This window comes from Lates calcarifer, linkage group LG2 (genome assembly GCF_001640805.2).
Source record: "Lates calcarifer isolate ASB-BC8 linkage group LG2, TLL_Latcal_v3, whole genome shotgun sequence".
NCBI lineage: Eukaryota > Metazoa > Chordata > Actinopteri > Centropomidae > Lates > Lates calcarifer.
In genome coordinates, this window is record NC_066834.1 from 14,763,617 (window position 1) to 14,896,559 (window position 132,943).

Below are 132,943 nucleotides of genomic sequence, written 5' to 3' on the forward strand. Positions count from 1 at the left end.
ATCGCTCCTCCACACAGGAGGAAACATGAACTGGAAACTCTCCCTGAGAGCTGGACAACAACTGAGACCATAAATCCCTCAGCACGCTCAGTGTGTGTGTGTGTGTATGTGTGTGTGTTTTGAGGCCTCGTTGAAATGAGACATCAGATTTTAACCCCACGAGTCCAATATTCAATTGTGCACATTTTCTTTTTCTAATTTAATACTTTCTAAAGCCGACATCATCATTACTCTGAGCGTGAGCCAGTCCAAATCAAATCAGTGCGTGTTTTCTTTTGAAAGGACACATTAATATTTTCCCTCAGTGGGATTTCTTCTGGTCGAAGCCTAATCTTACTGTAAATCTACTTTATTACGTTCATGAGCAGAGACAATTCAAGTCCAACTACACTTCCTTCCTCCACAGTCCTCTGGGAGTTGGATTAGCTAATCGTGGTTAAATTGTGTGTTTGAGTTAAGGTCGAAATAATAAATCCCCCTGTGAACGATTTAATCTTCAGCAAGCCACGTGTCACAGTGGTGGTCACTGTGGGGACTGAACCTGAGACTTCACAGGGACAGGATTGACTCTCTGCTGTGCAGTTTTAATATAGTGGCTGCAAATGTAGTGACAGAGCAGGAGGTCATCAGTGGGCTGCACTGATGAGTCTGTGCACCGTTGGGACATTGGCCAGGCGTCATTGGATGCAACGGATGCAGCCGTACCCAGGCCAGGGAGGGCCAGATTAACAGATAGTTAACAGAAATCAGTGCTTGAATTACAGGAGAGATGGAGGGACCCCAAAAGAGATCTGAGCCCCTCCACAAGCAACAAAAGTTCAAGTTTGGAGGTGGGGTGTGAGGAGGGGGTCTCAAAACTGTTAAATAACTTTTAGCATTACACGCAATGAAGAATTACTTATGAAATAAATTAGTTATAAAACTAGAGGCAGGCCTGAAGTAGTGAGCTTCTCCAGGGTTTTGACAGGTTTTTGCGTCAGATGCATCATCTACTGCTCTGGTAAGAGCATGGAGTCTACCTAAACTTTAAAATAAGATTCTTTTTGGGTGTTGGGTGGTGGGGCATGGGGGGTTGAGGAAAGACTTTTGTGGTAATCAAACCTCCTGAGAACGAAAGCGTGGATTAGTTTCTCATTAGTTTCTCTAAGTTCTGTCTGGACATGAATCCTGTGATTGTTGCCACAGCTTTTTATGTTTAACTTAGTCATTCAATTGTACCTATCTTTTAATCCACATTAAATGATTAAGTTATACATTTTAAACAACTGTCTAAATGCAATTAAAGATTGGATGGCAAATAACATTTTGCAGCTCAGCTCAGAGAAGACAGATGCCTAATTATTGCTCCTGAGAGCATCACTGCTCACGTCAGACAGAGGTTTATGTCTTTCTTAATGGAGTCTAATCTATGACTTTTGATTCTCATGTCAAGACTGTGACCCGCTCTTGTTTTTCCATTTAAGAAATATTGCTAAACTCAGGATTGTTGTCTCGACAGCGAATTGGAGATGTCTGTCCATGCTCTCACCTCTTCACATTTGGATTATTGTCATGCACTGCTGTCTTGTCTGAACAAAGCGTCTATTAATCGTCTTAAATCTGTGCAAAATGCTGCTGCAAGGCTTTTAACTCCCTCTCATAAATCATTACACATCATTTCCTTTTAAAGCTTTAAAGCTTTTGCATTGGTTTAGATTTTATTTTTAAATTTTCCAGTCGTTCTCTTAGATTCAGCAGATAGATGTCTTATGATTCGTACCCATCTGAAAACTAAGGCTGATTGTGCCTTTCAAACCTTAGCTCCAAAGCTGTGGAACAACCTGCCACTCACCATTCACACCGTTGACAGGCGTTTAGGTAGTGATTCGTGTTTTGTGTTTATTATGTTTGCTTGTGTGTGTCTTCCTTTTTGTTTTTATGGTGTTGCTTAGTTTTTAATTGTTACTAATGTAAAACACTTTGTGAGTCCAATGTTTCAACCAATATTTCTGACTGCAGAAGCTCAGCTACATCCAGTCATTTGTTGGTCTGAGAGAGTTTATAAGACTATCGTTATTTGGTGAAAAAGCATCGTAGGCTTGGGTTTTGTTTTCAGAATTATAATAGTTGCTGTTACCGTTGTGTATAATGTGGCCTGATGGACAGAGGACTGAACCTTGGAGAGCTCCATACAACATGATGCATCATTACCAGCTGAGACAAAATAGTTCCTGCCTTTAAGATATGACTTGTACCACTTTAACACTTGTGCCCAAGCTCTCCAGACTGAATCCTCCCTCTAACCTGCCGACTTCCTCTCTCCTCATGTGCAGTACGTGAGGCAGCGACTCATGCACCCGCCTGCTGCCTTGTCCAGAGAATAATTAATCAGAGTAAACAGAGGGTGGGGTGAAGGCCTGGCTGTTCTGCAGGTCCTGGTCTATTCAGAGCTGTTCTGGGCTCTGCAGTCTAAATATTAATCCGACAGATAGCACTGCAGTGACCTGGATACACACACAAAGGCAGTCAGGTGGACAATACAGGCCGGACCAACGCTTTGTGTTTCCTGTGTGCTGTATCGCAGTAATTTCCAGCTCTGATAGGACAGACTTTCTTTACACAGCGATAAAGAGACACTGGCCTATCTCTCTCTCTCTCCCTCTCTTTCTCTCCCTCTCTTTCTCTCCCTCTCTCTCTCTCTCTCTTTCTGTCTCACCTGGCAGCAGGTACACTCAAGTCACCAGATCGACAAAGCCAATCGGCTCAGGGATCAATCTGATAGTGGGATGACATCACCTGGAGCTTTTTATTACAGTAATAATATGAATAAGAACCCATATGAAACATTTAATGCAGCTTGATAAGAATAAACTGGATCATTATCAGATCAGAGCTTCAACAGATAAGTATATTCATCAGTCATTTATTCGCTCATTATTTTATCAATTAACCTACGTGTACTAAGGAGACATCCCGCTCCTCAGGGATCCTGAGGCGTTCCCAGGCCAGATGAAATCCTTCCAGCAAACTCTGGGTCTCCCGGATATACCCAGAACATCACCCAGACACAAACACACACACACACACACACACACACACACACACACACACATATACACACTGTGTGACCTGCTGCTGGGCTCTGAACTGGGTTGAAGGTGAAGCTGTTTCTCAGACGGATCTGTCTGACCCTGCAGACAAACTGTCACAGTCAGGTTTCACACAGAGCAGAGCTGCTGACCTTTGACCTCCACAGCTCCAAACAGGGAGAGAGTCGGTGTGATGGTTAACTCAGGAGGGACATTAGAGTCATTTAGAGGAAGTCATTATGGACCAATCTGTCAACTGCTCAGGTTTGAAGGACCAACAAGGTCAACCAGTACAACACTGGTTCTCTAACTGAGGAACATGAACATGAACATGAACATGAACCTTGGTATTTATCAAGCTTACAAACACAGAACTTCCCTTAATGACCAGTGTTTGGAGGGTCGTTAGCTGTATGAGCCACACCTGGGCCAGGTGTGCTCTGCTGTATAAAGTCACCCTCATTCTGCAGCTTTACTCTTGCTAAGGAAATGTCCTGCTCCCTGACAGAGTAGATGATAGCTACAGTTTTTCTTTCTTGTTTTCTTCACTTACATCACAATGCTTAATGACTTTACTCTTCTTGTGTTGTCTCCTGTCCTCTGTCCCAGTCTGTGATCAGTTAAAAACTGTTAAATCAAACACAAAATCAATTAAAAGAATGATTCAGAAAAACAACAGTTCTCTGTGAAGACAGTTTTCAAGTTCAAGATCCTGTCTAGAGGGAAACTTCATGTACACCTCCCTATTGAGCAGGGTTGGTTTGTGTGTTTGTTGTTTAGGAACTGATTTACCTGTGATTACTCCTGTGTGCCACACAGGGTCAGGAGTAGTTCTGACTGTACGCACATTTAGAAACTGATAAATTTGAACACACATGATGTCATGGTTCGATTATGTCTCCTTCCCTGCGTCTTTTCTTTTTTTTGTTTCTTTTTTCCTGGGTGTGGTTTCCTGGTTCCCATTCCCACCAACTCACCTGAGCACCTGCACTTCATCACCTAATCAACACCTCAACCTGCTGTGGCAGTTAAACCCCAGCTCACTCCTCCATCTGTCATCTGATCGTTCAGTTGCCTGCATGGTATAAATGTATAGACACGACAACAGCATTGTTAAAAACAGAAAATGTTTTCCTTCGCACTATAAAAAGTTCTGCATTCACATTACAATGTTGTGAGAACGAATTTCGTTCACATCTGCACGAATGTTTGAGTAGTACACCAGGCCAGTAGATGGCGATGTAACTTGGTGAGTTTGCAGCACAAACACAGCTCGATAGTCGACTATTGTTGTTCTATTCACACTTGACTGTTGTGAAAATGTAACAGGCATGCATGAGGTGGGGCAGTGTCATCAGTTTTCACAAGAACTGATTACGCTTTGGAACCCGGTTTCAAAAGTTTGTGTTTTCAGGCCCCCAAAAATGTCCCCTCCCTCAACTACACCCCAGTCTAAAATAAGTTACAATAACCCTTTTCAAAACCTCTTCAGTTTCCTGGTCTGCAATGAGTCCAAAACCACAGTCTTAACACATGGTTTAAGCACAAAACTGTCTGTATGCATGGTTAATAAATAAGGTGTAAATGTCCTGATAGTGGCACTAGAGCAGTGGTCAGGCAGTCACTACAATCCATCCTCTGGGCAGCAGAAATATTTACAGATAACTTCATTTAAATCTGCTCGGTAGTTGTTAAGATATCTTGTTTTCCTCCAGTGCGTCCCCACCCTGCACTGTAACTCTGTGTGTGTGTGTGTGTGTGTGTGTGTGTGCTTGGTCTTTACGGGTGAAGTTTGAACATTTACAGAAATGTGCTGCTGCACAGATGAATTATGGAACTGGAGGTAATTGCTTCAGTTTGCTGAGTGTCTCTGCTGCTGCGTCGGATTAAACTGAACCATAACTCAACGGCTGCGGCCTGGCAGGAGGGAGGTTAGCGCTGCGGCTAACGTTAGCGGCAGGTAAAGAGTCTGACACATTACCGATGAAGTCAGATGATTCACTGCTGAAGAACCAGGGTGAACTCAAAACTGTCAGAGCACTTTTATTTTCATGGTCATAAATCAGCCAAGGAGGAGCGAGGGATCAGTCTCTATTCACTGCCGCACATTTAGGAGGTTTTGTTCATGCTGCAAGGAATTGTGGGATACCCTGCTCTGTCCACTTCTGTCTTAACTGACCCAAACCTGCTAGGCAACTGACAACAAACATGGTTGTTGTCTTGTGCTTTTCTAACTGATTGTTCAGTCAGATATTGTGTTTATGTCTCTGTTTACTGTTTTGGACAAAGGCTTTTTTTCTGATGTGATATCATCATCAAGAAGAAGAATTTGTTTATAATAAATGAAGCACAGCGTTAGCTCAGCACTTAAGTCACACTTGCATTGGCTGATTGTCTCCAGCTGTTTGCAGTATGCTTTTTAATGACCACATGACATCCGCATTACTGCGTGGTTTCACTGGGAGCTCCCTCAAACAGCAGAACCTTTAACACCACATCTAACCGTAGAAACATTTTCACGTCCTTCATGAAAATGTCTCTGATTCAGTTATAATGATAAAACAAATGCATCTCACCTCGTCTGCAGGTGGAGGCTGAGGCTGAGCAACACCTGTGATACCTCTTTTCAACCAAATCAGACCTGGTTCTCAAACCAGTTCCTTTCAGGGTTCTTGGACCCTTGGTGAACCAGGTCATGTTTCCACCACTTTTGAGCAGAACCACTGTAATCAAGGATGTTTCCTCACCAGAGCGTGTTGCACAGAAGTTGATCAAACTGATTATCTTTGAGAGTTTGTTCTGTTATTAAAGATATTTCTCTGCATTGTGTGAGTTTTCCATCCTCTCTGCCCAACTTGTAGAATAAGACACACTGAAAACCTGACAGTTTTAACTGATTTTTCAGGTTTTGAACCAGTTTATTTTTGGTTGTAATACTGTGAACTGTTCAAATTTAGGTGCATGAACCAGGACATGGTAACCCGAGTTTCCCCAGCACCAGCTGACGTGCATGGAGCAGTGGTCACTGAAAGCATCTCTCATTACTCCCAGTGCCTTTTCACATTCCACTGCAGTGGATACATGAATCAGTCTTTTTCTTAAGTTGAAGGAGCACGTAATGCACTTTAAAAGATCACCCCAAACATTGGCCTGTAATTAATAGTAAACACAGCTGAGGCTGATGGGAGCTAGGGATGGGAGATATGGACTTAATGGAATGGGAAATGTCCATATAGCTAGCGGAGGAGAGGACTAAGGCTAGACTTCCTGCCAAAAAATGCAGCTGGTTTGGTCTGACTTTCAGACATTTGGGGTCGAAGTCTGTATGATTTTACAGAGACTTGCTTATAAGAGCCTTTCTTGCTTTTCTTGCACTTAATGTAGCAAGTTTACTTATTTTTTTCATTGTGATGTGCATCGTCTCTCTGAGTCAATGTGGATTATAAAATGAGTTCGAATGGACGAAGGGCGAACATTTTTCCGAAAGGTCCAGAAACATTTCAGAGCGCGTTGCTGAGCTGGAGTGAAGCTGTACCTTCACCTGGTCAGAAGTAACCAGCAGGTGGCAGCTTTTCACGCACACACAGGCACCTTAACCAACAAAGAAGAAATCAGTTAAAAATGTGATTATATAAAGTTGACTAAAAGACAGAGTCTGTCCCAACACCCTCTGAGCATGAACGTCTGAAGTCATCTAGTTCATGACGTGTGAGTGTTGCAGCTGTCTAACCTCTGTACAGCAGAGATCAGTGGGTCTGCTGGTCCTCTGTCTGTGGGGGAGGAAGGGGGAGGGGGAGTAAATGACTGCCTTGGGACCTTTGAGCAACGCTGGAAGTGTGGCGTTCACGTGTCCTCCACTCGTCTCTCTGTCGTGCTGCACATCAGGAGGAGATCAGTTAAAATGGAGGCTAAATGTCACCTCAGCGTCTCTCTGGAGCGGAGGGTGGGGGGTTCACCCCGGCTGAGCCAATCAGATTGGCTGTCTGCCTGAGATGGCGATGACCCCGGCGAGTCAGCAGATAGACGGACTAAAGGAGGGAACGAGGAGGAATGGAGAGATGGACAACATCCAAGTAGAGTCGTCTCAGAGACAGATGAAGAGTCAGACCGGGTGAAGCTGCTGCTGTGCTCTGATTGGCTCACAGTTGTTAACTCGCACTCACACTTCCTACTACACTTTTTACCTGTAGCTAAAGTCCACACAGGTGTAAGACAACGTACCTTGTCCACCTGAGTGATGATGGTGGTGAGATTTATTCGCTTCCTGTCACAGACTGACTCGGAGGCATTGACCTGGTTCCAACTCTGAACTTTGATCCACCAAACAGATTCTCAGACGCCCGTCCTGTTTCAGAACGAGAGGCTGAACTGAGATTAATGTTTTTGTCACTTTTCACCGGTGAAATGTTCAAAAACTCGCATCTGTTTATATTTGAATTTTAGTGAAAAACTGTTCCACATGTGAAACATTCACATGTGTGATTTCTCTCCTTGTAATCAGATGTGTAACTGAGATGTGTGTTTGTATACTTGTAAATTATTAAGTGGGTGAGAGGAGGGGGTTGCTTTTGGATTTATTCCATTTTTAACTGTGTTTGCACATGTCTGTTTTAATGCAGCAGGGGTGTTGTAGCCTTAATGTCAGTCTGTGTTTGTTCAGTTTAACCTACAGGAGTTTCTCAGCTTCTCCTGACGTCTTCACTGCAGAAATGAACCAGGGAGTGAATCTGTCTGAGAACTGTCAGAAAAAATGATTCTGATCTTCAACAGTCTGAGAGGAGAGAGAGAGTTTTAACAGGATCTCAGGGAAACTGAGAGTGTCCTGTCCTCAATAACAGGATGTTGTCTTATATTTGGGCCAATCCAGTCTTACCACAGTCCCAAGCTAGCAATGGCAACATTAACAGCTTCAGTCTGCAGCAGCTCAGTGGTACAAACTTCACAGGTTGAAGCTTTGCACTGATTTTCTTCATCACTAATGTTCCTTTCAGATGAACTGAATTCAGTATGAACTGGATCAATATCTGCATCAGCCAATGAATAATAATGTTAAGGGTTAGCACTGGAACTGATGCAGACATTTTGAGTTGTTCTTTTATTCATCTTTTTTATTCATTAGTCAAATGTTTATTAGTAATATTCAGCTGTCTTTTCAGATTGTCTGCGCCTGTGATTGGAGAACTCTGTCCCTCCTGAGCAGCGATCGGTCGGTGCTGAAAATGTACCTCAAAACCTGTTGAGGTACCTGTTGAACATCTTTTGTGTCATTTTTTCCTACAACTCCTGGGTTAATAAATAATGATAATTAAAAGTTTAAATGAAAGTTTTGGGTCCTCATGCATCAGTAAAAGAAGGAGAGTAACAACTATAAAGTTTATCAATGATAGTACAGTGATGTTGCTGTTGCTGCAGTTCAGATCTTTATCAGACCTCCCAGAGCAAAATATTCAGCGCACAAATAATAAAGTCCCATATGAGGCCTGTCTGAGTGAAAATGAGCCATCATGTGTAGAATGTAATCAGATGTGTGGATGTTTGGAGAGAGCAGGAATCGTCTCAGGAGAAATGACGAGTTAATTTCAGACCGTTGAACCAGAGAAGTTGTCAGGGTCACAGAGTGCTTCCCTCTCTCCTCTCTATCAGCTGTGGTCAGGTTTGGTTATGAAACAGTTTTTGGCAGCCAGGTTTGGCAGCAGTTTTAAAGCCTGGGCAAGTGTTGCTCAATCAGTCCTGCCTTTCATCACCACAGCTCACAAATTAAATACGAGCTGATGGTTGGAAGATAAGACTAATCTCAGGCAGATCTGCAGAATTTCAAGTCTGCGTTGTCTTATCTGCAGACCTGGCAGGAGGAGAGCTGCGATATGAGTGCGGCACGTTGTCATCATACCACACTGTCTGACCTTTGTCACCATTAAACTGGAGTCAGTCACTTTTATAATCTATCTGCACTGACAGACGACAGCCGGGAACTCATTTCATTCACTGTGATGTGGCTGGAAGACGGGCACCGCCTCAGGTGACTGTCGGACATTTTAGAGGCTCTCATGTGGCGTGACCTCGGGTGGTGGAAAAATGGCCACTGGGACTGCTCGAAATGCAGAGAGTGGAAGTCAAAGGGTCACCTCCACGTGTTGTCAGCCTACAGTCTTAGGAAATGATCAATTAACAGCTAAACATGGTACTGGAGGGAAAGTCATGTGATCTTAACGAGCAGAGATATAATGTCGGGACCTGGATCTGACAGATGACAGCGCCACTTAACACAGTATTAAACAACAAACTAAACCAGAGCTCAAGACAGGGGCAGGGGGTGGTGCAGGTTTCCCTGGAATGTGATTGGCCACCCCAACCCCCACCCCCCACTGTAACTCCACCAGGGTAAGAAGGTGACAGATAGTCAGTCTGTCTGAATGACGTTACTACGAACAAACAACAACAGAGAGACTCAGAACCAACACAGAGAGATCTGGATGTTTAGGGGTGGTGGGTTGGAGTGGGGGGGGGTCTTTTACATGTCAGTCTCAAGATCTGTCCATGGCTCTAGAGTATTTGTGCAAACAGCAGCTATTTATTGATTTTATTAAATATTAGAATATTTAAAGTTGTTTATGTTGAATCAATTTATTACATTGAATAAATACTATAAATACAAGCTAATCAGCCTCTTATGTGATGTTAATACAGTTTTATGGATTCTATATGTTTCCAAATAGAATTTGTATGGGTTTTTTTTTTGTTTGTTTTTTTTGGACGGGTGGTGGTGGTTGTTTTATTTAATAAAAAGTTAGCGCTCTGAACAGGAAGTTTAGCAAGTGATTTTATTTTTTAATCTTCACCCAGCTGTACTTCCTCCTCCTGGACTTTTTTCTTTGTTTACTGTCACTTTTCTTGATGCTACATTACTTTAAATATATGTTGGAGTTAACTTTTATTTCAAGATTTCTTTGTCATTTCACTAAGTACTTGCATACATGGAGAAATTAATTAAATTGTTTTCTCCCCAGCAATAAGTGCTTTAAGAACAATATGAAGATTTATTACTTATAATTTTGTTGATTAGCACTGAAGCTAGTTGAAGTGTGTGTAGCAGGGCTGCTGGTGCTAACTCACCATGGTGGATGGAAAGAAGCATTTATACAGAGTTTTGTCATGCAGGATGATTATACAGTTACTGTGAGTGCTGACAGTCCCAGGCAGAGTGGAGTTAACTAAAGCAGCAGTCCTGGTGTTTCAGGCTCTGTTAGCTGAGTCCTGTGAAAATAACCTCACCACGGGTTAAACTGACTCCAGTGTGTGGTAGGACGTCATCTCCATCTCTGTCTCCTAGAAATTACATTTTATGTACACTGAATAAGTAAACACTGTTTTCTGCCAAGTCACAAAATGTTCACTCCGAATATAACTGTTTATTTCATTTGTTTTCTCTACAATATCCACTCATAGCAACTCAGACATGATTAATGATTTTATGGTTCTGTTCTGCTGTGAATGGTTCACTGGCTGATGAAAGTGTCTCCAACTGAGCTGGAGTTATTAGAGAGGGTTCATTCAGAGAAGAGACAGAGAAGTTTCCATGAGCACAGTTCTGACATGACAGAGAAACTGGTTTTATTCTCTAAAGGAAGCAGAGTTTAAACTTTGGCTTAAAAGAAAAACAGAATTGATTTATTAAGGTTTATTAAACGTTACTTTACTCTGAAACCAGCTCCAAAAGGGCAGAGGCCCAAGGCTCATTGATGCTTGTGGTGAGTGAAGTGTGGTCTGATCCCACAGAAGAGCTACTGAAGCTCAAACTGCAGAAACCTCAATGCTGCTGTGACTGAAGCTGAACACACAGAGCATCACAAACTGGTCTGAGGGTCCATGTTGACCCCAGTCCACCACTGAAAGCTCCTACAATGGACACGTGAGCTGGAACATGGAGCACTAGAAGAAAAAAGGCTCTTCTGATGAATTTGGTTTTCTTCTACATATTGTGGAGGGGGTGTGCATCGTTTACCTGGAGAAGAAATAGCAGCAGGATGCACTACCGAGCTCCGGTAGTTGATGTCACAAATGCATGCAAGAGTTGAAATCCAAACATCGCCATATTGGCAGGAAAGAATGCTGTTCAAGTCACTGCCAGGCATACTGCTGCTACCAGATAACTTGTCTCTTTGCCTGTTGTATTCATAAAAAGTGAACATGGTGGACAGCTGTTGTGCCCTGGGATGCCAGAATAGTCGGAGACAAGGAAAGAGGAGAGCTTTTTTTTGGATTCCCAAAGATCCTGAAAGATAATTGTAACTGTCAGTAATGTTTAATCTGTCAAGTTTTGCGGTTCAGGAACAGTTTGAGGATCTCAGTCTGATAAAGCATCTGTGGGATGAGCTGGACTCCTTCAAAGGTCTGTGGAGTCCAGGTCTCAGTGGTTCAGAGAAGACCTACACAATATTAGACAAGCGATTTTAATGTTGTGGCTGAATGGTGTACTCCAGTTTGGTGTATATGTCTTTGGCTCGTAGGAGGAAATGTGCAGTGACTGTGCTAATCACTGAGCTGCAGCCAGTTACCTAATTACTCTCCACATTCCCAGTTTGGTTCTTATCAGGTGCAGACAGATAACAGCTGCAGCTGAACGTTCTGTGTTATCATGTTCCCGAAAAGTGAGAACAAAGCTTTAAAAAGAGCCGTCAAAATCATTTCCTCATTCTGCACACATGTCAGGTTTATCAGGCCACCTCATCTCTGCACAATACACATTTCCCAAACACCAGCATTATTCTAATAATCAATAAAATGCTGATTGACTGATACTCAGAATGTGGACTACTCCGACAGTCACTGGGAGAACAAACTGTCAATCCTGCATTCAGTGTTTTATCGGATAAAGAAACCTCTGCAGCAGGTAATGATGACATAATGTTAAATATCATGTTAAAGTCACACCTGTACGTGCAGTCACTCTGTAACAGTGTGTTCAGTTACCAGGCAGCTAAATAAGAAAACATCACGTCAGACTATGACTCTGACTCCAGGATGATTTATTCTGCTGGATTAGATGCAAATGAATTAAACATGAATTATTACATGCAAGTGAATTAAACTAATTATGGAAAGACAGTAAAGTAAAACTGAGCACAGAGAAAGTCTTTATTGAATTACAGGCACGTGGTGACTCATTCTCTTCCATTAATCATCAGAGTGAACGAATGATGCATCTCATTAAGGATCCTAAACGTGGGCATCAACATCGTGGTTTGCCCTTCACAGATATAGATTCAGTTCTGCTCTGCTCAGTCGTTGCTGTACATTATTTCCCTGTTTATCATCTTATCATTTGATTCCTTATTTGTATAGTCTGATGACTGAGACAGCACCACTCCTGTTAGGTTACAGGGACGTGTCAAATTGTGCTTTTTTTTCTGCTTAGAGCTGATACAGTACGTGCCAGCTGGGCGTGATTTCTTCTGTTTCATTTCATTTTTGGCACATAAAACAGGACGTGGTGACCTGAATCGACAATGTAAACACTAAAGACTGATAAACACATATTTCACATGACTGAAACCAAATGTTACAGATTCTGTACTGTCTGTGGCAACACTCAGAGATACGATAAGATGAAATTTACAGCTGCTGCTGTTTATCAGTGGACAGAGATTCAGTGACACGATGTCTAAACTGCTGCTGTCATCATAATCAGTTTAGTGAACTTCTTAGTGTAGCATGAAAATGCAAAGAATATGAGCTCAACCAAATTTATTATGAACACCAGACTGAAGAGAATTGCTGTGAAAATTAAGCTGAAACAATTGTATAACAGCTGTAAAAATTATTTTCATGTGTATTGCATATCTTTATAGAGACCATATTGCAATGGGATCACTCCATGTTTATGCTCCGACTCATGAGTATTCAGTTATTTTGTGGGGAGATTTAGGAGCATGGAAGGTTTCATCCTAGACCAGCAGGAACTCTCTGATAAAGTTTCCTCCATGCAGGTCTGCTGCAGTGTGTCAGTGACTAATTCTGGGCCACACACTCCACTCAAGCGTCCTGGAGGAGCCAAAGAGACACCTGCAAAAGGAATAAGAAGCACAAATGGGCGCTGAAGTGAAGTCAGAGATACTGCAGCTTTCTCTGTTGTGCTGGCGTTCAACACTGCAGAGTTTTCTTGCCAAAATATTCGTAGGGAGCAGAAGTATATTGATGTACGAGGTGAGAAAGCCTGTCAAACAGAATTTAAAGCATCATGAAAGAGCTGGAAACTCATGAATCATGCAGATACAACCACCCCCACCCCACCCCCAACACTGAGCTGTGTTATATTAAGACAAGAGCATTGAAAAGCACAATATAAGAATTCAAACTCAACACCCAGGCTCAGAGGAGACAGACCAGTGACCAGCATGTGGAGCAGCATACAGAACACCAGTGCTATCACATGCTCTTAGAAATGATCTGAGAATAATGAGCGACTCCTATGAGCTCAGAGGAGGTTCAGAGAATCTTAAAAAGCCTCAGAACCTGCAGGACAAACTAAAACCTACATGTTTTTAACAATTTTTGTTCCATACTTTAGGTTTAGACTTAAATTTAGACTCATACTTTGACCTATGAAGCTCTCATGACACTTATGGTAGTAAGTAAGTGAGTGATTACATCTAAATTAATGGCATGAGCCTGCAGATACTGTGCTGTCTGATTAAAATGTAATCAGCCTTTTAAATTAGATATAATAAGGTTAAACTTCTTGATTAAATTTAGTCCAGTTTTGACAGACAGGCATCTTCTCTGCTATGATCAGCTGTTTCAACATCAAACTCAGACATAATCCTCTGCCCCATCAAATGTATTTTACTTTAATAGATCTCCATTAAATCCTCATGTTCACATTATGAGTGGCATGCTGACAAACAGCCAACAAAGGGCTGACAAAAGGGCCAGCAAAGGGGCCAACACAGGGCCAACAAAAGGCTGACACAGGACCAACAAAGGGCCAACCAGGGGCTGTTAAACACAGTGCAATCTGTCCACACAGGGCCGATGATGAGCCCCCATCCTGCTGATCTCTGTTAGTTTCTCTGATGTTTCCACTGATACAGCATCATGTACTAAATGATTCATTTCTTCTGATGACAGAGACGGAAATGATGTAGTTTGGTGGTTGAAATCAGAAGCTGACAGTAACTCCTGCTGCAGCACCTTCACATCCAGACTGTGGAGGTCGGACTGAAGCTAAATGACTGTTGGTTTGTCTAAAAAAGTCTGAGTTGACTCGTATTTAGAGACTGAACCACCGCCACCTTCATCCAAACATCTCTGCTTCTACTGAGTCAATGTGTGCAGTTCCACTCTGTCACCACAGCAGTGGAGGTGGTGCTGGAAAGGATATCTCGTATATGAGCTGACAGATTCTTCTTTCACTTTGGGAAACAACAGCAAAATGTTCATAACTTCTGAGATTGATTGTTCTTGGAGAATTATTTCTATTGTGGGATTTTTGCACTGGATTACCTGCACTCTCTTCATTAACTGGTTTATTATAGGGGACAGTCATGGGTGGTACCTCCCTCCCCAGACAGGAAGGTGTGGAAAGACACAGAAATTTCAAGTTCATCCACCAACTACATGAACTCAGCTGCCCTCACTCACACACACACACACACACACACACACACACACACACACACACACACACACTAACATCAGGATTTCAACCTTGTGGGTACTAAGGGTTTTTTTGTCCCCAGATGGGAGGTGAGTCCCCACAAAGCTACGCAATGAACAAATTTCTGTCCCCAGAAATGATCAATAAATAACGTACCCACACTCACACACACACACACACACACACAAACACAAACAGTCAATGGCACTTCATTAATCACTGTATCTCCATCTGTCCATTAGCACCAATGGAGCTGCAGTAATTCTGCTGGTTGTTGCATCAGCAGGTTTTGAAACTCCTCCTCCGGGGAGCATGGAGGCAGCAAGCAGGCCGAGCAGCGCCAGAAATACACGCACACAACACACATCAGGCAGCTTGGCGTGTTGGACAGACAGGGGGAAACACAGTTCTGCTCAGCAGCAAGCTGGTTCTGGGTGTCGGGGAGCAGAGGAGGCGGTTGGAGCGGAGGAAGGAGGCCTGGCCGAGCAGGCGGGTTGAGCAACAACAGCGAGTCGATCGGGCCCACTGCCACCCTTCACCCAGTTGGTCTGCTTTCTGATTGGCCGAGGATGTGGGGGGAAGGTGGCTAAGCAGTGAGCGACCCCCTCTGAGCGGTGACCCACAGAGACTCAGATTAACACGTGCTGCCAGGGTTGAGGGTTCAGATCCCTGCTGTGTTTTACAACATGTGGAATGGGGCACCAACACCAACACCAACACCGCTGCTGCTGCTGCTGCTGCTGCTGGGACCACCAGTACTGAACACTGCAACATGAGTATATTGACTGCAGTATTACTGTACCAAACACTGCAGCACAGACTGTGCAAACATCAGACAAATTGCAATATCACTGGAAATGAATGGGAGTAAAAAAGTAGAAGTAAATTAAGTTTAGTATCATCTTTCTGGAGTAGGGGCATAAAACTTTCTGGCTGAGAACAAACAATTCTGAGAACAGTATGCCAGGCTGCATCCGCAATAATATTTTTTAGTTTTATAATGCATCACTGTTGCTATGGTTATGCATGGGGTCCAGTCACTACTCTGGAGTTTTTGAGGCCCTAAAAAGGAAACTTTAGTGAAGGCTGACTGCTCCATTTTAGTTTGAAAACTCTGAGATTGTTTTTTAATCTTGATTTTTTAATCTTGATGAAGATTTTACGTGTCTTAAAAAAGGCGGTTGCGAACGAGTGTCTAAATGAGACTACAGAGGTTGTTGGGGACTTTAACATGAAAACAAATTACTCACCACTCCACCTTTACAGCATCATTGTGTTTATACTCACACAGAAGAAAGGCTTTTGCAAAAGAGGTCAGAACTAAATTAAATGACAAGTTGGAAGCTTAGTGGTGGCAATGTTGACGTCATGTGACTGTGGTGTAGTTGGTTTATAGTCATATAACATTAGCTTTTTACTTCTGGAGATTGTATTTAGGCTTCAAACATCAGAACGGTGGTGTTCATCTGTAAAGATGAATGAATGGTCACAGTTTCTTTTCTGTAATAATCCAAAACACAATGAAAAAATCCGTAATCCGGGAAAATCAGTGGTAAGAGGTGGGAATGTTACTGATCCAAGCTCCACCGGCTGCAAACAGGTTAAAACAAATACACCTAACCCCTGCCAACAGCTAACAGAGCCCAAGGTGTGAAAACAAAAATATAAAGGAGGCATGCTGCTGCTCGTAATCAGCTCTCCATCGGGCCGTGGCATCTTCTCATGATGTAACTGAAGAGCACAAATAAATCAAATAAATGCTTTGCTGACATATCACCCTCCGCCCCCCTCCCTCGCTGAACGTCCTCCTCCTCAGGTTAACTGGCTGCAAGCCGAGAAGCAAACTGAGCATGGTTCTCAGATGTCTTCCAGCTTCAGGTTGACCATGCAGTGTGAGAACGGCCCATTACGTAACCCCAGCACATCAACACCTCTCATAGGAAAGGCATCAAGCCACGGCTCAGCTGGGTGAGAATGTATCTGACTCTATTGACTGTGAAGAGGCTGCAGGTTGGTTTTTAATCACATCTTCTAAAGGAGCCTCCACTGAGTCCATTGTTTTCATCTAACGTCAAGGGAAATCACCACCCATAATAGATCATTGCATCTTTAGTTTTAAGGTGTCTGGGCTCAGTCTTAGAGACAGGGTGAAGAGCTCAGAGTTGGGTCGCTGCACCTTCACATCAAAAGGAGGTGAGATGGTTCATGCATCTGATCAGGATCCTCCTGGTCACCATCCCTTGGAGGATTTCTGGGCTTGTCCAACTGGGAGGAGACACTGGGGGTAGACCCAGAACTGATGGAGGGATTAAATATCCCATCTAGCCAGGGAATTCCTCAGGATCCCTTAGTAGGAGGAAAATGTTGCTGACTCCGCTTAGCCTACTGCCACTGCAACCCAACCCTGGATAAGCGGACGAAAATGGATGAATGGGTCTCTAGTTGTTGTTGTTTTGTTTTTTTTAAAGCTGATTCAGGGTTCTCTACATTATGAAACTTTTGCAAACCACCCGATCAAATCCAGAGTAGAAGCTGCTAATGGTTTCCAATTCTCATGATGACACAAAGGTGGTATTCTGCCTTTACTGGATTGAGGAGAGTAGATAGATGGCAGGAAATGAAGAAAGACAAAGACAAAGGATGATATCCAACAAAGCACCCTGGCTGGCTGGTGGGACTTTGTGTTTCTTGTTTTAACCCCTATAAGCACAGCTATTTATTTACAAGAAAACTCCACAGGAGAGCTTTACTTTGTCCTCTGAAAGTTTCCAGTCACCTGCCTCCTGTCTCACCTGTTCCTTCTTCTGATTATTATTATCTGCAGTATATTCAGACCTCTTATGTTTTCTGTATTCAGATGGTTACTCCTTGTTTCTATCATCCTCATGTTTCAACCACTGTTTGCTGTTGGTTCTTGCCTCTCTCTCTGTTTGCCTTTTTCTGTTTTTAACCACTTGCAGAGTCTCTGGCACTCGTGGCATTTCAAGTGTCTCATATCCAAATAAATATCCAGATGTGATCTATTACACTTGAGTTTACACAAACACTGCACAAGTCCCTGTTCTGCCGAGATCACAAATCTGATTACAGTCTTTTGTTTTCCCAGCTACATGTAAATCAGTGTTGACTCAGGTCCAGACGGTGATGGTAATGTACCTGAAGCTGTTTGCACACCCAAAAGATCACACAGTTAAAAATAGATTCAGTGTGGATCAATATGGCACTGACACAATACTGGATCAACTTTACCCAGCACCAGTGGGCTGTTTTGACCGAGTGTTAGTGTTGTGGTGGTTTTCTACCCATGTGCACAGTTCTCTGGCTCCAAAGGACCACGTGTGACCCAGCTCTGGCTCATATATGGCTGCATGACTCCTCATCTGAGTTCAGAATCAGCTCTAGGATCAGCACTGGGACCAGTGTGAATCTAACCATGATACTTTGGGAGTGTTTGGTACTGTGCGTTCAGGCAACTGCTGGGCAGGAACACTTTGTTACCTGGAGTCTATTTACAATAATTACACTAATGCCTTCAAATGAATGTGCTAATGATTTATAGCAATAAAATGTTTTTCGTCTCACCTTTAAAACAACAGAGCGCACCTGCAGAATGATGCAGTCCCACCTGTGTGAGACTCTTCTGGTCTGTAATGGTATGTGTTTTAACAATATTCATGCTGATGATAGAGGGATTTACTGCCAGCAGAGATCCATAAAAAACCTGCTGTCTGTCACTTGCTGTTGTTTTAAACCTGCAGCCAGAGCATTCCTGGCCTCAGACCAGCTCCAGGTTCACACTCATCATGACTGAGCAAGGCTGCAGTTTCTGTGTGCCGTTTTGTGTATGTGTGTGTGTTTTTCCTTTTTGTTTTTGGCTCCGGTTGGACCAGGTCTGATTACAGGCACAGAGGTGTGACCGCTCCACAGCGTCACAGTGGAAAAATGGCTCTCTATGGTTCAACAGCAGCATGTACTGCAACAATCAAAAGCACCTGTCAATCAAGAGAGATACTGGAAATTCCAACAGTGACATGACACACTCGAATGTGACGCAGGACTTCACATCTCGTCACGGCTCCTGCAGACCTGATGGCCAGTAAGATGTGAGCGCTGACACTGGAGGTTAAACCCTGAATGCACACGTGAGTGTGTTGGAAGAAATAAACACATCCTCCAGATTTAATGGTTAAAGTATGGTTAGGTTTAGGGAAAGATCAGGATTGAGGTTAAATCAAATAGTCAGCTAGTTAGTGGTTACGTCACTTGTAATACCATTTAAAAATACTGCTTCCTGGTACAACTTCTCTGTCTCTCCTGTTTTCAAGATGCTGCAGTGCTGTGTCCCGTGTTGTTCTAATTGAGTCCAAAAACGTATTCAGTTGTCATTCTACTGCTTTTCTTGTGATGAAAAAGAGAGATGCAGGGAAATGCAGTTGATAAGTTTCAATATTTAAACAAATAGAAAAAAACAAAGTTGGACGCTAGAGGGTGCTAATGTTAGCATTGGTCAGTATCTGCTGGTAAAAGCAGGATTACAGAATGTTTCTTGTGATGAACCTACATCTTCATGGTTTGGTTGTCAGTCCAGCTAAGGTGAATAAAGCTGGCCTTAGCTGGTTATCTTCCCTTAGCTAAGGTGAAAATAGATGGTCATATTTAGCTATTTTTGCTATTTTTGGGGAGCACAGAAAAGGACTGACAACCCAAACCTGAAAATGTGGGCTCATAGCAAAAACGCCCTGTAAAGCCCATGGCTTATGTCACGGGTACTCGCTTTTACTAGCGAGTGACGTTAGCTAGGTTAGTTGGCTGACGTTAGCACCTGCTATCGTCAAACTTTTTCCCCATTCGTTTAAAAATTGTAACTTATCAATGGCAGCCATTTCCTCTTTTCTTCCTCATCGCAAGGAAAGTGGTAGAATGACAACTAAATAGTTTTGGTCTCTGTTGTTAAAGTCTGATGTTGTGTTGACCCTCCATTCATCGACCTCCTCCCTCTTTGAGTCATCACCTGACTTCCCCCTTTGCTCCTAATGGATAAGGAGCATAATGACCATGAACATTAGGGGGCGCTGCCACTACAAAATAAATGTTCTTACTTTGCAAGTTACAGAATTAAGCCACACTAAGACGAGTGGTTCTTGATGACCTTTTAACCCTGGTGAAATTGCAGCATATGGTCTGTAACAGACATGGACATTCAGATGAAGACAAAAGTATCCTCAGGGGGATGCTGCAGAGCTTAAGGGAGGGGGAATAAAGATACTGATTGAGGTGAATAAGAGTCAAAAATTGTCCTCCATTAGTCTCAGAGTCATAACTGAGGCTGCAGAACTTGGCTGAGAATCTTCATGTTTTTAAGTTTTCCTCACTATTTACTTCAATATGCAGCAGAAGTTTAAAAAAAAAACCTCAGAAATCCACTCTGCAAATGATTTAATACAGATAAAATACATACATATATATTATTAGTTAATATGAAAACAGACTTCACTGTTAAAACTAAACTGTAAATGTTCATAAGTTCTGAATCCACATTAACCAGAGCTCGGCGGCTGGTGTTATGGACCATACTGTCCCCCCTCAGCACTTAGGGCCTCTGTGGGTGGAGGGAGGGTGAGGAGGTGGTGGTCGTTGGGGAGGGGGGTTAGTCCAGAGTTTGTAGGCCGTCCATCACTCGTCCTGTCCTCCCCACACAGCTCAGCGGGGCTTGCATAACGCTCCCGCTCCCCCCTCCAGCCTGAGAGGACGCTCGGCTCGCTGCTCTTGTCAGTTTATCTGATCGCTCTGTGTGTATTTTTGTCTTCTCTCTAGAAACCGGACCGATACAGTGGTTGTGAAATGGCTGGCGAGCTGATGTGTCATGCTCGCTCGTGGGGTGATTTGGCTGAAACTGCTGGCTCAGCACGATGGATGCTGGAGGTTAATAAAGCTGGTTGGAAATGAGAGGAGGAGGCACCAAGATGGTGACCAGAGAAAGTTCTTCATCTTGCAGTGTCTCAGGTTCCATCACAAACCTCCAAAACAGCTTTAGTCATTGTCATAGATTCTGCAAGTGAAGGGATAAACTTGAAAATCCTAAAGGAACACTGAAACCACCTAAAAGACCTCTGTGACATTGTAAATGAACACATGAATGTCCTAAAAGACCTTCAGATCTTACTCAATGATCACTAGAATCACTAAAAAAAACTCTCAGAGGCACTGAATCTCCTAAAGAACCCTCAGAAACTACTGAATGATCAAAATGACCTTCTAAAGGTCCTCTAGAACCACCTCAATGACCTTGGAACATCCTAAAAGAACACTGACAGAATATAAGAATCCACTATGCCCTGTTAAATCACCATTAGAGGTACATCCTAAAAGAAATGTAGAACTATCTATAGGTCATACATAGCCTTCACAGTAAACACGACAACATCTTAAAACCTCTCCAGTGACTAAAAGAACCTCTTAAAGGCCATCTAGAAACTAATTCCTTAATCATCCTATAACATCCTAAAGGAACACTAATCACCTAAAATACCTCTATAACCTTCTCAGTGTCCATTAGAACCTCAAAGGACATCAATAACCTCACAAATGTTCTCCAGAACCACCTAAACAAGCTCTAGAACTATCTTAACAACCACTAAAACCAAAGTATGACTAGAATTTCCTAACTGACCGCAAGGGTCACCTAAAGAACCATTAGGGCTTGTTTTAGATTCTCTAAATAACGTACAGCTGAGTGCTCAATGAAAGGACAACCCAACATAGTGTGTTACAAAGGTGTTGTTCCATTACTAGAGTCCAGAACAACTTTATTCCCTTTGTCAGAGATTCTCCATGTGTGTGGAACTTGATTGGAGGAAAATAACATTCTTATAGAAGATATTCACTCATTGGATGTTTTGATGATGAGAGAAGACAAGCGCTGTCTAACAGATTGTTCCAGAATCTCATACAGGTGTTTAACCATCTGATTGATCCCTAGAATGAAACACAAGAACCATCTAAAGGACCCTTAGAGCATCCTCAGTGACAAGCACCTATTGAAGGACCTCTAGAACATCCTCAGCTGCCATTACTACTTTCTAGAGTTTAACTAGAACCACCTGTCACCAGTAGAATATCTGAAAGCATGATCAGAACCACCTAAGGGACCCTTAGAACCTTAGAAGGGCAAATTACCAGTCAAACAAAAATCTTCTAATTTTCTTGTTTAAGAGCAACAAAGATCCACATTGCTCAGTGAAACATGATCATTTCCACAGGCTCAGTGTTATGTCACCCACAGTTGGCTCTCTGTACCTGCAGAGTTAGACCATGCAGTCAGTGGATGGTTGTCGCCCCCTGCAGGTCACACAGAGAAACACCTCCTCATGTCAGACTGTCAGACCTCTGTGATGAAGTGTTTCAGCTCATTTCACTCATATTTTATCATTTCACCTTAACATCAGCTAAAGCTACCACAGTGATGAAGACATCAACAACAACAACAACGTGTTTCTGCAGTTTATGACCTGGCTGCAGAGCTCTGATCAAACTGATGGTAAAATTGAAATGTTTCTCTTATGCGACCACAAGTCACTGTCCAAAACACTTTATAACTGAAATATACTTAATTATAAACATTTCCTAAAGTAATTTGGACGTCATTTAAAGGAACACACAGGTGTTTTTTAAATTATTTTTTATCCACATCAGAATTATTTTAAAACCCAATCCTTGACCATTTTCCAAATCCATTGATAATAATCCATGATAATTAAACATTTATCGCATTTATTCTGTGAAATTAACTGTGGCTGTAGGGTTAAAGGTCATATTCAGCAGTGATTGTAAAGCCCTTAGCAATAGGCTGTGATGCAATAATGTAATTTTTGTTTTCAGCCTCGATAATAAAACTGACTTAAGACAAGATATGAAAGAAACATAAAGCAATATAAAAAGGCAAATCTCTTTTTAAATAAAAGAGAGATAAAAAAAAAAAAAGCTAAAGTAGAACAACAGAGATTAAACAGTAGAATAAAAATTAAAGTGCAGTTGCTGGGCCAGATATAAATAAATAGCCCCAAGTGTAATTTAATAAAATGCAGGAGCAAAATTTTTCAGATATTGTGCAGACAAATGTAGCTTTGGGACAATATAACATGTTGAAATATCAGATATCACATGGGAAAACAAATGTGAAATATGAATAAACTTTGCCTTTTTTCTTTTGGTCCAGTCATTTAGTTTCAGTTCATTTTCTTTAAAAAAAAAAAAAAAAACAAAAAAAACTTCAAAGTCATCAACATTTGTCAACTTTATTTTTATCCGGGGAAGTTTCTCATCATTTGGTTGTGTTTTTGTGAGCATGAACAATTTTGAAACTCTCCTGTGTGGGGCATTTAAGGACACTTCAGTGTCCAACATTTGATGGTCTGCTGCCAAAAACAACACTAATGAAGTCAGCAAATCAAACTCAGAGGACAAACACTGAACAAACACGGACAAAGTGAAAAGAAAAGAAAACTGTGATCAGTATCATTTGTTGCATTAAAAGGAAACTTTTCTGTGTCTCTGAATGCACCAACATAAAGTTTGTAAAATGCCTCTGTGTCTCTGTTACCTGGAGGTAGCCCTGCCTGGCTGACACACCTGGACAGCTGCCCAGGTGTTGGCAGGAGCCAGAGATAAGACCAATATAGCGTGTTGGTTTAGGTTCATATCAGCATGACACAGAGCTGAGATAAGACAAGGGTCATGAAATGACAAAGGTCAAAGGTCACGGTGATGACTGCAGAGAAACATCCACATGATCAGAGATTTGACTTTAACAGGTGAAGGATGTACAGGTGCAGCTCAGCTTGTTACCTCCATCTCCTTCTTTACCTCCTTCTTTCCTTATTACTTCCAGAAACTAAAGAAAAGCAGAGAATTTGGTCATTTCAGTGGCAGAATTTTTTGTGACAATTTATACTCTGTTCACTTTCCTCCTTTCCTTACTTCTTTTCTAGTAGGAGATAAGCGGTGAAGGAGTGGTGGAAGCAAGGAGAAGGAGGTCACTGAAGGGGCAGGTGGATAAGGAGAAAACTCACCAGAAGAGTGACCAGAGGTACAGAAAATAAAAATGTGTTTAAACTGACAGAGGATCTGATTTGAGAAACAGAGCTGTGCAGAATCTGCTGAGTAAGACATGTGATAAATGGATCAGTTTGTGGACTAACAGCCAAACTCCTCTGTATTCAGGAGGCACCAGGATGTCTCCTTTGGGAGAGTGTGGTCACCAGTACAGAAGGCTGTGGTTAAACTGGTAGAGTCCCAGTGTGACTGTGTCACAGTCCAGCTGGGTGGAGCTCAGAGAAGTTAGAAAAAAAAAAAACTTTAAACAGAGAGCAGGAGGCCAAATAAAAACAGCTGCAAACATTCACGTTGTTAAAATCCTGGGATGGAGTCAGAGCCAGTAACCGTGGCAACTGTGGCTCGTTGTAAATTATTGAGTCACTTCTGGGCCCTGAGCCAAAACCACAACAGGTCTTAGGTCTTAATTCAGATCCAGTTTTCACCTCACAGGTCAAAGCTCAGTGAAGGAATCTACATTGTGTGATCCAGCAGAGCATTGGGGTGGGGGGACCAGCAGGATAAAAAGGCTGCATGCTGCTCCAGGACGCTGAGGTTTACAGCTCTGTCGAATCCTTTGATCCGACTCAAGGTTTGTCCTCTGAGGAAACGTCCAGAAAATATTTTCTATTAATGTATAATATGAACATTTGAGTATTTTATTTAAGAGTCAGAGCGTTTGTTTCGTGCTCCATCAGTGTACTGATATGGTTGTCATGGTAACTGATTGGCTGCTGGGAACAGGTCCTTGTTTAAACCTGGTGGGTGTTACCTAATGTGTCACTGCTCACTGTTACCATGATTGATTGATTGATTGACAGACGAGAGGAAACAGTCAATACTGGTTCATTTTATCAGTGTGACCAAAGTCCCGTGTGTGTGTGTGCGTGCGCGCGTGTTTCGGCTTGTTTCATTACTTTTCTTATGCAATCTCACTGCAACTGTCAAGAGTCCAAATATAGAGAAACAGCTCCACCTGCTGGATCAAACACAAACTACACAGTCACTGCAAACTTGATTATTTGTAGTTTTTAAAGAATAGATTCTATTTTAGCTAAAACACTCAAGGAAACCATCAGGAGCATCACAAGTTCTGTTCAGATTCATAGATGTTTTAGGATCTGCTCTGTTAGACGTCTGAATGATTGATTGCCTTTTTATTCTCTACCCCCCTCTCCCCCCCCCCCCTCCCCCTCTCTCTCTCCTTCTTAACCCAACCGGTCGAGGCAGATGGCCGCCCACCCTGAGTCCGGTTCTGCTCGAGGTTTCTGCCTCTTAAAAGGAAGGTTTTCCTTGCCACTGTCGCCTAGTGCTTGCTCATGGTGGGATTTGTTGGGTCTCTCTCTGTAAATACCTATTTTAAAGAGTACGGTCTAGACCTGCTCTATATGAAAAGTGCCTTGAGATGACTGTTGTTGTGATATGGCGCTATATAAATAAAATTGAATTGAATTGAATTTAAATTTAAACTAACTGACTGCAGCAGGTCAGGACACTGCAGCAACTTTCAGAAACTAGCTAGAGGAGAACATAGCATAATGCAGATTATATAGAGAGATGTAAAGTGGTATCAATAAAATTGTGGTAATAATAGTAATGACAATTAAAGTAGTAATTGCAATAGTAGCAGTAATACTACAAGCAGTACTAATAATTTCTAAATATAACAGCAGGCTTTGAGCAGGATTGTAGGAGAAGCAGGAGTCTTGTCATCACAGACTTTACAGCTTCAGAGGCAGAAATACCTGCAGAAAGTGACAGAAGAGGAGAGAGAGACGGAGGAACACAATACTATGGGAAAGGGAAGATATTGTAGTAACATGTCTTTATGGGATATAAATCCATCATGATATAGAGACAGAGAGAGAGAGAGAAGCTCAGTGCATCATGGCAAATCCCCCAACAGTCTAGGCCTATAGCAGCTATAACTAAGGGATGGGTCAAGTTAGCCTGAGCCAACCCTGACTATAAGCTTTATCAAAAAGGAAAGTTTTAAGCTGACTCTAAGTGCAGAGGTTGTCTGCCTCCTGGACCCAAACGTGGAAAAGGTTCCACAGTAGAGGAGCCTGATAGCTGAAGGCTCTGCCTCCCATTCTGCTGCTGTAAACTTTAGGTACCGCTTTTTCTAGTTCCTGTCAGTAATCTGCAGCAGCATTTTGGATCAGCTGCAGAGTCTTTAGAGACTTGTTGGGGCAACCTGATAATAATGAATTACAGTAGTCCAGCCTGGAAGTAACAAAATGCATGGACTAGTTTTTCAACATCCTTTTGAGACAGAAAATGTCTGATTTTGGGAATATTATGCAGGTGAAAGAAGGCAGTCCTAGAGGTTTGTTTTATGTGGGAGTTAAAGAACATATCCTGATCAAAGATGACTCCCAGATTCTTTACAGTGGAGCTGGAGGCTAGGGCAATGTCATCTAGCATAACTACATCATTAGAAAATGTATTTCTGAGGTGTTCAGGGCCAAGTACAATAACTTACTGTCCCTAAGGCATACCTGAAGTTTGGATGAGGAGAAAATACACAATGAAACACAAACACAAGAGACACAAAACTACCAATAATAGACACAAAACCACCATGAAGAGACAGAAAATGACCACAAAGAGATACAGTTGTGTGTCATTCAGTCTGGGGTCTTTCGCCTGTGTAGGGGGGACGTGTGTGTGTTAAGTGTCATTTCTGTGTTTCTATGGAAGAAGGAAAGTTGAATTGAGGATAACTGAACCTCCTCAATCCTCTTGGATAACCATGAACTGAGAATCTATACAGACAAGTTTTCAGAATAAAAGTCTTTAAATTTCCCTGCCAACAGAGATATGAACTGTGTCTCCAGTAGAGAGCTGTAGAAATAAAGGACAGTTAAGTTTCCTACTGCTGTGCTGCAGTGGTTCAGCCACCAGAGGACGCTGCTCAGCTCTCAGGTCCTTGGTACCTCTGATTAAGGTTGGCCTGTGTCTCAGTAAATGACAGATTTTCTCCTCATGTGTTGTTAATAGTTGATTCAGAGTAGGTCTCTGAGCTGAGCTGTAAACTGACCTCAGAACAGCTCTCAGTGTTTCCACAGCTCTGCTCATTATGTCATGTTGATGTTAAGTGTATTTCCATGCTGGACCCACATGATGTCACTACTGTACCATTAAGTCTTCGTCCAGCAAACCGGATGTTCTGTGAGACTGCCTTCAAAATAAGAGCGTGACGCTCAGTGATGGATCTTGAAAGTTTGCTCATGATTTGTTCAGGATTATTTGTGTAGACAATAATTATTAATTAACTACTTTAACACTTTAAAATGTTTTACATTTATTTTGGGGAAAGACCCAACACAGTCATCAAAATCTACTGTACATTAAGAAAACAAAAATAGAAACAGAGGTTCATATTCATATTCACCACAACCATATACATCACATATACCTGTCAGGCCAGGTGCACTTTTTTGGAAGGGATGACTTTCACCATTTATTAATTATTTGTTTTTTCTTTAATTTGTATAAATCTATTTATTACAACATAACTATTCAGCTTTCACCTTATTTCTTTATTTTCCATTTCTTTCCTTTATTTTGTGGCAGCCTTCTACCCCTCATTATTTCTACTTAGTGTAATGCTGTTTATCTTGCCATGGCTTTTTAAGACAGAAGCTTTTAGTATCCTAATTCTCCTGATACTCTGGAGTCATATACATCAGAGTATGTGTAGGTAAATGTGTAAGTGTATCATATCTTTTACAATTGAAAACTCAGGCATGGGTATAAAATGTTTTTTTTTTTTTAATTAGGTCACATCTTGACTGCACAAGAATAAGAATAAGAATAAGAATAATATTTTGCAAGGTTGCACCGGATGTACTCGTACATCCCCTCAATAGCTTCACGGATCCGGTGCTAGAGCCGCGAGCAGCGATCACTCCTCATTTAAAAGTGTGTTTCCGTGGAGCGCGGACCTACACCGAGCTACTCTGACACTTTTAGCCGCAGTCGGTTTGCGGTCTCACGGCCATGGCCTCCATCACTTGCCGGGTCCAGTATCTGGAGGACTCGGATCCGTTCATCTGCACAAACTTCCCTGAACCTCGGAGACCTCCGACGGTGAACCTGGAGGAGAACCTGCCGCTCAGTGAGCAGATCGCCGGGATACACAAGCTGCTGGAGGCGCCGCTGAAGGTGGGTCAGTGACGGAGCTACCTGCGGTTAGCTCATTAACATTCACCTGTGTTTTTACCTTTGAACTGATACAACCCTCCGCACTGTTTAACCCCCACTGAACAGGTAAAATTCTAGTAAACAGGACTTTAAATAAACTACTGTGAAGTGGCTGTGATCACTGTCAAACTAACAGCCCGAGAAATAGCCTATAAAGTTATAAATGAATAAAAACCTCAGGTGGGAGAGATAAGTTTACCTCAGGATCATGGCGACACTCCAAACCCCGTTTGAAAATCAGTCAGTTTAATCTATTCTGCCTTATTTGGTCATGTAGAGAAGGGTTCAAGTACTAAAGAATTGATTTGTCATATCGACACATGATGTGCATTGATCAACACTTGTACAAAGTGTCTTATTGTACAAATATAATATAGGAAATAGATGTAGGTATCAGCTCTTCAAGTGCTGGTTGGTACCGAATTTGCCAGAAGACTTGAATCGACTGATGACATAGTCCACGTTAAATTGGTAAATTCTTAAGTGGAGTTTGGTATCGTGTTTTTCAGACTTGGTGTTTAAACACGTAAGTAGGATTTTAAAAGCACACAATAGAACAACATATTAAAAAAAAAAGCTAAACATGTAATAAAAGACAGGATTAAAACATGTGGTGCAGTTAAAGTGTGAAATATCATTTGACCTGAAATGCAGAGAGTTGGAGCAGAGCTGCAGTTTTCTGCTGGTCTGAGTGTTTGTTCACTTATGTGGAGAATAAAAACTGAACGCTGCTTCTCCAGGTTTAGTCTGCACTCTGGGATCAGTAAGCAGACCTGTCCCAGACCACCCGAGAGGTCTGATACTGGATCAGATTGGGATCTGGGGAGTCTGGAGGTCAGGTCAACACCTTGGGCTGTTTGGTCCTGTGGTTGGAGCATTGTCCTATAATAATCAGTGGTTTTAATGTTGTGGCTGATCTGTGTGTATCTTATATTATTGGATCTATATTATTGATCGCTTAATCTGTGAGCAGCATTTTCACATGGTAGCAGGTGGAGGTGAGGCTTGGTGGGAAGTTTAATCCATTGACTGTCCATCACTGTGTTTCAGTCCTCTGACTTCATACAGACAAACGGCATCATGTTTGAATTGATCATATTTTATTAACTACTCATGTTTTGAAGGTAACATCTGAAGTGTTATTATTATAGCGCAGTAAAATGTTCAGTATTTCCTCCTAAAATATGGTGGAGTACACTTAGGAAGTAGAATAAAATAGAAATACTCAAGTACTCTACTTGAGAATTGTACTCAAACGCACTAGAAGAGAGAAACGCACCACTGCTCACAGCTTTGCCTCATCAAATTAAAAGTCCAGAGTGATGTTGCTGCACATGATTGCATGAGATGATGCTTAAGTGAATCAGTGTGGAAAAGCAGAATAAACTCCTCGGTCCAGTTTCCTGTGGGGTTGCTCAGTGATGATGCTTCTGTTTTTGTTGTATTCAAGTTTTCCAAACAGGAAGTGAACGCAGCTCCATGCTTCTTAAGGCTAAGTCAGCACGAAGTCACACCACAGTGACATATGAGTCAGTCTTTTTTTCATTCCAGCTCTGCTTCCACCGTTATCCTGGAGTGCACTGACTGAGACAGAGAGAATTGTTGTTTCTGTAGTTGCAGTTCATTTGTTTCCCTGTGCGTTTGTTAAGGGAAGGATGAGCTGTCTGTGTTTGAACACGTCGTGCTCAGTGTTTCTTCTTAATCAAACTCCCAGCCTGCTGCAACCTGATGCCCTGTTACAACACTTTTAATCCACGCTGCGACATGACTTTTATTTGTCACTTTTATTGAGATGTGTTTCAGCAGATCAATGCAGAGATTCATCACCACAGTGCGAGTTGCAGCCAGACTCCAGCTGGCTGCTGCGAGGCGTTCGGAGCCCCACTGGAATCTGCAGGATCAGATAAAGACCGAAGAGCGCCAGTCCCTCTAGATTACATTCCTACACTGACCCCCTAATTGTTCCCATCATACCATGGGCCTCAACCTGCAGGCCACAGCCCCCTTGGTAGATGCAGTGAGGTGATATGATCAGCGTGGAGACTTGATTCTTCAAACGTTGCATTAATTCCTCTGGTTTTCTGCCCTACTTTACCTCCCTCCCTCCTCCCCCTTTTTGGGCCAAGCAGAGCGATTGTGGAGGAAAAGGGTGGGGACCTGTAAACAGGAGATAAGCTGGATGGATGGATGGACGGATGCAATACTAAGAGCAGCGTGTTGATAAGAAATGAACAGGCTTTTCCTTCCGCACATGTGAAGGAGCAACAGCTGCACAAAACAGCCCGACTACTCATTGTCAGTTTTAAATAGGATCATAATGTGATGAAATAATGATGATGGACAGTCTGACACTTACAGTCAAAGACTCTGGTTCCTCTTTTCACCTGCAGGGTCAGACATCGGATGTCGGCTTCATCTCTTTGTCCCGTACAGTGATATTTTTAGCCTAGCTTAGCACAAAGACTGGAAGCAGGGGGAAACTGTTAGCTCTGTTGCTAACATGGCTGTAATCTGATGTTTCTGCCTGTGATTTGATGCACAGTGATGTTGTAGCTCCAGGTTGCACATTCCACTTTATTGTTATCATCAACAAAAAATGAAACAGGCTGTGGTTACCAGAAATAAACCAGTGTCAGGTTATCACATCACATGCAGATTCAAGTTAAAGAGAGGAAAATGGACAGAGTTGTCATTTAAACAGAGCTGGAAAGTAACAGAGTATGTTTTTAAGGAGTATGATCTCCCTCTAACTGAGTGAAGTCAGCAACTTAAACTGCTGGAATCAGGCCCAGCAAGTTCAAGAGTAATGCTGAACTGTAGATCAGTTAAAAAGACTTAGAAGTAATTAAAAACTAGCGTTCATCTTCGATATCCAACCAGGAAACTGACGGAAATATCAAGAATTAGAAAGAGTTTGGTGTGTTTGCACTTCCTGCTCCAGAAGGAGAAGAGGATCATGGGTAATATACACAGCTGAGTCGAGCTACGCAGTCAGAGCTCCAGTGAATAGACTGGTGGGCATTGCTTTCTCTACATAATAATACTTTTGTACTTTTACTGGAGTAAAATCCTGTATGACTTTGAGTATTTTAACAGCATATAAAATATTTGTATTGTTCCTTCAGCACTGGGTTTGCAGCAGGAACATCAGGATACATAAACCAGACAACAACACAGTCAACGTGCCTGACAGGTTTCAGTACTTGCTGTCAGCAGGCCTTTAAAAGTCTTAATAAAACACTGAAATCAGGGCTCTCAAACAAGACCTTACAAGGTATTGAAAGTCTTGAATTTCCTGCACATATGTCTTGAATATTACAGTAACACCAGTTCTAACTTTGTTTTCATCATATCAGAATGGACAAAGAAGTTCAATTAGCAAGTTAGTAACAAATAATTATTTTTATTTGATGGCAGAGACAAGTAAAAAGCCACCTCACCCTCCAAAAACCTTATTTAAATTTTACACCTACAGAGTGAAAAAGTTAAAACATTTTCTGTGATGTAAAAGTCAAAACTCAAGGTTCACTTACTTTTATTCTGTTAAATTCATCCAATGAAAGCTCCAGAAAAAAATAGAGTTTATATCTTTTTTAAATCAAAAAATTTGTGTTCCTGAGGTCAGGAATGAACCTCATCATTCCAAGCTGTAACATTAGTTCAAAACATGGAGGTGATGTCATGTGTTGGTCGTTCGCCACAGGCTCCACAGTCCAGCTCCATGAGAGTGTGTAGATATTTTCAAACAGGGAGGATCTGTGTGCTGCTGCTGCTGCAGAAGAATGTGACTCTGCAGGTACAGAGACACTGCAGCTCACAGTCCACATCAGACCTGATTGTTTCCAGTTTCATACCTTGTTTCCAGTTTTCATACCTGACCGTGACTCATCGATATACACAGCTACAACATGCTCTGCCTTCCAGGCCGAGCACAGCAGCTATAAATAGACAGAAAGCATTTGGACCTGAACTCGACATTCACTCGATCACAGACTGTTTACTAGAGGAAAAAAGTTTGTCTCACAGTCACGTCTGCTGCAGAGGAGAGCTCGTGCAGAAAGTGCATGACGTGTTGCACAGATTTTAAAAAACGATGAACATTAAACTACTTATCGTCTCATTACAATCCAATGAAGACAACAGGGGTCTCCCCCAGCAGGACAAACCTACTACACCACCAATCCTGCTCAGAAATGTCTTGAGGAACACGACAAAGAGTCCAAGGTGTTGATCTGGCCTACAGCCTCCCCAGATCACAATCTTATCCAGCATCTGTGGGATGATCCAGAATTTAACGTTGTGTCCGATCAGTGAAATGTGGAGTTATTGATGAATGATAAACCAGTGTCCATTCACCAGAGGACGACAGGGAGCAGCAGTTGTGTTGATCTCAACTGTCCCTGCAGGACAAACAGGAACAGGCAGACCTCTGTTCAGAGCAGAATAATCACAGCTGATTAAAAGATTCGACCATAAATAACACTGATGAATTACAAAGCCTGTTCGTGTTGTAGCAGAGGAACGTCACGCCATCAGTGTAACCACCTCCCTCTGTGCAGCTTTATTAAAAGATGTAGCCAAACAGCAGATACATCAAGATACTTCATCACAGCTCATGAAGGAGATTAAGATACGTGAAACCCCTCAGTGCCTGAACACACCGACATGAAACACGTGTTGATATCATTCAGTGTGACTTCCACTTCCTAAGGATATCATTATCTCTGATGTCCGTCCAGAACAAACCTCCAGAAATCCACTGCAAACAGGAACTGATCACAGCTGAGTCAGCAACTTTTAATGGAGACAGTTTGACTAAATGGAAACAAATACAGGCTCAGTCATCTCACTGCTGTCTGACGGAGCTTTTACATGTGTGGTGTTGATGTTATAGCCTCATAGAGCTGCCAGCGCTGACTCTGGTTCAATGGAGAGAGAAATTTGAACTCCGGTGTTCAGGTGTTTGGTTTGAGTCACCTCATGTGCTCACTGGGTGGTGCATCAAGTCAGCTGAGTAATGGAAGAGAATTCTTACTGTACACAGAGATATAATTAAACTAACTTGTTATCATTATTGCATTGTTGTCCTTGTTTCTATTTCTGACTCTGCACGCACCTGATGTAATGGCAGTGTTCAGGAGACGTTGGGTGGAAGCTGCTCCTCTGATCTCAGTTCAGATTTCTATCTGAAAAAAGTTTTTTTAAACACATGACTTCTTTATATATCAGCAGATAAGATGATGTGTTCATGGTTAAATATTTTTGTCCTGCGATGTTATTTGACGTCGTCAGTCGAACAGGTTCTGTGGGTTATGTTAATGTATCATTACAGCAGCTGCTGTTTATTCTGAGGCTCATTATGAGATCAGGTTCACCCTCAGACTGATCTGTCTCTTTATGCCAATAAGTCAGACAGCACATTACTCACTGAGAGTTATTTCATTTAGTCTTGTTTTAAATGTTTATTCCTGATGATGTTCCACCCTGTGTTGTTGTATTTGAATGTTTTGTTTACCACCTGTTTAAGTGTGTTTATATGCAGTTTGATGTAAAGCAGCCAGGCTGATGTATCTGCTGATATCGTGTGTATATATTGGCAGAGAAATAACAGTAAAGATTTAGAAACGGTCTCTCCATCGAGTTTGAGGGATCTGTCTTCAGATTTTTAGTTTACATGAAGTGTTCGTGTAAAAAATTAAACATACCTAAAATCAGTGCAGGCCTAAAAACAATCCTGAATCAGCCAGGTTGGAATTTAAAAGGTGCTCATACATATTGTGTGAATGCAGAGTTTACAGAGACACAGCTGAGGACTCTTTTAAATAAATAAATGTTTAGAGCAGGAAAACCAAGGTTGCTGCTCATTGTCTTTGTGTCCTGATTGATGATGATTGTCTGTCTGTCAGCTGGAGGAATGCACCCTTCAGTTGTCTCCCAGTGGAAACTATCTGGACCTGGACTCGTCTCTGGCCGAGCAGAGGGATGAGCTGGAGATCTTCTATGAAGATGTGGCGTAAGTAACAGCTTCTGTTTTCTGTGTTTTATCTACCTGTTTTATGCACATTTTCAATTTGCTTGTGAAAAAATGTAAGAAAAATAGTGTAAATAAGTATAAAAACATCACTTCCAATGTAGAGAGGAAACCATCAAATCTGTGTGGATCAAAGAGAAGACCAAACTGTCTTCATATTAATATATAAAACAAACAGAAAAGTCACATTTCCATCATGTTTTCTGTTGTTTGAGTTCTTCCTCTGTGGTGCTTTAATGGCAGCATTGTCCAGCACTACCACCAGTCCCAAAGAACTGCAGTGAGCCCTGTTTCAGTAGAGAGAGTTAGTCCACATTCAGACAGACAGTTACTCAGTGTTAAAGCAATGCAAGGGCTACATTGTTGGGGGTGTGTTGTTTCGACCGCCTCCCTCAAGACACATGAAACAATAAAAGCACTGAAATATTTGGTCCACTGGGTTATTGCGTCTGCACACATTGCCATGGCAATCAACATCACTAAAATTACCCATTTTATTTACTGTTATGTCAGTGTGATGCCAGAGCAACCAGCAGGGTTTAGTGCGTCTGTGTTCCCAGCTGAGTCTCTGGCAGCTGTAAAGAGGTGCAGGGTTTAAAAACGGGGTGAATACGTCATCTGAAAGTGGACCTGGAAACTCTGTGTGTGTGTGTGTGTGCGCGCGTGTGTGTGTGTGTGTGTGTGTGTGTTTCTACAATGACTAAAAAAAAGTCTCATAATTGTTCCTTTTTTTAGCCTTTAGACAAACACAAACTCTTTTCTTCTCTCCTTGTTTTTTCTTCCCTCTTTCCTTACTTTCTCTCTCACACGTTCTTTCTCTCTCTCTCATTCTTTCCATACCTCCACACCGTCGTTCTTTCCATACTCTAATCCCAGCAGGCCACAGTCTGCTTGCGTAGGTTAATATGGAAACTGAGCTGTTCTAGGATCAGTTCAGAGCAGCTCAAACCAGCAGACCTGACTGAAAGATCAGTAACTTTTACGTTTAAGTCGTGTGAACAATATGATAGAAAAAGTAATTATTCTGCTCACGGTGTGTTGTGATGGTCCTCTGATGAAGATGTTTACGCTGCACAAACTAAAGCAACCAAAGATTAAAGGAGGAGGACACATTAACAAGACATGCTTCTATGTAGATAGGTTTTAGTTCTGTGTAATCTTAAACATTTGGGCAAACTACAGCTGAACTTGACTCAGACTTTTATTAGTTGAATCAGATCTCTCTTTTCAATACGAAGATTATTTCCTGTTTTTGGTTGGCATCTTGGTCATTGCTCAGTTATGAAATCCTACCACACCAGTAAGTGCCTCTCCTGTCGGGCTGCTGACAGTGTTTTCAGCTGGTTTTAACTCGGACATGCAACTCTCAGCAGGTAGAACTCACCTGACACCGGAACTGAAAGTTTAAAAAAATAGTGCAATTTATCGAATCAGACTTCCTGACAAATGCATTGAATTAGGAATTGGTATAATTAATCAATGTATCAATTATTGATCGCTAAGAATTTTATTGATCATGTTGAGTTTAATCTTTAGGAGATTATGTAGTGTGTCTTGAAGCAATGTAATGATTTTCACCATGTGGCAGCAACAGAAAACTGAGCTGCCTTCCTACTGTCGTGGAGATCAAAGGTAAACATGAGGAGAGCAGGAGAAGTTTGGTGTTGGACCATTTTGAGCTAAGAAATAAGCTCATTGTTAACATTGTAATGCCATTAATAATATTTTGTATTGTGTCTAAAAGACTTTGGTTTTTTAATTTGTTGGGTTTGACTTGGAGCCTCAGGCTCCACTGCCTTTATGAGGCTGAAGATCTTTGTTGTTTTGCTTTTTGTTAGTTCAACTTTAAAGGCTTCGTTTAAGAGGATTATTGTTGGACTATAATTTCTTCTTGGAATAAAGATTTCATTGAGCAAAAACACACTTTCTTTGGCAGCCTATTTTCCGCCATAGGCATTTTCAGTATTAAAAATAATGATTAATCAATAATTCCTTGTTCATTTTCTGGAAATGTCTTCAAATGCAAGCCCTACATGCCCTACATTGAATCATTGACTTTTAGGGGGCAGCCCTAAATTAGACCTCGGAGTTTTCACTGTGTGTCCTGTTCACTGAGGTTGAACTGGTTGTACTGGTCTGAACCCACTGTTCTTGTAAAGTCTCTATGGGGAGATAAATGTTAAAATAGTCCTCGGAGACTTGATAGGATTTTTTTTCTGACTGCAGTTTTCAGTCTCTGTTTTTCTCCTCAGCTCTGACTGTCTGTGTCTCTTATTTTTCCACAGAAAAGGAAAGAAACCCATTCTGATCCTGAGGACTCAGCTCTCTGTTCGTGTCCACTCCATCCTCGGTAATTATCTCCTCTTATTTTTTCTTTCCACGTCCCTCCATCCCTCCGTTCTCTCCTGCAGCAGAGTGATGAGTCAGGGGAAACTCTCAGTCAGGAGACACTTTCCTCTCTCTTTCTATCCATACTTTCACCACAGTGACGTGTTACTCAGAATCAGCTGGTAGGGTTTCCTCTCTCGGAATCTGCTGCTCAAACTCAGTCTGCTTTTTACAGAGCCAACATCTCATTCATTACTCAGAAAAATACAATATTTTCACCTTTGCTTATGACATGCAGCAAAATTTTTGCATCTCAGCTGTTGTTTTTTGTACATTTTTGCGCAAAAATTAGATTTGACATGTTCCCCTCACGTCCCTCCAAAACTTGCTAGTTACGCACTTTCCCTGAAGGTCTCTACGTAACGTGGTGTCCTGACTCCTAGAGATGTACATTTTTAAAACTGATTGATTGGCCGGGATGACTACGACTTAAGTCTTAGACAGGTTTAGTTGAAGGTGACATTCATCCATGTGGATATGTCTGCGAGACAAGCCCAGACTGTGGGGTCGTCAGGCTGGAACAACGGGTATAGTTGGATGTCGTCTGCGTAGAGTTGATATAGGAAGCCATGCAAGCAATTAACTGGACTCAAGGAGTTGGTGTATATTGCAAAGAGAAGGGGCCCCAGTACTGCTCTTTAGAGTACCCCTATGGGATAAGGGTGCTTGCTCTCACCATGACACACTGGAGGAGTGCCTTGTGAGATAGGATTCAAACCAAGAAAATGCTTTGCCTGAGATGCTCATATCAGAGGGGACAGAGAGCAGAATGAGGTGGTTCACCATGTCAAAGGCTGCTAATAGGCCCAGCAAGATAAGAGCCGAGGACTGGGGACTCTAGCTGCCCTTTTGGGCTTCTGTCATCGACAACAGACCTGTTTCAGAGGAGTGGCTGCTCTTAAAGTCTTAAAGACTGCTCTGTATCAAAGAGGGTGGATTTTGAGACCTGTTTCAGAATGGAAATAACAAAATCAGTTGATAATTCTCAACTTGAGCAGGGTTGAGCCAAGGCTTTAGGAGCAGAGGTGTTAACTGAGCCAGTTTGAATGCACGTGGAAATGTTTCTGAAACCAGTAAAGCATTCATCACATATGTGATTTCTGACACAATGGAGGAGGTTGGTTGTAATGAAATCCATTATACATGTATCAGGGTGGCTACCAGTCAGGAGTTTTGACACCTCCTTCTACAGACAGAAATCCAGTCTGAATGGGGCTTTAGTCAAATTTACAAAGGTGCTTTTTGGTCTGAAAAGGCTTCCATAGAAAGAGATTATTAAATTTAAAGAGAATTCAATCTGTGACGTGTCTCTCTTGTCAGGACTTGTCCTGCTGCAGCCAGACGACGATGACTGAACCTCAGTGTTCACCAGACAGGAGGATGATGGATATGATGACGATGAAATATATTTCCTGACACATTGAGTCATGGGATAGCATTTGTCGTCAGTGTTTTCAGTCCTGCATTCAGTCCAACAGTTTCCTCACAGCAGCTTCTTTCATGACTTATCTTTCTACATGATCAACAGAGCGTCTGCTGTTCTGACAGCCTCTCACTGTTTAATGTGGTCACTCAGTTTACTCTGATCATAGATTTAAAACTGTAAATAAACGGGTTTAAGAAGTCATGGTGTATCTGGTGAAAAACAGGCAGCATGTTCCAGAGCATTTCCTTTTCCTGGAACATACTCAGCTCTTATTTTCTTTGCCTGACTCTGTCTTTGTCGTTCATTGTTCAGATATCTTCCTCAATGAATTGTCAGGTCTCTATGACCTCTGACCTTTGATTGGCAGGTAGTGTTGCTGTGCTGCAGCAGCTGAATCATTCTGACCAGCATTAACAGTTGTTATGTTTCAGCAGGTTGAGTCAGGTCATTGTCCTGCGGGTTTTCTTCCAACAGCCAAGGTTGGCTTAAAAAACTGTGTTAACTGTGTGTTTTATAATGATTATAAATGCCTAATTTATACAAAGGATGCAGCTCAAAATCCTTTAAGAATAAACAATCAAACAAAAATCAGACTTGACTCTTAGGTAGCTGGAGTATCCAGCTTTTATTGTGATGTGTCGAAACCACACAGTGAGGTGGAGGAGGAATCTCTTTGTGTGGTTGGTTATTGTGTTGAACTGATCCTGGTTTATGTGTAGTCCCCGTCAGTCCTCTGCAGTCAGAGTGAACAGACCTCTGGTCAGTTCTTATCTGTCTCTGGACCACTGCTTGAGTTTGTGTTGCTTTGTTAACAGTTCTGTGCTCCTCAGAGAGTTCACCAAGCAGCTCTGTTCTTTCTGTTCACAACAACTGACTGTTGCTGTTTTGATCCCAGCAGGCCAAACCCTCCAGTCTGGTTTCATGGTTTTTATTTTTAGCCTTTTCTAACCTTATCTGAGTGTGTTGTGTTTCTGTGGTGTTTCTGTGGTGTTCCTGTTCACAGCAGCTGGTCACACCAACACCAGAAAGGACTGAGTTAAGGCCCAAGAGTCCTCACTTATTCTTAAGTTGTATTTCCTGTAGGGGTTTTGAAACAATGCAAGAAAACTTTGTAGGCAGGGTGTGAAGTAGGAGGGGTCTCAGGGGATCTTGTTCTCTTTGACACTAAGGACCTCTTGAAAACTTCTATCAGATTTTTAAGAGTATAACTGTGTTTATCTGTTGCGTGTTATTTGTTTGGATTTGTATAAAAAAAATCACAGCCACTGTCTTCACTCATCATTATCTTTATCAGCTGATGACTTGTGTGGTCTTACAGTCTGAGCAGCAGCTGGAGCTAAACATTAGGGTTGGGAATCTCTAGGCACCTCACGATTCAATTGGATTATGATTCAGAGGGCTGTGATGTGATGATAAAACGATTATTGATGCATCTTGATGCATCTTTTTTTCAAAGCAAAGTATCTGTAATGATCCATAATGGATCACTGTGTCAGTAAAATATCTTTGAGATGGGACATTGTATCTCAGTTCCAAAGTGCAGGGCAAAAGCCCTGGCACTCAACTACTGAATACAGACACAGTAAAAGTTGCAATAGAGTTTGTAATTCGCTTCGCTCTCTCTGAGTTGGATGGAAGCTTTGACATCTCTTGCTCAATGGTTCTCCATTTGGCAGCAGCTACAATTTGATGTGTTTCCTTCTTCCTCCAGGTGGAAATGTGTGACATGATTTCTCATGTTTGTCATGTTTCCAAAATATTTTAGTTTAGTTTGACACAGCTTGAAGATAGCGTACTTCTTGTCCAGGGCCTTTTTCCCTTCAGCTTCATAGACGCCAAAGTGCTTCCATACATTAGCTTTTAATGCAGAGGGTGGTGGTTGGATTTCTTGCTCAGCCATCTTGTATCTCTGTTATGTGAACGCCATAGACTTCTGAGTTCCACCTTTTTCATTCTGTCAATATTGCCTTATCAATTATCATTTAGAAAATCCATTTTTGACATTTGTGAATCGGTTCAGAATCATGTGCATCATGATGCATCTAGGTATCGATTTTTTTCCCCCCACCCCTACTAAACATCTTAGGTTTGTCCTGAGGCTGGCACTAGAGGAAAGATCATGGGGTCATTAAAGTCTAAAGGGTTCATCCTCTGCAGAGCAGGAAGGAGATCAGTGACTGTTAATCAGTCCATCAGTTTGCCATATTAAAGGCTGAGTGTAAGTGGACTGTAAAACCCTTAAACAGCGAGTTTGTGTCGGTGCCAGCTTTTACGATCATCCTTACAGGAAGTGCACTTGCAACAGGAGAAGGGAGGAAACAACATACCCATCTTTCTACTTTGTCAAGGGACATTGACATTAATAAGGCAGGTTGAGAGATATGTGTGGAATTGCAACGATGCCTGCTTATTGCGGTTTGTGTGTAACTGGCAGGAGTCACCTTTAACCTTATCTAACAGGCTTATTCAGTGCTTCAGATGCTTTTGCCTTCTGCAAGTAGGTATCCTGGCCTCTCACAGCCTTGCAGGCAGGGCGTCTACTCATTGCCATGGTGATGGCTGCCTCCTTGTTCCGGTAGAGTGGCAAGGATGTCCCATAATTTGGGTATCCATTTATACCCTCCCCCTTCATTAGGAGTGCCCTCCACAGCTCAGAGTGTGACTTGATTTGGAGTGACATTCTGACATTGGTAGAGGCTGGTTTAGGATCAGTTTATCAGATTCACCTTCTCTGGGAAACACTACAACATTCCCAGAGTTCCTGCAGTCAGCCTGCTCCCTCCCTCCCTTCTCTCTCCCTCCCTCGATCCTCCCCTATGCACTGCCTGGCATGACCCCACCCTTCCTGCTGTAGAGGGGATTTCCCAGCATGCTTCCTCCTTCGAGTCTCTCTCTCTCTCCCCTCTGCTGCCTTCAGGTTTAAACAAACAGATGTTTGTGCCAAGTTTGCAGCTCAGTGAATGACAGGACTGAACATCACCTTTTCTCCTGTTTCTGCTCCTCCTCCTTCTTCTTCTTTTGAAGCAACACTGACAGATTTAATTTCTTTCTTTATTTTTTATTGCTGTGTCAAAGGAGCAGAAAGAAAGCCAAAGGATAAAAACATGATAAGGACCTTTTGCACTGAGTACAATGAAGAAAACACCTCTCTCCTAAGTGCAAACCAAAAAATGTGAGGAAAAGATTCAGAGGGACTGAAGAACAAAAAGCTCTGATGCAGAACAACAACATGTTGGAGAAGTGAAAGCGTGTAGACAGGATTTCGTGGTTCAGGCTCAATTGGTTTCGTGTTAATTCTCTGTTGAATCATGTTTGTTCATGTCCTGATCACACCTCTGTTACACTGTTTAAACAGACAGCTCTTTAATGGTGCATTCAGGTGATTCTAAAAAACTTTTTACATGGACCTTTTTATTATTTTGTGATGTAACAGTTCAAATGTTCAAACACAAACCAGATATGTTACACCTATACACACATGGATTGAACGTAGCTGCCAATGCTAATGCTAGGTGAGCAGAAACCACAGTGAACGAGCGGCTCTGCTCGAACAGCCACAGTTTCTAATGACAAATGGATTCAGTGAGAGACTGAGTCTGTTGTGTTACAGTAAACGAGTAAACAGAGCCCAGGGCGCTGACGTTTGTTATTCTGTTGTGGAAGTTGTGACATCTCTCAGCTTGTTCCCGGTCAGGAGGGTGATAACACTCTGAAAATACTCAACAGGAAAAGAATGTAGAAAACTGCCAAAATGTTTTATTATTTCAGATAAGAAACACCAAGCGTGTGCACGCAAACACAAAAAATAAATAAATAGGTCTGTGTAAAGATTATTTTCATCAATCGATCTGCTGATTGTTTTCTAAAATTGCAAAAATCAGAATCAATGAGAAAGCTCCTCTGGAAACCTGAGGTGACATCTTGTTTAACTCAAAAATATTCATTTTAGAGCCAGAGCAACTAATGATTGTTTTTCCATTATTAATTAATCTGTCTTTAAGTAGTTTAATCTGTCAGACAGTTGATGCTTTATTTAAATAGTTGCCAATTAATTTTCTGTCAGTCAACTAGCTGATCAATCAGCAGATAGTTTCAGCTCAGAAGCTCTATCCATATGTTTACAATATATGTGCTGTTGACCTTTGACCTTTGACCCTGGGCAGGTAGATCAATTTAAACCAGACTGTCCTGAGATCTGTTTCTGCTGCAGGAGTGTGAGGCTCTGACAGTTGTGTGTGTTGGTGTGTTGTCTGTGTGTGGCTAAACCTGAACTCACCATCACATCCTGACATGACTCAACATGGAACCACAGAACTGCATTTTCCTGTCAGGAAGAATATTACTAAAGCCCTTGGTGCTAAAGTGTGTATGTGTGTGTTAATGTGTGTGTGTCATGTTGTCGACCGGTCGGTGACGACATCTTTAATCAGCCTGTGACTGTGTTTCCTTCCATGTTTTGTTGTGTTGGTTTTGCTCTGACAGGCGTTGTTGTTCAGACTCTGCAGGACGGGAACCTTAAGTCAGTCACACAGACTCAACTGTCTCCTTTGTGTTGTCGTCTCGGGTGTATTAATTGTTTTTCTGCTGATTACTTGAAAGAATCTGAGGCATTTTTATCTAATGAGACAGTTCAGATTCCCCCAGATATCGCTATCCTCTTTTCCATCATTACAAGGAAACAAAATAGGAACATATTTTAGCTCCATGTCCTCTCTGGCCCTTTGTATCTGACAGGAATGTAAACACAATAAGATGACTGGCTAACAGTGAAGCTAATGATGCATTCACTTACCAGAAACAAACGTTCTGTTAGAAAGCGCTTGTGATTAAGAAGCTTAAAGTGACCGTGTGTACTCACTGTGAAGCTTTAGCTTAGTGTTTTTTTATTATCCCTTGAAAGCAGCTGTAACTGTCCTCTGGTCTGTAGAGTCCTGTCACAACTATAGAAAACCCAAAATATGATTTACAGCTGCAAAGTAAATATTGTGTAGCTCCCCTTTGTGCTGCCAGAACTCCAGTAAAAAAACCTTTTTAGAGACAACAGTTCTGACCTGTTGTCACCAGAGGAAAGTGGAAAAACAGTTTGAGGAGCAGCTGCAATCTACAGAAAACTACAGTCATGGCTTCTCTGAACAGCAACGTTTTTTTATTGATTCTGGTCGTCTTACCAGAACAATTTGGTTGTTGTGATGTTTTCCCTCCTCTAAATAAAGTTCTCAGCTCAGCTCTTCCTCCTCCAAGGTCATACTCAATTAGCAACACTGGCACTAACAGGAAATACCACACTAAGTTTATCAGGGTCACTTCCTGACTCTGCAGGATAAACACAGGGATCCTTCCCTCTGTCCCTCAGTTCCATTCACACTGATCACACAAATGTCTCATGAATCTGATCCACTTTACTTTTCTCAGGCAGTTCTGCTGTGTAATAGATCTGCTGGATGTTACCTGAACTTCTCACTGACACCTGAGGAGGTGTCAGGTGTAAACAAACACATATTGAATGAGGATTTAAAGATAAATCCGATATTCAATGTATTCTGTTTGTGTGGGGGGCCTCCATGGATCTGGCATGTTCCAGATCATCCCACAGATGAAGGATCAGATTGGGATCTGGGGAGTTTGGAGGCCAGGTCAACACCTTGGGTTCTTCGTTGTGTTCCTCAAGACATTTATGAGCAGGCTTGGTGGCGTAGTGGGTTTGCCCTGTTGCCGTGGGGGTGTGTGCTTGGTCTACAGCAATGTTTAGTTGGGTGGTACGTGTCAAAGTAACATCCAGATGAATGAAGGACCTGAGGTTTCCCATCAGAACATTGTATTGTAACAAGATGATTAATGTTATTCACTTCACCTGTCAGTGGTTGAAGTTGTTTTCAGGTTTAGAGGATTTCATATCGCTGCTGCTCTGCTTTACCTCACCACTCTTTTTTTGACAGTGTTGACGTGCACCAACTCCCCCAGTTTTATCACGTTCACTCCCCAGATCAACACATCCTGAGTGTTCAGTCTGCCTCTGAAGTATCTGTGAAATGATGCAACTTGTCTGACACTTTCCCAAGAAGCCTTGAGAGGTTTCTTACCTGTCAGCGTGGCTCAGGTCTGAGGGTAATTCCCACATTGTGATGGTAGAAAAACTGAAACAGCATGATACAGCATGTTCGACCTTCAGAAGTTATTCCTACCATCTGATTTTCTCCCACATTGTTGCATTATTGATTTATTTTCATTCAACATTTACCTTTGTTGACACTAAAAACAAACTCTGATTCAGAGATTTGTTTAAAATTACAACCCAAAGCGATAAGATTTTAGAAAAACACACACCTCCATGCTGCGTTGGATCTTTTTATTTCATTCTGGAAAGATGAACGTTTTGGCGTGCGGCCTTCCTCAGGAGGAAATGTCCTGCTGAAACGTTGATCTCCAGATTTTAAGATAAAAATCAAATCATTTGAGCTCTGAGTTTTTGACCTCCTCCTTCTTTGTTTGAAAGCTTAGCTGAATGATGTTTGCTACAAAGCTTATTTTAACAGTCTGACAAACTGGACATGAACGCAGCACGAATCCTTCACCCTTCACACTTCATGAGCAGCCAGTAAATACAGTCTATGTGTGGGAGTGGAGTCAGCAGAGAGGAATTTCACATACTCTCAGCTGATGTGTGTGTGTGTTGGAATCATAAAACGGTTATAGCTCTTTATAATCCAGGGACGTTCCCTCCTCAATCCTCTCAGCTGTTGTAGTGAAACTGGGTTTGGCTGACGGCCATCTTGGGTCAAAGTTTGTGCATGACTCATGTTGTCTGAGAGGAAACATTGATGGACAGGCTGAGAGGGGAAAGTGACAGTATAGTCCAGGGATTAAATGATTAGTTGATTAGTCAACTGACAGAAAATTTATTTTCAATTATTTTAATAATTCATTGGTACCAGTTTTTTAAACCTGAAGATTGCTAATTTCCTTTGACAGTAAACTCAACATCTTTGTATTTTTGTTTTTCACTTGCGCCTCAGGGAATAATGAGGCATTTTCATTGTTGTCTGATACTTTATTTACTGAACAATCGATTGATTATTGAAGGAAATAATTGTCAAATGCAGTGAAAATGAAAATAATTGTTAGTAGTCAACATAATTGCTGTTAGTCTTTATGTCCATGAAACCATAAACTATCACAGAAGATTAAAAGATGATGAAATGTCCACCCACACCTAGAGAGCTGGGGTTTATCAGATTATACAGATTTGTTGATGTGAACACAGTGAGAAAACGCAAATCTGACCGGTACTGAACACCAGGCTGTTCATTTTTATTTTTTCATTGGTGAAAATCAAAGCAGTGGCTGGGAGGGTAATCCAAGAAGTCAGAGCAGATCATTGTTCAGGAAGATTCCCCGTTCTCGTCTGTTACATAACCGCTGACAGCAGCTCTGTCCTCTGACTGAACTCAGGTGTAACCAAGCGTACAGATGGTGGGAGATAAGCTGATGATGGTGGTGACAGTTGTTTCACAGGTGTAGCTCAATTCTCTGGACTGAACACTGGTCTTATGTTTACTGTCACATTTGTACATTAAAATGGGGTCTTCTTCTTAAACCAGTTCTGTTCTAGATTCTTGACTTCTTGATGCTTTCCAGGGAACCATAGTAATCAAGGATGTGTCATTAATGAAGGATGCTGCAGACAACGGACAACAGAGCTCCAATTTCTTACAGCTAATGTAATGTAATGTAATCTCTGCCCCTCCTAGTGTTGTTCCTAAAATACTGGATGGTCTTGGTTCCCTCTGTTTGTCAGTAAAATCATCCATAAGAAATCCAGGTGTTACTACAGACCAGGCTCTGACTCTCTTAAATCTTTGATTTGCTCTTGCTTTTTCCAGCTGAGAAAAATTTCAAAGCTCAGGTTCATTGTGTCTCTCAGCGGAGATGAAAATGCTAATCCATTCTTTCATATCCTGTTGCCAAATCCCTTTTCACCTGCCTCAGCAAATCATCCCTGGATTGTTCACACATTGTCTAAAATGCTGCTGCAAAAAGTCTCGTGACACTGATTCTAACTGCTCTTCACTGTTCTAAGTCATTGTAATCACCTATAGAGGCCTACATGATCTACTGCAGCCCTGTGTTACCAGCATGTCTCTATAGTCCAATCAGGGTTTGAAGAAGGTTAAAAACTAAAGAAGACTGAGCTTTTTAGGTTGTGGCACCTAAACTTTGGAACTCTCTCCCCTGGGATTAAAGATCAAAAAGCTGCATAGAAATGAAGTACTTACTCTTTCCAGCCTTTAGATTAAGTCATGCCACTGATGCATCAAGTTTTCTGGTTCTGAACTGATTTATTTTTGGTCAAATACTCAAATTCAAATTAGGTGTGTGAGATATAAAGGAACTCATAAGTGTATTTTTAATCTTCTTGGCAGTTAAGTCAGACCTGGTTCCTTTTCTAGACCTCTTTGTGGATTTGTCCTGGTCCATTTCTACTGCTGTTCAGTAATAACATCATATCAGTTTAATTTTTACCTTTCTGAGATGACTTTTGAAGACATGTTTGGTTACTGCATGTTTGATGTTGCTGTGAGTAGCTGTGTGAGCAGCCTGTTGATGATTATCATTATTAATGGTCCATTTTAGTAAAGTGAAGTGGTTCCAGATGGCTGGCAGCCACGGCCCAGTGGACATTGGTTCTGACTGTGCTGTGTGTTCAGACTCTAACATGTCAGATTTAGAAGAGGTAGGATGAATAACGTTCATTTGGCTGCCTGAATTTTCAACAGACAGTTTTTTGGTCTGAGAGCTGATGGAGCAAAGAGGCTCTGAGCTTAGGGGTTAACAGTGATGGTGCCCCCTAGAGGCTGCAGTCATTATTACCAACAAGAGAAATCAGAAAAATCTTTGAATTGACTTAAGTAACCAACTTGTTTTGGTAACTTCAGTGCCTAAAGTTAATAGCACTGATTCCATTTTTATTTAGCATCTCTAGCATTTCTCCAAATGTGTTAAAATGTGTTAATGGACTTTATCTGAATTAAGGAAACATGTTGCCTCAAACCTTGAAAGTAGTGTTAACACAGCATAAAAATAGATGTCTGAAATATCTTAAACACTTTATATATTAAATGTCAATTTATCACAGTGATTAAACCAAAGTTTACTCTGATCCACGATTTCAAAAACAAAAAAACTTTTCTTCTTCTTCTTTAACCACATAAAACATCAGTTTCCTCCATCTTTAATGTGGTTATCAAAAATCTGAAATGTTTGGGACATTTTAAAGTCTAAAAATCAACTTGTTGGTGCTCTGTGGTAAATAATTATTTTTCTGTATTTACAAAACAAAATAAAATGACTAGATAATATCAAAGACAGTCGGGGGGCCTGTATTTGCATTATCAAATCATAAAAAGAAAATCTCCTTCACTTAAACAACAGAAACCAGAGGAAATCTGTCTGACTGTGTTCAGCTCTGTGGTGCAACAAGAACATTCATAACTCTGACGTAATCATTTATTTTTAGTTTCTGTGGATCCACATTTCAGCTCCTGCGGTGAAACATCTGAACAGTGGTGAAATATTTTGGGATGGACTTTTTTTCCATTGAGCACCGTTTTTTACAGCCCAGATGGTGCAGACGAACTGATGTAAAACACAGCCAGCCTTTGTTCGACGGTGACAGGCAGTCGTCTCAGAGCTGCAGGGTGCTGCTGTAAAGATCCTTACTGAGCTTTATTTAACTTGTTTTTAAACACAGACACAGGATCTCCACAGGGATCCCCCCGTCTGTCTGTGTTTTCCCTGTAATCTCCCCCAGTCTGTTTGTTGGAATATCACAAACTATTCATCTCTCATCTGTTTGGTTGTAATTTAGTTTGAAATGACAAGTCACATCTGCCCCGTTTCTCCCACTGAGCAATTTGAAGTGATTAGATGTTTAACCTCTTCAACCTGTTGTACCCTCCGGAGACAAACACTTTGACCAAACTCACAGAATTTTAAAATCTAGCAGAGATCTTGAAGTTTCCAAAGATGCCTGAATCTTGGGGAAATGTGTGTTAAATGATGCAGCAGACGTGTGGAATATTTCCATAAAAAACACAGTCTGTGGTTTGAATGTTCCTCTCAGTGGAGACGTCACAGAGCTTCAGTGAAGAGCAACAATGATGCATATGATACTATCTTAAGGATATTTACCCTTTGAACTTTTACTCTTACATTTTTTAAATATGAAATGTGAAGCTGTTGATGTGTAGAATGAAGTTTCAAAAATTAATGAAACTAATGTTTAATACAAATCAAAACCAGAGCTCAACCAACACAGAATTTATTCTGCTATCAAATAAAACTAAAGCAATAAGCCCCTTGAGGTTTAGAACAGCTAAGGGCCATTCTTACATATGCCTGACAAGGTTTTATAAAATAAGCACAGCAACAAAAACAACACAATTTATTGATAACAAACAATAATTCTTCCATTTACATTTGCTTCTTGTCACTGACATGACTTCACATCATTCATAAGCGACAGCAACCAGAGGTTTTTGTGCACTTGAGGAATGAATGAATGAGTGAATACCACAGTAAAAGAGATGCAGTCACAGGTGTATGTTGTATTTCACAACAGGTTAAGACGTGTCTCAGCTAATCTCAATTAAGGACTGGATCTACAGAACATTTTAACACTGAAACAACGGTGTGACTTTCAGCTGCTGTTTTGTTTCGGTGCAGCAGGATCAATATTTTTGACTGACTGACAGAAGATTTAATGAGGATTTTTGAAACTTTTGATTTTTCTGGCATTTGGAAATCGGCTAAAAAGAAGAATCATTGAGGTTGATTTACTCCATTTCTGCGGTCAAGAAAAGTCCAAAACTGGACATCATGCACATGCAAAGAGACAAAGTGGATGGAAAGTGACAGAGCCAGGAGGGACATGGAGTTCGTGTAGGACATTTACTTTTGCGAGATCTGGAGAAGTTTCTCAAAGGTTTCTCACTCACAAACTGTGACTGGATCACAAACATCTGACACAGTCCTGAGACTCGACCTCTCTCTCTCTAATGACTCTCACTTTATGTGAATTGTGCAGACGAGCAGAACTCGGCCTGGACAACAGATTTATTGTTCTGTCAGTTTAAAAATGTCTCATCCTCCTGTGAAATATTTGTTCAGTCAGTTGACACCAGACTGTAAAACTGTTGATCATAACTACACAATAACTAGCTGCTATTTCTATAGCTGTGACTCATACAGTGCTGCTGCTGCTTTGAGACGCCGTATCCCCACTAATCTGTTTCATTCAGGGTTTACTGTCTCAGTAATCTACTGTAGAGAACAATAGGGCAGTTTACCAAACTAAATAAACCTGTGGTGCAGTGACTCAGTGTGTTGTGCAGAGTAAATATAAAATAATTAGTATAATTTACAGTAGCATCTTTCTGGTTATTGGGTTATGAGATCTTCTGCCGTGCTGATGTGACAGATGTATTTACATGAGAGCTAAATAAACTGATGAGACCAAGTGTCCTGTTTACTCCACAGTAAACGCTCAGAGAGAAAATGACTCTGACAAACACAACTCACTCAAACTCTCACAGAGAGTCATGTCAGAATATTTTGTACTGAGGCAGCAGTTTTGACAGTTACTGAAGTTACTTTTCCAGCTGTCTTTCTGAAAATGTGAAACATATTTCTGTGGTTTTTTGTTCATTTTACAACAAACAGAGTCACAGTTAAGAAAACCTCATCTTTTTACAAAGATGGAAGAACCAGTGCAGCTCTCTCGTGATGATTTCCACCTCTTGTTGTGATGTAGTGATTTAGTCTCATAATGTGAGAACAGACAGCAGACTCTGCACGTCATCCTCCTGCTTCTTGGTTGAAAATTTCCTACTTCATCTCCCCTTGGTCTCTGAATCTGCAGCCAGATGTTCTTATGTTGCTGTTTCCTGCAGGAGAAGTTTCATAATAAGGGTTGATATAATGCACCATCACCTGTGAGAGTCTCTACTAGTGTTGAATTGATTTCTGGTTGTGCCAGTCCAGTCTGGTGTAGGAGCTTAAACCAGCTCTATTTTATGTGAACCAGCTGAACTGATGTTTGTCACTATGACTTAAAAGGAGCTTACATCCGCAACCTGCGCCGATGGCGTCATGGTGCTAAATACATCTTGTATTGGATTAGTAATAAGCAATATTTTGTTTTTTTGTTTGTATATTTGTTTATTATATATTATTTGTTTGTAAACAGATTAATGCCAGTGTGTTTCCTGGGGTGAGGATGAGAGGAAACATGGCTGACTGAGTCTTTAAGAAAACTAAAACTGTGCCAACATATGGATTTGAACCTGGCAAAAACCGTAGACGAAGCAACATGTAAATACTGCAGGAAAAAAGTCATGGCAAAAGGTTGTAATTTGCATGCCCACCTGCTAGAATATCACACCTCCATTTCTGCACAACAACACAGTAAGAACAACACAGCACAAAAATATACTAAGTAAGTACATAAATATTACCCGACAGATCTCCTGTACAAGGTCCAGAACAACAAAACAATCTCTAAAATACTAATGCTAATTGCTAATAATTATTTTTAAAAAATGTTAAGGATTTAAATTTATATAGAATTTACATCTGTAAATTTATAGAGTTGCACAAGGAACAAATTAGTTTTTACTCCTTTTTACTCCTTTAATGTGTGTCGTTTAGTCATCCTGCTGATCATGGTGTTGCTTCACTCGCTGCTTCTTCTTATTCAGTGTTTTATTGGCAGTTGGCAAACCAGCCTTTAGGTGTATTACCACCACCTAGAGGACTGGAGTCACTCCACTCATTCATGAGCTCTTTCAGTTAAGTCAAGAGCAACATGGTACTACTGGTAAAATTCATTACACTGGTCCAGTGTTTGGCTTAATATCAAACTGTCTCCATGGCTGCAGATGTTCCTGACTTGGTTTTTTGTTGTTTATTCTGCTGCAGGAGTTTCTGCTGACGGGCTTTTGTTTTGCTGTGATAGTTGGACGATGAACTCTGCCTGTGTTGTAATCCTGTTTTCATCCCACACAAACATCCTGGCAGATTGAACTCTTTAATTTAAATGAACAATTTAAGTGTAACATGATGATTGATGCCCAGTGTCCAGTCACAGCCGGTAGCAGAGGTCAGAGCTGATGAAGGAACCAAAATGTTTCATATTTTAAAATCGCCTTAAGCAACCCAGGACGACAGAGTAAATATTAAAATTAGTTAAAAAGATTTAGTCAGCTCAGAGGTTACCTGAGGTCGATGTGCAGATGTGATGATGATGATGAAGAGGTTTGACCAGTCTGACCAGTATAATGGGGAATCTGTCCAGTGGTATTATGGGTGATGTGTTCACATCTGTTGGTAAGGCCATGCAGGATGAACAGGGCCTGATTCATGTTTTATGTTTTCATGACAACCAACCAACCCCCATGACTTCCTGTTGCTATGACAGGCCGTGGGTACTGACTGTGTGTGTGTGTGTGTTTATTTCTGTTTCATATCCTAATTTTTTGCTTTGATTTGTATCTCAGAGTCATTTTCTCATGAACTGTTTTAATGTGGTCTGTGTTCTTCCACTGTCCCCTCAAACTGACTCCAGACCAGTTTATTTATGTTCAGCCTCTAACTTGGACGTCAGCGTCAATTCCCACCCCACGGCGAGCTCACTACAAGACAAGGAAAACCCACCAGTCACCAAAAAAAAGAGAAATCTTCAGAATCAGTTCAAAGAAGACTCCTACCTATTCAGTGGAAGGAAGGAAGATGAAATATGATGGAGCCATGACTCTTAAAAGTAGCTTTGTGTTTAGTGAACCAAGTTTTACAAAATTGAGATCAACCCTTTAAAGAGCATTTCAACATTTAAGTTAATCCTATATGCAGCTGTAGCCAGCAGCCATTAGTTTAGCTTAGCCTAAAGATTGGAAGCAGCTAGCCTGGCTCTGTCCAAAGACAACTAAATCCACGTGGCTACCAGCTCCTCTAAAGCTCATTGATCAACATGTTTGGTCTGGTTATAGTCTGGTAATGTGTTGGACTTCTGGTGCGTTCTAGTTGTACTCAGAAGTCGGAATTTCCGAGTTACTAGTTGGAGGTTTCAACCTGAACGTCCCCTGAAGTCGGATTTCCAGCTCAGAAAGTTGGAGAAATCCCACTAGTCCCAACATAAGAATTCAAGATGGCAGCTACTTGCATCAATAGTAGCGCACACTCTGCTAAGTTTGTTTCACATGAAGTCAGTTTTGTGTTTTGGTAACAGATACATTAAATGTCATATTAAATGTAGTCAAAACATTTTTTACACAATTAAATACCCTGAAAAACAAAGATATCTTCTGCTCCTTTTCTCCTCCTCTGAGGTGTTCTGCAGGTGGAGTGCAGATTTGTTTTGATACTCCAAAAGAGCAACAACATGTTTTTCTGACCTCTCAACTTCCTGGCGTCTCGAGTAGCTGCTCAGGACATGTAGCAGCTCTGTGAAGCTGCTGCTACAGCATTACTGGGGAGATGTAGGAGCATTGTTAGTTGGATGTCAGGTATTCTGAGTGGCTGCTTGTGAGCTACAGGTTATTGGTTGTCATAAAGTGGTTACTGTGTGGTTGTCAGGTAGTTGCTGTGGGGGATCTGGGTGGTTGCTATGGCGTACATTTAAAGGGTAACTACACCTCAAACCCTGCTACAAGCCTCCCTCTCAGCAGAGGAACAGCGACTGTCAGAGACAAGGCCTTGTGGCTTTGTGGTTTGTCGCGTGGTGCAGTCGGTGCTAGCAGTGTTAGCAGCAGTAACACCATCACTGACGGCCTTTGGAGTGTGTTTGAAGATGTTTTACGTTGAATTCTTCTGCTGGTCTCTCTCCTTAAAACAGCTGATTTTTAAAATCTCTCATTATTTCCTCTGAGTGAGTCAGGGGTCAACACCTCTGTGAAACAAACAGGAAATAGATGCATTCCTCTGTGGACACGCTGATACATCGTTGGTTCTTGCACAGAGTGACAGACACTTATAGTCACCAGAACCCACAAGTGTGTCAGGAATGTGAGAGCGGCCATAGTTAGTCCTGTCCAGGCACACACGTTATGGCTGTTAGACCAGCTAGTGTTTGTACATGTACAACATTTTATTTCATCAGATAATCTGACTGAGATCAACATCTACTTTGTAAGAGATGCAGGTGTAAAATGCAGCAGAATGAGATCAGAGCACGACTGAAGGTGAGGCTGGTGTCATGTGATCATATGACACACTCTATGTTCATTGACAGGTCTGCCTTAGATACACATTGATCACATTGTGACCAGAGAATAAAGACCTGTGATCAGATGTTATTGTTTTTTGAGCTCTTCAGAAACCTTCAGGGTGAAGATATAATTTCTTTTCCTTTGTTCTATAAATGATTTTATTTTGACCAAAAAGGTCAGACCAGCAGCTTGTGACCACGATGTTGTTGGTGAGTCAACAGTTTGGTCCGGGGGCAAATATCTCAGACCACATGTTATAAAATGTCCCAAAGCTTCAGACTTTAATGACCCCATGATCTTTCCTTCTAGCGCCACCTTCAGGAAAAACTTTACAGGTATTAGTTCCACTGCTGCTCAGAACGTATAAATGATATGGAGAAATGTCTGATCCACTCATTGTTCATCATGATGTAATGACACTTACTGAGCTCAACACAAATCTATTTAAATCTTTGAGTTAAAATCTGTGGCTGCAGCTCAAGTTTCTTCAAAGATCATTTTTTTACTTGTTAGAACAACAGGTTAGGTTCAGATCTTTATAATATTTTATTCTAATGATGCAAAATACAAAAAGTAAAATCATGTTTTGTTTTCTCTTGGTTCAGTATTGACCTTGTTCAGACCTTAGAGACGATTTATAGACAACAGTTTTGTATGTAAAACTTAACATAGTCTTAATATAGTCGGATACTATGATAATGACTGAAACTATACAGAGTTACAGCACATGTTTGTAAGCATCTGATTCAGTTTTAATAATTTTTGATCCAGAGAAAATCTGATATTTAACATGTCAAATGAATGTTAAATTTATTTATTTTTTAATAGAAAGTCAGACTTGTCTGCCATTTCATTCATGATATGTATGTGACATCAAACATTATGATGTTGTCCTGTGTGGCCTCATATGTCCTCACAGTTTCCATAGTAAATGTGTTTTCACCTCAAACAGGAAAAAAAACCCTGCAGATCTTTTCCTTAAAATACTAAATACAGTCATTAGTCATGAATGGGTTAAAGTTAACAACCTGTAGCTTCAATCTGAAAATGATCTTAGCAGCTGAAGACACTAAATGTTGATTAAATGTGTTTTCAAAACAACAGCTGGAGCCTGTTGACTTTACACACTGATTCACAGCTGTGTAACTGATCTGATTAAAACCTGATGTGACGTTGACTCGATACGTTCAGTGGAGAAGACTCACTGCTGCAGAAACACTCAGTCTGCAGAGCAGTGTTTCTTCCTCTAATAGTCATTATAGAGCAGCTTACATTCAACATAATCATATGAGCGTGGACACTAAGTGACTTCCTGTGTGCTGTTGTTGTGTGTTTCAGAGAAGCTGTATAACTCTCATGGTCCGGAGCTCAGACGGTCTCTCTTCTCTCTCAAACAGCTCTTCCAGGTAACACACACACTTCTCCCATAAACACTGTTCAATTCAGATACTTGCTCAAACACAGTAAAACTCCTGCAGGTTTATTTCCTTTGGAAAGAGGAGCAGGTTTTGGATGAATTCTTCAGAAATAAATTGTCTGTTTAACCCTGTTCAGAAATGACTCATCTGTTCACTCGCTGCAGCTGGGAATCAGCTGAAGTCATGATCAGATACTGTCACAATAACCTTCCTACAGTAACAACAGTATCCTCATGCACACACACATCTGTGACACGCAATGAATAACACACCAGTCATCTGTCATTCATCATATTTACGTCTGTAACTGAAGACGGAAAAAAATTGCAAGAAAAGGCGAAATATTCTTGATCGAAAACTAAATGATGACCTGATGTGTCTCTCCTTTGGCTTCAGGATGATAAAGACCTTGTTCCAGAGTTCGTGGCGTCTGAAGGTTTGACATGTTTCATTAAAGTTGGAGCAGAGGCCGACCATAACTACCAGAACTACATCCTGAGAGGTGAGACTGATGGTTCAGGACACACAGTGAGGATTAAAGGGATACTACGCCCCAAATCTTTTCATATCAACACACAGACCTCCCACAGGTTTGATGAGTTACTTCCTGACAGAATCTGTGGCCACAGAAACCTGGATCTCCTACAACCGAAATCCACTTCTCCTCCACTAGTTTCAGAGCATATTATCAGTGAAATATGGCTTCTCTCTCTATCCCCACACAGGACTTTCAACAGGATTATGTGTGTTAGTCTGTGCATGTGAGAGCGCCACCTCCTGCCTCATTAGTCAGAACTGATCTCTCTCAGAACAAACCCAGTGTCACAGTGACACTAGAGCTGTGGCCCTCAAACGTTTTGACTTGTGACACCTTAAAGCAAAGAAATATCTGTGTGATTTCACTTGTCTGATGGTTTTAGCATGCTTCATTTTTAGAAACCTAAGGGGATAAAACCATCTAGTATTTTACAAGACAGTGGTGATTAAAGACGGTCTGAGAAATATAGTAAAATATGTCCTTGATTAGTCGCATCTCAGGACCCTAGAGATTTATTTTGTATCCACAGCCTGAATCACACAATCTCCTTTGGTCCTTAAGCCTGGGCAGAGGTACCGCCAGAAGAACTCAGAGACCTGGAAGTAAAAGTTTACTGACATGTGGAGGTATCAGACCATGAAGAGTTCTGAAAGAGATCATGAAAATCTCAGAATGAACCCTAGACTTTATGGGGAGTCAGTGTGAAGACGATAGAGAACCTGGTGAGAAGCCTCGACCATTTGTAGGCGATCCGGGGATGTTTTTGTTCAGGCAGAAGAATAATGAGTTGCAATAATCGAGCCACGACGATTAAATATAACACCCAGATTTCTGACTGTTGGGTCACCACCTGCTTCATTTTAAGGATCACAAGCCAGAGGTTTTATTTCAGGAGTCACTGTTTGAAGGGGCCATCAGATCAGATGCAGCTCAGACAAGTCTGGGCTCCAGCTCCAGCAGTCAGTAATGTGTCCTCAGATGTAGCAGCAGCTCAGTCTGAAGCCACAGAGGATGGAAACACAACAAACCCACAGAGCGCTGAGTCAGCTCTGCAGATTATAGACCACTCCGGAGCTGCTGGAAACTGACTGTGGAAACCTTAAAGCTCACACTGATCTGTAACTGTAACCGTCTGTAACCGTGTGTCTGTCCTCAGCTCTCAGTCAGATCATGCTGTTTGTGGACGGGATGAACGGAGTGATAAACCACAGCGAGACGGTGCAGTGGCTCTACACACTGACAGGAAGTCTGGTGAGTCCTGAACCACACAACTCTGCATCTTGTTACACATGCTGTGTATGTACTGATAGATCAGACTCATGCGTTTTCATAAAGAACAGTCTGCCATTAAAATAATTCAGGCACAATAAACACCTGAATGCATCACAAAAGGCAGGTGTAATGGGGTAATAGTGACTTTGGCAGCTTATTCCAAACCTGAGAGGTTTCCTCTGTGGATGAGTTAGTGAGTGGAGCTGTGACGCCACCTGCTGGACGCTCACTGAACATGTTTGTCTCCTCAGTCCCGTCTGGTGGTGAAAACAGCTCTGAAGCTGCTCATCGTGTTTGTGGAGTATTCAGAGTCCAACAGTCCTCTGCTCATCAACGCTGTAAACACAGTGGACGAACAGAGAGGTACACACACCTGCAACACACACACAGTCTGTTGTTTTTAGATTATGTTTACATGTAGTTTAATGTGTTATCACGTGACATCGGGAGATGCAGGAAACTTAAACTTATACTTTGTGTGTGTGTGTGTGTGTGTGTGTGTGTGTGTTGCAGGTATGAAACCGTGGAGTTACATGATGGACATCCTGGAGGAGAAAAATGGCTCCGACACAGAACTGCTCATGTTCGCCATGACACTCATCAACAAGGTAAACAATCAGTAAACAATCAGACAAAGTAAACAGTCAGTCAACTAGGTAAAAATTAGTGGACAAGGTAAACAGACGTTCAACGAGGTAAATAATTAATTACAAGGTAAACAGTGAGTTGATGAGGTAAACAATCAGTAGACAAACAATTAGTCAACAAGATAAACAAACACACTTAATAGAGTGAGGATGAAAGACTTGAGGCAGGATCTGAGGCCTGTACTACGAAGGGAGTTTAACCTACTCTGATTTAACTCGGGGTTGACAAACCCTGACTGCCTCGATCTGTGTTAAATGTTACAACGGTGGTTAAGATGTCGGTAACTTGAGTCGGTGTTAACTTAATCTGAGTTTGTGCGTGTGCATAAAACAGGCGTGCACCGTATCTCTCAGATGAAGAGCGCACATTAATTTTGTCAGTTTACGAGGAATTTGAAAAGACTCTTAATGACAAGCTGTAAAACCGTGGCTGCCAACAAAGCCTGGGAGACATGTCACATGTTCTCTGGATTCCTAATCTGTAATATGAGATGTAAGGAGACGTATGTGTGTGTGTGTGTGTGTGTGCGCGCGTCAGACTCTGGCGGTGCTCCCAGACCAGGACTCGTTCTACGATGTGACAGACAGTCTGGAGCAGCTGGGGATGGAGACCATCATCCACAAACACATGAACAACAAGGGGACGGAGCCTGACCTCCGAACTCAGTTCACCATCTATGAGGTACCAACAAACAATGACGACAATAAACAAACACAACAACAGCCACGAGGTGTTACAGTAGATATGTTTGTGTGTGTGTGTGTGTTGCAGACAGCTCTGAGGTACGAGGATGGAGATGTGGACGACTCCTCCCCTCACCTCCGCAAAGAGAGAAGAAAGATGGCCACCGGTGATCAGGAGGGACGAAAGAGCCGCCGCACATCCAGTCAAAATCTCCCCGACCTCCTGTCCTCCTCCGCGGGCTCCTCCCCCTCCACCTCCCCCCTCCCTCCTGCCTTCCTCTCCCCTTCCACCACTGCCAACAACCCACTCTCCCCTGCCATCTCCTCCGCCTCCTCAACCAGTCCCACGGCCGGGCTCAGCAGCAGGGCCTCGTCCCCGCTGACCTCTGACGCCGGCAGCCCCGCCTCCAGTCCGTCCGGATCCCAGAGAGGGTCTCCCGTGCCCCCTCACACCGCCCCCAACGGTACCATGACCACAGAGCAGGAGACGAAGACACCGTCCAGCCCGTAAGTTCACTGTGATGATGAGGGTGATCAGTATTTATCAGATCTAATCAATAACTGATCCTGAATCAGTGCTGAAACATGACAGAACTCAACATTTTATTTTGTTTCCACACAACTGAATGATTTTTTTTTTCTTTCTCAGAAACTTATAGGATTTTCTAATAACAAAAGAAAAGTGGTTCAAATGTTATCACACATTTAAAACACATTTAACAGATTTAATTGTGATGGGACCGACAGGAAGCTAGTCTCCCCTGTTTCTCCTGTATTTCCTGGTCTCTCCTGGACTCCCCTGTCTATCCTGGTCCCCCTGCCTCTCCTGGACTCTCCTGTCTCTCTTGTCTTCCCTGTCCCCCGATTCTCCCGGTTTCCCCTTTCTTTCCTGGACTCTCTTGGTCTCTCCTTGTCTCTCCTTCTGATCTCCTGTTTCCCCTGGTCTCTCTAAGTCTCTCTTGTCTCCCCTGGTCTCTCCTGGTCTCTTCTGTCTCTCCTCATCACTCCGGGTCCGCAGTTCTGGTCTGACCCAGTCTCCCACTGATGTCTGAACTTTACCATGTTTAGACTCAGCTCCCTGAGGAGGGGGACTTGTGTTTTATTTGGAAACGGTTTTTCTGTGATTCAGTAAGCAGGAATGTTTCTCCTTAGCAGAAACATGAAGAACATTTCTGCTCATGTTTGGTCTCTGCAGAACCTGCACTGCTCCTCTACACCTCTACACAGGAACATATTTTTAATTCAACACTTTTTTTAAAATGATACTGAAAATTAAATTTACCTAATAAAGACACTGCTGCAGTTTCACTGATACATTCCTTTACAACAGAGTCTTAATGCATCTGAGGCTTAATTAAGAACATATAATACCATTTTATGAAAACTGAAGTTTTTACTGGGAGCAGAATTATCCTAGTTATCCTCCTCCCCAAAAACAAACAGACCTGATAATTAAAACTGTAAAAAAAATAATAATTAATTTAAAAAACAATAAGTAGTTTCACATTAAAAATCAGTGTTTTTCTGGGGCTCTTCTGTGGTCACAGGATGTCAGTTAGGGGCTGTTAGCTGGGCTGCCGCTAATGTTAGCTTAGCTTGTTTTTACTCTGAGTCTCTCACACCTGTTATATTTTTTATTTTTTCACACTTTCATTCTTTCACACATGAAAACAGCATCTTAACTCTGTGACTGGAATATCCTCATGAATCAATTTCTCCAGTGTGAGGGTTTGCTGCTGCTCTCTGTCTCAAACATTAGAGGCAATCGATTAGTTGCATTTTCTGAACAACTAATTGATTAATAAAGAAAATAGCTCTAATGTGATCTTATCTGGGATCTGGTGCTGGTTCTGGTTCTTCCTCTTATTCTGGGTGACTTGGTGTGGGTTCACTGTCTGTTATAACCACTGCAGTTTCCTTTTCTCACCCCCCTCACCCCCCCCTCACCCTCTCTCTCTCTCTCTCTGCTGTGGTGTTTCTGGACCACTAGGAGTCGCTCTTTCCTCAGCCACCACATGTCAGCTCTGGGTCTGAGCAGGAAGTCCAGGCTCTTCTCCAAAACCAGCTCCATCTCTGAGGAGCCTTCAGCCGCCTGCAGGTCTGTAACACTGAGACTGACCTCAGACCTGCTAAGAGGACCCCACTCTGCTACAACACTACCGCACTAACACACTGTGAAGTCCTGTTACTGTGATATTAAGTTTGACCTGAGGGTGGCGCTAGAGAGAATTTCACGAGGGACATTCAATCATAACAAGCAAAAACTGTACCTGATCTAAATTTGGCTGCTGTTCACTTCGAAGTAGCAGCAGCTACAGAGGACGCATGGTCACACTGACCATTCATCTGCTGAGGTGGTGACCTCTGACCTCTGACCCGGAGAACAGAGGGTTTCCCCTCTGGCAGCCTCAGAGAGTTGGATCTATATTTTGAAATCAGAAAGGGTTTTCAGGATGCAGCCAGGCTAACGTCTGTTTACAAACACTCACACAGCAGCAGCAATGGGATGAACTGGCAGAAAACTATGTTTGGAAATCAGAGGTCTTTACTCTCTCTCTCCATTCTTGGCTTTTCCCTCATTCTCTCCCTGTGTGTGTGTGTGTGTGTGTGTGTGTGTGTGTGTGTGTGTGTGTGTGTGTGTGTGTTGTGTGTCTGCGTGTGTGTGCTGCAGCTCGCCCTCCTCCCCCTCCGACGCCTCTCTCCAGGAGAAGTCGTCCCAGTCGAACCCAGAGCAGTCGGGAACCAAGACAGAGACTAAAACCGGTTTCAAGTAAGTGAAGCAGAGGAACTGGACTGTACTGGGATGTGCGATAACCATGGTGACATAGCTACGGTAACCACAATGCTGCAGATTGCAGTTTTTTTTTTATTTTAAAAAATCATTTCTTATTATCTCTGGATTATTTTGTGTTTTTATGATAATTTCTGGATAATTTCTTTATAATTTCCTGATCTTTTCTGGATCGTATTTGTTATCATTTCTTTACCGGCTCTGAGTTCTGCTGTTCTGGATCTGGTTTTGGATTCTGTATCAGGTCTGGATCATCTCCTCAGATGTTCTTCAGGCCTTAGGTGTGATTTGTAAAATCATTGTTGTGTGTTAGATTTTAATTTTGATAAACAGCAGGAAGAAGTGCTGCAGCTTCAGTTTGTCAGATCAATCACTCTCTCTCCATTATAACTCGCCCCACTCTCCCCTTCTCTCTCCCCTTCTCTCTCCCCTTCTCTCTCTCCTTCTCTCTCTCTCTCTCCCTCTCTTTCTCTCCATTATAACATTACAGTATTTTGTCTGTTGCTATAATCTCTCTTTCTCTTCTCTCTTCTTCCAAAATGTGTCTTTTCTCTTCCTCCTCTTCCTCGTTCCTCCGCCTCCCAAGCTCTGGGGAGGCCGACTGGCTCTTCTGGTGAGTACACGTGTCTCCCCCTTCTTCCCTCTCCTCCTCCCCATTCCCCCTCCTGTGTGTCTGTAGTTGTCAGTCTGGGGTTCGGCTGCATTAAATGAATGTTTTTGGCTTTTTTCACTCCGACCTGATTTCTACAGATTTGTGTGAGAAATAAAGTTTAAAAAAAAAAGAGAGAAAGATTTCTCACTCTGCTTCTCCTCAGGAAATCTTAAAGACTCTCTGTCTTTTATTTCCTGAGGAGTTTTGTACAGCTGTGTACATGTCGGTGTGTGTCTGTGTGGGAGATATTCTAGGTTAAACTGTGTGTGATGATGATGTCCAGTTTAGTGTGTGTGTTGTTGCCGTGGTGACTGTGGTTTGGGAAGGATTTTACTCATAAACCTACGTTCACCTGAGAGGAGAGGAGGCCGTCAGAGTCTCACCTCAGCTGTTCGGGTGCAGGTAGGACGATGACCGTGATGGTGAGGGTTTGTGCTGGTTGATGTGTTTCCTTCCAGCTCTGATCTGTCCGCTGGTGTTCCCAGCCTGATCTGTCCGCTGCAGACGCTAAATTTTCCTTTAACTTTCGAAACATTTTTGTTTTTCTGTGGCAGACTCTCGCCCAAAATGTCACTCCACCCTTTGTATAATTTAAAAATTCCTGAGTGTGGCGCCCCCCCAATCGCTTTTATTTAAAAACAATGTGGCCGACAGCAACCAAACTGTGACCCTGAGAACTGGACCAGATCAGGTCCTTGGTTTTTTTCTGTCTGTGTCTGTGTGTCAGTGTGTGTGCTGTGCTCAGCTCTGTGTTGTGTCTCTGCAGCCCAGATGACTGTAATGTAAATCAGGACAAGCCGGTTCTGAAGAGGTTTGAGTAAGTACTGCTGCTGCCTCCACTGCATGCTGGGAGCTGGAGGGAGGACGGCCGGGCTCTGCTGCTTCTGATGGTGGCTCGGTGTGTGTGTGTGTGTGTGTGTGTTGATGCAGCGTGGGTTGTGGTGATGCTTGTGTGTTAATCTCAGTGAAGTTAGATGTAATAAGATGCTGCAGGTTCAGACACTGATGCATTGATTCTGTGGATTTGCATCAGAGTAAAGAAGCAACAGGCTCTAAACCTGATGCTGTGTTTAATATTTTCAAAATAAAAGCCTCTCCTTCTTCCTGTGCTGAGCTCTCAGACCCATCCAGGTCAGGGTCTGTCTCTGTGCTCTTTGTGGATTTTTTTGGATATTTCCCTGCACAGTCCTGTTGTTGTCTCCTCTCTGTCTCCTGGACCAGGACCTGATCTGGGTCTATTGTCCTCATGCGGTTCAGATCAGAACAATAGAAAGTGAGAGGCTGGAGCAGAGTTTTAACTGTGTTATTGTTGGGAAACTAAAAACACACAGACATGAAGCCCAGACGGATCATTACAGCAGCTCTGTGGTCCCTCAGAGCTGGACCAGGTCCACCTCCAAAACTATCACTCAGGACTGTAGGGAACTGTACTCTGGCTGTGGGAGGACTGCAGTGGTGGAAAAGTAACAGAAGTACAGTTCTGAGGTACTTGTACTTGACTCTTTCAGAGGGAAATCCTGCACTACATCCATTTAACAGGTTTAGTTACTAGTCACTGAGCAGATTACACGCTAAATATGTAATTTGTTTATAAAGTATGATGTATAGTTATTGATTCAGACCATCCACACTTTCATTGTTTGCTCACAGTCTGTAACAACAACTGAACAATAACAAAAAACAGCAGAGGTATTTGTGTGTGTGTTGGATCTTTGACTGAATCACTCCGTCCAAAACTTTACATATTAAAGTCATAAATCTGAGGATGTTGTTTTTAAGGTGTGTGTGTGTCTGTGTCTGTTTGTGTTGCTGGTGGCGGGGCTGACAGGATCCTCCAGTCCTGACCTGTGGTTTTAACGGCTGGTGTTTAATCTGCCTGCAGCTGGTTTGTTTGTTTTTTGCAGTGAAGAATCAAAGTGAATCTGAAACCTGGTTGTTGATTTGTTCTGCTGATGGAGATAATTTGAATGTTTGGGTTTTTGCTCTGCTGTCGACAATATTCAAATATCTTCTAGTGTTCTAGTGTATTTTTCTTCTTGTCAACAAATTTCATGCTCAGACTCAAACCAACCGGAGTGTGACTCCGTCTCTCAATACCATCCCTCCTCCGTCTGTGTCTCCAAGCCCACTGGTTCCTACTTGACGTCAGTTTTTAAAAACACTTCACAAACATATTGTTTTATTTTTTAAGTCTCAGTAATTTTCTACGACAGCTGCTCACTGTAGAGGAAATTGTTCATGTGTTGGGGACTATTTTCAGCAGCGGATTAATCCACAGTTGGTGCTGTAGTAGAGAATTTGTGGCAGCAGGACGATGTGTTTGTGACTGAGTCAAAATGAACTACCATCTGTGATAATGGTGATAAAGGAAAATGTCACCCAGTGTAACTGAGAGGATCATTTATGTGTTTTAATAATTTCTGGAAACAATGGAGCTATGTGGCTCAGAGGAAGAATATCACAGTACCTTAGTGGAAGACAATCAGAGTTGGTTTGAGTCTGAACATGGGATTTAATGTTAAAAAGAAAAATATAAAACATCACCAGACTGATACATTAAAAAACAGAACTGTTCAGGACGTCTCTTTCTATTATTTTGTGAAAATTAAAAACTTCAAATCAATGGAGTGATCAATTAATTCAAAGCTAAATGTCTGAATTTGTTTCTTTTACGTGAAAGAGAAGTGTGAACTCGTTCTGTGTGTCGGCCATGTTGGCTCTGTCTCACCTGTTCCCCCCTCTTCACTCCTCTCCCATAGAGGTAATTTCCTTCGTAACCTGGCAGCCACACAGTGGGAGAAGAAGAGAAGGAGTAAACACCTCAGCCAGTCCAGGCTGTCCTCGTCTGATGACCTCATAACCCCGGGCCCACAGCTAACAGCGGAGGAGGGCAGGGGCGTCCCAGCTGCAGAGACGTCGCTTCACAGTAAATTCACCTTTCAGAATAAAAACATGCTGGACACATGTCTGTACACAGTAATCTGTGAGGAAATGTCCAACACTGATCTGTTTCTGTTGTTCCAGCATCCAGCAGTTCAGACCCAAACGGACTCTCAGACTCCCAGAATGACCCAGGTAAGAGACTCATTACCCACAATCCCCTTCTCTGAGTCAAACCTGCATCCACAGACCACAGACAATTGGATTGGAATGATAAAGTATAAAAATGATAATTTGATAATATATTTGATAATATAATTGATAATTGATAATATAATTTGATAATGATAAATTCTTTTCTGTTCATGAGAATAAACTCTGCTCAGCTCTGAGTCCTCCTGTGTTTCAGTTGTAGACTTGTGTTAACATGTGTCTGTGTGCAGCAGCAGCATCGTCTGTGCAGCGTCAGTGCAGCACGCTTTCTAACGACAAGAAGTTCCTGCTGGACATGCTCTACTCCAAGACGGCCGCCGCAGCGCCTCTGAGCCCGACGGCCGCTGCTCCCGACACCACCGAGGAAGAAGGGAACTTCCAGTCTGGTGAGAGAGAGACCATGCTCCTGCACTGCAGCATGAAGTGTGAACATTTACAGACCATGTAGTCACATTTAAAATCAGTGTTTTCTTTTATATGTTTTATTTTAATTCGTCTCTCATTTATTGTCTCTTCCCCGTCTTTCTGGTGGAGGTGGTGGAGATCTGGGTGGACGGGGTCGTGTGTTGGAGCGTCTGTCCAGCTTCAAAGCACGCTCGGCGGAGTCCTCCGGCTCCAGTGAGAGCAGCGCCTCTCGCAGGGCGGAGCTGGAGGGGCTGGAAGGCTCCGCCCAGGCAGCACTGGCCAGACTGGCTGAAGAACGGCAGGTCAGAGCACAGATCATTCAGAGTCTGCATTCACAGCTGGGTGTTATTTACAGTGGGTCATTACACCTGATCATTACTACAGTAAATCAGTTCATGCATGTGATGGTTGACTTAGTGACTTTGTGTAAGTCAGTCACTTAGTGTAAGTCATGTGAGGATGAGGCTGATGAGTCATCCATTCATATAAAATGTCTCAACTTGCACCAGCAGAACCGTCACCTCCGGCAGCAGAGCAGCATCGATGTGGAGAGCCACGCCCGCCGCCTGGAGACGACCCAGATGACCCCGCTGGGCCCTGGGGGCCCCACTGACGCCTGGGACCAGCTGCAGCCAAGCGCCGCCGCACTGCGCATCAAAGACCTGGACTTCTCCGACCTGTTGGACGAGGAGGACATCGACGTCTTGGACATGGACACCTTCGACTCCTCTTCCTCCTCCTCCTGCTTCTCTGGCATCCCTCCCCCTCCTCCTCCTCCCCCAGGCCTGGCTGGTGGTCCTCCTCCTCCTCCTCCTCCTCCCCCACCTCCTCCACCCGGCGGTCTGGCTCCTCCACCACCTCCTCCCCCTCCACCAGGCGCTCCTCCTCCTCCCCTCTTCTCGTCCTCAGCAGCGGCGGTGTTCGCTCAGAAGAAGAAGAAGACGGTGAAGCTGTTCTGGAAGGAGCTGAAGCAGGCGGACAGACCTCAGAAGTGTCGCTTCGGTCGGGGGACGGTGTGGGCGTCTCTGGACAAGGTGGCTGTGGACACTGCCCGACTCGAACACCTGTTTGAGTCTAAGGCCAAGGAGCTCCCCGTTGCCAAGGTAACAGGACTGTTTTTCATATGATATATGGAGCTAAACATGTGAGAAAACATGCAGGAAAGATCATACGGTCAATCTGACCAGATATCGACAGACTGACTGACGCTGCAGAGAATCTTCTTTTCTATTGTTTCTGTTTATTTTGTTGAAGTATTTTAACACGACTCAGTGTCAGTGTCAGATGCAGATTAGAGAGAATCAAGGAGCTGATGTTTATTCTGCTTTCTGCAGGAAGAAAAGTCTTAACCACCTGAGACCAGAACGTTGATTTTGTCTGCATTTTTAATTTCTCGTGCTGTTTGCGATCAGTAGGACCTGATAACTGAAAAATTACTGAAAAATCAAATCAGTCTTCACATGAGCAAATCTGGTGATGTCCTGATGTCGTATCAAACCACAAATGTTACTGAGCATAAAAAATCAGTTTGAACTTTGAACTCTGATCAGGTTTTGTTCCTCTGATACTTTTATCTTCATCTCAGCTGTAGAATGTGTTGACAGAGATTGCCGCCATCTTGCTTTTACACTGTTGAGTGCATTGTGATTTTCTTAACACTAGATTGTGCAGAAAAGTGTCAGCTAACAAGGACAACAGGTCTAAGTTTAGCAAAGTGAGGTATAAGGTGCAGCAAACCCAAAATGTAACATCCATGTATGAAGGATGCAGAGTGTCAGGAGGTTAGAATATAGACATATATACATAATATATCATAATAACAAAATAAACAGATGAGTATTCATTGGGTATCCATTTGAAAAGGAAATAATGTAACACACTGCCACCTGCTGTACAAAGTGAAAAAGTGCATTGATATCTCCATCCAAACCACTCAACACAGGTTTTAAGTTTCCACAGAGCACGGACATGATCAACGATGTAAGGGCAGAAAAATATTTGTTGCAATTAGTAAACATGCAAATAAACTTATCAAGGACAAAGCAGGTTTTTGTTTATTCTAATTAAATGCTTTTTTGTGTGATAAACTGTCACATCACTCGCTCAGGACTAAGACAGTAATGTATGTCCATTCAAGTGGACATCCTGCAAAAATTTAAAAAGTACACAAAAATGCCCTCAGATATCCTCACACCTGAGTATGTGATCAAGCTAAAGGGAAACCATCATAATATTAACACTGAGGAACACTTATACAGAGGTTAGACTTGTTTAAAGTTACACTGAGAGCTACAGGAGCCCGATATTAATATGATGTTTCTGTGGCTGAATGTGCAGAAAGGACCTGAGATGAAAAAGTCAGAGATTCTGGTTCTGGATCCAAAGAGGAGCAACGCCATCAACATTGGTATGACTGTGCTGCCAGCCGTCCACGTCATCAAGACTGCCATCCTCAACTTCGACGAGTTTGCCATCAGCAAGGAGGGGATAGAGGTAAAGACCACTTCCTGTTTTATAAAAGAAACATAGCAGCTGTGTATCAGGAAACCTTGTTGTGTTTTTTCTTACTTAAGCTGCATTAATATAAAACCAGCGTGTCTTTTACTAGGACCACATGTAGTCAGACTAAGCTCTGAACCAGACCAGGCTGACCCCCCTTCTGTCCTGAGCAGAAGATCCTGACCATGACCCCCACAGAGGAGGAGAAGCAGAAGATCCAGGAGGCTCAGCTGGCCAATCCTGACGTCCCTCTGGGCACGGCGGAGCAGTTCCTGTTCAGCCTGGCCTCCATCAGCGCCCTGACCCCCCGCCTCCAGCTCTGGGCCTTTAAACTCAACTACGAGGCTCTGGAGAAGGTAAGACTGACTCCGACGGAGCATCTGGTTCTTAGGCACAAACTGAACATTGAGACTGTGACTGTGTCGCCCCCTGCAGGAGATCGCAGAGCCGCTGTTTGACCTGAAGCTGGGCATGGAGCAGCTGGCCTCCAATCAGACCTTCAGGAGAATCCTGGCGACGCTACTCGCCATCGGAAACTTCCTCAACAGCTCCAACGTGAGGACACAAATGCTCACTACATGTCTAATTCACGTCTGATTCATTCAGACCTGTAGTGTCAGAGTAGATGATAACAGATTAAATATTTCATGCTCTTCAGACAACAGGATTTTGTGTTTTTCATGGTGACACAGTGTGAAAGTGGAGCACAGAGTCTGGACCAGCTGAACTGGTTCAGTGGGTGAAGTTCAGATCTCTAATCTGTAATCTGTGTTTGAAAAGACAACAGCAGCTTTAATCAGATACTGTGTGTGTGTGTGTGTGTGTGTGTGTGTGTGTGTGTTGTGTGTGTGTTTGTGTGTGTGTGTGTGTGTGTGTGTGTGTGTGTGTGTGTGCGCGCAGGCTAAAGGCTTTGAGCTGGGTTACCTGGAGAAGGTGGTGGAGGTGAAGGATACAGTTCACCGTCAGTCTCTCCTGCATCACACCTGCAACCTGGTGGTGGAAAATTACCCAGAATCCTCGGACGTCTACTCTGAAATTCCCGCCATCACCCGCTCCGCCAAAGTACAACTCTACTCTTTTCTACTCTGAAGTCGTGTTCAGGTGGCAGAGGCAGGAGGTGACGAGAAGAGTTGTTTTGTTTTTTTTCTCCAGGTGGACTTTGAGCTGCTCTCAGAGAACCTGGTCCAGCTGGAACGACGCTGCAAAGCATCATGGGACAACCTGAAGGTGGTGGCCAAGCATGAAACCAAAGCTGTGCTGAAGAACAAGATGACGGACTTCCTGAAGGACTGCACACAGAGGATCATCATCCTGAAGGTTGTCCACAGGAGGGTCATCAACAGGTCAGACACGCACAGAGAATATGGTTAAAACTGCAGGGTGGAAACTCAGCCCAGTGTTTATTTAGCTCTCCTCCTTCTCCTCCAGGTTCCACTCCTTCCTGCTGTTCCTGGGTCAGCCGTCCTCCTCGGTCAGAGACATCAAAGTCACCAGTTTCTGTCGGATCATCAGTGAGTTCGCGCTCGAGTATCGCACCACCAGAGAGCGAGTCCTCACCCTCAAACGAAAACGAGCCGCTCACCGAGAGAGAACCAAGACCAGGGGCAAGATGATCACCGAGGTAAAACTCCTTGCTGACTCTGACCTCTGACCTCCTACTGCTGCTGCACAGAGGGAGGTCAGAGGACAAACTCTATATATAGCATAGGTTTATCTTATTTTTCTGCCGCGGTATTGACTGAATTCCCATTCATGTTCTTTTTTAAACCCAATCGCAAAAAAATAGCAACACCACTTTATACTGTATTTATTCATAAATACTCCATTAGAAGTTAAAGCATCTGAGGAAATGTTAAAACAAAATGGTGCCATCTTAAACCGAAAAGTAACGTAAAGTAAAGTGAAATACAAGTATTAGGGCTGTCAATCGATTAAAATATTTAATCACATATTTATCTGCTCTAAATGTACCTTAAAGGGATATTTTAAGTTCAAGTTTTTAATTCTCTTATCATCGTGGAAGTGGACAGATATGCTTTCTTTATGCAAATGTGTGTTTCTTATTATTGTAACAAACAAAACTGTCCAGAATATTCTCTAGAATAACCTCAAAAAAATATACATGTTATGGTGAAAGCTTTAACATGGCAAACTGATTCCCTGGATCCTGCACATTTAAAGGAAATATTCTCACACAGTATAACTGTGACTAATCTCACATGGGGGACAATAAAGGCTCCCAAAAACCATCCTTCAAAACAGGTGATAGAAAAAAGAAAACATAAATAAACAATAAATAAAGTGGGGAGTGTAAAAAAAAAAAACATCTGACAGGGCTCTGAAGCCTTTTCTTTATTTCTGCTCAAGGAGGTTTGTTTCTTACCATCCACAATATTACAACTGCAAAACGAAGTGTTGATAAGGACCTGTTGTGTCAGCAGCAACACCCATAGAAAAGCTTCATATTACATCAATACATCCTGACAGTTGCCTGAAACCTGCTGAATCCTACACTTCACTGTCACGTCACTTGTTGATGATGCTGTGGAAAGCTTTTTGACCAGAAGCAAATAAATAACGGAACTGGATGTGTATATATATATATATACATATATATATATATATATATATATATATATATATATATATGTATATATATATATAATATTTAGATGATAGTCCTCTAAGGATTTGTTTGACTGACCGCTGTAAGTTAACTTTTCTTTCTCCTCTTCCTCTCAGACGGAGAAGTTTTCGGGAGCGGTGCCTCGTCCAGACAGTCCCTCCCCAGTCTCCCAGGCGGCGGAGGCAGATGCGGGTCAGGAGGAGGAACACGAGAACATGAAGAACCTGCTGATCAGCAACAACAACAGTCTCAGTGCTGACCATAGAGGCCTGAGACGCTCCAGAGCCGTCCGCAGTAAGACTCCAAACCTGTTTTATGTCTTTACCAGACTCCATTGACAAAAACAGGAATTTTATTGAGCAGAACACAGGAGCTGCTGGAATACCACTGCCTCCATCTGTTTGTTTGTTTGTTTGTGTTATCGTGTGACTTTCAGTGGTGGAAGAAGTATTCAGATACTTTACATGAGTAAAAGTACTCACAATAACACAAACACACTAACAGATGGAGGCAGTGGTATTCCAGCAGCTCCTGTGTTCTGCTCGGTAAAATTCTCTTTTTTGTCAATGGAGTCTGGTAGTGATGTTTCTGGTTAAATTAAGAGGATCTTAGTCTTTAATAATAGGCTTTATGCTGGTGCTGATGGGGATCCTAATAAAGAAAGAAAGAAAGAAAGAAAGAAAGAGGTCTCTGTAGGAATCCTATCCAATCACTTACATCCATCGTGTCTCCTGTTGAGTTTCAGGCTCACATCACTCACTCGTGGTGACTTAAAATAAAGAAAACAGAGGTTTTCCTCTGACTTTATTAAGTCTGGATCTGATTGATCTTCTAGTTCTGGTTCTGGTTAATGTTCTGGTTTTGGTCTCCAGGTATGGGCAGGGTGAGTCCGTCTCAGATGACTATAGCCAAAGAGGACGGGACCAGCTCCCAGGATGACGCCACAGATGAGATCATGGACCGACTGGTTAAATCCGTTACCCAGAATCCGTCAGACAGAGCATCCAGTCCCAAGACCCGAAAGCGGTCCAGACTCAACAGGAAGTCATGTGAGTACATGGCCTGACTCCTGCTGCTGATTAATAACAGGTCAGATCTGACCGGACCAGGTCCTCCTGAACTTTTGAAAGTTTCTGGTTTTGTTCATCACAAGGTCGAGACCTCGCAGTCTCAGTCAGTTCAGTCCAGTTCAGACTGTGAGTGTGTTGAAACACAACAGCAGTTCTGTGTCCAAAACAGGCCGTTATCTCTGCAGCTTCATATCACTGTTTTCACTTCCTCAGTAAATCTGTACAGAGCAGATAATCCTCACCTCCGACCACAAAGTCCTGCTGCTGTTTGGAGGACACTCTGATCCACAGGACACAGAATCAGACCCAAAACACAGAGGCTACAACTCTTTAATATACAAGGACACGTGACAGTGTTTATAGTACCTGTGCAGAAAAGAGGGGTTTCAGTGGGAATCAAACAGTTCAGACTGATGTTTTATCTCCAGTCTCTTTCTGTTTTTCTCTGTATGTTAACAAAGCAGAAAACACAAGTATATTGTTAAAGGTCAAACAACCTCAGCGGATGTGTCTTTACCTTTATATGCTCCTCTCAGAGCAGTGACTGCCACACTGATGACATGCTACTTATTTATTAGCACACAAGTGATAAACAAAGAGTATAAAAATAAACAAGCATAACAAACAGGTTGTGTAGGAGATGTAAGAAACCCAAAACCTCTATGGCACAGGTGTTTCTTTATATAAGGCTTAAATAGTGGTAATGATGGATAGATTTTGTTGAAGTAAGGACTGGTATTCCAAAGTGAGGGACCTCTGTAAACCTCAATCAGTAAAAAAATCATCAAATCAAATCAATTCAAATAATCTGTGGATGACAGGGAGCGGGTGGTCATCCTGCAACACCAACAGCACACCTACACCTGCACATGAGGTGTCAGATTTCAGTCACTCATTGGTGAAGGGAGCTGATCGGGACCAGGTCCAGTCATTAAAATATTATTATTATGATAAAATGTTATTAATGTAAGTGTCTCTGCATCAGCGACAGGCGAGGCCACGTTATGTTTTCTTGTTGTCCGTCCATCTCATTCTCATCAAGGCAAGTCAAGTCAGTTTTTATTTAGTGCGAAATCACAACAGAAGTTATCTCAGGACACTTTGCATATAAAGCAGGTCTAGTCCGTACTCTTTAGAATATTATATTTACAGAGAGAGACCCAACAGTTCCCTACCATGAGCAACACTAGGTGACAGTGGCAAGAAAAAACCACCTTTAAAAGGCAGAAACCTGGAACAGAACCAGACTCAGGCTGGGCAGCCATCTGCCTCGACCGGTTGGGTTGAGAAATAGAGAGAGGGAAATAGGGGAAGGAGAACATAACATAACATAACATAATACAGATTCCATATAGATGTAAGTAATATTAATAATAGTAATTATAGCTATAAAAATAATAACAATTATAACAGTAACAACAGGATGAAGTGATTAAAGGTCAAAGGTCACAGTGACTGCATAAAACACGTTTGTGGCCATACCTTGAATTCACACACTAATTAAACTAGAGCTGGACTGGTAGGTGGGGCATACGACCGTAATTCAGTTTATTTATTTGATTGATTGATTACGTCACAGGATGGTTGATGCTTTGTTATTGAGTTTATCTTCAACCATCTAACGTGTTAAAGGATAGAGGTGTAGCTGTGAAAATACGCTCCTGTATTTGTGAAATTTTGGACTATGAACACGTGAGGTGTCATGGTGTGTTCAGGGAGGGTGGGTGAGGGGAGTCTTGTTTTTGATTTTAAATTGGAGGCTAATGTTTTGCATTTCATAATTTGTATTGTACCGATTCTTCAATTTTAAAAAAGACCTGTTTACCTGTTTGTTTGTTGCTCACCTTGTTAAACAGGTGAACATTCTCCTTCACTGCACAGATGACATATTATTGTTGATTTTATTCAGCCTTTATTTTGAGTGAAGAACAACTTCCTGTCCTGTCTGCTAACAGGTGTGTTTCTGTGTGTTTCAGTGAGGAGGACTCTGAAGAGCGGTCTCAGTCTGGACGTGGTTCAGGCTCTGGGACTCAATAACAAGACCGGAGACAAAGTCTGAGCAGAGACTCAAACGGATCGATTGATTGATCAATCAGCGAACACTACGTATCAGTTAGAAGAGACTGAGCTCAGACCAGCTGAGAGATTCTCTGAATCTTCCTGTGTTTGGTTTCCTGTGGGAGGAGGGTTGTCGACCTGCTCTCTGATTCAAACTGAACAAACTTTATTCTCTGAACTATTTGGACAGAAATGTTTGACAGTTTCCTCACAACTGTGTCTGAATGTGACACAAAGGAAAACAAATTGAGCTGAGCGATAAAAAGGAAAATCAGGACAGTTAAAAACTTTTCTCCTCTTAAAACAAAGACTCCCTGCTTGCCTGAAAGCGTATTTATTAATATTAACATGTAGAAACATCAGGAGTTTCAGTCTGTATTTACTGCAGCTTCAGAGAACACAAGAAAATAAAGAAAAAATCTTCACTACTGGGACGCGCACATGTACTATGCACTTATAACTACAGAAAACACACTCACAGAGATGCAGGAGTTTCCAGGAGACAGAGAAAACTGACAAATATGTCAACAACTTGTCATTGATTTTGAAAAATCAGGTAATAATGTTCACTTTAGTTTTAATTCTAATATTATTGGAGATATTTCTCTAATTACAAGTTAAAAGTCCAGCTCATCTGTTATCAATTTATCTGCTGGTGTTTTTTCTAAATGTGACAAACTGAAGATATTTTCTCCATGTTTGTCTTTTTACTTGTGTTTTCTGAAGTTGCAGAGACGTTTTCCACACATTCACAACATGCAACAAGATCAGTAAAGTTAAATTAATATTTGAAATATTTGAAACACAAACCTCACTTTGAGCCTCAAAAGTTCTCGTCCTGGACAATAAAATCCTTATAGTTTTTGAAAACGCTTGATATTTAAACCAAATACAGATCCTCTAGACTGAAAAACCAAAATCTGGAGGCTGCACATTTTCTGAATGAAAACTCATTTTATGTGTTAAATCACTTCCAGGCTGTTATTTAAAAAAAAAAATGTGTGTGTAAATAATTTAAGTGATGCAATAAGAACTGTGGGTAAAATTGTTAAATGTCTCAAAGAGAATTTCTAGGAGATTTAACTGATGGATAAAAACCAAAGATCTTTACATTTTGTTCATTAAGAGTTACATTTTAAAATTAAAGCAGGAGACTTTTGAAGAATCTTTACCAAAAAATTTCTAAGAAAAATTATATTTATCCTTTTAAAAACATTTTGTTAAAAAAAAATGTAAATTGAGATTGAAATCTCATTTTTGGCAAATCAGTTTCTCCACAAGGTCCTTTTTGATTGTCTCACACAGTTTTCCTCAGTAGAAGGAATTTTCCCAGGTCTCATGGAAAATTTCCAAGGTCAAGTCTAAAGTTTAAGTTTCAGTTTTCAGGCCTTAAATCTGATCATAGAAATGGATGTTTGGTTTTTGTCAACTTTTGAAAAGTGTTGTGTGTGTTTGTGATGAACCAGTGTCAAACCTGCTCTGTTCCCTGCACAGAAAAGTCCTTGAAAGTAATTGAAGAGTTTGAGAAGTAAGTGTGAGTGTTTCATGTCACAGTGTCACACAGTTCAACTACACAACACGATCACACGTAAATCACTAATGTGGTACAAAACTGTCAGACACAATGTCACCTGCCACTGCTTCACGTGTGTGTGTGTGTGTGTGTGTGTGTGTGTGTGCGTGTGCGTGTGTATGTGAGTATGTGTGTGTGTGATAGATTATAGGAGTTTGTTAGTTTCTGTACAGTGGTGATATATTTTGCACTTTGAGGTGTTTGTGGTTTCAGTCCAGGTGCTGACCTCAGGTCAGGTAGAAAAAAAAAAAAGCTGTTTGACGAGGACTCTGTTTTAACTTAAAGAGAGAGATGAACATTTTACAGAAATATTAAATAGAAGATTGAATGTGTTCCAGGTATAATTAATAAAGGTTTTTAATAAAGAACAAGAGTATTTTAATTGATTTATGAAGTTGTTTTCTTCAGAGCAGCAGCAGGCGAGAATCAGATCTGGAGTGTGGAGCAGTGGAAGAGGGAATCCGGTTTTCTTTTACATCACGTGGATGGCTATGTGTGTGTGTCGTTTACCTGGAGAAGAGACGGCAGCAGGATGCATTATGGGAAGAGGGTGAGCCGGTGGAGGCAAAGTGATGCTCTGGGCAAAGATCTGCTGGGAAACTCTGGGTCCATTCATGAGGATGTTTGTAAACCCTGACACAGACCACGTACACCTCCTCATGGCAGCAGTGTTCCCTGATGGCTGCAGCCTCCCTCTGCAGGAACTGTTCAGGAACCGTTTGAGTTGAAGGTGTTGCCTCCAGATCTCAGTCTGTTGGAGCATTTCTGTGATGTGTATGGAGGCTCCACCTCACAACATACAGGACTTAAAGGATCTGATGCTGATGTCTGACACCATAGGTCATCTTCAGAGGTCTGTGGAGTCCAGGTCTCAACCAGTCAGAGCTGTTTTGGCAGCACAAGAGGGACATATGCAATATATAGAGCTGCAGGAATGAGCCTAAAACCAGGACGTAAGTTGCCATGTCAGCACTTCCTGTTCCCTTGTTCCAAAGTCAATGGGTTTTTGGTTAAATGTCTGAAATAAGGTCTGTGGTTTTAACACAAGCTCAAGACATTTTCATGTTTGATTCTACAACATAAAATCAGTCAGTAAATCACCCAGTATCCCACAAACCTCTGGGCAACAGGTGTTATACAGAGCAATCAGATTCTCCTGACTTTGTTAGAGAAAGAAAAGAAAAAGACAAAATCTCAGTAATCTGTTTAAATGTGTTTGACAGCTCAGATTGCTTAGTGACCCTCTGGAGGGCCCTGACCCCCAGGTTAGGAACCACTGGAATAAACTATCTGGATTAAACTAAACTATCTACCTGTAGTTAAAACTGGCTCTAACAGTAAAATGCTGCATTCAGCTTTTTATTCAGGTGAGGAATCAAAATGTACTTTAAGTACAGAAACTAAAAGTATTCATGCAGAATGGCCCTTTTCAGAATAATGTATATGATATTACTGGATTAGAATTATTGATGCATTCATGTGTTCGTCACTTGTTTGGTGGAGGTGACTTTAATGACTATTCAGGCTACAGGCGGAGAGATGTGAATCTCCCCCACTACTTTACTGTTCTCAATTCAGGAGACACTGAGTCATATTTTAGAAACTGTAAAATCGTGATTTGCTACAGAGTCACAGATGGATTGTGAAATGATTGAGAGGAGTCAGCTGACCACACTGAGCTGCAGCGTCAGTGTTAGTGATCAGATCAGATCTCAGTCTCAGTCTGAAGAGGTTTTATGTCTCTGAGTTTCACCTGCAGTGTCTCCGTCTCTTTAAAGCGGGACTGGGCGGGTCACATGTCCAGCTCCGGTGTCCCCTCCTCCGTGTCTTACCGGAGCCTGTGAGTGTGTGTGAGTGTGTGTGTGTGTGTGTTGATGTTGTAAACCGGCCGCCGGCCTCCCTCCGCTGCTCCGTGTCCTCTCCGTGTCTCGGTGTATATAAAGGCCAGAGGAGGATGTCAGCCCGCTGAGCTCCGGAGGAGAAGATGCTGCCGCTCGGTCTGATGCTGCTGCTGCTGACGGCCGCCGCCGCCGCCGCTGACCCGCCCGGGACGGGCGCTCCGCCGCTCCGGGGACCGGAGCTCGGCTTCTCTCCACCGGTCTCTGCCCCCCTCCTCCCCTCGCAGCCCGGAGCGGAGTACGGGGCGCCTGGTGTAGCCTTGGCCCGGTCCGCGGCGGAGGAGCCGGCCGGCCCCGGCGAGGAGGAAGAGGCTGGGGAGCATCATCATCACGGCGGCGGGTACCGGGTGGTCCAGTGGGAGTGGAGCTACGTCCAGACTCCGTACATCATCGCCATCTGGCTACTGGTGGCCAGCGTGGCCAAGATCTGTAAGTCTGTCCCTGGGTGTGTGTGTGTGTGTGTGTATGTGTGTGTGTGTGTTGGTACTGGACCAGGACTCACACTAGAACTTTAATGGTCTGATCATGAACCAGACTGGAAGTTTGATCTGATTTCACTGTGACTGTATCTGAGTTATCAGTTAGTTTAGTCTTTAAAAACTCTAATGAGCAGAAGCCAAGGGAAAGAGAGGGAAAGGGGAGTGAACAGAGATAAACTGGGTCCTGGTGTCTGATACTGGTCAGACTAGAAACAGAACCAGAGCTCCATAGCTACAGCTGCAATTCATTTAATCCCTAATTAATAATGTTGATAACATTAATAGATGGTCAGATGGTCAGTGTTTCAGATGTGAAACCAGGAGAAGCTTTATTTCCATCAGCAGGACTCTCAGACATCAGCCGTGCAGGAGAGGGTGAGAGTTTTCCAGCACAGATAAAAATACTGTGGCAGGCAGCGAGATAAAAATATAATCTAAGCAAGTTTTGAAGGAAAAATGGATGAAGCTGCTGGGAGCTGGAATAAAAATAAGAGGTGAAACAGCAGAATAAGCATTTAGAAAAAACTTTTACTTAGGAGAATGTGAAGTTTATTTTGCAATAGTTTGAAATGGTTTGATTTAAGTCTTATGAAACAAATGTTACATCATTTCCTGTCATGGCATCAAATTGTGAATGAAACTTACAATATGGTCAGAGATACGATCGTCTCTGCGGGAGGTTTCAGGTTAGATTTTCACAGAGGAGTGACAAGAACAGGAAATCATCTGAACATTAACGAAGGATTTGGAAAATGATCAGCGCTGATGGAAAGTTTACAGGATGCTTAAATTAAATGTAACACATAAAAATTGCAGACTGGTCCTTTAAAGCTTCAGGATGTTTCAGAGCAGAACCAAGACCAGCAGGACTCCATCTCTCTGTCTCTGTCCCTCACCCTCCCCACCTCACCCTACCTCTCTCTCTTTAAACATTTTGTTTCTCTGTCATGGCTCTGTGGAGACACACACACACACACACACACACACACACACACAGCGACACAGAGTCAGTAATGTTTCCTGAGCTGCTGGTGACTCACTGCTGCAGGACAATAACCTGCTATACATGCTGCTTATTAATGTGGTAATGTTATTGACACACACACTCACACACACACTGAGGCTCTGTTCATTCAGCTGAATCCAGTTCTCTATCATTACAACAACCTAACCTGCCATCGTGCAACAATCTGGATCAACACTGATGCTCACAGACAAACTTTAATTTTATTTTCTTCTTAAAACGATAAAAAACACATCAGTGATCTTGTAGCAAATATTCACTACAGCACCAAACATGGATTAATCTGCCACTGAATATGGTCTCCAACACGTGAACTATTTCCTCTACAATGAGCAGTTGTTTTAGGAAATTACTGAGCCCTTTTTTAAAATGATACTGTATATAGAGCTGCAGGAATGATTCCTAAAACCAGGAAGTAAGTTAGTGTGTTAGCACTTCCTGTTCCCTCATTCCAAAGTCAATGGGTTTTTGGGGTCAGAGATAAATTAAATGACAAGTTGGAAGCTCAGTGGTGGAGACGTTGACGTCATGTGACCGCGGTGTAGCTGGTTTATAGCCTAACATTTGCTTTTTACTTCTGGAGATTGTATTTAGGCTTCAAACATCAGAACAGTGGTCTGTAATAATTTTCCCTCAGGAGAAGGTGGAGACCAAAAACAGAGCTAAAATAGAGGGAATACTGGACTTAGATTCATCAGGTGGACACAAACACCACTCGTAATGAATCATCATGTTGCTCTATAACTGCTGGACGTGGAAATGATGATAAAAAATGGTTTTGTTTAGTCTTGAGACTCACTCTGGAACATTTCTGCTTGATCATAAATCTAAATCCTCCACAGCCTTAATTAGAAACTAAACAGACCTGTGTTCAGCTCAGCTCCCTCTGCAGAGGATAATGTTTATATTCAATGACTCTGCGGAGCTGATTTATGTTCAGCATTCAGAGCCAATAAAGTGTGATAGTTAAAGTGCAGAGAACATTGAGGATGTGCAGCACGTTTGTCTTTCACACTGGAGGAAAGTGACTCTGTCTCATAGAAGTGGATTAGTTTAGTAAACCGAGCCACACCTGTTTCTTATCCCTCTTATTCTACGTGTATATGTACTGAATATTAATATCTACTTTGATTGTATTATTGTAAACATTTCTTTCTGTATGATGAAAGTCTGTCTTATTTATTAGTAATTGAAGCCATGTGCAAAAATAATTATGAAAAAACAATTTAAAGGGTTTGTCTGGTGTATATTTTCCCTCATATCAACCATGGATGTATTATTATGATTGAATCAGGATGAATCGGATGATCATGGATGTATTCTCATAATACATCCAAGATGTCAACAGTGTGTTCGTCTGTCTCTCAACACCTTCCCTCCTCAGTCTATAGCTCTCAGCTCTGAGCCCATTAGTTTCTACAGAATACTTAAAAACACAAATATATAGTTTCAGTAATTTTCTAAAACAGATGCTCACTGTAGTTTTTGTCTGTGACTGACTGAGTGACAGAGTTACACCATTGGTTGGTCAGCTATCTGCTTGTTAAGTCATGACGTCACGGCTGATGAAAATACTGTTTCCAGGTCCAACTTTTTCTGAGTCTCTCCTGTTTTCAAGATGCTGCAGTGCTGTGTCCTGTCCTGTTTGAACATACCTGAGTCCAAAAAACTATTCACTGTCATTTTACTGCTTTCACTGTGACGAAAGGAAGAGAGGAAACAGCTACAGTTGATAAGTTAGCCAGCTAACTCAGATCTCTTAAATCAATACGGGACACAGCACTGCAGCATCTCGAAAACAGGAGGAACAGTATTTTCATCAGCTGTGACATCAGACTTAACAAGTGGACTGGACATTTCCCATTGGCTGTTGCTCTGTTAAAAATGATTTTGCACAAACTGTTTCAATTACGTCCAGTGCTGGGGGTCTGCAGGAACATGCACAGCTCAAGAGGAAATTACAGGTGTTATGATGAGTTAAGGCAGGAGAGGCACTCTGCACGCCCATACACAGCCCAGGCATATACTAGGTTTTTACCTGGTCAAATAGGAGGAAATATATAAAGTATTTGTGGGGGACTATTTTCAATGACAGATTAATACACATTTGGAGCTGTACTGAGTATTTGATGTGATGTGTCTTTATAGTTTCTGGTGGTTTAAGTCCAAACATGAGGTTTAATGACAAGAGTAAAAATATTGAGTATCACCCCATTTACAGTTTAACTCTCAACACATTTGTCCTTCAGTCTCTGGTGTAAATGTTCATATTTAAGCTTCATGTTGAGCTGCTGAATGTTCTCTGCGTTTTTGTCTTTGCTGTCCGTCTGGTGTGTGGGAGGTTCAGCTGTGTGTCTGTGTGTGTGCTTATATTTACTCCAACCTGTGTGTGTGTTCATTGTACAAAAAGAATTGAAATTTCTCTGGCAAATAACAGATGAAACTTTAATGTAAAGACCTCAGTTTAACCCATTTCCTGTGTGTGTGTGTGTGTGTGTGTGTGTGTCTGGCTTTATCAGTAGAAGCAGGAAGTCATCACCAGGGTTCACATCGAGGTCAAACAGACGTTCTAATGCTGCGTTCTAGTCTGAGTCAGAAAACAGGAATTCCCGGCTCGTAGGGTCGTAGTGAAAGAGTCAGACAGCAAACACAGGAGCTTCAGGCTGACAGAGGGTTCACGATCACAGCTTCACACAGCGTCTTTACATTTCAGATCCAGATGTTTGACTTCAAGATTTAAGTAGAACAACTGCTGTAATCTAGATTTACAAGCTGTTTACATCTGTCTGTGTTTAGTTTTTATTTCCTTGAATCATTTTATATTTTGTGCTGTATGAAATGAGTGGGCTGTGGAGGAAATAAGGATGCAGTGAAGGAAAAGAGAAGGTAGAGAAGGAGGTCAGTGCAGCTGAAACTTGGATCTAAACAAACAAAAAAAATCTCAGAGATAAAAATCAATGAGAGACCGTTTAAACGTCACAGTGTGATTTAAGTTTACAACGACCAACATTAAAACCACTTGCATAATATTGTGGTCAGTCTGGGGAGTTTGGAGGCCAGGTCAACACCTTGTGCTCTTTGTCGTGTTCCTTGAGACATTTCTGAGCAGGCTCGGTGGTGCGGTGGGTTTGTCCTGCTGGGGGAGGCCCCTGACACTGGGGAGTGCTGTTGCCATGGGGGTGTCAAAGTAACATCCAGATGAATGAAGGACCCAAAGTTTCCCAGCAGAACGTTGGATTGTAACCAGGTGATTAATGTTATACACCTGTCAGTGGTTTAATGCTGAAGCTGATTGGTTTATAACTGTTCAATTTCTGTCTGATCAGCTTGCAAGTAGCAGCAGATACTCAGTGATAATCATCTGAAAACAACTGTTTGTCTCACTGACCTTGGTGTGTGTTTGTTGGACGGTCACCCTCCTCCTCCACCGTCTTCTCAGTCTGATTCACACCCTTCAGCTGAGTGTAAAAACGACCGTCTATCCAAACTGACTGGAGATCAGCTGCTGTCTTAGGTCAGTCAGTGTGGTATCAGAACAGCTGATCTCAGCTATGTGACTGATGAAGATGAAGCTGAAGGACAAACTGTCTGATCTTTGTAACAGACGAACCAGAGCTGACAGAAAACTTATCTGAGTCCAGCTTCACATTTTTATTTTTTTACCTTTAAGGGAAAAATCTTTCACCAAACCAATAATCAATTAAGATGAAGTGATTTGGAAGTGAAGCATTTGGAGGAACAACAGGCGTGTGTCAGACATCTATACTCACTGTTTTTATTTGATTTCTCTGCAGTGACTGAGACTGGAGGGTGTGAACCGCTGATGTAGATAAAGTGAAAACATAAAAACAAGTAGATGTGTCTGATTCATGCTAATGAATCATCAGTTACTGTTAAAAGGAGAAAAAAAAGCTTTGTTGATTTCAGAGACAGAGACAGAGTGTGTTCACTTCACTCTTTGATGTTCTTTATCCTCGAGTTGATTTACGAGGACCGTCACTAATGTGTGTGTGTGTGTGTGTGTGTGTGTGTGCGCGTGCGTGTGCTGTCATTATTCTCGTCATGACTCACAACAGACCTTAAATGATGGATTCCTAACTACGTGCCCAAGGATGTGCGCACACATCACGCCAACAGTGGCACGGCAGCTGATTTTCTTTTTTTTTTTTTTTTTTTAAAAAAGAGTGAAAAATGACGATCTCACTCATCGCCCGACCCTGACCACACATATTTAAACTCAGGTGCATCAGATCTGAAAAGAATCACGACTCAGCAGCTGCAGCTCTGTTCTGTTTGTTTCCTCACATTCATCCTGAACCTGCAGAGTCCAGGAGAGACTTGATGCTTTCAGAACAAGACTATGCTGGACTCTAAAGACTCATCAGACACCGCCTTCATGAATAAAGGAGAGGAGGAGGTTTCTGATTTGCGACCAGTCACTGTGGTTTTTGAACCATTTTCAAACTTTACTCAGCAACTGCTGTGGCTCAGGAGAGGTCTATGTCAAAGTGTCCTTGAGTCTAAAAAACTACTCTAAAAAACTACTGTATAAGTTCAGTTCATTTACCATCTAACATGTACCATCAGCTGACAGTCTGAGTGATACTAGTGTTTGCTTACAAACATCTGAAGTTATTATCCAGAACATTTTCTATGTCAGCAGTGAGGTTTCATAAATTAGTAATGAAAACACAGGTAGTGATTTTGTATATGATACTGTGGAGAGCAGAGTTTCAGCTGAAGCTTTCAAATCAAATTGAAGTTGTATCGGTTTATTGTCATGAGTTTTGACGCATTCACAGTGTTTGTTGTAGAGATGACTGTAGCACATTTGGTCTGAGTTGTGTTCGTCCCATTCTTGTGAACATGATATCTCAGTAGGAAGAAGGTTTTTCTTCAGATTTGGTTCAAACATTCACTTGGACTCAAAGATGAACTGATTAGATTTTGGTGGTCAAGGGTCAAAGGTCTCCATGACTATAACTCAAGGACTCACGCACTAATTAACCGCAATTAGACTGGTTGGCAGAGGCAGGAATTCTAGTTTCAGAATCAGAATCAGACTTTATTGCCAAGTAAGATTGCATATACAAGGAATTTGTCTTGGCATATTGGTGCTAAAGAACAGTGATAGTAGACAAAGACAGATATAGAGAAGTAGAAGTAAGGCTAAGGACTAGAAAGAGCAAAAAGAAAAAAACTAAATTTACAAGGAACATAAATATATATTAATCTAATATATAGATCTTGTTGAGGAGCCCAGTTTCAGACGGGAAGAAACTGTTCTTGTGGCGTGAGGTCTTGGTTTTGATGGACAGATTGTGATGGAGGAGGTGAGGATGGACTCAATGATGGAGGTGTAGAAGTGCACCATCATTGTCCTTAGCAGGTTGAATTTCTTCAACTGCTGCAGGAAGTACATCCTCTGCTGGGCCTTCTTGATCAGGGAGCTGATGTTTAGCTCCCACTTGAGGTCCTGGGTGTTGATGGTCCCCAGGAAACGGAAAGACTCCACAGTTCCGACTGGGGAGTCACACAGGATGATGGGGCAGGGTGAAGCTGTGTCTTCACGGCATTCAGCTCCAGGTTGGTGATGTCAGCAAACTTCAGGAGTTTGACAGAGTGACTGGAGGTGCAGCTGTTGGTGTACAGGGAGAAGAGTAGAGGGGAGAGAACACAGCCTTGAGGAGAGCCGGTGCTGATGGTTCGAGAGTCAGAGATGTGTTTTCCCAGCTTCACATGCTGCCTCCTGTCCGACAGGAAGTCTATGATCCACCTGCAGATGGAGTCAGGCACACTCAGCTGAGAGAGCTTGTCCTGTAGCAGTGCTGGAATGATGGTGTTAAAGGTGAAGCTGAAGTCCACAAACAGGATCCTGGTGTAGGTTCCTGGGGAGTCCAGGATGAAGTGGAGGGCCATGTTGACTGCATCGTCTACAGACCTGTTGGCTCTGTAGGCAAACTGCAGGGGGTCTAGGAGTGGGTTGGTGATGGATTTGAGGTGGGACAGCACAAGGCGCTCAAATGACTTAATTACCACAGAGGTCAGGGTGATGGGTCTGTAATCATTAAGTCCTGTGATCCTTGGTGTTTTGGGGACAGGGATGATGGTAGAGGCCTTAAAGCAGCCTGGCACATGGCATGTCTCCAGTAAGGTGTTAAAGATGTCCAGTACAACATTTAGATTTTATTTCCTCCAACAAAGATAATATGTTCATGTTAATTAAATTAGATATTTCTGTCACAGTGCCAGAATCCTCACCTATAATCTATGTCATCTACTCCGTTACATGAACACGTGAACAATCCTGTTCATTTCATACATACGCTGGCTCCCTCTGTTATTAAGTACACTGTAATAAACCTCTCAGTTTCAGAATCTACCTGTGTTTCCTTGTTGAACTGCAGTGTTCCACTTCTCCCAGCGGTTCACCACCGTGGTCCCAGAGAGCTGCATGCTGATCCTGTTGGGTCTGGTCCTGGGTGGGGTCGTCCTCATAGCCAATAAGAAGCAGCTGTATCAGCTGGAGCCTGCCCTCTTCTTCCTCTTCCTGCTGCCAACCATCGTGGGAGATGCTGGGTACTTCATGCCGGCCCGCCTCTTCTTTGACAATCTCGGAGCCATCCTGACGTACGCAGTGGTCGGAACACTGTGGAACGCATTCTGCACCGGATTCTGCCTGTACGCCGCCAAACTGCTGGGGGTCATAGGTCAGTCACTGAGGGTCATAGGGATAATAGGTCTGTTACTGGGAGTCATAGGTCTTTTACTGGGGTCAAAGGTCAGTTATGTTTCTGGTGTGTTTCTATTTGTGTGCGTGTGCAGATGAGCGCGTGCAGGCAGACCTGATGGACTTCCTATTGTTCGGAGCGCTAATCTCGGCCGTGGACCCGGTGGCAGTGTTGGCTGTGTTTGAGGAGGTTCATGTCAATGACACGCTCTTCATCATCGTGTTTGGAGAGTCGCTGGTCAATGACGCCGTCACTGTGGTGAGACATACACACACACACACACACACACACACACACACACACACACACACACACCTCATCATGTGAGGTCTGTTGGTGTGTTGCTATGGAAACAGAGAGGCTTACAAGGTCAGTAATGACTACAATACAGTGTTTAGGGGAGGGGGATGGTGTGGGTATTGTTTACTGTTCTTCGTGCCCACTTTGCTCTTGTTGTATTTCTAGTATTATGTAATAGTTGTATGGACGGATTATGAAACAATGGGCCCCTTGGCATAGACGAATAAAAGGCTTCCCCACCCCTCCTATATATAGTCATTGTACATCTCTTTGTGCGTCTTTTCACTGAGTTCTGTAACTTTCTAACAAGGAATATTAACAGTTACTTCATACTGACGGCCTGCAAGGTCAGGAGGCCCCTGGGTCTGTGCCGGTAGGCTCACTAATCCATCCATGAATAGTTGGATAAGTCGAAGTTGCAAAATATTTAGTATCAGTGGGAGTATTAGTAGTAACAGTACAAGTATTTTTGTTTGTGTTTTTTGGCAGCACGTCTGTATTTTGGAACCTTTTGTGCCGAGCTGTGTCTTCACAGGTTTTTAAAGGGAAAGTGACTTATTATGTAACTTTCAGACAGTTGTAGATGTTGTGAGACTTGGATTAAAAACAGGAATGATCCAAATCCACGCAGCAGGGGCGCAGATATCTTGACTTTTAGTCTGTCGTATGGGTCATAGTTCAAAACACTGCAGAGTTGGTTAACACGCCGCTGAAGAAAGCACCTAACATGTTCCTTTAAAGTTCTGAGTTTTCTCCACAGTTACAACAGGATGTCTGATGAACAGACAGACGGCAGCAAGAAGAGCAAAAAGTTCACATTTACTCAGAAACATGAGATTAAACGGTTCTGAGCAGATTAATGTAATTGCAGCTTTCTAATCCTCAGCAGCACTCAGAATATGAGCTAATCCCACCAACAAATGGAAAAAACCAAAGTGTGGGAATACTGCAGCCATGACCTGCAATCCAAGAAAGAAAGGAGAAAAGAGACCGAGGGTCTGTTTATTTTCCCAGACTGCAACATCCAGTGTTTCCACTTCATCATTAGTGTTTTACAGAAAATGACATTAACACAGCTCAGTCAACATTATTCTGCTGTTAAAACACGGTCACCGTTTGTTAAGATACTGTTTGTTGACATCAACTCTTTACTGGTAATTATAGGGGTCATAGGTCTGTTACCTCCAGTGTAGTCTGTTACTGAGGGTCATAGGTCTGTAACTGGGGGTAATAGGGTTCATAAGTCAGTTACTGGGGGTCGTAGGGGTCATAGGTCAGTTGTAACTGACAAAACTTTTTTCTCTACCTGTAGGTTTTATATAAAGTCTACATTTCCTTTGTGGAAGTGGGAGCAGAGAACGTTCAGACAGCAGATTACTTCAAAGGAGTCGGTGAGTCCACAGAAACGAACAAAATGCAATCGGTCTCTTAGTCCTCTGGTTCTCACCTGCTCCTCCTCTTCCTCTCACAGCTTCCTTCCTCATCGTCAGCATTGGGGGGACTTTGGTGGGTTTGGTCTTTGCTGTCATCCTGGGCTTCATCACTCGTTTCACCAAGAAGGTCAGGATCATCGAGCCCCTTTTTGTCTTCCTGCTGGTCTACCTGGCCTACCTGACCGCTGAGCTCTTCTCCCTGTCTGCCATTTTGTCGTAAGTCAACGAGTGCAACCAGATCGACCAGCATCACCAGCATGTCAGAGTGTATTTGTATCGCCCAGTAATCACATTCTCTGTGCCTCATGCAGGAACATATCTACCACTATACCCGGTTTAGTCGTTACACTCTTTTTTCCCTTGCGCATATACTGTGTAATATACGGTAATACTGTGAAGTGCTTTATTGTTGGTCTACTTTGTTACTATTTATCTTTTTAGCATACACACTAGATCGTGTCTAAGAAGAAGCGAACAACAGCCCCTAATGTCCACAAGCAACTGTTTTTGCTGAACTTAATTATCTAATTTTCAAGGCGCCTTTCTCAAGTTTACTGTTGCTAGGTTACAAAAACTGTCTTCTAGCAATTCCGCATTTTCTCATCATGGACGTCCCGCCCCTTCTTGATTTTGATTGGTCAATGAGAGATGAGAGAAGTGACGTTGACGAGCGTGGCGGTTTTCCAACTGAAAGCAACTGTGAGCAAAGCGGGAAAACTGCTCTGAGAATGTTGCTAACACAGTACTACATAGGAGTTTTTATTCTAACTAGAAAATAATTTGTGCCAGTGTTAAAACGGTGGCATATGGCACACTCGACAAGAGCTGAAGACACCAAACACGCAATTTACGCGCGGTAGCGAATCTCCAGAGAAGTCAGGTAATAACATATTTGTTGCGTAGCATGCTAATAATGTAGCTACCTAAGGCACTAAGCCGTATAATTTGTGCGGCAGTCTAACTTTGCACCCTATATGGTCTTTTCCTGATTACATACATACTTTAAACCATGTAGTTTATGTAGATGGAAACACATTTCATGTAATTTGGATTCATTTGTTTTCTCTCCTGTCCACCGTAGCTAAACTATGGTCATGGGTCATATAGTGACTATTGTCAACTCAGCCGCCTAGAGTTAGAAGCCCCAAACCCAGTTTGTTTTAGTGCTGCTATTATGAATAAATGTGTCCATCTTGCTTTGACAAATGTCTATAAATCTCCCATCACTGTCACATAATTTAATAAGAATATGAAGAACACTGGGACTGTCCTGTTCCTTTTTTGTGTTAAAGCTACTGTATACAGGATCAGTTATCCCATTTTACCTTGCAGAGTCACTGCAGAGTGAGATCCGAGCTCTTCAATCAACATCACAAGAAAACATTTAATGCTGTTAAACCTAAGCTCTGTGCAATGGCACACACACAGCCTGAGCACAAACCATGCAAAATCCAGTCACTGTTCAGTGTGTGTGAAAAACATACAAAGGTCAGATGTAGATGTGACTGAGGCTCAGTGTATCAACTGTGGAAAGGCTGTGACCTTTGCAGGATGGTGATGATGATCCTCGTGTGAGATTCTGTGTGTGGAGAATGTATACTCAGCCTCTGCGCAAGGAAAGAGAAAACAGATTGTGAAAATATAAAATTAACTGCAAAATAATTAAGAATCTAATTTTGGATGTTAGAAAGAAAGCAGAGAAAGAAACCAACAACTACAGTTTCTTTTTCCTTCTGCCTCTCTCTCCTCAGTATGACCTTCTGTGGAATCGGAGCCAATAAATACGTGGAGGCCAACATTTCCCAGAAGTCTCGGACCACGGTGAAGTACACGATGAAGACTCTGGCCAGCATTGCCGAGACCATCATCTTCATTTTCTTGGGGATCTCAGCCGTGGACAAGTCCAAGTGGGCCTGGGACACTGGCCTAGTGTCCTGCACCCTCATCTTCATCTTTGTCTTTAGAGCTGTCGGTCTGTTTCTTAGTTTTGTTCTACCTAACAGTTTCTTTATCATGTACATTGATGGCCCAGCGACAGTTTATGTGACAGAAACACTTGTTAATTGTCATAATTTTTCTTCTTATGAACAGTGGAGGAATAAAGCAGCCCGGTCTGTTCTGTTTCAGCCTCAGATTGTGACATTTTAACTTCACACCTGAACGATTTTGTGATGCCAATTGCTGATCTTTACAGCGCAGGTTAAAATGTCACACTGATGTCAGGCAGAGAAAAACTCCTTTTTAACCTTTAAACCTCTTTTCTCCTTCAGGTCCATGTCTCCCTGCTGATTTAAAATGTAAAGCAGTGGCCATGTGAATTAAGTTTTTTAACCTAACCAAGAAGTATTTTTCTCGGAGAAATTTCCTGAAATTTTATTTAGCTTTATCCTTTAGGTGCATTTTGAGGTTCTGAGAGATTAAGTGAGTAAATCTTTGTCTCCTCTATAGATAGCGCTCCCACCATCCTGACATTTAGTAACTTCTGTTCTCCAGGTGTCATTGGTCAGACCTGGGTTCTGAACCGCTTCCGGCTCGTCCCATTGGACAAGATCGACCAGGTAGTGATGTCTTATGGTGGCCTGCGGGGGGCAGTGGCCTTCGCTCTGGTGGTTCTGCTGGACGGCAATCAAGTCAAAGCCAAAGATTATTTTGTCGCCACAACGATTGTGGTCGTTTTCTTCACAGTCATGTTCCAGGTAAAAGCAACAACACTTCCTGTTCAGATTAGACTCCCTGATACTATGTTTTGTGTTTACATGTGAACTGGTTTCCTGGTTATGAGTTACACATGCAGTCATATTATCCTGGTTTTGATAAGCCTGGACCTGTGGTCTGGAGTGCTGTGACAGAAACATGTGGTCTTGAAACACCTGATCCAGATTTCTGATCCGTCTGCGTTGGTACAAACTTAGTGATGTTGAGAAAGTCTTTGTCATTTTGCCATCTATAAAGTGAAGAACCCAGAATATTCCACACTCTGCTTCTCAGAGGCTTCAGTCCTGATCATCTGATCAATACTGTCCTCCTCCATTGTCATTGATCAGCTCAGTTTACTGACAGAGCAATCTGTCAAGTTGGTAGTGAAATGTCAGAGCGCCCTCTGTGGACCACAAGGTGAACCACTCTGTTGAACTCAAACAGTTTGTTACTGAACCAAAGTTTGAATTTTCATGTAGGAATTAAGTGTCAGGCTCTCTGTCTGTGCAGCAACTGTTGTTGCTGAGCCACTGCAGCTGCTGTCCAACGTCATGTTGCTCAGCAACCAGAATGATGTGTGTGTCCTTTGACCTCCCTCAGCGAGAAGGAAAATACTTGTATCTGATGACAGCCTGATGGATCATTAAGTCCTTGTACCTGTGTGTGTGTTAATTGCATCCACAACATGAAAGTGTTGTAAAGAACATCCTGATGATGGATGTGTTCTTAGAGGCTTTTTCACACCTAAATCTTTATTGACAAAAAACAGTCCTGCTGATTGATTAATTTGCAGCTCAGTTGCGATGTTGCCATTTTGAGTCTTGTATAATGTTCATTTCTCTTCAGTGATGATCATTTGTCAGTGACGCCACGCTCTTTTTATCTGCTTCAACTGTGATTTGGTTCACACCGTTCACAGGGGTTTATTCTCAGAGTCTCAACATGAAGATGTCACCAGAGGAAAGATCATGTAAAGGATGCTGCATCCTCTGGAGATTGAGATACTTAATGACAGGTTGTAGTAGCTGACAGTACCAGACACTGTTTTGTTGTGTGAAGCTTCAGGTTCAGGTTTGGTCTGTGTTTTAAATAGAAACACCAAACAACTGGTAAAAGTAAATGTGGCGTATGGTCAGTGCTTTCATCAGCCTGGTGAGCTAAGGGTCAGTAATGGATGAACTGAGACAGAAACCTACTCTGAAGTTTGGTAGAACCAGACCTGTCTGGATCTTAAAGATGCAGATATGAGCTGGGGCCACACATCTGCCAAACCTCAGCCACACAAAAAGACACTAACACACATCCACAAGGTGTAAAGTATAAATATGCTTTGCATCATGTTCGTTCAATTTAAAGTGGAAAAACCTCCACCACTTTCCTCTGTTGTATCATACAGCTAAATGAGCGAGTGTGTATTTGGATCTAAGAGTGTAAATAGACACTAAATCTGAAGTGAGTTCATGTTCAGGCTCTTTGCTTTGATCCCCTCTCTGAGCTTCAGGCGGTGTTGCCTCTTTCCCATCATGAATCACACAGACTTCAGCAGATGGTGGTAATTAGTATAAATGTCGTCTGTTTACTGAGTTATCTTCTTGATAAACAGCTGATGTGCTGTGTGCTGTGTTGTTGAACCCTGTAGTTGTCAGGATGAGTGTGTCCCTGCAGATTTTACTGTATGGTGCAGTAGAAACTAAATAGATTAAACAAAGAGGAACTCTTCAGGTGTATATTATAATTATGACTTTCAGATGTAGATAAATTAGGACAAAGTTATCTCATAGTTACAAGATAAAAAATATTAGATTCTTAAGTTTTTGTAATTTATTTTTTTAGCTTCTCGTGCCTTTATTATACTGACAGCAGATGACAAATGACCTGCAACAAACGCAACAAATATTGTGACGTTGTGGTTTCTGATTAACGTACTCTAATCTGAATCTGATCTGATCTGAACGCGCAGATATCAAATCAGAGAAAAAAAGAAGCTGCAGAACTTTATTCAGAATCCTCCTGTTTTTAATCCTCCTGTTCTTTAGTATCACAGTAATCCAGTGATAGTTGTCTGCACATCCATGATACACTGCAAACTAGGGATGAGCATAATTAATCGATGATAGATTATTGATCGCTAAGAATTTTGTCGATCGCTTTGAATTTAATCGACACGTTCGTATCAACAATGTTGTGTAGTGTGTCTTGAAGCAATATGATGAGCTGCCCCCGAGCTGTTGTAGAGATCGAAGATAAACATTAAGAGAGCAGGAGTTTGATGTGGGACCATTTCAAGCTGAGATATAACAAAGCTCATTGTAAACGTTGCAATGCCGGTGATAACTTTTCTGTATTGTCTCTAAAAGCCTCTCAGTTGTGTTTGTGTTGAGCGCTGTAGCTTTGGTTTGTTATTTGTTATTTGTTTTGGTTTGACTGCCTTTTTGTTGTTTTACTTTCTGTTAGTTCAACTCCAAAGGCTTTGTTTAAGAGCATTTTTGTGAAACCATATATTTTTTTCTTGAAATACAGATTTCATTGAGGAAAAACTGAATTTTTTAGTATATAATATTTTTACTAATTGATAATTGATCACCCATTTTCCTAATAATAATAATAATAATAAATAATACTCAAGGAAATGTGAGGAGGTGGGAGGTCAGCTCTTCAGAACAGCAGCTGCTTTTGGCTGGTTACATGTTTTCATGATCTAACAGGCGTCTGCTGTCTGTGGACTCTTGTGGATCACTGAAATCCTGACTCCTGGTTTATGGCACCACAGAGCTGTTGAGATGTTTCAGTCTGAACCATTACCGCTGTTGGTGTGATGTAAAAACCATCCTTCACTGTGGGCACAGGCTCTGCAGTTAGTATGATGAGACCTGCAGGTCTTCATTACTGTGTGTGTAATTGTTTTGTAATATGTCTCTGGGTTTGATGAGCTGTGTGTTTTGTGCTGCGTTGATTATCGTCAGTAATGAGAGGCCAGCAGACACAGCTGTTCTCCCAGAGTTCATTTAGTTTTTATGGATTTTAACTGAATCAGACAACTGTTTAGACACCGGTCGCTGATGTTTGTAATGTCTGCTTTGAAAAGTTCAGTATAAATGAGTCTGATGTTGTTTATATTTGTGTTGAATTCCAGTCTGTAGGAGGATGTTTGAGTCAAACATGATGATTAATGTTGAGATGCTGGAGACACAGATTTTCTGGTCAGGCTGCAGTCTGTCTACACACACTGAACATTTACACTGAAAACACAGGAACATAAGAAGATTACCACTTGTTGTGTCTAATCCAGAGCGTTGAAACCTCATATTATCTTCATACATACACATCTTTTTAGGGATTCACAAATTGGCTCGTTTGCTGGGAATTCAGGGAGACATGCTGTTCCAGGATCAGTACAAAGAAACTGTGAAATGATCAGACTATTAAATGCATGCAGTTCATTTGTTCATTCATCAGTTCAGCTCTTTTCCTTCTGTTGATCTGAGCTGTTCGTCACAGCTTCATGCAGAATATTCTGGGACACACATCCTCTGATCTGTTGATATTTGCAGCAGGAGAGTAAAACCTGCTGCTTGTCCTCTGTGTGTCAGTCGTAGTTTCTGAGGCTGTAGAAATCATCGTGTCAGGTTTAATAAGTGTATTTTCTTTGTGTCAGGGTCTGACCATCAAACCTCTGGTGAAGTGGCTCAAAGTTCCTCGTTCCACCAGCAGGAAGCCGACCATCAACGAGGAGATCCACGAGAGGGTGAGAGGACTTCTTCTTCTTCCTCTTCTTCTTCTTCATATTGCAGCTTGTTATACAGCTTTAACATCAGGGTACAGTTTAGACCCCATCCTTGGGGTCAGCGTCTTGCTCTAAGAAACAGCCAGGCTCTCTTTATCCAAATTCAAACCAGCAACTCCTCAAATAAAAAGCAAATAATATTTCATCTCTAAAGCTGCTGCTGACCTTTAAAAAGGCTGAAATGTCATATATGCTGAAAACACCAACTACAGTCTGTTTAAATCCCCAGAGAATATCAAACATTGTTGCCTGAGAGGGTTTTATCTCCTCAGTTTGTGCAGGATTTGCTCATTAAGTAAGAATTATTGTAGAGGTTAAGCAGTGGGGCTGTCTCTGTCCAGGTCTGTAGATGAGTTCTACCACAGTGCAGGTGCACAGAATTTATTCTGTGCTGCTCACAGCTTTAAAAATACAACAGCAACATCTCTCTCCAGAAACAGAGTCTGAAAATAATCCACAGGAGACACTGGCAACACTTTTCATGGAGACTTTTATTTAGTAGAAAGAAACTGGTAAAAAACAAAATCCCTAAATCCAGATTTGTCAACATCCTGAGGAGCTGATTTCTTCTCATTGTTCCTTTTATGTTTGACTTTTCATCGTGGCTCGTCCATCAGAACACATGAGTTATTCTTCCCATCAAACTTTCCCAGAACTTTTCCAACTAGTTTTTCAAAAAGCTGTGTGTGTCTGTGTGTGTGTGTGTGTGTTTTCAGGCCTTTGACCACATCCTGACAGCAGTGGAGGACATTGCAGGGTTGCAGGGATACCACCACTGGAGAGACAAGTGAGTCCTGCTGAGACACAATCATAACATTATTATAATGACACCAGAATAATAATGAGATAAAACGCACACTATTTTCTGTAATTGTTGTAATAACCAGTAGTGAACACTGGGGGGAGCTGGTTGATTTCAGTTGTTGTGGACCATGCTGAGTCTCTGTGTCTGCGTCACCTGCTCAGGTGGGAGCAGTTTGATAAGAACTACCTGAGTAAGCTGCTGCTGAGGAAGTCTGTCTACAGGAAGAGTGAACTGTGGGAGGCCTATCAGAAGATAAACATAAGGGATGCCATCAGTGTCATCGACCAGGTGAGACACACTCTCTCATGAAGCTGAGCAGCCACTAACCAGGTTTTTATTGTTAGCGAGCGGAAAAGCTTTGAGCAGAAGAAACATTAAAACATAACAAGACTCAGAAGTAAAATCTGAGACTTAAATTCATTTCAGTAGGCCTTTTAGAATAAAAACAGAATCAGTTGAGCACATATCTCTAAATGATGAGTGAACCTGTTCAGGGTTTTCCTCAAGTGCTGGCTGTTGGCCATACATCGAAACATTTTCAGCTGACTACTTTCTCACTGTTTCAAGTCCCTGTCACTTTTTTTTAACGTTATAACTCTAATCTTAAACCAGATGAAGGATTTTTGTCGACAGACGTCTGGATCTTCAGTAATCGGAGAAACAAGCTGAGCAAACAGCTGCTCTCCATGTCCTGTGTTCACCCCAGAGTGTCACAGAGAAACATTGATTTTTAACATGAAACTGTTTTTTAGTGTTTTTTCCAGTTTTAATTATCAGGTCTGTTTGTTTTGGAGAGGAGGAGACCCTCCCTGGACAAACCAAGCCGCTGGCTGAGCAGTTGTAATGTTGTCAATCATAAAATACAGAGAGAGATAAACACCACTCCCTGTGACCTCTGCTTATATTAGTATCAAAGTGGGAGGTGAGAAAAGGAATGAAACAGATTTATGGAGGGAAACAAAGCTGGAAGGGAAGGTTTCATGAAGCAGGCTGCCCATTTCCCCCTTCACTTTCTTCTTCTTACTTAATTTATATACAGTATATATAGGTAGTGGTCAGAGGGGCCAGATCAGTTGGATGAGTTCAAATCCACGTTCGGTGGATGACTGCATGAAGGCCGAAGTTGTGCCAACATTAAATTTTTTTTGACCCGAAACAGGAAAACTACAAAAGTTATCAACTTTAAACTTTCTGTATTATCACACAAAGAGCTAAACTGTATGTGCAGGTAAGGTTGTGATGATTCACTGATCTGAGCTCAAGGGCTGAATTACTACAGCTATAAATCGATTTATGAGCAGCGTTTACACACATCCTGGAAAAGCCTGGAATTCTGAGCTGTAGCTGAGTCAGTCTGAGAGCATGTTTCCAGGATTTCACAGTGGTTTTTAAAAGTTTCTGCAGGTGTGAACAATAAATTTTTATTTTCAACAGTGACTGATTGAAGTCAGTTTGAGTTCAGGATGTTTCTCTGTTGCAACAGTTTGCTCAAACTGAACTCACTGTTGACCTCTGGTTACTGTTGGAGTCATGATCTGTGAGACAGAATTAGGGGATTATGGGAAATGTGGTCTTTAAAAGGAGAAACAGCATCAATAACAATCTGGTGTGAGAAATTAACAATTGACCGGGATGAAAGGTGAAGCAGACAAAGAATGCTTTTAACCATCAACCTTTACCTTTAACCTTTGACCTTTTTTGTGTGTGTGTGTGTGTGTGTGTGTGTAGGGTGGGAACGTCCTGACCTCAGCCAGACTGTCTCTGCCCTCGATGGCCAGCAGAGCTTCATTCCCTGAAGTCACCAATGTTACCAACTACCTGTGAGTCACATGACTGTGTGTGTGTGTGTGTGTGTGTGTGTGTGTGTGTGTGTGTGTGAAACACCCACTATAACACTTCATGCTGTCACACTGACTGTGTGTTCCAGGCGTGAGAATGGCAGTGGTGTGTGTCTGGACCTCCAGGTGATCGATAATGTCCCCGGAGCCAAAGTGGAGGAGGACACCGAGACGCACCACGTCCTCGCAGAAAACCTGTATAAACCCCGAAGACGGGTAACACACACACACACACACACACAAAACTTAAAAAAGTGATTTAATAGAGATGTAATGGTATCGTCAATTTCACAATATCATAAAAACAAAAGTGTCTCAATATCGTTGTGGACCTCAGTAACAAACAATAGGTCTTCCAGGCAAAACTGTAATTTTGAAACTGTGGATGCTCCTGCATCTTTTAGATCTGACATGTGGAAGCATTTCAGTTTCCCTGTGTCACAAAATGAGAGAGGGGAAAAGATGACAGATAAAAAACTATATGCAGACAAGTTACCTACACGTCGGGGAATATGACTTTTTTTTGTGTTTTAAAATGAATCTTCAACAGATTTTTTTTCCAAGTCTTCATTAGCTTTTTTAAAAAAATATTGCAATAAATAGTTTATCATGGAGTTGTTACCGAGGTATTATTATATTATTTATTATATATATATTATATCATGATATTTTGATATTGTTAATCCCTATTATTCTATGTTCAGTGGATCCTCTTGTGGCCCATCTGTATGGTCATTACAGCCTTGAGGAAGTTCCGGGGGTACTTACAGTTCCCTCCAGAGGCACTAGGGGGTCCTTAAAGAGGTCGTGGGTGTCCTGCAGGAGGTTCTAGGGTCATTGAGGGGTTTATTTTTGTACCTGAGTAGCTGCTAAGACTCTTTGAGGTCTCAGGAGTCCTTGAAGAGGATCTTCCTCAAAGACTAGAGGAAGATCCTGAGATCATTAAGAGAGATTATGATGGACGTCCTTCAGCACAGACCATGTATCATCTCATTAATACAAGATGACACTTTAACGCTGTGTAAACTGTAGTTGTGTTACAGTGTTGGTACAGAATGGACAAACACGGCCATACCTTTCACCTCTGTAAACCTGTAGTCAAGTATGCATGTTGTGTTGTGTCCTGACTACGTTGTGTTGTTGCCATTCAGTATCAGTCCCACTACAGCCGACACTTCATGCCTCTGGGGGAGAAGGAGCGTCAGGACCGGGAGGTGTTTCAGAGGAACATGAAGAGCCGCATGGAGACGTTCAAATCCACCCGATACAAACGACACAAGAAGGAGCGCAGCCTCAAGAAGGTGACATCACCAGCTGATGCCCGTTTTTTCACTGTCAATCATGTGAATATAGTGTATAGAAAGTGTTATACTTCTTGCAGTACCTATGTTTCCTGAAGGCAACGCGATTGAGCCAGAAGTGTGAAACTGGAAAAATATGATCTGAAAGAAAAAAAATAAAGATTTGAAACTGTAAAAAAAAAAAAAAAAGAAAAGAAAAAAAAGTTAACCTGAAAACACAAAATCTGCAACTGAAAAAATAAGACCTCAATCTTCAATATATGAAAGTGAAAAATAGAAACAGATAATTTATTCAAAAGAATTCCAAAGCTGAATCAAAATTATATTTAAACTGAAAAACTTTCCCTTCACTTATTTTTAGTTTGAGAACAATTTTAACTTTCAATTTCAGATCTTTTTTTTTTTAAACAAAACTATTGGCCCAGATTCGGCTCCATAATAACATACACAACAATCTGAAGCTGCAGTGTCAGTAGTGGTGCTGGTTTTTCTCGGTGAAACTATTTGACAGCTGGTTATACTAGCTTTATTTATTCATTTACTTTTATTTAAGCAACACGCACAAACAGAGAGAACACAGACTAATTACACCAAAACATCAATAAACACCAAGGGATAGAAAATTTAAAAAGCATTTTTCAAAGTAAATCTGACTGTGAAAGTTTATGTTTTGTTAAATTAGGATAAAAGAAACAAAGAAAGCAGGATCCTTCTGTGACTGAATTATTAAAATAAACCCCTGAAAGTCTAGAATTATTCCAGAGTTCCCCCAGTTTTCTGGTTTTACTGGGAAAATCAATGTGGAGCTCCTGATGAAACAAAGGTCAAAGGTTAAGTGGAGCCTCTGATGCAGCAGTTCAGTGTGTGATCTCTCTTTCATGTGTCCTCACACACATTCAAATTCCTGCGTCTGTTTGTGAAACGCACATTTAACTCTAATTAACAGCTTCATCTGCTGACGTGTTTCATTTCTCTGACGATTCCTTAATTACAGTAGGGAACTTTCACCGCTCTCTGTGATGAAACACAAAGCGCCATGCTGATTGAAGGGGCCAGCCGCTTTCTGTTATGGCTGCAGGTGAACTGACGTGTTTATTCTGCTTTCAACAGCGCCGAGGATCCGACGCCAAGGAAGACAGCAGTGACAAACCCAGACGCAACGTCAGCTGGCAGGACAAAGGTAACGCAAATAAAGAAAACTGATGGGAGAGAATTATGCAGAATTAGAGAACAGAGCTGCAGCTCAGGGATCAAACAGCTCAGTGGCACAAAAATGTGGAGCTCTGAATATCTGCAGCCTCAGTGGAGCCCTTCACCTGTAATACACCTACTGTCACACCTGTACAAATACCTGAGTTAGCAAGTAAGCAGCTCATTAACATTTGATCTTCGTACAAAAGATCCTCTGTGTGTTTGCGTAGTGATGGATTATGTACATGTGTGTTCAGATCCGGTGGTTGTTCCCGTGGAGTCGGAGGAGGATAAAGCCGAACACTCTGACGCAGAGAAGGAGGACGACGTTGGGATCACCTTCGTGGCTCGCAAGGCCGAGACGCCCAAACAGCGACCCAAATCAGGTGCAAACACGACAGAAAAATTGAGCTATGAAATCCAACTTCACCACAACAAGTGTTTCTCCTGAGATCAGTCGCACAATCGTCATGGAGGTCACCCAGTCACTATCACAGGGCATAAATATGGAAATCACATGAGCAGAGGTGGTTGTATATGGAGGGAGATGGTAAATCCAACTGTTTTCCTCAGCAGCCATTTTTTAAATACAGTTTTAAAGCTGGTTACTGATGTTTTCTACAACTAATGATCAGTGATTATACACCATAGCTCATTTAGATGAGGTGCTTAGTGTTTGCACTTTAGTTTAAACGCTGTGCCACCACACGCTGACTTGTTTTTGTATTTCAGCCATCCATCCTCACTTGGCTGCTTTTCTTTCTTACCCTGAAATTCAGCTTTTGCAAAACAAATATTAGGGGTGTAACAGTTCAATTAGTCACGATTTGGTTCGATATTCGATACAGGGCTCAAGATTCAATACACTCATGATACATCTATGGATAGATTTAACAAAGAAATTACGAAACTAGGATCTTAGAGTTCTTATTTATTCCTTCTTAGTGTAAACTGCAAAATAAAAACTCTTACCTCAAATATTGTGTTGCCACAAAACCCAGTTTCTTACAGTGTTTTCCTTATTGTAAACTAAATGTAAAAATCAAATCTTTCTTGCAGACTAGTGCAAAAGAAAGGAATAAATAAATTAATGACGAGTGAGGACGAGTTCACAGCGTCTCCTGACTGCAGAAATGGAAGTGTGGGGAAATTCTGTCAAACAGCCAAGAGTGACAGTTGTTACAGATGATGAGTCTGAAAAATATTAACTGTCAGAGAAAACAATTATGTGAGAGGAATAAGAGTAAGAGAGGGGGTGACTCAGCTGATTAGTGGCCACTAGGAAAGCGAGCAGTCAGCAGACATCTGACTGAACAGAACCTGAAGCAGCCAGATGCCGTTTCATTGTCAGAGGCTGAGGGAAGATGAGAGAAACTGCAGTTCAGATCGACTCACTTTAATTCACAGTGTATATAAGTAATGAATTACTTCACATCAGTCACATCATGATAAATTTTTTCAGTGTCACAGTGCATCATGTTTTCTAAATTATGCCACGAATCGCCATGAATCGTTTCCCCCCAAACAAATACATCTGTCCAGTGAGGAGAGGAACATTTAGTCACCTCCAACTTTCTCTGTGATCACATGGCACAGCTGCAGCCATGATCATAAAGTAATGATTTGATCAGAAGCACAGGTGAACACTTGCACTAACTGTTGTGTCTCCCCCTTCAGTCCCTGCAGCTCTGGACGGGTGTCAGAGTCCGACAGCTGCCCCCTCCTCGCCCACCAGTGGAGACAGCCACTTACCGTGGAAGGGCAGCGTGGGCTCACCTCCTCCCTGTGTGTCTGTGGAGGCCACAAAGATCATCCCCGTGGACCTCCAGCAGGCCTGGAACCAGAGCATCTCCTCACTGGAGAGCATCTCCTCCCCGCCCGCCCCCGCTGAGCCCATCCACCCCCGGGTCAGCGCCCTCTCCAGACTGGGAGGACCCCGTCCGGCTTCCTACACCCCGCCAGGCAGCATTGGAAGCAGCACCTCCTCCATCGGAGCTCAGGTGTCGCAGGGCTCTTTCGGCTTCTCAGAGAAGAAGAAGGAGGATGAAGAGGAGGAGGAGGAGCAGGTAGCGTCTCAGGAGATGCAGCCGCTCATGTCGTCTCTGAGGCCCCCTGGACCCCTGTCGCCTCCACTGCCTCCACCGGGCTCCGCCCCCAACTCAGGGAGGAGGAGGAATCCCTGTGTCTACCTGAGGAGCCTGGTGACGATGCCCCCCACTGGCAGTGGCGAGCCGCACAGCAGAGGCCCCACCCAGCTGTAACAACAGAACCCAGATCAGTAAAACATCCGACACCTGCAGAGCAGAGCAGGAACTGATCCACCAATCCACACACACACACACACACACACACACACACACACACTCAGACCTACCTGTCAGGCCGTCCAATAGGAAACCAGCTCACTATGTCTGTTTCACCTTAGATCTTCTCCGTCTGCAGCTTCACGTCTGATCTGATAATCATCCGTCACTTCCTGTAGTCTGAGCTCATTTTAAAGTCTTAGCTGCACATCACCAGCCGCCACATATCACCAGCTCCTGTGGGTTGCAGGTTGAGAGTCTGACACGGGATTTTCAGATTTTCAGAATAAAGGTACTGACAGCTGATTGGTGATATCTTTTAAAAAAAAAAAAAGTTTTGTAAATTGTATGATTTTTATGTGAAAAAACTCCACATATTCAGAGTTTCTTCCTTCAGTATCATGTCAGTCGACATCACAGCTGTGTTTCTTCCCTCTGCTGCTGATCCTCACTCCATATTAAAAACAACAGTGAGAACACATGGAGAACTTCATGACACAAATATATCGTTTCATTTAAAAAGAAGGCGCAGAAATTTCCTAAAACAGCTGCTCACTGTAGTTTTTATCAAACAAACCGGAGGGTATAGCATGCTCTTTGGGGACTGTTTTCAGCAGCAGAGTAATCCACTTTAGGTGCTGTAATGAGTTTTTGTGTCAGATCCACTGAGCTCACTGTTGACATCCACAGTTTACAGATGAGTTTCACATCAACAATCAGCTAAAAGTGTGTTTACACCTGGTATTAAACTGTAAACATGCTGTGATCAGATTTGTCAGTCCTCTTCTGGAGGTTCACATCATGTTTAGATGATAACAAAAACACGCACAAGGAAGCTTGTGAGGAAAATGGCCGCTGCCGCAGAGGAGACAGGATGACAACTCTTTACATTAAGAGCAAGAAAAGCTCCTACGGGCGTCTGCAGAATCTGCAGAGATGTTTCTGCATAAACTGAAAGTCCACACAAACAAATTATCAGCGTTTTTTAACACATGCTGTCTGCCCATGGTGGCTCTGCTGGCAGGAATGATAGACCTAGTCCTCTCCTCTGTATATAGATATGTAGACCACCAACTGCAACCCCCCACCATCCCATAACAGTCATTCTAGGGGAAACACTGCAGAATGACAAATGTAAAGTTACAGTAAGTGAAAGTAATGTTCCATCACATTTTACATGTATGTAGTGAATATTGAACTGAAGATTGACATTAAAAAATGTCTTGCAAATCAAATTGCAATATCTGTCAGCCCTAGTGTAAACACAGTCTCTACAGCATGACCTCTGATCTCTGAATCCCACTGAGCTCTGCTCTCATCAGCAGTTATCTAACATGTAAAGACAGAAGCTCTGACAGTTACAGTGATGAGTAGAAATGTTAGATCCTCGTCACATGAAGCATCAGGAAACCAGATGGAAGCTAAACTGGACAGTTCCTACAGAAGCAGCTCAGTTTACAAAGCCATGTCTGACTACTACAGCTGATCTGTTTCCACCTCAGATTAATTTACAGAGGACAAAGACCTGATAGAGAGGAGAATTAGAACACATAATTATCATATGATGATAATTTATTATCTGGAATCAGATCACAGTTTAATACCACGTGTTAACAGGGTGTTAGTGTCTGAGGGAGCTTCATTATTAAACTATAATTATTAAACTCTTCATGGACAGAATCAGTGTCACTGCTGCTCTTTAGGTCTTTATAGGACAAACAGTCTATATTTAATGCTATGTAATCAGTCAAAATCTGCATCATATTAATCTGGTGGATTGTCTGTTTTATTTACAACCTGGGTCTTTTGTTTTGTCTGAGCACTTGGTGAATACACTATCATCAAAGCTGATGGATAGAGGACCCATGCTGTAATAAGGTGGAATTGTCTTTTAATGCAGTCCAGTCTGAGCCTGTTGATCTCTGTACAGCTTCACCTGCAGTTTGACACTAAACTGAGAGAAGCTTTTAAAGCCTTATTTCTCTGATTTTCTTTACAAACATGCATCCACATGTCTGACGTGTATTTATTCTGTCTCATATAAAATCTAAAACTGTATTTTGTAAAGCTGCAAATATATCAAATCTACAGAGTAGTTTATTTTGGAAGACCAAAGTGTGTAAAAAGAGCATAATGAACATTTATACAGTGTGTATCTGTCTATAACTGCCTTACTCTGTTGTGTCTGTGTCGCTGTGTGTTGTGTTTTATCTGTGTGTAGGTGTAGACCAATCATCAGGCCGTCCACAGGTTTATTATTTCACCAGCAGGCTGTGTACACGCTGAGAGTCGAGGCGGCTTCTTTAGTTTTCAGTCTGTTGTGTTTTGCCAAAGAGTCTTGTTTGCCTTAATGTCAGAGCTGCTTTCACACACTCAGCTTCAGCTCCGGCAGCGGCCGCAGCAGCTTAACCTCAGGTGGAGGTCCTGGTTTATACTCACACAGCAAAAGGTCAAAGGTCGTATCATGACACAAACATGCACTGCAGTCCACTTGTGAAGTCGTCACATCATGGCTGACAAAAATACTGTTTCCAGGTCGAGCTTCTCTGAGTCTCCTGTTTTCAAAATGGTGCAGTGCTGTGTCCAGTGTTTGAACAGATCTGAACAGAGTCCAAAAAACTGTTCAGTGTCATTCTACTGCTTTCACTGTGACGAGAGGAGAAGAGGAAATGGCTGCAGGTGATAAGTCACAATTTTTGAACTAATGAAGAAAAACAGTTTGACATCAGCAAGTTAGCTAGCTAACCTAGCTAATGTTAGCACCAGTTAGCAGTACAGTTTGGTTCTTGCTATGAGCCCACATCTTCATGTTTCAGTTGTCCTTTTCTGTGCTGGCTATCTTCACTCAACTAAGGTGAAAACAGACGACCATATCTAGCCATTTTCGTTATTTTGGAACCCAGGATGCAGCACTGCAGCATCTTAAAAACAGGAGAGCCTTGGAGAAGTTGGACCTGGAAATAGTACTTTTGTTGTGACGTCAAGCAGATACACATTTCAGACAGTAGGTGCTACATTAGAAAAAATTTGCAATCGTTCACGTCCTCATCAATGTTTCAGTCTCAAATGTGGTTCATTCAAGTATATAAACACAAAAGACAATGCCTGGTACAAGAGCACGACCCCAGTGAACTTAGTCATCGTGTGGTTTTCTGCACTGGTGGGGGTAACAAACATCAGTCTTCTAGGGGGCAGAATAAAGCGCATCAGAGCGTTCAGTCTGTGCGTTTTCAAGGTGGCAAAGCACATCTTAGACAACAACTAGAGCGTCATCAAACTGTTCAGCTGCGGTTAACGCCCCCTAGCTGCAACACCCAAACTGCAGCTTGTGATTGAGTTGTGTTAAGATTTTTCAGGTGATGCCCCAGAACACAGCAACTTCTGAATCGGATCTTTTGTAGCTGGAGGCATCTGCGTTTACATACTTGTGAGGACCATGTTTGGGGCCTTATTGTGCAGCTACAGGAGTTAAAATTAAATCCTTGATAACAGAACTTATTAATGGTTACCAATAAGTGTAACTTGAATCAATTATGTTATTAATTTAAACATACTGTGCCTGTATAATACAGCACTTTAGCAATTGAATTTGGGTTTAATTACCTTAATGACGATTTCTGCATTTCTGGAAGAATCCAACTTTCCAGTCATAACTGTGACTCAGATGTTGACTTGAATGGAAACTGATATTTACGAAAACTTCCAGGTCACATGAATACAACACAAAGTAACACCCTGTGTAAACAAATGAAGTCAAACAGATGAGTTAAATGAATGTGTTTGAACTGATTAAACAGGTAAATATTAGAGTCACCATCTTGCTTTCAAAGCTCTGGTTTTGCAGCGATGAAGAGTTCAGTCTGTAAAGTTTCGTCCCTCATGGCTGCCTCCTCTTCTACATCTTTAGTTTTTGCAAACTGTGCAGGTCTCTGTGGTTTCAAATGTCTCTGTTAGCCCATCGACCTGCAGTGTTGATTTCTTGGCACCTGATGTTAAGCTGGTGCAGCAGCTGTTTGTGATGTCTAGTGTCTTTTCTTGTTGCCTCACTGAACCACAATGACTGTAATAACAGACAAAAACAGAAACATGCTACAGCTTGTAGAAAGGCCTTTATACTGTAAAGATACTTGAACTGGAGCTGACACCAGATCAGTTGTGAACAGTCTGGTCCCAGCACAGGAGCTTCAGCACGTCCCTGTTGATCATCGCTGCAGCTTCATTGTGGATGTTTTAACTCTGAACACAGACGCAGGAATGTGCTGTAGAACGTCAAGTCTCGTTTTGTTTCTGAGGTTTTTGTTTCACCTGTGATTCAGGTCGTTGTGGGTGGAAATTTGAATGAAACATACGTCTCTGTGCCAATTGTTTGCTAGCCTTGGCTCCTGCCCCAGAGAAGAAAAAGTCAATAAATGTGAGATGTTTTTCTGAATGAACTCTGTGCTCGTGCTCACTTTCACTTTGTCCTGCTTTGGGTGATTTATGCTTGATTACAGTTTTATGCCACTGGTACTTGAGACTTTTTATAGCTGTAGTTATTGACTTTACAAATTAAGAAAAAACCTAAAACACATTTCAAGTATTGTGTGTTGTTTTGCTATAATCAGTATGCAGCAACAGTAAAATCAACAGGTAAAAGAATCACTCCCTGATCTTGTTGTGGTGCTTAATAATGGTGGTACTTTTATTTTTAATACTCTTGGCTTGTGATGGAGAATTATTAAACTGGGTTATTGTTGCTTTTACTTAAGTACAGAGCTGTGGATTCACATACAGATTCATTTGTACAGTAAAACTCCCAGTGAGGCAGAGCTGTGTGATACTGATGAAATTAATACCATAATAATCCTAAGAAAACACTCTGACAGTGATGTGGAACAGTGCAGGGATCAGTCGGCTGACTCTGGGTTTAACTTGGTCTTTGAGGTCTCAGGCTCTGGTTCAAACTGATCCTCCAGACCTGTAAAAAGCAGACTGATCAGGCTGAGGAGGTGTGGGTCCAACTCTGACGACAAAAACAAAACAGGACGGCAAGATGTTTGCAAAGTAAAGGTTCATGCCAGTCTGTCACAAACAGGTGTGCCTGTGTTGGTTGTACAGAACATCACACTCCAGCTGTGGCGACCTGAGCAGACAGAAAACACACTGCACCACCACATGTACCAACAACTGAACACAGACAAAAACAACAACACACCGATAAACATGTTTGACTTACAGCTGATACAAATCAAGGAGGAACTTTACTGGAAGACTTTACCTTTACTCCTCTACCTTTATCTGACAGCTGCAGTCACTGGTTCCTCTGCACATTTACTTTTTACATTCAACATGATATAAGTTCATAAAATGTTGCTGTCAGGGAAGTCTTGGCTGTTTTGGTCGACACCCACATCTGACAAAAACCTCAGTTCAGCTTAATATAACACAAAGGCAAGTCACAGGAAACATCTGTGTAAGTGGATTACAGTTCAAACTGTCGTAGTGAGGCAATTTATATAGTCACAGGTAAACAATATCAATTAAAATGTTTGTTACTTGTTGAATATCATTTCAATATCATATCAATGTCAGATAATGTGTTGTAGTGATCTGTAACAGCCTCCATTAATTTATCAACCAGAGAGAACTTTTCATATGATGTAACACAAAGTGCTTTACACATTAAAAACAATAACAACAAAAACAATAAAAGAAATTTTAGTAAAGTCAATAAAAACAAACTGAGGAAACACTGTCATAAATCTCACAAATTTTCAATGTGTAAACACCAGATACAAATGTACAAAAATGTAGTGTGAAAAAAGATCATAAAATACTTTTTAAAAAAAACAAAAAAAAAACAAAAACGAGATGTGTTTGAATAAATTAAACCAGAAATAAAATGGAAGGACATTCAGTGATTAATAACTACATGGTACTCACCAATAAAAAAAATATGAATAGTAGAAAAATAAAATACTAAAAAAGATTAGATTTAAAAGAGTAAGGTATTAAAAAGAAATCAAACCAGAAAACAACTAAGAGGACAAGATGCATAGTTTTCACCATGACCTCTGACCTCTGACCTCCCTCAGCTGACCCACATTGACCCTGAACCTTACACCACCCACTACACAGCGTGACGCCACGGAAACCGTAGACCGTGTAACAACTGGTAAACCGGAGTCACAGCTGGTGAAACGAACCGTAAAGATTACTTAATGTCGGGTTCTGTGAGGAACCGTTGTTACAGCAGGACGGAGGAGCGCCAGGTACAGCGGTGAGTCAGTACACACACTTGTTAGCTTAGCATGCTGTCTTCTCAGGTACTGTCAGCTATTTAGCTGTTAGCAACTAAACGTGTCGAACGCTCAGGTAACTGGTTAGCATGTTTACGTGTGTGATGTAAGGCAGAGAGGCTACTGTAACCAGGGATGCTGAAGCTATTTAGCATGTTAGCAACGTTCAACGTTAGCGAATCCAACATGGCTGCTGTTTGTTAATCCTTGGGTTTAAGGGTTTTGGCGGTTTAACGGTTTAGTCAGGTGAGGTCTACCTGTGTTTTCTGTGTTTACTGAGCCATTAGCAGTTAGTGATCCCGATTTCAGCCAGAATACAGCAGAGGATTGGTCAGTAATCAGTAATCAATAACTAGCCCCAGAGTTAGCTATTTGGGATTATCACTGGTGTTTTCAACAGAAACAACTGAAATGTTGCTGGGTTGGTTTGTCCTACAGAAGCTATGGCAGCACCTATTTAAATACTTCAGCTACTTATATCTCTGATTAATTATTTATGATTAATATATTTAATCATAAGTTTCTAAAACCTTGATTTTGATCGACTAACGATTCAACCTCCAGAGAAATTCAGTTTACTCGGATATAAGATAAAGTGAAGCAGCAAATGTTTATTTGGCATTTGTGCTTGAATAATAAGCGAAATAATAAATGGACATCAAGATATAGGTTAATATTCTTATACAGTAGTAATGCAGTAATAGATGCACTCTTGAAAACCAACACCAGATTCAGAAGAAAGCTCATCCTTACGTTGCTGCTTGTTTTTATGTCCTAGCTTAATATGTGAACTCAATCCAGAACAAGATCATCTCAGTCTAATAATGTCATGTTTTTTGAAACAATCAAATAATGGTATTAAAAGTAGTGTTATTAAGCAAAGAAACACTAGTTCTATATCAGTTCGTGGTTTTACCAACAAGTCTTTTCACATTTATCCAATTGAAAAGCTTCATTAGCAGATATTTTATTTAGACTGATGGTAATGACTCTGCTTTTCTTCCAAAATAAGTAATTTTATGTTTTTTTTGGTATCATAAAAACTGCACAAGAACATACTTAATTTCCAGCTACGTTGATCGGAAACAGAAGTACAAATAAGTTTATAATAGTTTTCTTTGTGGAATCGGCTGAATATTTTTCATCCTGATGATAAGATGAGTCTCTGAGGATATGTAGAAAATTGACTTGTTGTAGCTGGTTATCCAAACAGCCTCTGCACTGGCACATCAGTTAAAACATGAAGACCAGAGGAAAGACGTTCAATAATTTGTTAAGGATTTCCACCTCAGTAGTTGGTTGACAGTTAATTAAAGGCAAATGAAAACTATAATCGGCAAACAGGTGTACTCTCAAATAATAAATGCACAGTCAGCTTCAGGAAATGTCACATGCAGATCAACGTGATGCAGCAATCAAAGGCAGAGGCAGGACCTGATCCAGGCCTCTTATCAGATCAGGTGTGGCACAGTAGATTGAGGCCCCACAATTGTTGCCTGTCAAAATATCCTCTGGCTGCTTGGCTCACTTGACTTTAAAATGATTTCTGGGTGCTGGGATTGGCACTGAAGATGTGTCCTCCTTCCTCTGCTGCCATTTTCACAAGTTTAAAAAGACACTGGTCACTCCTCTGCTGCGTAGCCAAGATGGCGTCCATTCAGGGTGAGAAGTGTCCATCATTCCACACTCACACACTTCGCACTCAAACTAGCGGGTGTGATTATGAAAGTACACAAATTGAGACATGGCATCACATTTTGAGTCTGTGGTGTCATGTGATCAGTTTGTGTAACAGTTCCTCTCTTTGCCAGATGAAATTCCTCCAACCTAAAGTAACTTTTCCTTCCAGGAGTCACTCGCTCCTGTTATTAGTTATTGTGTTTTGTGTTCTATTCAGCAGTACAACATAATTTCCCTCCACCCCTCCCTCTGACTAACACAAAGTATTATGTCCTGGAGGTGTGACTTTCAGCTCCTCCAGTAAAACTGTCTCTGATTTTGTTTATGCGTTTCCCCTGCAGCTATGTGTGTTGTGTAACAGTTGTGTAGCAGCATGTTCTGGACTGTACACATACTGTAGGAAGAGAGCACAGAGTTAGTCATGAATGAATGAAGAATCTGTGATAACACACTGAGGCTGTCCATGTGTCTGTGTGTTGAATTGCACTTGCTTTAAATCAGATATTTTTTACCTGAGCTTTCATCATCTGTTATTTTCATTGTGTTTTCAGTGCAATGGCAATAAAGACATTCTATTCTATCAGTGTTTTGCCGCAGTAGCAGCGCAGATGGGTAACACCACAGATCTATACAGTCACCTTAAACATCACCACAAACAGCAATATGATGAAGCTGTTCCATTTCCTCATGCATTTGGTAAATTAACAATAAACGTGCTGAGCTGTGGCTGATAACTTTTGTGGTTTTTCTGTTTCAGGTGGTTAAAAATTAAAAGTCAGCCTCCTTCATCTTGGGGAAAAGGTAGTAGTCTGAGAGGCCACATCAGGTGAACAGGATGGGTGTTGGGCGAGTTCAGATCCATGTTCAGCCCATGAGCACCATTTTCTCAGACAGAACTGACTTTCATTTTTTAATGACCTGGCACAGAAAAAACACAAAACTTATTCACTTCAAACTTTCTGCAGAATCACTCAGAGTTAAACTGTATGTGCAGGTAACAAGAGCTGTTTAACTCATCTCTGTCTACCTCAGGACACCACCTTATCAATCAGCCCTCAGAATAATGTTTTTTCCCCTCATGGTTTATTGTAACACTGATAAATGTTGCTCCTCTGTGTGTTTGTAAAGTTTGTGAACAGAGATAGCACCCTACAATGTCCACTATCAGTGCACTCCTCTTGTTTTAAAGTTGGTGGCAGTTTCCTTTCTCAGTGATACTGGTGGAAGTTTAAAAAAAAAAAAAAAAAAAAAAAAAAAATCCACACTTTTCCAAACGTAGCGTGACAGATGGCTGTCTTGTGTCCCATTTTATTTTTTATTATTTCCTCTAAATCCTGTGACTCTTGTATAATCATGTCATTACTTTCCATGTTGATATGACTGTACCTGTTGAAATCCAAACAGAACAGGTGAGGCCTTTACTAAAGCCTGTTAAACTGTATCAGACACTGCTGTCCAGATCTCAGTCTGAAGACTGTTGTCGGTGCAGTTCACACCATGTTGTTATTAACCAGCATTTTACACCATCGTGTGATCTTTCAGAGTCTGGCTGTCATCTGAGATTTACCTTCTCCTCCAGTGTTTGCAGTGAAGGCTCTGTCTGTGTTAACCTGTCTGGGTCAGAGGAAGGTGGATGGTAAACTCACTCTGCTGTTGAATTTAGTGGAAGTTGCCTCGGTTTCTTTATATTCTGAGGAGGTGGATGTTTGGAAGTAATGGAAACCCCACCTGTCTTGCAGATACAGAGAGTGACACATCTGTTTTAACAACAACTGTTCTCAGATCTGTGGCTCCTCTAACCCCCTCAGCTGTTGTTGTTCCTCAGAGTTGATCCTCTGAATCATGGCCTTGCCCTCAGTCAGAACTGAGCCTCAGTGAAAGCACATACCAGCACCTCAGCAGTCGGGGGTGGGGGGGCTGGTTTCTGCTGTGTCAGACACTGAAATATGGAACTCCCTCCATCAGGACTTCAGTCTTTTTCCCAAACTTTTAAAAAGTGACCAACCTGTGTTCCTCTCCCCTGCAGGACTGGAGCTGCAGGTCTGGACTTGACCCGGCGTCTCAGACCAGAGGAACAAAGACTCTCCCCTCGGTGAGGATGGCAGGAGATTGATGTTTAAGTGCTGCAGGTCAGCCGGGTCACTCTGAGCTGCCTCTCTTTGTTTCTACTCAGCAGCTAAATGGATGTAATAGTTTGTGTAGCCGGCAGCTTCACCTGGTCTTGTGGGTGTAAATCAGAGGCTAATGGTTGGTTGTGTCAGACAGGAGGTCAACTGTAAACAGCACACTGAGGAAACATAATGAGGAGGACACACCCTCTGATTCAGCTTCTCTTCTTTCTTTCAAAACTCTCACTCTGTCCTCCTTCACCTCCTGCTCCCTCCTCCTCCTCCTGGTCACTTGTTGATACACTGTGAAGACTGTTGAAGTTATATAAGCTCAGACATAAAGCTCCACTCTGACTGTGTGACACCATCACATCCTCTCAGCTCAGTGCTGAGGTTTTCACTGAACATCCACAGTGATAAAATCGCAGAGTTCACCTGTAGCTGAGTAAAAGACACTGACGGTGATGGAAACATTCTTCATGAGGACTGAAGTCTATTTCTGTCCAGTCACATGACCGTCCCCCAGGAACAAACAGTCTAAATGTGGAAACGCTTTTTAACAAGTGGAAATCCTCGGGAATCTCAAGAATCGATTCAGATTCTTGATGCCGTGACTCGATTCAAAATGGATTCTTTACTCCACTAAATTCAACATGGAACATAACTGGTAGCTGAACTAACTGGTTCTGATTAAACTCAGTCTGACAGGGAGAAAACAACAGAGAGCAGCTTTTCTGCATTTATTCTTTAAGCATGTTACAGTCCTCTGCCCGTTTAAGAATTATGACGTGAAAGTGTAATTTACTGTAATTACACTTAATTTGAAAGAGCAGAAGTTGGTTTGTCTGTTCTGGAGTAAATGAGGGAAACAGTTGTGCTGTTACTAACATTGTGTCTGCAGTGATGGAGAACAGAGTTGGAACAAGTGAAACTCATCGTTACTCTAAAATGAAATGAAACAGACGGTGGGGTTATTTTGTTCCCACGACCAGAGTTGGTTGGAGTTTAGTAAAGTGCTGCAGTGTTGTTGTTAATCTGTGAGTGACGGCTCGTCTGCAAAGCTAATAATTATGTTATTAAATCTAAAATGTGTCTGAACCTTGAGATGAACTTCAGGATAAGTCTGGTGTGCGCTGTGATCCTATGGTTGAGCTCCACATTTTCGTTCTGTCAATGGCACTAACAACGTACTAAAATCAGTTTATTTTGGAATCTGAAGATATGAGATTCAGCATTGCTCTGTAGTCCAACAGGACAAGGCCATTTTAAGCACAGAGCTTCTTTTCTTACTCTTAGTAAGGGATGAACGGGAGTCAATGTGGATTTGACTGAAGGGATTGATAAAGACCTGACTTTTTTTTGCGCACCCTGAAAGACAGGTACGCAGAGAGAGATGGTAAAGAGAAATGACTGATAAAAGTTTTATGATCTCTGGCCGCCCATCAGGATTTGTCCTGGTAGAGTTAAAATCAGTAGTTAATAAAAATCTAAATTAATGTTAGCAAGTGAAATCTAACTTTCTCTCTCTCTCTCTCTCTCTCTCTCTCCTTTTAGCCAGCTGTCACCACTGTCTCCATTTCCTGTAACTGTTGTTTCAGATTAAAAGTCCTCTGCTGAATTGTGTAATTGCGACCTCATGACATTGCAGTGGTGGAAATTATTCTCCAGCAGCAGGCTGCTGGCACAAAATGTATACTGTGGAAACACTGGCGACATTAAGTTGCCGTCTTGGTCATATCTTATGCTGTGCTCCATTTACATCAGAGGTCAGAGCTGGGAGTGATGTCACCTCAGAGTTGACCATGCTGCAGTTGAGAAGTCGGAAAAACATGAATGCTCACAGGAAAGCCTTCATAGTTGCTAAGTTATTAAATCCTACTGCACCGCAGAGTGTCTCTCCTGTTGGGCTGCTGACAGCATCGTCACAGTTAGTTTTGTGGTTCAGTCATTTTAAGACTCAGTTGTAAAGTTTACAGCCTGACACACTGTTGCTCCTGAATTGTCGACTTTTAGAGGGCAGCCCTGGTGATGGTTTTGTGTGATGGTCTTCTATGTCTGAACAGCAGGAACAGCCATCAAGTCAAACTCAGTACACACACATGCGTCTAAAGAGGCTGTGAGAGTAGCTATTTATTTCTTTTAACTTAAATTCTGTAACTAAAATCCCTGTGAGGTGTTGTTGATGAATCGTACGAAACATAATCCACTGTAATCAAACCTGTTCTTTTATAGTCATCTATCAGTAATCAGCCACAGGGGAATGTGTCTGCCCAGTTGGGAGGTCCTTGTCTTTCTTTGGCCCTCGGACCAGCCAGCCAAGAATGAAGCTATTCTATGAGGGCTTAGCTCCAGGCCCGGCCCTCCTCCTCATTGGCTGAATGTAAATTGTTCTCCGAGGTGGAAAACCTGCTCACATTCTTCTCTGATGAGCTGTGCTGTCGCTCGGAGAGCTCTGCCTGTCAGTCTGAGCCCAGAGCAGTAATTTTCCATCAGAGCAGAGAGAAGTGGTGTTTTATAGATGTGTTGTCATCCCGTCGATGCCTCAGCACCCCCCACCCCAGCTCACACAGCACCAGTAATTACACAGAACAAGACACAAACTGGCCCACCAAGGCAGGCTGAGCTGGATAATCACCACCCTCCACTTAGCCAGTGGGAGGCTGAGGATCACTGCATGTGACTGCACGCTGGACGTCCAGAAGATTTCACATACTGTGTTTGTTCACACGTATAAAATACAGTGAGATTACATAAGAGGACATGCGAGAGAAGCACTGCTTTCACCTCCATGTTGTGTAACACTCCTGCAAATGTCAGACTGATCCTTATTCACAGTTCATCTCCTGGAAGCGAGATATAAATACATTAATTAAACCAACAGAGCTGCTTTCACTAAGTGTTTATAGGACCTGATTCATTGATTGTGTTTGGGAGCTGGATGGATATGGTGATATGGTTTAGATGAGTTAATGCTGGACAAGGACAAGGATCCAGTGATGTTAGCTGAACAAGTTAGCTGTGTTGCTTTGTGGTACCAAAAAACAAATAATGATCAGTTTTGAGGGACGAGCTCCTCACCCTCTGCTCCAGAGATTTTGATTTTTGTTTTGTCCGTCTGGTCTCTGCTTTTACTATTCTACTCTGAATTGCTGCTGCAGCGGTGGTGGCTGTTAGTTTAGGAAGCACTTGATTTGATATGCAGTGGAGTTTTCTACGAGCGGGGCATTTTAAAAATCAGTGTCAGACAATCATATTTACTGAATTGCAGGAAGCCAGTGATTGTGATTAATATTCGATTGTACAGCCCTACGATGGGCAAGACAGCTGAAGTCAAGTCAAATTTTATTAAACCACAGGGAAATTTGGTTGTAGTCAGGTGTTAGAAACACATTCATTGCATCATAAATACAACATAAAAGACAATAGATGGTCAGAACACAGGGACAACAACACAGTGCAATACACTGCAAGTTCACTACATGTGAAGAAAAAGAATCCAAGTTATGGAGTGTGGAAAAAAAAGCTTAGCACCATCATCTGTTCAAATTCAACCTCTTGATCGCAGTGCAAACAAAAGAGTCTTTGAGTCTTCTAGTCCTGTGAGTCTGAACTCTGTATGGTCAGTACTGTCCAGTATGGTGTGGGCCTTATGACCTGATGATTGAAAATATCAAGAAACTGAACTTGATTTAGCCTGATAACTTTACTGGCCTGTTCTTATTGGCCAGATTCAGGTTCTCAAACCACGCCACAAAAGGACAGAACAGATTAAAAAAAAGCTCAAAGCAGTAAATTGGTGAAGATGGTAGTTACCATTTAATTTTAAGTCGTGAACTGACCAAACATTTCTGCTGTAGCTGCGAAGGAATTTAAAAAAGCGAGTTAAAGAACATATTCTCAAATACAGAAATACTGAATTTCATAAATCCCAAAACAGAACTGTTACAGAACATGTTTCTATTTATTTCCCTGTTTTTTCTTAAATATCACAGTATTGAGCTCTCTCAGCCACTGTAATGACATCGCAGAGCACAGTTTAAATGTCTAACAAAGCACAGGAAAGGTCAGTATTGATAAGTTCAGGAGGCTTCATGTATTTTTGGACTCTGTATAAATTAAAGTTAACTGGGATCAGATTGTGAGTTTGAAGTCTTGAAGTCAGCTGACCTGGGTTCACCCTCTGCCCTCGTCCTCCTCTCTGCATATTCAGCAGTCATATGAAAGGAGCCCGGTTTGGGAGCATTGAAGCTGCAGACGGGTTGAAGTGTCGGGTTTAGGAGCCCTCTGGGGAGGCCTGGCGGACACCTCAAAGGTTTGGATTCAGTGCAGAGCCCCCCCCCCCCAGGCCAGGGTTCAGAACTAGACTGGAGCAGTTTTTTAAATGTCCTGGGCACCACAACAGAACAGCAGGAAGAAATATTCACACTCACAGTGAGAAAAGAGGAGGCAGGGAGCCATTTTAATGCAGAGGGGGAAGTAAATGGCTTTGAGGAAAAAGATGCTGAAAGATCACCAGCAGTGTTTGTCGGACTTTTATTTATAAATCACTCGGTCCAGATTTTTGAACTGAGCAACCTTGAAGCCTCAGTGAAAAACTGTCAGATTCATGCTGTTTGATCAGATAGTTCCTGATTTAAACCTTTTAACGTAAAGAGAATCAGTTTATTGTTTGAGTGAGTTTTCAAACAAAAATGACAAATATTTGCTTGTTCCCACTTCACTGTGTGGATTTCTGTTTTTCAGTTTTATTCTATTGTAATGTGTGTAGTGTTGGTCAGCAACACAAACATTTGAAGACGTCCTCTTGAAGTCTGATTTTATTGATCAAACAACTCATCGAGAAAGTTGATGTTAAATGTCGAGTCAGAATCAAATCCATTTAATTCATCAGTTGGTTAGATATTTCCTAATTTAAATCCTTTAAGATCTGGATAGACCTGAGGATAATCAGAGCAAGAGCTGAACAGTTTATCAAACTGAAATTGCAATTTGAACTAATGCGATTATCAAACCAAAGGCTGTGATTATTTTTCCAGCTCCTGCCTCTGACCCAGTGGTTAATCATGTCATATCGTTGTCCCTGTGTGACAGTCAGTTATGCTCACCAACAAGAAGTGGCTTAAGTCAAAGTGGCTGTGTATACGGCCACTAACAAAAAATATGTGTCAGAAGCTGAAAATGGCTGCTGCCTCAGAGGAGACAGGTCGACAACTCGCTACGTGAAGGGCAAGAAAAGCTCCTACAAGTGTTGTAAGTCTCATGTGACCTAAAATCAGAGATGGACCCCAAACATCCTAAAGTCAGTCCAAATTATCAGTGTTTTTTTCTTTTTTTTTTGTTTTAATACGTGCTGTCTGCCAACAGTGGCTCTGTTGGCAGGGAGGATAGCTGTAGTCCTCTCCTCCCTATATACTGTAGCTACATGTCTGTGATGATGATTAGATCAGGTAGAGTCTCCTCATTAGACATATTGACACACAGACCTGAGACCAAGACAACATGATTGATTAGAGAGACTGTAATGTGGACTCAGGTCTAGCACTCAGGTCTTGGATACTGTGGACCTGTCAAACTACACTCTGCCCTAGACTCTATGGTGTGAAATCCACCTGCAGACCTGGTCCTCCATTCACAGACAGTGAAGCCCTTTCAGATGGTCCAGAATGCAGCGGTGCGTCTGGTCTCTGATCGGACTAAAAGGTCACATGACCGCCACTGGCTAAACATGGCCAGAGAGACTTCTGGGTCTGAACTCAGTCATACAGGCTCATGCTCCTTCTCAGCCACTATGTTCCTCCAAGGATCGTCGCCTGACTGTTCTGGTTTGTCGTCTACGTTAAGGTTTGACTGTATAACTTTTGTATAACTTGTATAACTTTTAACGTTTACACTGTGAGTTATCTCCTTATCACTGACTGTGAACTGGAGTATTTACATTCCTGGGTGGATAGTGCTCGACCTGACACAATCTCTGCATCACTAATAGATCAGTAATAAAAATACTTGAGGCTCTGAGGCGCTTGTAGTGCAGATGTTCCCTGGCTTGTTAATGGTGTGTCACTGTGTTTAGTTCTCCAGCCAAGAGTCATTAATAATGAGCTCTGCCAGCGTTGGCCCGAATGCTCAGAGCCGCAGGGTGCGTTGGAGGAGTTTGCACCTCCTCCTCTCCCTTCTCCTCCTCAGTCTTCAGCTGAGTGCCTATTGGCTTGTGATGTTCATGCTGGATTTGGCTTAATCCACACATTCCTACAGTACAGTAACAGAAAGCTCACGGTGACATGGAGCCCAGGCAGTGATGAGGGTTCAGATCTTCTGCCAGCATCATGGTTTTATGTCCAGGCCTGTGTAGAGAGCAGGGGAAGGCTGTTACTCACAGTGTGAATGAATGTAATCCTCAGCCACGTTCCTCATTCATTTATTCTTCATTCAGTCATTCAGCCTTTCATTAACAGAATACTGTAGCCGGTAGTTAGGAGCAGGAAATTTAAAACATGTTTCATGCTGGTCAGAAACACAGAACTGTGTCACTTATTCGTCAGTAAGCAAATCAGAACCAACATGACGGCACTTTTTTTTCCTCTTTTAGTCTAGTCTTAATGATTGTTATGTTTAGGCATCTTTGTTAAATAGCTTTTGGTTCTGTGGTTGTTTGCAGGTTTAATTCCAGTTAATCAGAAGCAGACTTCAGACAACATCCACCTGGAGGACAATCTGCAGGTAAAGGTAAGAATCGATAACCAAACACTAGGGATGGTCAATTTCAAGATATCGTGATAACAAAAGTGTTGCAATACTGCTGTGGACCTGGATGGGCGAGAGAGAATAGAGCAGGGGAGAGAGAGAGACAAAGCATTTCAGTTTCCCCAAGTCACAAAATGAGAGAGGGGGAAAGGTGACAGATAAACAGAAAACAATGTGCAGACACTGTCAGACGAAGGTTATCTACATGACAGGGAATACGACTGACTGTTTTTTGCACTTTAAGTTGAATGCCTTGTTCATTGTTCAATAAGCAGAATTTTTTTCCGAGTCTTCATTTGCTTTTTAAAAAAGTATCGCAATAAATATTGTATTATGGACTTGCTACCGAGGTATTATTGTTTTGTATCGAATTGTATTGTATGGTATTGAGATTTTACATCCCTACCAAACACAAATTGATAATAATCTTAATAGCAATCTTAAAATTGTTTATGCTGCAGTTGAAAGAGGGAACTGATATCATATATATATATACTGTATAAATATCACCCTCTTTTTATTTATTTTTTTATACCTTGATGCTGCTGACAGCCATTTTCATTCATGATATCTCTAACTAACTAACACCTTGAGGGAATGTTTTCAAATTTGGTACAAACTCTCACTTGGACTCGTTAAGTAACTGCAACTAGACTTGTTGGGGGGAACAGAAAACTCATTTAATAATTACGTTTATTAAGTAATTCACTAGTCAAGTAGATTTTGTAATGGCATTGATGCAGAATTTTAAAGTATTTATCTGACCTAATAATAATAATAATAATAATAATCTTTTATTTTAACCTTTCAAAACCCGGGTTACAAGGTGCTTCACACAACATCATAAATATGTACAATAATTTAAAAAGAGCAACAGGGAGAGAGAGAGTGACAAAAAAAAATTGAATAGACAATATTGAATATTGTAAAATGCTAGTTTGTGCTGGTGGGTTTTTGACAGCTTTTTAAACAGGGGCTAGGACAGTAAAAGCATGGTCCCCCCTTTGTGAGTAATCGGGGCAACTGCTCCATTATGCTCGATCATGTAAAGTTATTTTATGTGTTTTTATTGTGTGATTTAAGTCAGTAAATATCTGGATTGGTAGCTTATTGCAGATGCCTGATCCAAGGTCAGTATCAGACAATACCTGTCTGCCATATTGGTTTGGGTCTTTGAGTTTTGGAGGCCTGCAGAGGACTGAGCTCCTGCTTTCACCAGTGTAGACAGTGCATCAGCTGCTGTTGTGGTGACTTAACGCATCATGTCCTGGAAATAGTCTGACTGACTGTTGTTGTCCAGGTTAGAGGGTGATAAAAGACAGCACCTGTACAGTTACACTCAGCAGCAGGCTGAGTGTAATCTCATTTTATCACGTCTCCTGGATCAAGTTCCTCCTCAGATTCAGTGAGTTTCCTTCACAGCTGTTTGTTGTTGTCTTACTGTGAGACTCTCAGCTCTGTGTTTACTCTAACTGAGTGTAATGGAGCACAGCTGTGTCCTACAACACACTCTCTCATTACTTAGCTCCCTGTGTGACGCTTCTTATTATTCATTCATTCTTTTTCCCCCAGAGACACCTCAGAGTCCCTGTGTGACCTCTGAAGATCCTCTAAGGTCAAAGGTCACTGATGCTAGGAGGGCAACCTGCCACTTAGCATTAGCAGATACAACAACAACCCACAGAACAGGAGCAACATATCAGTCTGTTTCCAGCCTGTTCCATGTCGTTGTTTGTTATATTTAACTGATGATAATATCGTGGCATTCTCAGCACTCCCTGAGTGTATCAGTGGGTATTTTAGTTCCAGAGGATCTGCTGTGTTTGTGACACTGTACTGTATCAGTGCCAAACTCTGTGAGGATCTGTTTTTGTTTTGAAGCCAAACCACTTCCACAAGTTACATGCAACGTCCAGCTGGGTGACACAAGTAGTCTGCTTGACTGCATTGTTCAACAACCCATTGTGTTCCATTTCTAGGTTCAGACTCCTTCAGTGTTCATGGTTCAGGAGGTTTTTACCAGGAGCTGAATTATCCTCAGAGGTCTCCTCCTCTCTAAAACAAATAGAGCAGGTGATTAAAACAGGAAAAAAAATCAGTGTTTTTCCGGTGCTCTTCAGAAAACACAGGACGTCATTAAGGGGCTGTGGGCTGTTAGCTGAGCTGCCGCTAACATTAGCTTAGCATGTTTTTAGGTTAGGATTCCTTCAGTGTTCATCGTTCAGGAGGTTTTTGTTGGGAGCTGAATTATCCACACAGGTCTCCACCTCTCCAAAACAAACAGACCAAGTGATTAAAATCAGTAAAAACATGGTAAAAAAAAAACTGTTTCATGTAAAGAATCAGTGTTTCTTTGTGACGCTTTTGGATGAACGCAGAATGTGGAGAGCGGCTGTTTGCTCAGCTTGTTTCTCTGATTACTGAAGATCCAGACGTGTGATGACAAAAATCCTTCATCTGGTTTGAAATATATAGATGCACCAACACATCATAACTATATCGCTGATATTGTGATATGAATCTTTTTTTTTTTTTTTTTTACCGGTATTATCAATACAATATGATGTGGCACAGCCAAAGTGTCACCACTGTCTCCACTTCCTATAACTATTGTTTCAAATTAAAAGCCCTCTGCAGAGTTGCGTGATTGCGACTTCATCACATTGCAGCAGTGGCAGTAATATTCCAGCAGCAGGCCACAGCCACAAAATGTATAAAGCAGAAACACTGCAGACATAAAGTTGGCGTCTTGGTCACAGCACCATGGAGTGTCTCTGCTGCTGGGCTGCTGACAGCGTCGTCAGGCGGTTTTAACTCGCCATAACACCAGATTATGAATCTGAATTTAGACATTAGATCCAACTTTTGTTACTTTAAAGTCTCAGCGGCCTTGGAGCTGTAGTTAAAGCCTGCTGTTACAGGTCTGATGAACATGAAACCAGTTTGACCCTCACAGAGCTAGTAACAGCAGGACTCAGCAGAATATTTGTCAGAAAGGACTGAGCGTCTGCAGGAACGTTTCAGACAAGTTGATTCGATCTCGCTGGTCCTCACCGCACACAGCAGACAGGGTTTACGTCCATATCCCTCACAGCTGCCGCCTGATGAAATGAAAGTACCTCAGCACAGTCGAGATGTTTTCCTTTCTCTTCCTGGAACGTAAAGTTTCTGTTCTCCTTTAATGCGGTGAGTGAATTTCTTGACCCTCGGGTCCTTTAAAAGCTTTTGAAACCACACTGTGAAGTTTCTAAAATAGCTGAGCTCTGATTTGAAAATAATCACTTTTCTGTCCTAAAAATACATCTGCTTGCACAAATCTTTTCCTGCTGCATATTTTCTCCAGGTGTTAATTTTCCCAAGTGTCCTTAAAATTATAATTCTCCAGGTCTGAGATACTGTTTATGGTCTGCATTTTTTATATTTGCTGTCCGTAACTGCCTCTGTATTTTGTCTGTCAGACTGAAATATCTTAACAGCTATTGGGTGGATTGTTGTGAAATTTTGCACAGACAATCAGGGTTTCCCACAAGTGCATACAACGTCCAGCTGGGTGGCAGAAGTAGTCAGCTTAATTGCATTGTTAAATTCCTACAACTCTGCGCATTTCATCCGTCAGTGTTCATAGTTCAGGAGGTCTTAACCAGGAGCTGAATTATCCTCAGAGGTCTTCTCCTCTCCAAAATAATAATTAAAACTGGAAAAAAACACTGAATAAAGTAGTTTCATGTTAAAAATCTGTGTCTTTCCAGTGCTCCTTAGCAAACACAGGACGTCAGTGAGGGGCTGCGGGCTGTTAGCGTAGCTGGTGCTAACATTAGCTCAGCTTGTTCTTACATCAGGATTCCTTCAGTGTTCAACGTTCAGGAGGTTTTTACTGAGAGCCAAATTATACACTATCTGCTATCCATTATCTCCTCCTCGCCAACACAAACAGACCAAGTGATTAAAATCAGTAAAAACACAGAATAAAACTGTTTCATCTTAAAAATCTATATTTCTCTGTTGCGCTCTTGGGCGGACACAGGACGACGAAATTGGCTGTTTGCTCAGCTTTTTTCTCTCCAGACATCTGATAACAAAAATCCTTCATCTGGTTTAAGATTATAGTTAAAACAGTATAAAAAGTAACAGTGACTTGAAACAGTGAGAAAGTAGTCAGCTGAAAAAGTTCTAATGTCCAGTACTCACTGTTATTAGTAGATCATATAGATGAGATTAATAATCACTGAAAAGCGATTATATTGTGATTATATGTATAAATGTTCTTAAAGCAGCGCTCTTTTTTTCAACTTGAGGGGAGAGAACTGAGCAGTAAACACAACGTCTGACATCTTATTAGTTTACAAATAATAATAGATAATAATAATAAAGGATAAACAGTGCATAGTGATTTCTGAGCAGAAATTATTTTTAATTTCAGATTCTAAGTAGCAAATCTGAGGGGAATCATGAGCTCTCGCTGTAGTGTAGGTGTTGTAGGGTTGGTCCTGTTGGACTATTTAAAGACCCAATGTCTAAAGAATGTCCTGATAACTTCTGCCAACACCTACTGTCTGTGTGTGTGTTTGTGTGTGTGTGTGTGTGTGTGTGTGTGTGTGTGTGTGTGTGTGTGTGTGTGTGTGTGTGTGTGTGTGTGTATGTGTTTGTTACCAGCTGTTTGGTGAACTCAGAGAATCTGATGGACTCACATACTTCAACATGAGAGAGAAAGAGAGAGGGAGGGTGAGAGACATAGAGACACACAGTTAAACAAAGAGAGAGAGAGAGAGGAGGGGGTGGAGCTGTCTGAGCCTGCAGGCTCTTATTTTGTCAAGGAGCTTCTCTGTGAACACATGCTGGTTATTTTCTTCCTAAACTCTTCCTGCAGGAGCTCTACTGACTCTACTGTCTGAGCTCCTTCCCAGAGAACTGGAGTTTTTTTTTTTTTCGCCGTGCTCAATTTCTCCAGGTCTTTGTTTTCATTGTTGCTGTTTCAGTTTGGATTACTTTACATTTGTGCAGAGGGGAGCTGAGTGGGAGTCGTACTCCAGTCACACAGGGTGAGTGCCTTGCTCTTTCAGCCCAACAGCCTGACTCTCCTCCTGCTGTTTCTGCAGACTCTCGGCTTTATCTGCAGGGTTGTTCATTTTTCTGTGTGCAGAGCTTCAAGGATGCTTTAGTTCGTCTTTGAGTTTGCGCAGTTAAAAACACTTAAACTTTAAGTTCAGTGTTTTTTTCTAGTGATAATTGGCATTAAGAGTCTTAAAAGTCTTGAATGTAAGTTGATGAAGGTTCTGTTCACCATGGTTGTTCTCTATGCAGCAGACAATATGGAACAAAATAAGAAATAAATAATATTTTCATACCAACACAACGGTTTTCAAGCTGAGGTTCAGGGACCTGAAGGGCATCTATGAACATATTTCATAAGTCCTGGAATTCCTGGCATGTCAGGGTATTTCATAAGTGGAGTTTCCTGACAGATAAATGTGCTAATTTGTGTGAAGAATTAAAGAGAAGGTTGGTGAATGTTTCAGATGTGGATCAGCTCACAGGAATGCAGCAGCAGAGTGAATTTTACAGCTGAATTCACACTCCTGGATCCAGTGTGGTATTTTTTTCTGTTGAGCTGGAACAGAAAAACAAAAAGTTTTATGAGCTGAAAAACAACAACAACAAACCAGGACAGAGGGTGAAAATGTTCAGTGCACAGAGACACAAGGAAGAGTTAAACTTCAGCTGGAAATTATCCCAGACTGAGGTGGTCGACTGGCAGATCTGATGGTATTAGAGTCCTGGAACAAACGGAGTGTTTTATTTTCAGGCACAGTTTTGAGTTTGGAACATGTGTGTTTTTTTGTTGTTAAAGGTGCAGACAGTTACTTTCTGTACAGTCCTGAAGGAGGGACAAACTGGCTCCACAGTCAGATGTTTGAGCCAAGATGGAGGCAGGTTACCCCCCCCCCCCAAATGTCCTCCCCTCTGTCTTCCCCCTGTCATTCATAGCATATGGATCTTATGCTTTGATCACAGATTAATTTTGGTGAGCGTTTATCGTTTGAAAATGACTCAGACTAATTAATCAATTAACTCTGTTTTCATATTGTTTCCTGTTTGATTCTTTTGTTAAACTGATATTAAATCACAACTTGTGATCTTTACTAGACATAAAAGTGCTTTCCATCCTGCATGTTTTCCCTTTTCAGGTTTCACTACCTGTTTTTTCACATTGAAATGAGTCCAGCTAAATGTTTTCTACAGATGTGCATAAATCCAGTGTTTGATCTCTGGTTAAAAGAAAACCTGCCGCTGCTTCTGTAGCGTCTAACATTTGGTCAATGATCATCTCTTGCTCTGACTGAATGGGACTGATCTGATCTCCTAACTAACAGGCACTGAGCTGACTTCAGCTTTCCTACTGAGGCGTTTAAAAAATGTGAGGGGGGTAATTAGCCAGAGGCTGCATAGCTGCTGCAGGTGGGTGCCTGCCCGTCTATGTGTGTGTGTTGCTGCTGTGGTGATGGATCTGAGAGCTCAACCTCTGAGCCAGGTTGTGGTGCTGATGACCAGGTTCAGCTCTTCACTGTTAAAGTGGAGTTTATTAATTTAAGTATGGTTACTCTCACCGATGGATCACAGCAGCTTTGCCTGCTTTTAAAACGTCTGTCACGTATTTTATCAGAGGAAAAAACCAACAAAGAACTGAGATAATCTCTCCTTGTTTTATATCTGATTATATCCCTATGATGGCTTTCACCATATTTTTGTGACACCGTGAAATGTTGCAAAGGAAAAAAGTTTAATTATATATAATTATGTATCTAATTAAGCTGCAAAATGCTGAACATCAAATCCTCCAGTCAGATTTTAATGTGTGGGACAGTGGTTTCTGAGCTGAAGTAAAGTTTGCTGCTGATTCAGAAGAGCTGAACATAATTTCTAAAATAATGCCTCGTTTGATCAGCCAGCCTTCAGGTTAATGTAGGAGGAATAAGTTCTTTTTGCCTTTTCACTAAGATCTCGTTCATGTGATGTGAACATGTTCTGTTTGGAGTTTGTGGTTTTCTGGGGAAAGCTGAATAATGATCTCTGTTAGCGAACATTTCACTGTTGAGAATACAAAAAACAGAGCAGGGCTCTCATATTCCAAAAATGTAAAAAGCCTGTTGATGCAGGATGTTGTTGAAGGGACTGAAACCAGAGATTGTTTTCATTATTCTTTAATTAATTTGGATCAATCAGAATGGCCTCTGGTTACTGCTCCGCTCCTAAATCTAAAGATTCAGTTCACTTTGGCAGAGACAAACACACACTTTGAATTTTTTGGCATTTTTCCTCAATCATAAATTGATTATCAAAATTGTTGATTATCAATTTTCTGTCAAGGGACTAACTGATTAGTGGATTAGTCGTTTCAGCTCTAATCAGGGCTCCGAACGAGGCTACGTGCTGCACTGAGCCGACTGTCGGCTGTGACTTTGTTTTTTATGCACGTCTGAATTTAAGAAAGTTCTTTATTTTCACTCTGAATTTTCTGTGGTGTCGAGCCCCTGTGGCCCCGCTGTGTGTGCAGTGGGCTGTGTAATGAGACGACCCTCACGTCACCTCCAACTAATGAGGGAAAACTCTGGATCTGTTCCTCCGTCATGACTTGTGCTGAAATGTGCTGAAGCTGTGAAAGCTGTTTGATTGAAGGTAAACTTCAAACAGCGCTGAAGACACAAGGGCTGAGCGCCATTCAAAAGTTTGACAGTTGAATCAGGTTTGGCTGTTCAATACAAAGATTTGAAGATTCGTTCTTGAATCACCACTGTCTCCACTTCCTGTAACTTTCATTTCAAATGAAAAGTCCTCTGCAGAGTCGTGTAATTGCAACTTCATAACTTTGTAGTGGCAGCAATCATTTTTCACCCGCAGAATAGTGTATACAGTGGAAACACTGCAAACATAATAGAGTTGTCATTTTTTATTTGAAATTCAAACATTTGTTTTAACCCGGGGTGAAAAGTTCATATTCGAGGTAAGTGACAGTGCTGAGGCATAAAGTTAGTGTTATCAGTCGGTGTTAACTCAACATGACACTAGTAGTTTCAGCTTTAGCTGTGTGTGTGTTCATGTGACAAGCATGTAACTCTCAGAAGGTGGGATTCATCTGACACCGGAACCGAGAGTATCAGAGTGGCCAACAGAAACGAGTCACTCTACCCTTCATTTTCGTCACGTTTCTTCTTCCATCACAGTTAGTTTTGTGGTTTGGTAATTTTAAGACTAAAGGTATGTATGTGAGGCACCTACAAAAAAGTGGAACATGTTGTCAAATCATATTTTGTGAGTCCAATCAGGGTCCTCCTGACAGACTCACAGATCACAGACTTTTAGGCAGCAGCCAAACATCTATGTTTACTTGTTACACGTCTTCTTCTTCTCTACTTTTGTTGCAGCACATCTTCTCATATTACCTCCACCTGTTGATCAGTGGCATCACACAATCATTTGATCTGTTGTTAAAATAAAAATATTGATTAGTGCAGATTAAAACTGGGAATAAGATATATTCTTGGTCTAATATTGAGGTGGAGCTGGAGCTGGAGTTGAACATTGGAAAATGAGTCCACATGTTGAGGGAGCTGTTACCTGAACTCTTCTCACTAACAGGATATTAAGTGCAGTCTGAATCCTTTGCTCCTCTCTTTCATTTCCTCCTCAGAAGCCTCAGAGTCTACCCATAATGCAAAGTGTCCTCTTCAGAGAGCTGACAGAAAATAAGTGCGGCTGTTTACCAGAAGCTCTTTTTCGTTAACCAATCAGAGAGAAGTGGTCACATCTTGTTCTGCTTTGAATCTGAATGTGGTTCATATTATCTCCTGAGTGGAACCAGAGTCTTGTCAGAGCAGAAAAGGTAGAACACACACATGGCTCCTGTTTTTAAATTGACCAGACAGTGATTCCGCTGAGGGAACAGGACAGGCTCAGGGTTATATTCCTGGATGTCACCTGCTGTGTTTTCCACAGCTACACCCACAATCATACAATAATTCAAACAACTCACTGCATTTCCTTTAGTGTTCATCATTCAGGAGGTTTTTACTGGGAGCTGGATTATCCTCACAGGTGTCCTCCCCCTCCAACAGACCAAGTGATTAAACTGTGAGGGGCTGTGGGCTGTTAGCTGAGCTGCTGCTAACATTAGCTTAGCTTGTTTTTAGGTTAGGATTCCAAGTTTAACGTTCAGATGTTGTGATTAAAATTAGTAAAGACACTGACAGTTTCAAAATTGATGTTTCTCTTGGGTGGACACAGGACGTGGAGAGCGGCTGTTTGCTCAGCTTGTTTCTCTGATTACTGAAGATTCAGACGTCTGATGACAAAAATTCATCACCTGGTCTAAGATCATAGGTTTATTGTTATAAAAAGTGACGGTGAGGTGAGTGACCCACCACATTTACTCTGGATCTAACAGTGCAGTCAGCTCATGGCTTGAGTTGATACCCTCCAGTGTTTGCTGCTGCAGTGTCACATGATCCAGGCTAATCAAAGGAATAATAATCTGCAACCATTTAATAGATTTTTCAAATTAAAATACCAAAACATTTCTCCTCTTGGAGATGAGATGGTAAAAGGCTTCTGAGACTGCTTCTCTGTGCTCACACTGGCTCTGGTTCCAGAGTGACAAGACGGTTTCTGAAAGCGTATATGTGTTCAGGTCTAGGAGAAGCACTAGGCTCTGATATTAGTGACCTTTGATCCCTGGGCAGTAAACCAGAGGTTCTGCTTAGGAAAAGACTGTTTCAGTCCACTGGAGCAAAGTCAACATCGAAGGTCATAGGTCACTGTGGCTTCAGGAGTGTCTCGGGCTGATGTGATGAATTTCTCACCCAGGTGTAAAGGATCAAACTGACCTGAGGCCTGTGGAGGTGATCAGTGTTCAGACGTTCAGACGTTCAGACCTCCCTCTGATCAGATACAACACTGTCATCTGTAATATCTCTGAGTGACCTCTGACCTCTGCACTGTTGTCTCCTGATGATGACACGTGTGCTGATGATGTAGAAAATCCAGTTTTCTGTTCTGGACCAGCTGAAGCGTCGCTCAGTCAGCCGGTGCACAGACACTGTGACAGGAAACACAAAGAGAGACAGACACATTAAACACATTAAATGGCTGCACACACACACACACACACACACACACACACACACACACACACACACACAGAGTAAACCATCAGTGTGTTTATATGCACACACAGATGGGGGTTTAATGGGGTTAATGGTTCCTCTCAGGAAATTGGTCAGTAGGGACAGGAGGTGTCACAGCCCCAACCTCACCCCCACCCCACTCAGCTAGAGGATGTATTTTACTGCACAGACTCAGTTTGACTCTTAATGACCTTTTTAACCAAATTAGTGAAATTACCTTAAACATGTTTATGGAAACAATACGTTTGAAATCATGTCAAAACTTGCAGGGGTGTGTGAAGGTTATGATTAAGATTTGGCTGATGACCGATGTACTGTAGTATTTAGTATTTTGGCTTCATGGTTAAACAAAATAAGATTATAATCTCCACTCAGGCCACAGTTGGTTTCTTTTCATTTCTCAGCTGCATCAACAGGCTCGGGTTCTGTTTAAATTTGTAGTTACATAAAATTCAAGATGGCTGCTACTCACATCAATAGTCGTGAACACTGCTAATTTTACTGTTTATAGCAGTTTGTGTCACATCAAGTCAGTTTGGTGTTTTAGTAACACAATGGCAAATTAAATGTAATTAAAATGTATCTTAGAAAATATCTTCTGCTCTCTGAGGTTTTCTTCAGGTGGAGTGCAGATTTGTTTTGATAGACAGAGCAACAACAACAAAGGGTTTTCTGGTGAGTGTCCATGTTTTCCAACATTCTTAACCAGTCCCAACCTCTGATGTAAATGGAATGCACCATAAATAAATCAAATCTGTGCTCAGTGGTGTAACGAGTCACTGCCAAGCACCTAAACATCATCTGTTACTCCTTTATTTATAAATGTAACATAGAGGTATGAGTCAATAAACTTTATTTTTATATATGTAAAACTGTTATGTTATTGTTATTTATTTGGTGAATGAATGACAGGTGCAGATGACTCGACTCTAGCCCTAACCCTAACTATACATTAAGGATGGGCATAATTAATTGATGATTGATTATTGATCTGTAAGAATTTTTTTTGATCATGTGGAATTTAATCAAATTGTTCCTATCAATGAGATTGTGTCGCCCATCCGTACTATAAATACTGACTATTCACCATTTAACTATAGTTGTCCTGTGTTTACTCTAGACTCAGTGCAACTGATACAATAGTGACAAGATGGAGAAGCTGTTGCAGACTCCACTGCAGCTGCATTACCTGCATATATGGTAGTAACACCTGATTTTTCCACACTGACAGCTCCAAATAGCCTCACAGAAAATAAAGGGAAACATCACTGACTATATAAATTCACTAAATCATTAAGGATGAAATACATGAATATATAAAATGTTTTATTGGACATCAGGTTGTGTATCTACAGCTGTGGTCAGTAAAACAGACTCGGTGACACTGACTGATACATTTAACTGGGGGGACATATCATTTCAGTGGAAACAGCCTGAAGGGAAAACCAGTAATTTACACTTTTATTAAAAAAAAAACAGCGGGGAGGATGAACATGGTGAAGCCATGAAATAAAGGCTGCATGTGTCATGTCATTAGAGAGAGTGATTTACAGAAGAAGAAGTAGAGCGTGTTATACTGAGGAGGGTAAACAGGATTCACATGGAATCACGTGTAAACAGATTTAGATTCATCTCCTCGGTATCTGGGTGTGTTCATCTGTCACAGTGGACACATTCATCTGCTCCCTCCATTAGAGAAACTCCATTATGATCTAATGCAGCTGTCAGTTATTGTGTAGAGTCATTTCTCAGCCGTGCAGCCAGGTCAGGGTCACGGTTAATAGGTCTCTGTATTAAAGGAAAACTACACCCTGAAGCATTGTTCTGAACAGCTGAAGGTGATGGATCTGCAGCTCGGCATCTGTTCAGTGTTTGTTGAGTGGATAAACATGAACAGCGCCATCATGTCCAGATGTTTCCAGCTGCCCCAACTTAAAGAAGTATAACCTGCCTTTTAACCTTATCTGTTTTATGTCATAGTTTATTGAATATATTTAGGATTGGGCCACTTAAAAATGACCTTGAACCCTTTTTTTCATCCAAAGTAATCTGTACTGTAACTGATCATCATTAGTTCAAGCCCTTAGTGGACTGGTTGCTGCATGTTTATGATACTAATTTAATTATTTAAACACATATTTTTTTGGGGAAAATGGTTTAAGTTCCAGGGCTGAGAGAGAATGTGATAAATAACACCTAGAAGTACTAATTTATAATAGTGAGACTTAAAAATATAAATTTTATAAGCGCAGGCACTAAGGTTTGCGATCTTACGCTCTATCACATGGCTACAGGCAGAAAGGTGAATACCAGGATGGAGAGTGAAGGTGAGATAGAACTGGGTCGAACAGGAGAAGGACCAGAGGAGACAAATCCAGGAGCTCGTTCCCAAACGGGGGGGGCTGACAAAATCTGACAAGGACCAGAAAACACCTGTCCCCACAACAGACACAAACAATACTAACCTCTTCTACCACCTGCACAACAACCATGTCAAAGAGTGTGGGGAGTTTACGATTGAGAGGCACAAAAGAACCATCAGGTGTTAAAAATAAACCCGAGTCAAACTTGAGAACAGGCTTTTGCCTGCGTCACACTGTCTAACAAATACTGAGAGGATGGAAGGAGATAACAGCGGCCATTGCAGCTAATAACCTTTCCATGTGGTCATTATAAATTCATTGAATTTACAGAAAATGTACTCTATTGTGATATATATTGTTATTGGGATATGAGATTTTGTTCATATTGCACAGCCCTATTCTGAATGTGCTGGAGCAACCAGTGAGGAGATCATTGGAGTGAGCAGCCATAGCTGCTTCTGGACACACAGAATTTTCTCTGTCGAATCAGATTTGGTTGTTCAATATGAAGATTTGTGATAGGACAACTGAATGATGGGCACGCAGAGAGAGTGACAATAAAGAGACAGAAATGGCTGATAAAAAATCCTCTGCAGAGTTGTGTAATTGCAACTTCCTGACTCTGCAGCAGCGGCAATATTTTTGCAGCAGCAGTACTCACGGATTCACACCCTCACCCAGGAGAGTGATGTTTCAGTGTCTAACTCGAGGCTCGAAGATGTTAATGTGTTATCTCAGCCGTCAAAACCATCTTGTTATTTTTACATTGACTGCTGGGAAGTTAAATACACAATGCACTCTGTGTTCATGTATTTAAACTGATGAACAAAAACAGTTAAACACAAACCTATCTTATGTTCTAGAGCTGCAAAAAAAGAGTCTTTAAAATCACTGATTTGACCTAATAAACGTGCACTTGTCGATGCTGAGGAATGTGCTGAATGTCAGATTGATGATAAACAGCAGTAGTAGAGTCTGAGTGGAGCCTGGTGTTTGAATCAATATGAGGTAATGTTTGATCAGGCTGTGTCGGCCAGGTCATGTTGTCTGATCTTATCCAGTGAAAGCTCTGAACTTCCTGTTACTACAACGCCCATTCATACACTGTTATCTCTCTGTGTACACACTGTGGTACTAAATCACTGACACTGACTGATGGTCTGTGTGTGTGTGTCTGTGTGTCGTCTCAGGTGTGTTTTCTGTTTGAATGTGTACACAGGTGTGTGGTCAGGTGAAACTGTGGAAATAATATGATCAAACAAACTCCGACACAGTGTTTTTATGTGTCCACTAGGTGGCACCAAAGTCCGATTTTTTCATGCTCTACTCAGATGCACACTTTATTATTTTAAATTGTAATTATATTTGGCATCTGATGAGTTGGAATAATTGCTGTCACTCATAGAGAATAGGTGATGTGTTGGAAATTGAGAAGATGTACATTCAAAGGTGCTATATGTTTGCTATAAGTTTTTGCTATTGCTATATAGTTAGCATCAACAGCTAAGAGCTTTAGCCATGGTTGTGTTTACAAGACAAGAGGTTAGAATACGTCCACGGAGCAGAGCTACTTCTTCATCCAAACAAATTAAGTTTGATGCTGAACTTGCATCGTTTCTTCTAGACTGTCAGGCAGTGGGTGTTAATGCTAATGTTAGCTATCGAGTGATAGCAAAACTTACATATAGCACCTTTAACCTCTTGTTGTCTGTTGAGCCTTGTTGCTGCTGCAGTCTGTATGTTAAACTGATCTGGTTCTATTCAGACTTGAGTTGTGTTACTGAAATGATTCAGGTCCAACTTCATCAAACTGATGTGAGGACCACAAATCTCTTCAAATTAAGACAACTAATAAATGAATTTACTAAAATGTTGAAGGGTTCCTTCTAAATATTGGACCACAGACAGAATTTGTTGATCATCTTCGTAAATCCCACTTATTCTTACCTCTGATTGGCGGATTGGTGTTTGAAGTGAGTGACATCACTGACAGGAAGTTATCCATGTTGTTGGACATCCTGTCTAGCTGCCACAGAGCTGATCTAGAATCAAGAGAACAGGGGTTATCTGCCCCCCAGTGTTCCCATTTACCTCTGACAGGCTTTGGGAGGTGGGGGTGCACTTAGGGGGACCATTTAATTGGACATATCACCTATTCACAGCCTTAGTCATTGTGACCCTGCCAGTTTGTCTCTGCTCAAACATTTTCTCCACAATGAGACTCTGAAAGCTCGTAGAGGGTTTCCTCTGCAGCTCCTAGAAACAGGCGAGTGACTCCCAGCAGCACCCTGGAAACCAGCTCAAAACCCAAACCCTATACTGGTTTCAGTGGTGCTGCTGGACAACTTCTCTGTGGACTCAACAACAGAAACCAGGCACCGAGCCAACTGGACCGTAACCTGTCCCAGATCAGCGTCTCACTGGCTCGCTGCCATCACATTATTTGTATCCCCCGACCTCAAGCCCAGAGGTCGTTTCACTGTGATGATGGCAACAGTGAAATACCAGCTGTTTATCTCTGGCTGTGACTGTCAGTTCATTTCCTCCAGCAGAGTTCAGACTGGGGCTCAGACTGGAAGTTGGGTCTTTGTCCCCAGTCAATAAACTGTTAGTGGTCCACAGTCACATGTGGAATCTGTTAGTGCAGTAATGGATTCAACAGAAAAGGCTCATCACAGTTGGTTTAGTCTCCGTCCATTCATTATTCATGTGGCAGATGTATTGTTGATGTTAGCAAAGGTTTCAACTCAAGACTGAATCTGTCCATTGATCCTCCAACACTCAGTCTTCATGTTTGCTGTGGATGATTAATGATTACTGTTCCATCCACCGTTACAAGGTGATCAGTCAGTTTCTCATGACGTTGTCTGTTGATATTCAGGATCCAGAAAGGATATCTGTTCACCAGAACATATTATAGAGGAACTGCAGACTTAAACATGTCTTTTGAGCTGTAAACTAATTGATATGGTTTCAAAAAAGAAAGCAAAACAAACAAGTAAACAAGGCAGTTACTGAAAAAAAACCAAACTTTTCCTTGATAGAAATATAAGACATGGTGGATACAACGTCATTCATTCAATTCATTACCATCCATGTTTTGAAGCCAGTGATAATGAGAATAGCACTGTGCTGAACTGCTCACGTGACTGGAATAGAGTTACAGCCACATCAGGTTAGGTTGACCCACATAGCACATAGCAGTGTAGGAGCAGCAGCCTGCAGCAGCAACACATGCTAATGTTTGGGCGACTGAAGGCTCAAAAGACGAGGAGATTGTTGAACAGCTTATTTCTGGACAACAAGACTGAGGACAGCAATGTCCGCTACAGCTCCACCTCTCTCCTTAGCCTCTTG

General features: G+C 41.9%; 2 protein-coding genes and 1 long non-coding RNA gene across 10 annotated transcripts; all 3 read left to right on the forward strand.

The window, feature by feature from the left end:
- Nucleotides 1–27,709: 27,709 nt before the first annotated feature.
- fhod1 (formin homology 2 domain containing 1) lies at nucleotides 27,710–74,836 on the forward strand. 8 transcript variants are annotated; one of them, XM_018692805.2, is made up of 28 exons: nucleotides 27,710–27,984; nucleotides 33,930–34,036; nucleotides 36,340–36,404; nucleotides 54,467–54,534; nucleotides 54,943–55,048; nucleotides 56,241–56,335; nucleotides 56,608–56,719; nucleotides 56,870–56,964; nucleotides 57,542–57,685; nucleotides 57,776–58,194; nucleotides 59,678–59,785; nucleotides 60,359–60,457; nucleotides 61,065–61,091; nucleotides 61,897–61,947; nucleotides 63,890–64,056; nucleotides 64,155–64,205; nucleotides 64,454–64,609; nucleotides 64,758–64,930; nucleotides 65,138–65,731; nucleotides 66,966–67,121; nucleotides 67,301–67,483; nucleotides 67,563–67,682; nucleotides 68,028–68,189; nucleotides 68,280–68,470; nucleotides 68,556–68,748; nucleotides 69,870–70,047; nucleotides 70,626–70,802; nucleotides 72,800–74,836. In XM_018692805.2, exons 1-28 carry the CDS (start codon nucleotides 27,820–27,822, stop codon nucleotides 72,880–72,882), a joined length of 4,245 nt encoding a protein of 1,414 aa, XP_018548321.1. In that variant the 5' UTR covers nucleotides 27,710–27,819; the 3' UTR covers nucleotides 72,883–74,836. The 8 variants fall into 8 exon arrangements, with proteins under 8 accessions (XP_018548321.1, XP_018548323.1, XP_018548324.1 ...); XM_018692807.2 differs by having other exon boundaries at nucleotides 64,457–64,609; XM_018692806.2 differs by having other exon boundaries at nucleotides 27,711–27,984; nucleotides 65,141–65,731.
- Nucleotides 74,837–74,924: 88 nt separating this feature from the next.
- slc9a5 (solute carrier family 9 member A5) lies at nucleotides 74,925–105,028 on the forward strand. Its single transcript, XM_018692812.2, has 16 exons — nucleotides 74,925–76,781; nucleotides 84,263–84,565; nucleotides 84,681–84,844; nucleotides 86,199–86,277; nucleotides 86,358–86,535; nucleotides 88,071–88,291; nucleotides 88,813–89,015; nucleotides 92,672–92,761; nucleotides 93,517–93,587; nucleotides 93,767–93,893; nucleotides 95,334–95,425; nucleotides 95,533–95,659; nucleotides 96,595–96,744; nucleotides 97,855–97,924; nucleotides 98,193–98,321; nucleotides 99,613–105,028. The coding sequence occupies exons 1-16, from the start codon at nucleotides 76,439–76,441 to the stop codon at nucleotides 100,194–100,196; spliced, it is 2,931 nt and encodes a 976-aa protein (XP_018548328.1). The 5' UTR covers nucleotides 74,925–76,438; the 3' UTR covers nucleotides 100,197–105,028.
- Nucleotides 105,029–106,296: 1,268 nt separating this feature from the next.
- Nucleotides 106,297–117,023, forward strand: LOC108894281 (uncharacterized). The gene is made up of 3 exons (XR_001962795.2): nucleotides 106,297–106,497; nucleotides 110,223–110,288; nucleotides 116,960–117,023. It is a non-coding gene; the product is annotated as an uncharacterized LOC108894281 (long non-coding RNA).
- The last annotated feature ends 15,920 nt before the right edge of the window (nucleotides 117,024–132,943 follow it).

What these genes read in the sequence shown, in the direction of transcription:
- fhod1 (XM_018692805.2), top strand. Translation starts at nt 27,820, where the DNA reads ATGGCCTCCATCACTTGCCGGGTCCAGTATCTGGAGGACTCGGATCCG. An exon ending in TGCTGGAGGCGCCGCTGAAG is followed by an intron (nt 27,985 to 33,929) that starts GTGGGTCAGTGA and finishes TCTGTCTGTCAG; the next exon opens with CTGGAGGAATGCACCCTTCA. An exon ending in TCGTGTCCACTCCATCCTCG is followed by an intron (nt 36,405 to 54,466) that starts GTAATTATCTCC and finishes TGTGTGTTTCAG; the next exon opens with AGAAGCTGTATAACTCTCAT.
- slc9a5 (XM_018692812.2), top strand. Translation starts at nt 76,439, where the DNA reads ATGCTGCCGCTCGGTCTGATGCTGCTGCTGCTGACGGCCGCCGCCGCC. An exon ending in CAAACTGCTGGGGGTCATAG is followed by an intron (nt 84,566 to 84,680) that starts GTCAGTCACTGA and finishes GTGCGTGTGCAG; the next exon opens with ATGAGCGCGTGCAGGCAGAC. An exon ending in CGTCAGCTGGCAGGACAAAG is followed by an intron (nt 97,925 to 98,192) that starts GTAACGCAAATA and finishes ATGTGTGTTCAG; the next exon opens with ATCCGGTGGTTGTTCCCGTG.